At 44.4% G+C, this 127,510-nt stretch overlaps 5 protein-coding genes across 11 annotated transcripts in view; 3 read left to right on the top strand and 2 right to left on the bottom strand.

Moving 5' to 3' along the window:
- Positions 1-38,027: 38,027 nt before the first annotated feature.
- Positions 38,028-93,989, bottom strand: LOC147319839 (collagen alpha-6(VI) chain-like). Of its 2 annotated transcripts, XM_086312625.1 has the most exons (40): positions 93,641-93,989; positions 83,096-83,203; positions 81,994-82,581; positions 80,525-81,082; positions 76,919-77,533; positions 76,036-76,593; positions 75,256-75,801; positions 74,413-74,985; positions 71,557-72,126; positions 70,326-70,684; positions 69,589-69,667; positions 68,727-68,869; positions 68,147-68,239; positions 67,485-67,538; positions 66,871-66,942; positions 65,041-65,067; positions 64,890-64,934; positions 63,968-64,021; positions 63,694-63,756; positions 62,306-62,371; positions 60,855-60,908; positions 60,661-60,696; positions 60,520-60,582; positions 53,260-53,322; positions 52,916-52,978; positions 50,664-50,726; positions 50,531-50,581; positions 49,990-50,025; positions 49,811-49,873; positions 49,668-49,730; positions 49,056-49,091; positions 48,944-48,980; positions 48,777-48,788; positions 48,017-48,510; positions 45,325-45,421; positions 43,767-44,408; positions 43,609-43,693; positions 41,240-41,385; positions 40,273-40,320; positions 38,028-38,831 (listed from the first exon to the last, which is right to left on the bottom strand). In XM_086312625.1, the coding sequence occupies exons 2-40, from the start codon at positions 83,172-83,174 to the stop codon at positions 38,656-38,658; spliced, it is 7,470 nt and encodes a 2,489-aa protein (XP_086168751.1). In that variant the 5' UTR covers positions 83,175-83,203; positions 93,641-93,989; the 3' UTR covers positions 38,028-38,655. The 2 variants fall into 2 exon arrangements, with proteins under 2 accessions (XP_086168751.1, XP_086168752.1); XM_086312626.1 differs by lacking the exon at positions 93,641-93,989 and having other exon boundaries at positions 83,096-83,359.
- rpp25l (ribonuclease P/MRP 25 subunit-like) lies at positions 93,721-95,926 on the top strand. 2 transcript variants are annotated; one of them, XM_086312627.1, is made up of 2 exons: positions 93,721-93,861; positions 94,941-95,926. In XM_086312627.1, the coding sequence occupies exon 2, from the start codon at positions 94,941-94,943 to the stop codon at positions 95,598-95,600; it is 660 nt and encodes a 219-aa protein (XP_086168753.1). In that variant the 5' UTR covers positions 93,721-93,861; the 3' UTR covers positions 95,601-95,926. The 2 variants fall into 2 exon arrangements, with proteins under 2 accessions (XP_086168753.1, XP_086168754.1); XM_086312628.1 differs by lacking the exon at positions 93,721-93,861 and adding an exon at positions 93,868-94,315.
- Positions 95,927-98,179: 2,253 nt separating this feature from the next.
- Positions 98,180-110,535, top strand: LOC147319837 (gamma-aminobutyric acid type B receptor subunit 2-like). Its single transcript, XM_086312624.1, has 19 exons — positions 98,180-98,447; positions 99,533-99,670; positions 99,742-99,912; positions 100,757-100,858; positions 100,963-101,028; positions 101,198-101,386; positions 101,900-102,142; positions 102,274-102,334; positions 102,431-102,511; positions 102,672-102,822; positions 102,892-103,024; positions 103,520-103,618; positions 103,733-103,855; positions 104,147-104,257; positions 105,181-105,408; positions 105,731-105,859; positions 107,086-107,167; positions 107,257-107,359; positions 109,458-110,535. The coding sequence occupies exons 1-19, from the start codon at positions 98,196-98,198 to the stop codon at positions 109,600-109,602; spliced, it is 2,607 nt and encodes an 868-aa protein (XP_086168750.1). The 5' UTR covers positions 98,180-98,195; the 3' UTR covers positions 109,603-110,535.
- A 7,908-nt stretch (positions 110,536-118,443) lies between these two features.
- LOC147319835 (uncharacterized) overlaps positions 118,444-127,510 on the top strand; it is a 17,108-nt gene continuing 8,041 nt past the window's right edge. Inside the window, exons 1-4 of one of the 3 annotated variants that reach the window (XM_086312622.1) lie at positions 118,444-118,595; positions 119,293-119,523; positions 119,633-119,777; positions 120,172-120,593. In XM_086312622.1, coding sequence (XP_086168748.1) covers positions 119,454-119,523; positions 119,633-119,777; positions 120,172-120,364 — 408 coding nt within the window. In that variant the 5' untranslated portion in view covers positions 118,444-118,595; positions 119,293-119,453 and the 3' untranslated portion in view covers positions 120,365-120,593. Of the gene's footprint in view, positions 118,596-118,893; positions 119,091-119,292; positions 119,524-119,632; positions 119,778-120,171; positions 120,594-127,510 lie in introns of those variants that run through there. The other 2 variants (XM_086312621.1, XM_086312623.1) reach the window with 2 other exon arrangements.
- LOC147319836 (C-C chemokine receptor type 6-like) overlaps positions 124,105-127,510 on the bottom strand; it is a 9,234-nt gene continuing 5,828 nt past the window's right edge. For 2 of the 3 annotated variants that reach the window (XM_086312618.1, XM_086312616.1), the window contains exon 2: positions 124,105-127,200. In XM_086312618.1, coding sequence (XP_086168744.1) covers positions 126,047-127,177 — 1,131 coding nt within the window. In that variant the 5' untranslated portion in view covers positions 127,178-127,200 and the 3' untranslated portion in view covers positions 124,105-126,046. The remainder of the gene's footprint in view (positions 127,201-127,510) is intronic. The other variant, XM_086312617.1, reaches the window with a different exon arrangement.

The following is a 127,510-nucleotide window of genomic DNA, read 5'->3' as shown; positions in this document are numbered from 1 at the left end:
AGGGGGTGTGACCAGGATTTTTGGTTGAGGCGCCATATTTCTGGGCCAAACAAAGCGCTAGCGAAAGAGGAGAGAAAGCACACGGTTAACACGTACTTGCTGTGTGGTCGTAACGTCAGACGCACAACCGGCAGGAGAATAAGCTTGAAAATAGTTTATCTTTTCATTGTTTCCCCACCTGGAAGCATCATGAGGGTAGTTTTATTTGCGATGGGATCTGGGGTCATAACAAATTAGAACAAACATCCTAATGAGTGATTTTGCAGAACTATGTTCTATTTATAGAGTTGCTATTTGGCATTATTGCAGAAAAACTTGCCAATGAAATGGATGAAACACATCGTGACTGGTTTCCAGCGCTACACATGGGGCACTCTGAAATCCCTGCTTCAAACGTACCACCATGCCAATCAGATTACTTCTTCCATGTGAGGGTGAAGAGGGGACCCTCCTGGGTAAGATGGTGAAGGTTTGCTGTGTCTGCTGAACAGTCTGGTAGTAAAACCAGGCACAAATGAAACTTGCTCTTGTTAAATACTCTTAAAAGTCTTGTGCTGTAAATACCGGCAATTTTTCAAAAGATACATTAAACCGAGTAGTGTTAGTGGTGGGTGATATTATGTAATTTGAAAAATGTGTTTCTTTATTCAACAAACGTGGATGTGTCCCTCCAGAGGTTTATAATTGTGAAACTGGTTCACCTTGTACGCGCTGACTCCACAGACAAGATAAGAAAATATATCAGGCTGGGTGACTAGCGGTTGGTCTTCAGGGTTTCTACTCCACGGCTGTACTTCATACGGGTCCACATTTCCAGTGCTCGATATTTTTGGCAAATACCGTCTCTTTGCATCTGGACACAATCTGTCCCTGTACCGTCCTTTTTCTTTTGAGCTGCTTTTAAGCATGTTTCTAACAACCTTCCTTCCAGCTCACGCCAGAAATATGGTGCCACGCTCCCACAATACATTGTGCCGATACGTCAGTTCCAAAGCTCTATACTTACTGCTTTGATGTATTGTAACCATATATGTACAATGCACATTACAGGACGTAACAGTAGGTGTAAAAGAAATGGCTTTGGTTTCCATGCCACCCTGAGAAATCTTCTCTAGTTTTCTAATTCTACTGTTATGAACTTTAACCTTTACCATGCTGAGGCCTGTCCACCTGACCTCCTATGTCAGGCGTTACCGAGCACTGGTTAAAGTTTTTTTTGGTGTTTAGGGCAAATAAAAAAGGTTCGCTCGAGTCAGAGAATAATCTGAAATGCAAAGATGAGTTAGTTATAACACAGACAACACAAGAACCAACATTTTTATATTCTGCCAGTTAGAAATATTTCTTTGATTTTTAATCATTCTAAAACACTCAAATCAGAATCGTTAATCAATTCTATGAAATACTGAAGAATTTCAAAAATAAATAATAAATAAAAAGACGAGAAGTCAAACCTCATTCATTCTGCAAATGCAAGCTCGCGCAAACGTACTGTAGCAAAATGTCGAGAAAGAAAAGTAAATATAATATTTTGACTTTATTCTTAAAATTACTATTAACAACAGATTCTGGAGAAAAGGAGTGAGATTAGAGATCTAAAATCCAGTTTCAACCTTTTTCATGAAATATAAACTTTGATTAAATGCTAAAGCAAATAAAAAGCAAAAGTATAAGAAAGTAATAACATTATTTAAACATTTCTCGATGCATGCTTAGTCATCCAGGTAAGTAACTCTCCAAAAGTTGATTCTGTTCATCTGGACGGAGCATTTTCAGTGGAAATTATGCACATTTACATAATCATGATGAAGGAACTGCCTCCCAGCCCATTGTTCCTCAGTGGGCTGTTTCAGTCATTATGCAAATGTATGTTTATAAGATTGAGACCTGCAGTCAGCTGAGACTGAAGACGTCACCTGGATGATGACGAAACGTTTCTCCCACAAAACGCTGCGTCCAGATGAACAGAATCAGCCTTTGGAGATTATTTAAATATTCTTTTTTAAATATGGCCCTGGTACTCCTTCGTAGGCAGAATGAGTTTTTACACATGAGCTGATGAACATAAGAACACACAGGCTGCATCTCTGTAGCTCATCAACAAACACCATCACACGCAGTCACCACAAAAGCCCGCTGAGGTAAAACAGCACGTCTTAATTCTCTACGCCAGGGGTCAAAGTTCAGTCCTCAGGGCCACATGTGCTTGCTGCGACGCACCTGAATAAAATCAGTAGCAAGACTCTGTAGAACCTGACTGCATGCTGACGTTGCAACCCTGCAGGTTAATTTGATTAAATGTTTGGAAAAATGTACTTTTACTGCACTGTGTTCATTCACTCATGAGCTGCTGTAACATGAATCAAATGGCTGAATTGCACCTCAGCATTAGGGCTGGGTTTTGATAATCGATTTATTGATTAAAAATCGATTCTGGCTTGGATAACGTAAAATCGATTCATTAAAATCCTGAATCGATTTTTTTAATATAAATTTATTTTGCCCAAAACGCCAGAATCTCAGGTTGAACCTCACAAAATTTCAAGAACCACCAAACAGCTAAAACAGTAAATGAGAGCAGGAACACAAAGACGTAAACACACAGCGCGACCCGCGGATCAGAATCAGTGAGATGTGACTTTCTCACGGTCGGGGCTGGAAGCCGACAGCTCGCTGATTCTGATCTGTCGGCGCTTTGTGTTCACGTCCTTTATGCGCCGATTCTAAAGCTGTTAGTTTGATGTCTCTCCAAACAATATTGACCTAACCAGCAGCAAAAGAAGATCCAAACTACGCTTCACATAAACATCATCATGATTCACTCTTTTACTGTTTTGCTTCCACCGCGATGCACAGCTCCCTCTCTCTCCCTCCCTCTCTCTCTCCCTCTCTCTCTCTCCCTCTCTCTCTCTCCCTCTCGCTCTCTCCCTCCCTCTCTCTCTGTTTTCTGCATTATTCGCTTGCTTGTTACGCACCAGTCTACCGTTGCTTACAGGCTGTCGGCCGCTGTTTTTTTTTCCTTTTACTTACTTCCAAAAAGAAAACCTAATTTCTGCCGTTAAATACTGAACAAATTTAAACTTTTTAAAATTATGCAAAATGCAAAATGCAAAACGCTCAGCCGTGTCTCTAATAAAACCGCTGTAACGTCAGAGGTGATGTTCATGTGTTGATTAATGGTTTTCTTTCGTTTTTGATCTACTGCAGAATATTTTTATAAAATCCCAGAACAGGAAAATCTCCTTCATGTTTTTCTGTTTTATCTTCAGCTACTTTGACACAAAGGCCTCGCTGTGATGCTCACACCTTTGATAAAGTCTCGAAAGTGTCAGCTTCCTTTTTATAGATACAAAAATATGTAAATGTACCGATCTGAATTATAATATGACAGATATGGGCAGATCTGAAAACATGCTCAATAGTCATCTGAATCTACAAACTATAAATAGCTGCTGCTCCAGTGATCTGAGTCAGCAGTGTCAGTCCATCCAAGCAACATTCATCAGGCAGCACATTCTCAATGAATCCCAATCTGAAGAGGCGGCTGCACAGGCGTGCCAAGGTAAGAACCACGCTCGTCTTTTTGGGCTGAAGCGTTAATGCCCGTCTGCTCTGACACACCGTGAGCTGCTGCAGCTCAGTCTGTAGTTTGAGCTCCACTAAAAGTCTCAGCAGACAAGCAGCTGCTTTCACAACATCACAGCTGGAATCACACAAAACTGACCTGTGATCAGACATCATCAGGTGATATTTCAGGAGGAGACAGACGGTAAACTGCGCATGCAATCATTTCCTCTCTGACACAACAGGAAATTCCAAACTTCCCAAATTGACTCAGAAAAATCTGCATATTTTCTTTGACTGCAAGATTAAAGAGAAAAAGACGTGAACCCACTTACAGCTCTGCTGCAGCAGCATCAGCACCTCTGCAACCAAACACAGCTGATCCAGAGCTGCAGCTCAGGGCTGCTTTTAGAGGAGGAGAGGGGCGATGGCGGGGGGGTGGAGGAGGAAAGGTGGCACCTCCTCCGGCTCCTCCCGTCATCTTCCTCATTAGAGGTGGATTTACATGTTTGACTTGTGAATCAAAAGGATTTTCTGGTCACACTGAAGCATCTGTGCGCTTTTAGCTTAAAACCTTTAGCTTAAAATCTCAGAGTCGTGCCGAAGAGTTTCTAACTGCTGGCTTCTCTGAGCTTCTTACTCTGCCCTATCCAGTCTTTAAGTCTGACATCATTAGCTGTGCCTGGGCCCAAACTCTGCTGCAGGTCTCAAAGTCAAACGAACACTGCAGCATCACTGAGAGTTAAAAACTGTCTAAATTCTTTCATCTTCAATAAAATGATCAGCGTTGCTGCTTTATCAGGTGTAAAGATTAAGTTTAACATCCAGGCATCCATGAAAACAGGATTTATGAAGTTTAACACAGTTAGCAGGAAGTTAGCTCGCTAGCTTCCACCTAAGCATGATATAGCATGCTCTGACTGAGAGATTTATGAAAAATTCAAACGTACAGCTCTGCTATCACTTCAAACATAAATGAAGACAGAAAAATAAACAGCAGTGACGTTTGTAGGGTTACTGAAGTTGGGCTAGCTGCTATATAACGATATGCTACGTGGCCGCTAGCGACACAGCTATGTTAGCATAAACACAGTGAAGCTGGAGGATGAACGCTAACCTTTTTCCACTTGATAAAAGTTAACTTGATGGTTCGGGACAAATGCAATCGCATGGCAGGATGCTGTAAACGGACCAAACTTCAGTCAGGAGAACAACTGAGATAATCCATCCACAATACGAGGTTAGTCATTAATATACTGCTGCTGGGCTGGAGTTACATCGTGAGGTTTCAAATCTGAGCTTTAAAATGAAGAGCGATAATAAAGCGAGAGAGGCCGACAGTGATCACTGTTTTTAGGGGCTTGTTCAGATTAAATACATACAAAACATTCAAACATGTTAAAAACACAACAGCCTTATTAAACGCAGATTCGTTTGGGCGGAAGCAGGACTCATCACGTCATCACTAAAGACCGGATTCTTACAGCATTTGGAGCCCTAATAAATGTTTTAGAAACAAGGCGTCCACATGAAATTCTCAGGGACCAAGAACACTTTGAAGTTCTGTTTTGAACAGAAGACACAGGGAGAGGGCTCAGTACACACAGGGGTGTGTACTGAGCCCTCTCCTGTACTCACTCTACACCTACGACTGCACAGCCACTAACAGCTCCAACATCATTGTGAAGTTTGCGGACGACACTACAGTGGTGGGTCTTATCACCAACGGTGATGAGACGGCTTACAGGGAGGAGGTCAGCGCCCTGACCCACTGGTGTCAAGACAACCATCTCACCCTCAACGTCGCAAAGACAAAGGAGTTGATAGTGGACTTCCGGAGGTGCAGAGAAGTACACACCCCCATCACCATCAACGGCGCTGCTGTGGAGAGAGTGAGCAGCTTCCGGTTCCTTGGAATACATCTGGCTGAGGATCTTACGTGGTCAGTACACACAAACAAAACAGTGAAGAAGGCGCAGCAGCGCCTCTTCTTTCTCAGGAGACTGAAAAGATTCGGCATGAGCCCCCGCATCCTCAGGACCTTCTATCGCTGTGCCATTGAGAGCATCCTCACTGGATGCATCACCACCTGGTACGGCAACAGCACCGCCTACAACTGCAAAGCTCTCCAGCGAGTAGTGCGGTGCTCTGAACGGATAATTGGAGGTGAGCTTCCCTCCCTCCAAGACATCTACAGGAAGCGGTGCCTGAGGAAAGCGGGGAGGATCATCAAGGACTCCAGTCACCCCAGCCATAAACTGTTCAGACTGCTTCCATCAGGAAGGAGGTTCTGCAGCATCCGGTCCCGTACCAGCAGACTGAGAGACAGCTTCTTCCACCAGGCCATCAGACTGCTGAACACGTCATAGACACCTCAGCTTCACTACTGGAACTTCAACATTATGCACTCCATACTGTATATAAATGCCACTTGTTTTGCACATATTCAACTCTGTATATTTTATATATTTTATTATTATTATTATTATTATTATTTATTCATATATACAGCTACGGGACGTGGTGGCTTCGGACTCGCTTTAGCTTCTATTTCTCGTCTAGTTTTCAAGCGACGCAACTGAATCCAGACTCGACCCGCCCACCTGCTCCTCTCTGTGAATGTTAGGTTCTCGTGGTCTGAGTCTGTGCTCGGTCCTTGTGTTCATTATTAAAACGCTATCGTTACATCACCTAGGGCTGTGCGATATGACCAAAATCTCATACCCCGATATAAGACATCTATCGTCTGATAACCATATAAATCACAAAAATGTAACATTTTCTGTAAATTCTGTGAATCTCGGGCAGCTCGACTTGTGTGAAGTGTTTCCAGCTGCGCGTCGTGTAGCTGGAGTCGAGTGTTTTAACCGATGCATGAAACGATACATTTTTGGACATAAGTTGTAACGGCGCCGTTTTCTTTGTGAGTATTTATTGCAAACCGGATTCCAAAAAAGTTGGGACACCAAACAAATCGTGAATAAAAACTGAATGCAATGATGTGGAGATGGCACGTAGATGACAGATCAAAAGTTCAATCCGAGAAACATTTGAAAGGAAAAATATGTTGATTCAAAATTTCACGGTGTCAACAAATCCCAAAAAGTTGGGACAAGTAGCAATAAGAGGCTGGAAAAAATAAATTTGAGCATTACGAAGAGCTGGAAGACCAATTAACACTAATTAGTAGGGATGGGTATTGTTTAGGTTTTATCCGATACCGGTGCCAAACCGGTACTTTTGAAACGGTGCCGGTGCTTAAAGAATGGAGAACACAAACTTTTGTAAAAAGATAACAATGTTAGCCTTTTCTGCAGCTATAGGGCATATATGGCATCACTCTTGGTTGGAAGCAGTGCTTAAACAATGGAAAAAACACAAACTTTGTCCTAAACCTCTCATGTTCAGCTGTTTTCAGCTTTTTCTTTGGTCATTTTAGCCTTTTTGGCCAGGGTGAAGGGAGTATCTGCCATCAAACTGTTAAGTGACGGCTGTGTGCAGACAGGAATAGGACCCAAGGTGCAGACTCCAGAGACAAACTTAAACCGAAACAGCTTTAATGCTGAACTCAAACATAACATAACTGGAAAACATCAAAAATAAACTAACACCGGCAGACTGACAAAACACACAGCAAAATAAACGGTAGATCACGACACAAACACAAAGAAACACAGGGCTTAAATACACAGAGGGAGCAATCAGGGAATGGGTAACGGGAGGGAAACACAGCTGGGGCAAATCAGAACTGACGAGACAAGGAAGCGTCATCTGAACATACTGAGATAAGACAGAGACCTTCAAAGTAAAACAGGAAACACAAAACACAGACTGAACAAAGACACAGACTCACATGCAGGCACTACAGAGGGAACAGAGATGTGGGACCAAGGCAGACACAGACACTGACTGGACACGGGGATATAACAAGAGTAGCTGTAGATAATATTACATCTGTGGGATGATTATTGGTAATTTTTTCTCTAATGATTAAAATTTTATTTGTGAAGAAGTTCATGAAGTCATTACTAGTTAACGTTAAAGGGATGGTTGGCTCAACAGAGCTCTGACTGTTTGTCAGCCTGGCTACAGAGCTGAAGAGAAACCTGGGGTTGTTCTTATTTACTTCAATCAGTGATGAATAGTAAGATGTTCTGGCTTTGTGGAGGGCTTTCTTATAAAGCAGCAAACTATTTCTCCAGGCTAAATGATGATCCTCTAAATTTGTGACACGCCATTTCCTCTCCAGCTTACGAGTCATCTGCTTTAGGCTACGTGTTGGAGAATTATACCACGGAGTCAGGTACTTCTGATTAGAGACCTTAGTTTTCACTGGAGCTACAGTATCCAGAGTCGTACGTAGTGAGGAGGTGAAATTATTAACAAGATGATCGACCTCTGTTGGAGCAGCGTTCAGATAGCTGCTCTGCTCTGTGTTGGTACAGGGCATTGGAGATGATAACAGTGGGTGGATTATATTCTTAAACTACAGCGCTTTCAGAGCAGCACCAACTGCAGGCCAACATGGCGGAGGTGGAAGGAGAAATTACCAGAGGAAATGATGCTGAGGAGCACCAGAACAGCACCAAGGGAGCCAGTGGGGAAACAGGAAGCAGTGACTGAAGTTTCAAAGTAAGAGCCAAGGGATGGACCAGTAGTAAATCAAACAGTGATGTTCTTACAGAAGAATAAAAATGAAAAATGGCTAGAATGAGTCACTAATCCTTGGGTGGTCAATACCTGAGCAGCCCTCCAAAGTAAAAGTGCAACCAAGAAAATTATCAGTGGACTCAATGATGTCAGACACGTGAAGCTGGTGGGAAGAAATCCCTGCAGACGCCGTCAGAGCAGGAGAACAGCTGGAGCATAGACAGGATGTCCACATACTTTTGGCTGTTCAATGATCTGATGTGGTTTTTTTAAGCACATCTCCATCAGGGAACATTTGCACCAACCAGCAGGTGGGTGGGCTGAGAAGAAGACGTGAAAGTTTACGTGAAGAAGACATAAACTTTCAAAAAGAAAAACGCGCACAGTCTGAGTTACTGCAGTTTTAATGTTTAGAGTGAAGAATGCACAGCTTGAAGCTCTGCTGCATGATGTAAAGTCTCTGTCAAACACACAGGACCCCCGGGCGCCCGTGGGGGGATGATGCACTTCACTCCCTGATTGAAGAAGTGTTTGAAAGCCAGATGTTTGTGCTCTGGATAATCTAAACCCAGGAATTTGTTATTCTGATGTATAGAAACCAAAGTTTGGAGCAACTCTGACAGAAAGCAGCCTCAGCTCTGCTTTCAGCAGCTGATGGGAGTTTAAACCTTCAGCACCAGCAGACGAATCTTTATGCGTCTACTCTGTGAGGTTCGAGGAAAAGCACTGATGATGGAAAACTGCACCGGCTCATCTCAGTTTTTAAACCCACTCTTTGAATAGAACAATGAAACACCGAGGCAGCTAAAAGATGGATGTGACGGATTTGTTCAGGACTTTGGAGACCTGTGAAACGATCCAGATGTTTCAGCCACTCAGCAGCTCGTTAACACACTTACAGGCACAATCGAGAAAAATATGGACTTCCAAGAAATCAGTAACTAATTACTGATTACTTCCGCAAAAAGTAATCCCGTTACTTTACTGATTACTTATTTTCAAAAGTAATTAGTTACTTAGTTACTTTTTAAAAACACGATTTACAACCTGAATAGGTGATAAAGTGATAGATCTTTCAGCCCAGTTCTACTTTTTCTGCATAATCCATCATACAAAATGTAATCAAATGGAAAAGTCTCTTTTTAAAACTTGTTTTATTAGTTTTAATCTTTTAACTTCATGCATCAAGCAAACATTTAATTATCTGCAACATTCTCTGACTGGAAGAAATTAGTTTAACATTTAAACCTATTTTCTGCACATTCCAGCTCATAAAATAAAATATTTTTTGTGTTTACACTCAGTCTTTCAAATAGATGCAAGTAAAACACAGTCCACCATCCCTGGACTCGCACCAGTTTGCATACAGGGAGAACCGGTCAACCGAGGATGCGATCGCCACAGTGCTGCACACATTACTGAAGCACTTGGAACACAGGAACACCTATGCACGGCTCCTCTTTGTAGACTACAGCTCGGCTTTTAATACCATCCGGCCATGCAAACTCCGTCCCAAACTCCACCAACTGGGACTTAACTCCTCTCTGTGCAACTGGATTGTGGACTTCCTCACTAACCGTAGACAGAGTGTCAGAGTGGGTAAGAACACCTCTTCCACCCTTGTGGTCAACACCGGTGCCCCTTAGGGGTGTGTTCTGAGCCCTCTGCTATACACTCTCTTCACCCATGACTGTATTTCCTCCTGCGCGTCCAATCTCATTGTTAAGTTTGCAGATGACACTACAGTGCTCGGACTTATATCCAACAATGATGAGACAAACTATAGGACAGAGGTGCAACAACTAGAGTCATGGTGCCACGACAATAACTTGGTCTTAAACACCAAAAAGACCAAGGAGATCATTGTAGATTTCCGGAAGAGGGGTCATAACAACCATCTGCCTCTCTTCATTGGCAGTGAGGCGGTGGAGAGGGTGAGCAGTTTTAAATTCTTGGGGGTAACTGTGACCGAGGACCTGTCCTGGGGCAACCATATCACCTCAGTTGTACGGAAGGCCCAACAGCGCCTCTACTACCTGAGGAGACTGCGGAGCGCACACATTCCCAGATCTCTGATGTTGAACTTCTACAACTGTGCCATCAGCAGCGTTCTGACGTATGGATTTCTAGTGTGGTTCCCCAGCTGCACCAAGGCCGATCAGCAAGCACTCCAGCGGGTGGTGAAAGAAGCTGGCAGAATTATTGGAACAAGTCTGCCAGAGATCAGTAATATCTTCCCCACTCGCTGTCTGAGGAGGGTGCACAGTATCCTGCGGGACCAACATCACCCTGCGCGCCACCTTTTCCATCTGCTGCCCTCAGGGAGAAGGTACAGGTCTATACAGGCCAGAACATCCAGACTGGCCAACAGCCTGTATCCACAGGCTGTGAGGCTCCTGAACTCTCTGCCCCCCTCTCACGGACAATAACCATATCCAACTTCTTAATAGCAATGAACTGGTCTGCATTGGTGCATCATATCTTTATTCTCTTCCCCCTCCTGCCCCCCCCCCCTCTTTCTTAAATAGATAACTATCATATCTGATATCATATCTCACAGTACAATAATATTGAATGGGTTGCATTGTTGTACTTTGTCATGTTTCTCAGGTCTTTGTCTGAATTTCTACGAACATTATTGCTAAGGATTGTCTTATTGCATTGGAGTCACACTGGGTTAAATATGTACACTTGGGTTTTAAGGGGTATTTATTATTTTCTTCTTTTTTTTGGGTTGTATGGAAGCCCCAAACGCAATTTCATTGTTCTTGACAATGACAATAAATAAATACTACTACTAAAATAAATAAAGTCAAAGACTCAGCGTCCTGTTGCTCTATTTTCACCTGTAAAGCAGGAGTGGGGTAGGCGGAGGTTTACCCTGGTGCAGGTGTGCCGCGGTCAGTGGAAGAATCCGCGAGTTTCTCTGTGAGTTTCCCATTACGTCGTAGCTACTCGGTGCTTGTTTGGAAGTTTAGGGGTTTTTTCGCTGTAAAAAGAAGTTTTCTTCCCACGCACAGCGGACACTAATGTTTTTGTCACTTTTTATGGAATCAAACTCAAAGTAAGGTCAGTACTTCCACGCTTTAAACGCTGCACGCTCATACTCTCTCTGCACTCGATATATGATCCATTGTTGATCTGCACACAGCTGTTGTCACCAACGTCGCACTCGCTTACGTCACTGTCATGAGACATTCTCGCAAAAAATCACGGTTTTAGTAACGCAGTAATGCAGCGTTCCTACGGGAAAGTAACGGTAATCTAATTACCGTTTTTGCAATAGTAATCCCTTACTTTACTCGTTAGTCAAAAAAAGTAATCGGATTACAGTAACACGTTACTGCCCATCTCTGCTCACAAATGACCTTTCTCCGGCTCTTCCTGCAGCCTCTCAGTCCTTCGTGTCTGAATCTTGAACTCTGAACTGAAGGAAACCCGACTGTTTCACCTCATCCGAGCCTTTTCTTCTGTTCTGAAAGCTGGCGAGGCCTGGCTATTCCTAGTGGGCTCATCACCTTGCAGGTGGCCCAGAGACTTGACCACCTACTCTACCCTGACCAGCTGACATCTGCGACGAGCTGTGGTCAGATTTAAAACTGAATATTCAGAGCCCAAACGCCTGGGATTCGTTTTATGCATGTTTCTCCTCTTATTTGAGAGTTTGGAGATGTGAAAATAAAAATATGCACAGCTGTAACAGTGATACAAACACAAAGGAAGCATTGTAAGCACACGTTAGCTAACCAGCAGACTGGTGTTACCCACAGAGTTATAATCATAAAAAAAATCCCCCCCTCGTGTCTGGCAGCTCTGACGAGGCGTCTCGCATTAGCTTAATTTACTGAAAGTGCCTCTAAAGCTGAACGAATGTTAATGGAGCCTGAAAAGAGGGCAGTGAGGGTCCAAAGAGGAGAACTCCATAAAACTAAAATCCCTCAGCATGTTTTTGTTCAGAGTTAGGAAACCAACCAAAGCTCTGTTACTTAAAAATATTTGTGGTTTCGCAGAATTCTCACCGGGGCTAAAATCTGATATCGGTAGTCGCCACTGAAAACAAACAACATAAATTACGGAGTATTGTTAATGCACCGAGGACATAAACTGGCTCAAACATCAGGTCGGTGCAGCCAGAGACAGCAGCAGGAGTCTGGGCTGATTCGGTCTCTGTGCTGAAGGTGGTTCAAAACCAGGAAGTGATTATGTTAGTAACAGGAAACTGACATGAACCTAATGACAGGACAGGGGAAGTGAAACTAAATACATTGAACAAAGAACACAAGACTCCTTCAAAATAAAACAGGAAACATGGAGAAAAAATACAATAATCAACAAAATAAAACTAAAATGTCTTGGTACTGGGTCGCACCGTGACATTTTTCTTCCTGTGCAATCGACTGGAAGGCAGACAATGGAGCACTACAGCAATACAGCTTTTGAAGAGCGGAGATGTGGACGTTACTTTTATTTTTATTGCACAACAGGACAAGAGTGTGACAGTAAAATTGGACAGAAGCTGCTAACACAGCTTTGGTCTTTGCAAGTGTCTGCACAGACAGCATGCTAACGCTAAGCTAGCCAAGAACCCAGACTGGTGTTAGAGCTGAGCGCACGCCGACCCGAGCCCGCAGCCTGAGCGACGAGCCCGCAGCCTGAGCGACGAGCACGCAGCCTCCGTTTCTACCTGTTCGTGTTTGTAGAGTCGTCTGCTGGTTTTCAACTTTGCTTTGTGCGTTTTAAGTTCAGACGTAAACACTAAGACAAAGATGTGAATCAGGCGGCTGGTGTGGATATTGATGCAGTGCCATAGCAGCGGATTTCAGGGCGAATGGTTAGTATTTAAAATGCATGTGTTTGTCCCAGGCAGTAAAAACATGAAAGTGCTGAAGTATCATTTGATTTTTGTGTTTTACTCGAACGCAGGCATTTCACCAGAAATTACATTTCTGTTGCAGGGGAGGACTGCAAGACCGTCCACAGAACCACGCGGGCCTGGTTCTAATCTAGGACCACATGAACACTGACATGTGATGAGGAGCTACAGACACAGAGCTCTTCATTGGGAGCCTTCTGTGTTTCAGGTTGCTGGAAACTGACTGAAACTAAATCCTGTATTTGCAGATGCTTTTTATGTTTTCCTTTTGAACACTGGAGCAGCTTTTTCAGCACTTTTTAATGTGAGAAAACCACTTTTGACTTGTTTGTTTGCATTTTCACAGCCAAATAGTCTCAATGAATTCTTTGTAACTGCTGGACCAAATTTAGCAAGAACAATCACTCATCCTGGGAAAGCACAGGAAAAACCCGATACACTGATTGACAGAAATCCATATTCTATGTTTCTCACAGCCGTTGATGAAAATGAAGTTCTTGAAATTGTCAAAAAATGTAAAAATCACAAATCTTTGGATTGTAATGATATTGATATGATAGTGGTTAAAAGAGTCATTGAGGCTATTATAAAACCATTTACATACATCTGTAATTTATCATTTCAAACTGGTCGATTTCCAGACAGAATGAAAATAGCAAAAGTTATACCTCTATACAAATCTGGAAACAAGCACCATTTCACAAACTACAGGCCTGTCTCTTTACTACCTCAATTCTCAAAAGTTCTTGAAAAACTGTTTAAAAACAGACTGGAAAAATTTATAGATAAACATAAACTACTCACTGAGAGTCAGTACGGATTCAGATCAAGCAGATCAACATCATCGGCACTATTAGATTCAATAGAATACATCACAAATTCCATAGACAAAAAGCAATATGTGGCTGGGTTATTCATAGACTTGACAAAGGCATTTGACACCATAGATCAGGATATATTAATAAGAAAACTGGAACGTTATGGTGTCAGAGGGGTAGTTTTAGATTGGGTCCGGAGTTATTTAAGTGACAGAAAGCAGTTTGTGAAAATAAATGGTGGTTGCTCCTTATGTATGGACATTGCTTGTGGTGTACCCCAAGGGTCAGTTTTGGGTCCAAAATTCTTCAACTTGTACATTAACGACATCTGTAAAGTGTCCAAAGTATTAAAAATGGTTCTCTTTGCTGACGATACAAACATTTTTTGCTCTGGTGATGATCTGCAGAATTTATTGGAGGATATGAAATAAGTAAAGTGAAGTTCTGGCTTGATAAAAACAAATTATCATTAAATTTGAATAAATCTAAACTTATGTTATTTGGAAATAGTAGTTTAAATACAAATGCAAAGATTCAAATAAATGGTGTTGATATTGAGAGTCGGTGAAAATAAATTTCTGGGGGTAATAATAGATGAAAAACTTAACTGGAGAGCTCACGTAAGATATATTCATTCCAAAGTATCACGAAGCATTGCAGTACTAAACAAGGCAAAACAGGTATTCGACAGAACATCACTTCATATTCTCTACTGTTCACTGGTTTCACCATACTTAAGCTATTGTGCAGAGGTCTGGGGCAATAACTATAAAACCACATTACATTCACTTTTTACTCTTCAAAAGAAAGCAATTCGAATCATCCACAATGCAGGTTATAGGGAACATACAAACTCACTATTTTTGCAGTCTGAAATATTGAAAATTGACGATATAGTGAAATTCCAAACAGCACAAATTCTATTCAAAGCAAAAAATAAAGAACTGCCAGGTAATATTCAGAGTATGTTTTTTTTGAAAGAAGGAAGTTATAATTTAAGGGGTTTTTGTAACTTCAAAACAATGAAGGTACGTACTACAAGAAAAGGCTTTTGTGTTTCTGTTCAAGGAGTGAAACTATGGAACAAACTGAATATGGAATTAAAGCAATGTCCACACATAAAACTGTTCAAAAAGAGTTATAAAAATATGATCTTCTCGATCTATAAAGAAAAGGAAAATATTTAAATTAAGTGAATGTCTCTATTTAAAAACAAACAAACAAAAAATTCATGATGTGATATTATAGTATATAGTATATCAGAAATCTGTTCACTATTTTTATTACAAATTATATCAGTAAGGAAGCTGACTAAATATTCACTGATAATTTATGGGACAGGGGTGGGATTAAATAAGTGTATACTTCTTCCCACTCCCTTTCAACATGTAAATTAATCAGAATGTTTTTTTGTATGTAATTTGTATAGTATATTTTTTTTTCTCTCATTTCTTTTCTAAATGTACTTGTATATTGTTCACATGTTGAAATAAATTACCAATCAATCAATCAAAAAAGTACAGATTATGGCGCACTGACGAGATTTCCATTCATGTGAGGATGAATCCATCAGACGGGGCACTGCATAACCACTTTTCAGTTTTTGCTTCACCTTCCAAAGCTGCTGCTGATCCATCAGTCTCACATGTGTACACAGAAAATACACAAAACCAAAGGCGCTTCCTGCTGCGAGGCCAGCGTCCTGCCCGAGAGCAGATAAACAGGAAAAAATAAATCAGATGTGAGCGGAGGAGTGGCGTGTCTGCAGGGACGTCTCCGCTTCCCCCAAACACACTCAACATGTACACGAAAGCCTCCATCGCACCTGCTCGGCTCATCTGCTCTCAGGCGACTGCCGGGACGACGAGGTCTTTCCTAATTTGGCATCTCGATGTATGCTCCAGGACAAACTGTCATCGGTGCCTCTCGAACTGTCGCTGAGTTTGTACCTGGAGCTTTTTTTAGATTCTAATTATTTAACACATGTAAGTGGCACAAAAAGGTCCCAAGAAGGCAGGAGGGTTATTAAAGCAGCAGAAAATTAAAGAACACAACATGTCTGTATGTCCGTGCCATCAGCTGATGCTCTGTGAATATAACACAGGCCAGATGCAAAAACTGAGCCAGCGAGAGTCACATCCTCCCATCATAACAGAGCAGAGCCCGATGCACAAGTTTCAGCTCAGAACATCAGCAGATGTTAAAAAGACTCCAAAGGTCCATGTTCTCCAGTAAGAAACTCGCTCACGGTTTCTGTTCACGCGCCAAAACTAAAGCATTATGAGACCCGGGCGGCGGCGGCTGCTGGGTTCATGTTTCCCAGAATAAAACAATGAAAGTTGGACAGATTCAACTATGGTGAAAACTCCCACTTCATAATCCCTCCAAGTGGGATGATTACACGTACAAGTATGATTGTGTTTCTTTAGTGAGACAGTGAATGTGCCTCACACCGTGTCACATGATGCAGTGGGAGGCATTCGTGAATCATGACCAGCTGACAAACTGATTTAGTTTCAAGAACACTCAGGAGCTCAGTTCAGACCCGGGCCCAGCCCGCTCCCCGTACAGGTCTCGTTTTACTATCAAACACATGCATCAATGTAAATATCACCATATCACGTTAAATTTTATAATTATATTAAATTCAAAATAGAGTATTTAAAAGTAGAATGGGAGGCAGAGCCTTCGGTTTTCAGGCCCCTCTTCTGTGGAACCAGCTTCCAGTTTGGATTCAGGTGACAGACACCATCTCCACAGCCTCCACTTTCTACTGCTAGTGACCACACAGGTCGTCACAGAAATTTATGTTGCTCTGTGCTGCTGTTATCATGCTGAACTGTCATGATGGATGCTTTGTGAGAGAGCACTGCTGGCTGCAGTCAGCTCCGTGTCTGCTTCACTAAAAGTATCCAAACATGCCTCAGCACGGCTGCATTAATGACCTCGCTTATAGAAAGACCAGACCCTGAATCACACAGGAGGAACAAGCGGCCCACACATCCCAGCATTCAGACACACCGAGGAGCCAGTAACCACAATACTGATACAGTGTGTGTGTGTGTGTGTGTGTGTGTGTGCGTGCGTGTGTGTGTGTGTGCGTGTGTGCGTGCGTGCGTGTGGGCGTGCGTGCGTGCGTGCGTGCGTGCGTGTGTGTGCGTGCGTGCGTGCGTGCGTGCGTGTGTGTGTGCGTGTGTGTGTGTGTGTGCGTGCGTGCGTTCTACCTGACTGTGACTTGTCTCCTGTCTTCAGTGTTGTTGATGCTCGTCCGTCCCGCCTGCTCCTGACTGAACGCAGAGCAGAAGAGTCATCACAATATTTTTCTGGATGATACATTTTAACAGCCAACATCAGTTTACAGTCAGAGGTGCATCGTCCCATTGAAGCACACAGACTCGATGATTTGAATTATTGTCTGCTAACACTTTAGTGACTGAGAACCATGACAGGCTTTTAAAATGCAGCTCTATGATGTCCCCCCAACAATCCTAGCTCGGCCACGCTTATTGAAGAGAACACAAGTGTGGTTTAGAAGCTGATCAGATTTATCAGACTTGGTTAATAAAAGCTGACTCTGCGGCTACGTCCACACGTACACGGGTATTTTTGAAAACGCAGATTTTCCGTTTTCGTTTTAAAAAATAATCCCGTCCACACATAAAGGCAGAAATGAAGGAAAACGCTGCTATGAACATGCCAAAGCAGCAGGTGGCGCTAGATTCCTATCCGTGTAGAAATGTTGGCCAATCAGAAGTCTAGAAGCCTCGGTGGGAAATAGTAAACAAAGCTGGGGCATAGAAGCAGAACCGAGTCGTCTGTGTGGAGGGACAGTAACTGTGTGTATATGTGAGCATGTAAACACTGCAGAGAGTAGAATTAACAGTATTGTAGAAATTCATTTCACCGAAACAATAACGTGGCGCACAGTGTGACGTCAAAAAAGGCGCACACCTTTGACGCTGCGTTTTTTTCCGTTTTTCTCGTCCACACGTAAACGCAAAAACTGAGTTTTCAAAAATATCCACCCTGGCCGGAGTTTTTAAAAATCTCAGTTTTCAGTGACCGAGAACGCCGTTTACGTGTGGACAGAAGGTGCAAACGCATAGAAAAATCTGCGCTTTCAAGAATACCCGGGTACGTGTGGACGTAGCCTGAGAATCACAACATTTAATTAAATACAGACAATTCTGAACAAAGCACAGTTTGCCTGCTGAAGAAGTGTACGTAGGACTATAACGTAGAATTAAAAGTCAAAATGCCTTAAATAAATTCTGTAGAGTGAAGTTAAATAACTACGGTCACATGAAAGTTTCTCAGGGCTGTGTGTAGTGCTGAGAAACCGTTCTTTAGCCACACAGCGCACCTGACCGACAGCCTGTCAGCGATCAGGTGTCAGTGCAGTCAGACGACACGCAAAATAACACAGATGAGTTTGTCTGATATTCTTGATGCGTCTCAGAAAATATTAAAGATAAATATAAATCAAGTTGGCGCTCAGCCCAGCAGCTAGATTTATATTTAAAAGACACAAATCTAATCTGGACATTTACAAAAAACGAAACAGCCTGCCTAAACCAACAAACGAACACTTCCAGGACGTTCGCTCTTATCTGAAGCAAAGAATTCCAGCAGTATCTTCCCTCTGAAGACAGATTAATGAGAGGATGATGTATCCATACACCAGATATTTGGCTGAAATGCTGCTCAGTAAATCACTGACTCCACGTTGAACTCGGTCATCTACTTTTACAGACCAGTTTCTGATCATCTCGGTCTTTGATGGCAAAGCTGTGTGAGCTTAGCAGCTGCAGGGCACCGACATGTTCATCGGCCTGGATCTCCCTGAGCTGTCCAGCACCATGACCAGCCAGCTTTATTACAAATAAATTACACAACAGTGAAACTAAAGATGTGAAAGTTAGCACCATCCAAACACCATGATGCACAAGCATCGTGGTGTTTACTACTCATGGTATGAGCATCAGTCGTTACCGTAACAGACGGCACAGCTCTTGACCCTCCTCAGGTCAGCAGCCGGCTCCTGTGGCCTCCTCAGCACCGTGAAGATGGAGTTTCCTGTGTGGTCAGCCTGAGAGGAGACAGCAGCTACCGTTACCGACCGCTTCGCTCGTTCATGACAAACAGAATTCCTCTTCGGTCCATCTGTCTTGTATGTGCTTTATAACTGACAGCCATAAGATAAGATAAGATAAGATAACCTTTATTAGTCCCACACGTGGGAAATTTGATGAGAGAAGGCTTCAGGCACCGCAGCTGTTTCTTCCTGTTGTACACTAACTTCTGGCTACACACTGTAAACATAACTGGAGCCGCACAGGGAGACTAAGTGCACAATGAGCTGGAACGACTTTGTGCTTGCAGGCCAAACAGGCTGGGAAAAAGGCCCTCACATCATGTGCTGAGAAGAGTTTAAAAAGGGGATGATGACCTTTAATGAAAGATTGATAGAAAGGGTGTGATTAAGGGCGGGTCTAACTTTTGATTAAGAAGTTCCTAGCCAAGGTGTGTGTACCATCCCTCACTTTCTCACTCAGATCCACTCCACACTGATCATGTCAGAGACACTCCTCACTTTTTATCACTAAAACATGGTTTATGATGCTTCGTCTCTTCAGTGACACTTGTGCTTTCTTTTTCTAAATCTCAGATGAAACATTGGAGTTTATCAGCCGCTGTTAAGCCAAACTCGCCTCCATCGCCTGATTAATCGCAGGAACGTTCTAGTTACAAATGACTTCTGTTACTCAGTAAAATCCTACAAGCAGTTGGAGACATCCGTCCAAAACAACAGTTTCAGATAAAAAGGTGCAAATATGTTACTCTTGTCCCGATGATCTCAGTCAGTCGGCATCTGTGGACAAAGTCTTTGCACTGTGCTCACCATGTTTGTTCTCACTAAGAGGAGACGTACGTACCGTGTGAACAAGCTGTGTGAAGCAGAAACATATTCACTTATCACAGCGCAGTCTAAGGAGCTTGGAAAGAAAAGCGTGTGGACTTCTTTAAGTTGCTTGAAGACGTTTCACCATCCGAGAAAAAATGTGAAACATTGGCATCCTCGAAAGAGTGACCTTTGACCTTAAGATGCAGATGGACTGCTGAGTCTTGTCCTGTGGAGGTGGCTCTTCTGTGTTGTGCCATGCGCTTGTGAAGTGGCTGTTTGGTCTCTCCAATGTAGAGGTCTGAGCATTCCTCGCTGCACTGTACAGCATACACCACATTGTTAAGTTTGTGTTTTGGCGTTTTGTCTTTCGGGTGAACCAGTTTGTGTCTGAGCGTGTTGCTGGGTCTGAAATACACTGGGATGTTGTGCTTGGAGAAAACTCTCCTGAGTTTCTCTGATACACCGGCTACATAGGGGATGACAATGTTGTTGCGTCTGTCCTTCTTATCCTCCCTCGCTGGTGTCTGGTCTTCTTTTCTGTGCCTCTTTGCTGACTTTAAGAACGCCCATTTAGGATAGCCGCACGTTTTGAGTGCTTCCTTTACATGTGTGTGTTCCTTCTTTTTTCCTTCAGGCTTAGAGGGAACATGTTCTGCCCGGTGGTGTAGGGTCCTGATTACTCCAAGTTTGTGTTGCAGAGGGTGATGGGAGTCAAAGAGGAGGTACTGGTCCGTGTGTGTGGGCTTCCGGTAAACTTCGATGTTGAGGTTGCCGTTCTCTTCAATGTGCACAGTGCAGTCCAGGAAAGGCAGACAGTCGTCCTTTGTGTCTTCCCTGGTGAACTTGATGTTTTTATCCACATCGTTAATGTGCGCAGTGAAGGATTCCACTTCTTGTGTCTTGATTTTGACCCAGGTGTCGTCCACATATCTGTACCAGTGGCTGGGTACTCTTCCTTTGAAAGAGCCAAGAGCCTTCCTTTCCACTTCCTCCATGTAAAGGTTGGCTACAATAGGTGACATGGGGGAGCCCATGGCACAGCCATGTTTTTGTCTGTAGAAGCTTTCGTTGTACTTGAAATATGTAGTGGTGAGGCAGAGGTCTAACAGTGTGCAGATCTGATCGGGGTTGAAGTTGGTCCTGTCCTCCAAGGAGCTGTCTTCTTGTAGTCGTTTTCTGACAGTCTCCACGGCCTCCGTGGTGGGTATGCAGGTGAAGAGAGAGACTACATCAAAGGACACCATGGTTTCATCTGGATCCAGGGTAAGTTTCTGGACCTTGTCGATGAAGTCGGTGGAGTTCTTGATGTGGTGTGGGGTGTTCCCCACGAGAGGCGCAAGGATGGTAGCAAGGTGTTTTGCAATGTTATAAGTGGCTGAGTTTATGCTACTGACTATGGGTCTGAGTGGGACAGCTTCCTTGTGGATCTTAGGAAGTCCATAGATGCAGGGTATGGCATCCCCTGGGTAAAGGCGGTGATATGTAAGGCGGTCAATGATTTTGTCCTTTTCAAAGTCTTGAAGGCAAGGTAGCTCCTTTGACTACGATGACCTGGATGACTGAGAACCTTCACAGATATAAACAGTTTGTGTTTTCAGTCTTCTTTTTGTCTGTGTAAACTATATCCATAAAATATTCAATTAAATATTTTGAATAAAAAACTTTGAACTTTGGACGCCCCAGGACAGGAAGCCCCAGAGTCTCCTCTGCTGCTGAGGGTAAACTCATCCGAGCCACCAGCCTCAGATTAGAGCCCAGATAGATGCCACACAGAGCTCCAGTAGCAGACAAATCTCTACAAGTTCAGAGGAGACTGTGTGAATCAGGCCTTTATGGTCAAATAGCTGCTGAGAAACCACGACTAAAGATTTGTTTGGACCAAGAAATACAAAGAATGGACATTAAACCAGTGGACATCTGTGCTTTGGTCTGATGAGTCCAAATCTGATCGCTGAGTGATCGCAAAGGGCCAACAAGAGCTCAGCATCTCTGGGAACTCCTTCAAGACTGTTGGAAACCATTTCAGGAGACGACCTCATGAAGCTCACCGAGAGAATGACAAGAGTGAGCGAAGCAGTAATCACAGCAAAGAGTGGAAATTATGAATAGTCTACATTATCAAACATGTTTTGAGTTATTTCACACTGTTTTGTTTACTAAATAATTCCATATGAGTGTGCACTCGTATTTTTGATGAGAATCTACAATGTAAATAGTTGTGAAAATAAAGAAAAACCATTAAATGAGACGTTAAATTCCCTACCAGCATTGCTCTGGGTCCCTGTGATCCAGAATTACACCTGGATCTCCTGGTTGGCCCTGAAACAACAACAGATTGGTCAAAACATTTACGAACCATCTGCTCTCATATGTTAATATGTGTGAACGGAATAATAAACTGGGAACTTGAGATACAGGGAGCGTTATGTGCTGTTGGCTTTCTCTGTTGTAAAGGAACAGGAAGTAGTTCGACGTCATTTAGATGAAGATACAGAAACCACTTTCTGACTGAAGAGAGTCCGATGCAACAATATTCAATTTGAAAAACCTACAAACACAGTCACTTTTACAGCTGGGTGCCATAGGAAGTGATGTCACGACCTCCAGCTGGCCCTGGTTCCCCAACTGGTCTATGTTTACCCTGCAGGAGGAACAGCTCACACTCTGTTAACATCATGAGCAGTGATACTGTTTAAATCAGTCACTATAGGCTTATCTGCACCGGTGAAGTGACGCACTCACCTGAGATCCTGGAAAACCAGGCATTCCTTTGGGTCCTGGTTCGCCGCCATTCCCCCGGCTCCCTGCAGCAACATTAATGCCTGATTACGAGTGTATATCCTTGTCATCAATATGAATGAATGACAATATTTAAAGTTGCGTACACACACACACACAGCTCCAGTGAATTTCTCTGGAAGTCTCTTTATGAGCTAAGTCCAACAGCTACACCACGCTGGAGTTAAACACATAACTGATGCCAAGGATCATTATTCATGAGAACTCTGTCTACTCGGCCAAAAACGACTGAAGGACTAAGTGTGTGCAGCTGCTCTGAATGAGCCTTTAGTGTTTGCTTCCTGGATGAGAAGTAGAGTAAAAAAGTGGTTAGAGATAGAAGTTTATATATCCCACAGGGACGTGATTAGGAATATGGGACCAAGGTCGTTTACAGCGCTCACTGGCTCAAAATGTGTTTCCGTGCTTGGGATTCGCTGGGTACTACAGGCCAAGCCACTCAACAACCTCACATGTGGATACCCATCCACTCACGAAAGCTCCAGAAATGAGACTTCTAAGAGCTCACAGTTTGATCCCAAGCAATCTTTGGTTCCAGGTGGAGTCCTGAATGCCACTTGGCTTTTGATACTCTCATTGACAAACTTAGCACTGCACCAGTTCTAGGTTTTGCTGATCCGGCATTGCCTTACATCTTTCACACTGACGCCAGTACCTCTGGATTGGGCGCCGCCCTTTACCAAGAGCAAGAGGGGAGACTTAGGGTGATAGCCTATGCCAGTAGGGCATTGTCATCCAGTGAAAGTCGTTACCCAGCTCACAAGCTTGAAGTTTTGGCACTGAAGTGGAGCGTGACAGAAACATTTCATGATTACTTGCATGGAGCAAATTTTACAGTGGTCACGGATAACAACCCTCTTACCTATATCTAGACATCAACAAAGTTGGATGCTACCGGCCATCGTTGGCTGGCTGTATTTCTACATTCTCGTTCAAGATACAGTATCGAGCTGGCAAGCAAAAACCTGAACCTGCTCAGAAAGATGAGGCACTAATAATCAGTTTGCTCAACAACATCTCTCAAGCAACAGTGATGATGAAATATCAGCTGAAGTCGCTGATGCAATTTGCCAAAGCTGTCAGGACCCAAGCTGAGAATAGTTTGGTCGAATCCCTGTCCATCAACACAGTGCTTCCTGAGAATTACTCAGAAGATTCCCATGGACTTCCTGTTATTTCCACCATATCTATTTATCAAAAACAGAGAACCGATCCAACTCTCCGGGAGGTTATTCACCAGTTGGAGTCAGGAGAAAAGGTTCCCCCAACAGCCATGGAAGAGCTTCCTGAAATTCTCCGTAGAGAACTGAATAAATTGGAGCTGATTGATGGTATTCTCTATAGGAAGAGCTCAGTGGCCAGTGGATCTAAGAGCAGACCACAGCAACCTCCAGGTCCAAACTACTTGAAGGACTGTTTTGAGTTGACTGATATTTGTTGGATAACAAATGTTTTGAAGTTGTACAATCTGTATATTGCAGTTGAACTGTTTGTTAACCCAAAATGTGATGTCCACTGTTAAGAAGAGATTACCTGAAGTGCCTCAATGCTGTGCTTTATATTAATAAGTGTTGTGTAAAGTGCTTTGGGTCCTTAGGGACTAAGTAAAGCGCTGTACAAATGCAGGCCATTTACCATTTTACCCAACATGACAACACACCGCCAGCTCTACGTCAGTCATCTGTTTCCACCCCCCTCTCACACTGACCACTAGTAGTCTCCTCATGCCATCAGGGAGCGTTTGATTGGTTGTCGCTTACCAGCCAATTCGGTGCAGTGAAAGAGGTCGTGTTTCGTCACAAGCAGGGATGAACCACCAAGTAGCTGGTGGTGGACTTCAGAAGGGGTCAGCACAGAGACTACAAGCCCATTATCATCAATGGAGCTCCAGTGGAGAGGGTGCAGTCCTTCAAGTATCTTGGTGTCCACATCTCCTCAGACCTGACATGGGCTGCCCACATTCAGGTCCAGACCAAAAAGGCTAGGCAGCGCCTGTATCACCTACGACAACTGAAGAAGTTCAGGGTCTCTCCAAAGATCCTCAGGATTTTCTATACAGGACTCTTCCAGATATTGTCTATCCTGTAAAATAGTCAGATGTCTATTCTTATTAATGTACAGAATTCACCTGCTTGCTGCTACTACTGCACATTCACGCAATGTGTGTATACATATACACACACACACACACACACACACACACACACACACACACACACACACACACACACACACACACACACACACACACACATAATGTTCTTCCTCTACAGCCCCCCCTCCCCCCAAGTTTTTGCACATGTCGAGGAGCGTGTCAGGCTACATTTCACTGTGTGTTATACTTGTATAACTATGCATGTGACAAATAAAGAACCTTGAACATGCTTACACCCTGATACAAGAGCTGTTTTTGTTGCTATAGATCATTTCTGCTTCAACAGCTGGAAGATGTTTTCTCTGAACTGTACTCAGGCTTAAAGTCTTCATTATTATTACAGGTGGACGGAAAACACAGTTAGCTCTGTGTGTGTGTGTGTGTGTGTGTGTGTGTGTGAGTGTGTGTGTGCGTGCGTGCGTTCTACCTGACTGTGACTTGTCTCCTGTCTTCAGTGTTGTTGATGCTCGTCCGTCCCGCCTGCTCCTGACTGAACGCAGAGCAGAAGAGTCATCACAATATTTTTCTGGATGATACATTTTAACAGCCAACATCAGTTTACAGTCAGAGGTGCATCGTCCCATTGAAGCACACAGACTCGATGATTTGAATTATTGTCTGCTAACACTTTAGTGACTGAGAACCATGACAGGCTTTTAAAATGCAGCTCTATGATGTCCCCCCAACAATCCTAGCTCGGCCACGCTTATTGAAGAGAACACAAGTGTGGTTTAGAAGCTGATCAGATTTATCAGACTTGGTTAATAAAAGCTGACTCTGCGGCTACGTCCACACGTACACGGGTATTTTTGAAAACGCAGATTTTCCGTTTTCGTCTTAAAAAATAATCCCGTCCACACATAAAGGCAGAAATGAAGGAAAACGCTGCTATGAACATGCCAAAGCAGCAGGTGGCGCTAGATTCCTAACCGTGCAGAAATGTTGGCCAATCAGAAGTCTAGAAGCCTCGGTGGGAAAAAGTAAACAAAGCTGGGGCATAGAAGCAGAACCGAGTCGTCTGTGTGGAGGGACAGTAACTGTGTGTATATGTGAGCATTTAAACACTGCAGAGAGTAGAATTAACAGTATTGTAGAAATTCATTTCACCGAAACAATAACGTGGCGCACAGTGTGACGTCAAAAAAGGCGCACACCTTTGACGCTGCGTTTTTTTCCGTTTTTCTCGTCCACACGTAAACGCAAAAACTGAGTTTTCAAAAATATCCACCCTGGCCGGAGTTTTTAAAAATCTCCGTTTTCAGTGACCGAGAACGCCGTTTACGTGTGGACAGAAGGTGCAAACGCATAGAAAAATCTGCGTTTTCAAGAATACCCGGGTACGTGTGGACGTAGCCTGAGAATCACAACATTTAATTAAATACAGACAATTCTGAACAAAGCACAGTTTGCCTGCTGAAGAAGTGTACGTAGGACTATAACGTAGAATTAAAAGTCAAAATGCCTTAAATAAATTCTGTAGAGTGAAGTTAAATAACTACGGTCACATGAAAGTTTCTCAGGGCTGTGTGTAGTGCTGAGAAACCGTTCTTTAGCCACACAGCGCACCTGACCGACAGCCTGTCAGCGATCAGGTGTCAGTGCAGTCAGACGACACGCAAAATAACACAGATGAGTTTGTCTGATATTCTTGATGCGTCTCAGAAAATATTAAAGATAAATATAAATCAAGTTGGCGCTCAGCCCAGCAGCTAGATTTATATTTAAAAGACACAAATCTAATCTGGACATTTACAAAAAACGAAACAGCCTGCCTAAACCAACAAACGAACACTTCCAGGACGTTCGCTCTTATCTGAAGCAAAGAATTCCAGCAGTATCTTCCCTCTGAAGACAGATTAATGAGAGGATGATGTATCCATACACCAGATATTTGGCTGAAATGCTGCTCAGTAAATCACTGACTCCACGTTGAACTCGGTCATCTACTTTTACAGACCAGTTTCTGATCATCTCGGTCTTTGATGGCAAAGCTGTGTGAGCTTAGCAGCTGCAGGGCACCGACATGTTCATCGGCCTGGATCTCCCTGAGCTGTCCAGCACCATGACCAGCCAGCTTTATTACAAATAAATTACACAACAGTGAAACTAAAGATGTGAAAGTTAGCACCATCCAAACACCATGATGCACAAGCATCGTGGTGTTTACTACTCATGGTATGAGCATCAGTCGTTACCGTAACAGACGGCACAGCTCTTGACCCTCCTCAGGTCAGCAGCCGGCTCCTGTGGCCTCCTCAGCACCGTGAAGATGGAGTTTCCTGTGTCGTCAGCCTGAGAGGAGACAGCAGCTACCGTTACCGACCGCTTCGCTTGTTCATGACAAACAGAATTCCTCTTCGGTCCATCTGTCTTGTATGTGCTTTATAACTGACAGCCATAAGATAAGATAAGATAAGATAACCTTTATTAGTCCCACACGTGGGAAATTTGATGAGAGAAGGCTTCAGGCACCGCAGCTGTTTCTTCCTGTTGTACACTAACTTCTGGCTACACACTGTAAACATAACTGGAGCCGCACAGGGAGACTAAGTGCACAATGAGCTGGAACGACCTAATTGGTTAAATATGTTGTTTTTTTATTTATAAGTTGTGTACACAGGAACAAGAATAACTTGTATTTAGCTTACCTGGCATTAACATTTTAATATTATTTTTGTGATTTCTTGTTGACCCTGTTTATTTAATACAGGCCAGGTGACCCTTTTGGGTTTAAAAAGGATGGCGAGCCGGACTCGTTTTGATACAGATGTGTGTTATTTATGGGGAACATTTTTTGATTTGAGAACCTATATTGCTTAATATAAGCTACAGGATTATTTAGTTGTGTTTGTGCACCCCAACTGGCTTTTTCTTTGTTTTGTTGAAATACATGATACCTGCAAAAGCTTTTGTGTTGTATTTATTAATTATTGACAATCAACTCCAGTAGCCGTTCTTACATCTTCTGATTAATAATAGCCCGATATTTAGCTTAATACCTGATATGCATTCATTCATTAGCGCTTTGTTAGTGTTACATGAGCATACCGTCACGATAGGACTCACCTGTGGCCCAGCAGCACCTGGGAGGTTCTCGGGTTCCTCTCTCACCAGGTGAGTCAGATATCTGTGCACAGTAACAGACCTTCTCACCACCGGGAGCTCTTCTTCCATTACGACCCTGCACAAGAAAGAAAAACATGAATCAAATGTATTTATTAACAGCGTTGTAAACCAGAGCGACCCTGTGCGTCACAAAAAAGGTCTTATAAAATCTTTAAAGTTGTATCTGTGCGATTAAGGCAACAGATTAAAATGTGACTGAAGACTTTCAGCTTCGGTTTATCAAAGGTTTTATTAACTGTTCAGGGATGTCAGACAGTTTCATGCACAGCCTCCAATTTTCAAAAGCTTTAAAAGCAATTGGAAAAAAAACACAATTCAATATAATTAAATAATATATTTATATTAATATAAATATAAGTTTTTAAACTTGGATGAAAATCCAATGACTGCCTGATGTCTCTACAGTCCTGCAGAGACATCCAGGGACAAAACCCAAAAAACTTTAATTGTTAGTGCTTTTAATTGACAGGATTGTGTGCTGGGATTATGTGATCAATATGTTTTAGTCTGCACTTAAAATGAGCATTTGAATTAAAGTTGACAGCCTGTTCATTATTTACAGTCTTGCTGTTGTTGGGGGTGGGGAGGAGTGAGCAGGGTGAGTAGAGGAGGTGTCAGAGGTGGAGCAGCAGCAGTGGGGGTGGGTGAGGGTTGGAGACCGCCTCATGATGAATCAAACCTGTTGAAGTAATGATTCAGTTCGTTTGCCCACCTCGAGATGGCTCTGAGGCCCCTCCAGACCTCACCAACGTTGTTCTCTCGAAGCTGGTTGTCCATCTTCTGCCTGTAGCTGTCCTTCCCTTTCCTTATCAGTCCCCTCAGCTCTCTCTGCACCCTTTCCAGCTCCTCCTTGTCTCTAGATTTGAAGGCCCTCCTCTTCTGCTTGAGGACGGCTTTAATTTCTGGGGTAATCCAAGGTTTGTGAAATGTATTTATGTATTTATTCAAACTGGTATAATGTATACTGTGGTGGAAGGTTGGGATTTAAGAATTTACCTGAAAGTGGAATAATGGTTTAGTCTGTGACAGCTGAACATATTTAAGGCTGTCATTAGAGGGTTGATGTGCTGTGAAGAAGCTCGACAAGTGAATTGTTTGTAAGGAGCTGTATGGCAAATAAATACTTATTGTTCCACTACACTTGCCTTGGTCCATCTTACTGTGTTTCCAGCCGCTAAGGGCCGCCCTGTTACAATGCTCAAGTGAGAGGAACACCGGCGGCAGACCCAGAACCAATGAGAGAGATTATATAGATCCGCTTGCCCGGGAATGTCTTAAATGTTCACTCCCCCAGTGCACGAGCTGAATGTGGAGTAGCAAAAGGGTCCAGCAATCAGTGATTAATGACACAGGTTTGATGCTACACTGGTACAACGAGCTTTACAAATACTCTGTGAAAGCTGCCAAAAACACTGAGAACAAACAAAAAGGCCCATGAATAAAAACCCTGTCAGACCGCAATACTTCACATACTCAAGACCAGTTATGTAACTAAATGAAAAACATCAGGAAACTCTTAAACAAATCTGTTTATACAAGAGGCCAAGTGCTTTGTAACTGCAAATCAGCCTTCATGTAACAGCATGAACGAGATGTCGTAAGTCTGATGAGCTCACCAGAATCATCTCCAGCATCCATCACTGATCCAGATGGATGTAGAAAAATGAACCTTACAGTTCAGCCCCAACATTTAACACTATAAATAACTGAGACCCCCAAAAGCTGCAGTTCGTCTAATGTCCACCCGATGCTCCTAAAACGAGTCTCCTTACCAGCAGACACCTTCTCGTGCAGTTACCTCTGATCCCCTAAAACTCGACCATAAAGTCGTGGCTTCAAAGGACTACTCCACCAGCCAGTGGGTGATGTCATGGTCACTACTTCCATGTTTTACATGCAGAGTATGGATGTGTCTTACCAGTGTCCCTGGGCTGCCGGGGTCTCCTTTGGGTGCTGGTCTGGTGCCGTCGACACCCGGGGTGCCCCGTCAGACAAACAAATCCAGAGTCGTGTTCGGTTCTTGAGCTTCCAGCTGTTTGTGGAGCTGCTGTCGGCCTTCTGACAGAAGAAAGAGCAGATTTTACATTTTTACTGACATTAAAGACATTTAAGTTTCCTTGTATCTAGTCTGGTCACGTGTATGTTATCTTTCCATTTAGTTATTTTACTTTCTGTGTTTCGTCCTTTTGTCTCCTCGTGAAATCAGTCGTGTTTGTTTAATATCGAATTCCTGCTCATTACTCCTGATTTGTGCCAGCTGTGTGCACAGCTGTCTGCCTGATCACCCTCACTGTCCCCTTCAGCGGTTTCTAGTTTTAGTGTTTATTCCCAATTACATTTAAGTAAGAGTAAAGCTGCCCTTTCAGTTTCTTATTTTGTGATTTTTGTTTACTCTTTTCTTTGTTTGGTACTTTGGACATTAGACTCAAACTGCTCGCCTGCGTCATCTACCAGCAAAGTCCTGCAGTAGTCCAGAGCTCTCCTATACCCCTGGGAGACTCGTAGTGCAGCCTAGATCCCGGCTAAGAGGTGACCGTGCTTTTGTCCTGGCAGCCCCGAGCTTCTGGAACAATCTTCCTGCTGCTATTCGCGCCTCTAATTCCATCTATTCATTTAACACGCTGTTAAAAACTTGGCTGTTTGACCGAGTGTTTTCAGCTAGTTAGTGCACATCCCCTATATTTTATCCTATAGTATTTATCTTCTACTGATGCTCCACTGTATAAATACCCCCACCTTATATTTATACTCAGTAATTCTCTTTTAAATTATATTCTGAAGTTTTATTGCTTATTTTATCTGTACTTTTTAGGGTTTTTTGGACTCCTATATCTTATATTCTAACCTTGTTGTGAAGCACTTTGATGTTTAAATGTGCTATAAATAAAGTTGTATTGCCTGCGATGCTGTGGTAGATATATCAATATCATATCATATCAAACATCCTTGAAAGAGTAGTTGTCAAACAGCTAACAGATCATCTGCAGAGGTTTATTTGAAGAGTTTCAGTCAGGTTTCAGAGCTCAGCACAGCACAGAAACAGCTTTAGTGAAGGTTACAAATGATCTTCTTATGGCCTCTGACAGTGGACTCATCTCTGTGCTTGTCCTGCTAGACCTCAGTGCAGCGTTCGATACTGTCGACCATAATATCCTATTAGAGCGATTAGAACATGCTGTAGGTATTACAGGTACTGTGCTGCAGTGGTTTGTATCATATCTATCTAATAGACTCCAGTTTGTGCATGTAAATGGAGAGTCCTCTTCACACACTGAGGTTAATTATGGAGTTCCACAGGGTTCAGTGCTAGGACCAATTCTGTTTACATTATACATGCTTCCCTTAGGCAGCATCATTAGAAGACATAGCATACATTTACACTGCTATGCAGATGACACCCAGCTCTATCTGTCCATGAAGCCAGATAACACACACCAATGAGTTAAACTGCAGGAATGTCTTAAAGACATAAAGACCTGGATGGCCGCTAACTTTCTGCTTCTTAATTCAGATCAAACTGAGGTTATTGTACTCGGCCCTGAAAAGCTTAGAAATATGGTATCTAACCAGATTCTTACTCTGGATGGCATTACCTTGGCCTCCAGTAACGCGGTGAGGAACCTTGGAGTCATGTTTGACCAGGACATGTCCTTCAACGCACATATTAAACAAATATGTAAGACTGCTTTCTTCCATTTGTGCAACATCTCTAAAGTTAGAAATATCCTGTCTCAGAGTGACGCTGAAAAACTAGTTCATGCATTTATTACTTCCAGGCTGGACGACTGTAATTCATTATTATCAGGAAGTCCTAAAAACTCCCTGAAAAGCCTTCAGTTAATCCAAAATGCTGCAGCAAGAGTCCTGACAGGGACTAGAAAGAGAGAGCATATTTCTCCTGTTTTGGCTTCCCTTCATTGGCTTCCTGTTAAATCCAGAATTGAATTCAAAATCCTGCTCCTCACATACAAGGTCTTAAATAATCAGGCCCCATCTGATCTTAATGACCTTGTAGTACCATATCACCCTATTAGAGCACTTCGCTCTCGCTCTGCAGGCCTACTTGTTGTTCCTAGAGTATTTAAAAGTAGAATGGGAGGCAGAGCCTTCAGTTTTCAGGCCCCTCTTCTGTGGAACCAGCTTCCAGTTTGGATTCAGGAGACAGACACTATCTCTACTTTCAAGATTAGGCTTCAAACTTTCCTTTTTGCTAAAGCATATAGTTAGAGCTGGACCAGGTGACCCTGAATCCTCCCTTAGTGATGCTGCAATAGACGTAGGCTGCCGGGGATTCCCATGATGCACTGGGTGTTTCTTCTTCACTCACTATGTATTAACAGACCTCTCTGCATTGAATCATATCTGTTAATAATCTCTGTCTCTCTTCCACAGCATGTCTTTATCCTGTCTTCCTTCTCTCACCCCAACCAATCACAGCAGATGGCCCCGCCCCTCCCTGAGCCTGGTTCTGCTGGAGGTTTCTTCCTGTTAAAAGGGAGTTTTTCCTTCCCACTGTCGCCAAAGTGCTGCTCATAGGGGGTCATATGATTGCTGGGTTTTTCTCTGTATCTATGAAGCGCCTTGAGGTGACTTTTGTTGTGATTTGGCGCTATATAAATAAAATTGAATTGTTCCAACTTAATACCTCAGGCAGCAGAAACCCAAGAAAGAGGAGGGAGACGAGGAACCATCATGGAAGTACAGGCCCCTCACGGTATGTACCACCGGCAGATAGAGGAGATGGCTAATATCCAGAAATCCTACCAGTGGCTGGACAAAGCTAGACTTAAAGGGAAGCTCTAATAATATCAAGAGCTGGAGAGGATGTGGAGGGTGAAGGTAACAGTGGTCACAGTGGTAATCAAAGCACTTGGTACGGTGACCCCCAAACTAGGCAAGTGGCTCCAGCAGATCCCAGGAACAACATCGGAGATCTCTGTGAAGAAGAGTGCAGTCCTAGGAACAGCTGAGATACTGTACATAGTGATGGGACGTTCTGTATCGAGGCTTCGGAGCGTGTGTCGAGTAATGGAGGGGGCGTTTCCGCGATGCGCGTATCGAGGCTTGCTTCATTTATGGGAGGAGCTGAAAATGATGACGTCCGCAGCCTCGCTGCCCGGCTGTACCACGTGACTGGTTCATGAAGTGGTTCGAACTTTGCCGCGAGCTATGACAGCGATATAAACCCTCAGACTTCATTCAAAATGTGGGTGTTTGATGGAGAGTTGCGGTTAGAGAGAGTTTGGAGACAGTTTGGAGGTTTATGAGAGTGAGGAGAGAAAGTCAGGAGAGAATGGAGCCAGCTAAGAAGAGGAGGATGTCCTCCCCTGTGTGGGAACATTTTGATTCTATTCCTCCCAACAAGGTATGTACATTTCTACAGAAGATGTATTTTCATAATACTGATGGTGCAATAAAACTTATGTTAAGCTGTCGTTACTTTTGTACAAGGTGAAGTGTTTGCTATGTGCCAGGGAGCTGGGATATAACAACAACACCTCATCCATGCTTAGGCACTACAGAGCTTTGCATGAGAATAAGAGGAACACCGATTGTGGAGCAAGACCAGGTGAGCCATCAAATGCAATGATAATATAGCATGCAGTAATGTTACTAAATGATATAACAATATTATACAACTGTAATAAGTTACGTGTGTGATATTTATATTTGTGCTTTGTCTTTATTGTCTTTCCTCAGGAGAACAATCTCAAATAGATGAAGACCTGGTCAGCATGGTGATTGAGGACTCCCAGCCATTTAGCATTGTGGAGGACAAAGGATTCAAAAGATTTGTTAAATCATTAAATCCTAGCTATGTTCTCCCCACTAAAAAGGTCATAAAAGCAGTGAAAATTTAGTTTTTACAGAATAAAATGTGAACAGGCAGGACTGAGGCTCAAAGCCTCAGTGTGTAGCTGTCCATACCTCAGCGTTACAAAAGCACAACTACTGTCCACACCACAACCACACCTCACCTCACAGTAAATGATCATTTCCATTTCAAGCATTTCCAAATAATCATTTCCCATACTGCCACTATAAATATACACAGTATACTGCCATCACTACAATATACATGTTTTACACACTCCTTTTGTTGTTGACATTTACAGGCTGTGTGCAAAACGCCACACTCTTCAAATTCATGCCAGCTATTATTTTTACGTCCAGTAGGTGTCCTGCTAGAGCAAATGAAGCTTCATGAAGCTTCGCGTTGGGGTGAACCAATTGGATGAAAAGCTTCAGTGCTTCATGAGGCTTCATCTGCCCATCACTAACTGTACAGGACTCACACAGACAGGACTGGAACTCAAAACGCTGCCTTAATGCTGAAAAACCCTCATAAAAATAACTCAAAAACAAAACAAAGTAGAAACACTGGAACACGACAAACACACGGCATGGAGAAAGTACGACACAAAAGAGAGCAAAGGCAAACAGAGGGCTTATATACACAGGGAGTAATCAGGGAATGGGAAACAGGAGGGAGACACAGCTGGGAGAGATTAGGACTAACGAGACAGGGGCAGGTAAAACTGAATACACTGACATAGGACTGGGACTATCAAAATAAAACAGGAAATAAGACACAAATCACAAACACTCAAACATGACACTGAAGGATAGACAGAAGGAATATAACCCATGAAACAGAAGACAGTGACTTAAACTAGAGGCCAGAACAACAAATGACACAAAGAGAACAAAACCCTTAGTGCACTGTATTGTTAATTTGAAGAAAGAAAGACAAAATCTGAGATCTCACAGTACTATTTCAGGATTAAAGAGTAAACAGTATTTCAACTTTAACCCTGAAATATTATATAATTTTATAATAATTATTATTATATAATTTATTTCATTACTGAAATATTTTTATTTTCAAAATTAACAAAAATAAAAAAGATCTTTGATTAAAGCACAAAGATCTGAGATAACAGTTGAAACAGCATGAGGGGCATAAGGCAGTGTCAGTCCATGCAACATTCATCAGGCAGCACATTCTCAATGAATCCCAATCTGAAGAGGCGGCTGCACAGGCGTGCCAAGGTAAGAACCACGCTCGTCTTTTTGGGCTGAAGCGTTAATGCCCGTCTGCTCTGACACACCGTGAGCTGCTGCAGCTCAGTCTGTAGTTTGAGCTCCACTAAAAGTCTCAGCAGACAAGCAGCTGCTTTCACAACATCACAGCTGGAATCACACAAAACTGACCTGTGATCAGACATCATCAGGTGATATTTCAGGAGGAGACAGACGGTAAACTGCGCATGCAATCATTTCCTCTCTGACACAACAGGAAATTCCAAACTTCCCAAATTGACTCAGAAAAATCTGCATATTTTCTTTGACCGCAAGATCAAAGAGAAAAAGACGTGAACCCACTTACAGCTCTGCTGCAGCAGCATCAGCACCTCTGCAACCAAACAGCTGATCCAGAGCTGCAGCTCAGGGCTGCTTTTAGAGGAGGAGAGGGGCGATGGCGGGGGGGTGGAGGAGAAAAGGTGGCACCTCCTCCGGCTCCTCCCGTCATCTTCCTCATTAGAGGTGGATTTACATGTTTGACTTGTGAATCAAAAGGATTTTCTGGTCACACTGAAGCATCTGTTGTGAGTTTTGGAGAGAAAGCAACACATCGTCTGCACATAGACTGATTTTATGTTTACATTTTATGCCCTTAATCACTGTATTCTGTCTAATTGCTGCTGCTAGTGTTTCGACAAACACTGCAAACAGTGAAGGGGAGAGTGGGCATCCCTGCCTGGTGCCCCTCAGGAGACAGACGCTGGACGATGTTTGCTCATTTGTTCGGACACAGGCTGTTGAGGAGTTTTGTGTAAAGTTGCAAATAAAAATTTCCAGTTAACTCTTTAAAATGTGTGTAGAGACACGGGAGCAGAGAGCACGAGGCAGTTGGGAAGAAGACGTGGCACGAGAGCCAATGAACTGTTTACATCGCTGTAAATAAACGCACTCGTCATCATTAAGAGTCCTGCATCTGGGTCTTCACTCCCACATCCCCACGGTTGGCCAGCGCTAACCGTGACAAAGAAAGAATATTCCTTACTGTTGGGGTGAAGGGAGCGCCAAAGTCGCAAAGCCAGCATCGCTCATCTACAGTTTGATTATATTTGTGGACTGCGCTGACTTCCTGCTGTGTTGAGCCTTTCTCTCTATTTAGTCCGAAGATGAGGTCGAGTGAGTAATTTAGGTGTTCAGAGAGTGCAGTGGAAGAATGAGGCGTCGTCAACATTTGGGCCATATTCACTTACGATACACAGCTTGTTGTCAAGTATAGATCATTTAATAATTATGAATATAATCTCTTGATCTATGACTGTGAGTACTTTCAAATCAATATTTTTATGTCTATTGCTAACCCCTTTGTAGCTCACTACATACATACAGGCTGAGAACACGTTAGGAAACCTGTGACAGGCCTGTGGGTCATGGTCTCGGTCATATCACCCAGTGTTTGGAGTTCCTTGTGTCCTTTGTCATGTTGTGTTACTATTTGTGTTTTAGGTCCAAGGTTTATTCAGTTTATTAGATTTCCCCTCGTGTCTTTGCCCTCTGTCTCATGTTCCTCTGTTTCCTGTTTTATTGTGAAGGTCTCGTGTTTCCGTGTTTGTTCCTCGTTATCCGTCTCTCATGTCAGCGTCTCCCTCATGGTTGTGTGCGTTTCCCAGTGTTCCCAGTATCGTTTTGTATTCCCTTTTCCATTCTGAGCAGTAAAGCTGTATTTTGAGTTCATGTTTCAGTGCATGAGTCTGCGTTTGGGTCCGCTCTGTGCTGCCTGCACAGTTATGTGTCTGTTGTAAGACAACGTCTGCCTGGAGTTTTTCACGCTGGTTAAATATCTTTCTGTGCATTTTTAATGGGGCAAAACTGGAATTCACAGACTAATGAATAACATCACATTTCATCTTTACAGTCTGTGCAAAGTGAGGGACATGCCTGCTTCCTGATGATGCTCCCTTTGGCTCGTAGCGCTGCTGGTGGACCGTCCTGGAGCGGTGACACCGCCGGCGCTGAAGGTCATGTGACAGCCTTCAAACCCAAAGACGCATGATTTTCTTTTACAAAGGCTGGAATCCAATAAAACAAAAAGACTTAACACAAATGAATAATCACACTAATCTTTCTTTGTATTATAGAAATAAAATAAGGTGGAATAAAATCATTACTTTTGCTCTGTGGGCCCGAGTAGTGTAGTCAGTGTTTCAGGATTGCTGAAGAATCCCACGAGGCAGAGCAGCATCGTCCTGTGTTATGTATCATGGTATTAAACCTGCTTTTTACCAACAGAGGGGGGAAACTCCTTTCAGGTGAGTTACTGTTATTACTTCTGTGCTCACATTTGGAAGTGAAATGTAATGTTTAAAGACAGCAAAGACGATTAAAACCACAACTTGTCTAATAGACACCAGTTTACTGAGCTCCAAGTCTTAAAATGATCAAATAAATAAACCATGAGACTTCAGGCTGATGGGGATGTTTGTGTTTCCATCTTTCTTCACAATAAAAAATGACCTGTGATAAAGTCTTTGAGCGTGTGATCACAAAAACATCAGATACCAGTCTGGAGGATAACTCCAGCCTTCACGATGGTGCATCCCAGTAAACGACTCTATCATCCTGTCACTGTTATGTAACTCGTTGTACAGTAAATTATCCAAAGGAAAACCCGTTAAGTTCAAAAACTGTTGTATGAAAAGACTGTTTTTAACAGGAAGCGATGGAGCTCAGAGCAGCGCAGCTTCCACTGCCGCACGCTGCAACGATCACTCGATGCAGAGACGTGTGGCGTCCCTGTGCTGCAGAGTGGGCAGCGTCGCTGCTGAGCGCTTACCAATAACTCATTTTTACTGAGTGAGGGAGCCTGGGCCTGCTGACTGCTTCTTAGGCATTGCAGCGCCACCTTGAGGCAGGAACACAGCACAGCAGTACCGTCTTTGACCTGAACGCAGAGGTTGAACCTCGCGTGACAGGATCACTGAATATTTCATATGAGCTTTAACATATCAGGTGGATAATGTTTTAAACTTTGTTGTGCTGCGTTTATCTGTTTTAATGTCAGGTTTGGGTTGTTTTCACTGAAATCCTGAAGAGGCACACAGACACGGACACATGTCGGACTTTTATCTAAACACAAACTTTTATTCAGAAACAAACAGTACAAAATACATGCAGCTGTTTCAGAGGAGCTGCTTCAAGGCGCCTGCGAGCTTTGGAAATATTTGGATTTTAAAGGCAGGTTTTAATATTTTCAACAGCAGGGGGCAGCGTTTCTTGAGCTGGCGTTGTTTTAACTTTAGTTTTTGATGTTTCTAAATTTTCTCACAGATTTTGTTTGCCCGGCTGCAGCTGCAAAGGCACTGCACCAACGCCTGGTAGAAATTTGCATCACAGTCCTGCTTCCTTTGGCATCTGTTAAACATAATTCATAAAGGTTTTAGGCATAAAATCATTTTTCAACACATTCTCGTGATGTCTTTTCTTGGAAGCATTTAAAGTATTTAAAAATGAAAATACCTTTAAAAATAGCACCCTGTGACATAAAAAAGATTATTCCATTTCAGTAAAGTAGTTTCAGAGGAGTGAACTAAACTAATCATACATGGGTGGAGGACAAGGCGGCTCCTTGTGTGTGTTTAAGTCTTTACACTTTAACTGCCCAGAACAAAACCCACTGTGGACGAAGCTGCTCTGAGGTCGCTCTGCTGCTGTGTCAGCTCTCAGTGCAGATCGGTGGCCCGGCGCCTCATCTGTGCTTTGACAGACAAACTCTCTCGCATTCTGCCTGCGTCGCAAAGCGGTTTTCGTTGCCTCCGCAGCCGCTGTACCAGAAACGGGAGCAGACGCTGCGTTTGTGGTCGAAGAACCACCTGACCGTGTAATTCACACAGTCGCCAGCATCCTTGCCGAGGAAGCAGATGCCTGCAAGAGGTGACAGGAGCGAGGAGGCAAAATCAGCTCACAGAAAAACAAACTCAATAAAACAGAACAGAAGAATAGAAGAGCCCTTTATTGTCATTGTACATGTGCAAAATTATGGGCGCTCTGCAACGGAGGAAGAAAATATATCAATAGTAAAGGGCTTCAGGAATACATAGCAGACAGATCGGGGTCAGCAACCTTTAACACCCAAAGAGCAGTTTGGACCCAGCTTGTTGTTACCATAGTTCATGGAGGAGCTGCTCACTTACGTTTGTGGATCCAAAGATCCATGCTTGGCCTGCCTGGGGTTGAAAGCCTCGATAAATCCACGGCGCTTCGGCGGGTACGGTTATTTTGAGCGATGAAGAATACTAACATATAATTTTATTTTTGTATTTCAAGATCACGATAATCTTCCAATTGCGAACTACAAGTTAAAAAAGAACCAAGACAATTAAAATACACTTCAGTTACTTGTCATTTTTTTCCAAACCACGTGGAGCCGCAGTATAAGGACTAAAGAGCCGCAGGTTGCGACCCCTGCTCTAGAGGAATGTGAGTGTGTGAGCGTCCTGAGTGATGAGGGTCACTCAGACCATGCCTCAGATTGGTGGGCAGGGGTCGGGGAAGAAGCTGTTAGTGAGTCTGGAGGTGTGGCAGCTGACTGACCTGAGGCGCAGACCAGAGAGCAGTGGGTCAAACAGGTGGGGGGCGGGGTCACCTGTGATGGCCCTGGTTTACTTGAGACAGGAGGATCTGGCGATGGCCTCCAGGTGTGTCAGAGGGCAGCCAGTGATTTTTTGGGGGGTGCTAATGACCCTCAGGCAGCCTTCCTGCTCTCAGTCGTGGCCCCTGAGTACAAACACCTGGCAGGAGGATCACGCTCTCCACTGAGGAGGGTAGAGCAGCAGCTCTGGGCCTTCTTTGCCAGGGTGTTTGATTTGATTTTTGCAGACTATTATTAAATGCATAAACAATGAAGAGTGAACTGAACAGGAAGTCTGAGCTCGGATATCTGCCGTCTGCTCTGAAGGCTGGGAAATATCAGTCGTTGTCCTCACACGGTAGGCTAGCAGGACACTGGGCACAGTTTATGTATCGAGCTGCAAAGTGCAGCTGTGCTTCTTACTAATAACACTGTAACCTCCTGACACCCAGCACACTCGTTTATGTCCTCTGAAGGGGAATTTATTTTAGTCTGTATCTTTTGACCGGTTTGAGCTACCCCACTAAAAGACTTTCCCTCAGTTCTCGGCTGGTTAAACTGAAGTAGGCTGAATGTTTGTGGCTCATGTTTTGGTCAATGTCTCCCTATTTGATGATTGCAGACTGTAGGTGCGATGTCACTGAGATCATCTGCGTTCCTCAAACTCAGCGTTCTTCCCGTCATCGTAGCGAGGAAGAGAAAGGACAGTGTGACTGAGAGCAGGTGGATGCTCACCTGTGGACACAAAGCTGTCCAGCTGCTTCGTCGGCTCCACGTCCACATCTGTCAGAGACCAAACAGTCAGCAGGGAGTGCGAGCTAAAGCTGCAGAGCTTCAGTGAAGCAGGTTTCATTAGAGCACTTTACAACACCACAGGCTGAGTTACACCCACAGGGGAGAAATAAACAGCAACACAGACGGCCATAAACAGGCCAGTGATCCGAGTGTGTGCTTGTTAATGATGTGGACTCACTGACGACTGAATGTGAACCCTTCGTGGTTAAAATCTGTTTGTTTTTAACTAATTAGAAACATGTCTGTAAAGGTTCTCAGTCATCCAGCTCATCGTAGTCTGAGGAGCTTGGAAAGAAAAGCGTCTGGACTTCTTTAAGTTGCTTGAAGACGTTTATGCTTCTTCAGTTCTTACAGCAACTGGTTTAAGCCCCGGCCTAAGAGGGGACGACGGACCCCCTAATGATCCTGTACCTAATCACACGAGCCGAGGTATGAAAACAGGTGCAGGTCACAATCAGCCAAGGGTTTGGGTGAAACCTAACTCCACCCTATCATGTGATTTCATTCCCGACGCCTTAACACCCAATCACATCCTGGGCCTTCTGACCTCAGGGAATCAGCCTCTTTGCTGATTTGATGAAAGCCCAATTAGGATAACCGCATGTTTTAAGAGCTTTCTTTACACGTGTGGGTTCACCCAACATCTTGGTTGATTGTGACCCCCACCCATTTTCACACCCAGGCAGAGGATCAATAGGAGGTCCACGACCCTCGTAGGGACACTCCCACAGGGCTTAAAAATCTGGGACGCTCCACCAGTCGCTCTGAGAACTGAAGAAGCTTCTCGGGTGAAACGTCTTCAAGAAACTGAAAGTGCAGATGCTTTTCTTTCCAAAATGTTTTTGAATGTTACTGAGCACTAATTAGTGAGTGTGTGTGTGTTTATGTGTGTGTGTGAGTGCTCTACCTGTGAGGTCAGCTCCTGAAAACAACCTCTTTCTTTTGCTCAGAGTGTTGATGACGCTCAGGTTTCTTGCCAAGATTCCCGTCTGCTCCTGGAACCAGTTTCTCGGCTGATCGGAAATCTCCAGCTCCCAGTCTGCTGAGCCCTGACTGGACACAGAGCAGCGGCACTCGCTGAGCCATCACAATAGCTTTCTGAATAACACGTTTAATTATTGCTGCTCCGAAACTGCTGTTTACTAACATTTATGTGCTTTATATTTCAAGGCATAGAAATACTACAGAGAAACCCAACAATCAGACGACCTCATATGAACAAGAACTTGGCAACGGTGGGAAGGAAAAACTCCCTTTTAACAGGAAGAAACCTCCAGCAGAACCAGGCTCAGGGAGGGGCGGGGCCATAAAAAACAAACTGGAGTCTATTAGATAGATATGATACAAACCACTGCAGCACAGTACCTGTAATACCTACAGCATGTTCTAATCGCTCTAATAGGATATTATGGTCGACAGTATCGAACGCTGCACTGAGGTCTAGCAGGACAAGCACAGAGATGAGTCCACTGTCAGAGGCCATAAGAAGATCATTTGTAACCTTCACTAAAGCTGTTTCTGTGCTGTGATGAGCTCTGAAACCTGACTGAAACTCTTCAAATAAACCTCTGCAGATGATCTGTTAGCTGTTTGACAACTACTCTTTCAAGGATGTTTGATATAAAGGAAGGTTGGAGATTGGCCTATAATTAGCTAAGACTGCTGGGTCTAGAGATGCTTTTTGAGTAAAGGTTTAACTACAGCCAGCTTGAAGGCCTGTGGTACATAGCCGATCATTAGAGATAGGTTGATCATATTTAAGATCGAAGCATTAATTAATGGCAGGACTTCTTTGAGCAGTTTTGTAGGAATGGGGTCTAAAAGACACGTTGATGGTTTGGAGGAAGTAATTATTGAAGTTAACTCAGAAAGATCAACTGGAGAAAAAGAGTCTAACTTAACATCAATGGTACTAAGAGTAGCTGTAGATAATATTACATCTGTGGGATGATTATTGGTAATTTTTTCTCTAATGATAAAAATGTTATTTGTGAAGAAGTTCATGAAGTCATTACTAGTTAAGGTTAAAGGGATGGTTGGCTCAACAGAGCTCTGACTGTTTGTCAGCCTGGCTACAGAGCTGAAGAGAAACCTGGGGTTGTTCTTATTTTCTTCAATTTATTTGTGAAGAAGTTCATGAAGCAATAAAGAGAAACTTATTCCAGTTAATTAGTGCCAAACAGTAAGAGATGACATTGTCTCCAGCTTATGGGTTATCTGCTTTAAGGTGTGTTTGTGTGAGCTACACAGATGTGTTGTTGATGACAAAGCTGTGTGAGTCTGTGTGAGTCAGTGTGAGTCTGTGTGAGTCTGTGTGAGTCAGTGGAACCTGTGGCTTAGTGTGAGTCTGTGTGAGTCTGTGGAACCTGTGGCTTAGTGTGAGTCTGTGTGAGTCTGTGTGAGTCTGTGGAACCTGTGGCTTAGTGTGAGTCTGTGTGAGTCTGTGGAAGCTGTGGCTCAGTGTGAGTCTGTGTGAGTCTGTGTGAGTCAGTGTGAGTCTGTGGAAGCTGTGGCTCAGTGTGAGTCAGTGTGAGTCTGTGTGAGTCAGTGTGAGTCTGTGTGAGTCTGTGGAAGCTGTGGCTTAGTGTGAGTCTGTGTGAGTCTGTGGAAGCTGTGGCTCAGTGTGAGTCAGTGTGAGTCAGTGTGAGTCAGTGTGAGTCTGTGTGAGTCTGTGGAAGCTGTGGCTTAGTGTGAGTCTGTGTGAGTCTGTGGAAGCTGTGGCTCAGTGTGAGTCAGTGTGAGTCAGTGTGAGTCAGTGTGAGTCAGTGTGAGTCTGTGTGAGTCTGTGGAAGCTGTGGCTCAGTGTGAGTCTGTGTGAGTCTGTGTGAGTCTGTGGAAGCTGTGGCTCAGTGTGAGTCTGTGTGAGTCTGTGTGAGTCTGTGGAAGCTGTGGCTCAGTGTGAGTCTGTGTGAGTCTGTGTGAGTCTGTGGAAGCTGTGGCTCAGTGTGAGTCTGTGTGAGTCTGTGGAAGCTGTGGCTTAGTGTGAGTCTGTGTGAGTCTGTGGAAGCTGTGGCTCAGTGTGAGTCTGTGTGAGTCTGTGGAAGCTGTGGCTCAGTGTGAGTCTGTGTGAGTCTGTGGAAGCTGTGGCTCAGTGTGAGTCTGTGTGAGTCTGTGTGAGTCTGTGTGAGTCTGTGGAACCTGTGGCTTAGTGTGAGTCTGTGTGAGTCTGTGTGAGTCTGTGTGAGTCTGTGGAAGCTGTGGCTTAGTGTGAGTCTGTGTGAGTCTGTGGAAGCTGTGGCTCAGTGTGAGTCTGTGTGAGTCTGTGGAAAGTGTTACCTGTTCGTGTCCAGAGTGTCGCCTGGCTCTGACAGCTGGCTGCAGGTCAGTTTAAATGGGAGTGGAGGATAAGTGTTGAGTCCCTCTGAAATAAACCCGAACAGCCCGTCAGTGTGTGTCTGGTTACAGACGACAGGGAGATCTGAGCGTGCTCTTACTGTTGAGGGCGGAGAGGAAGACCCTGATGAAGCGCTGGGCGTAGCCCTGCTCGTCGGCCTTCAGCCTGTCGAGTCTGATCAGGTGCTGCTGTATCGGCACGCTGGCCAGCTCCTCCACCTCCATCCGGTTGTAACGATCACCCACCGTCACCACAAACAGCGCCACCCCCTCACACTTGGCCTTCTGGGAGATGTAGCGCAGCTTGGCCTGGTCTCTGTAGGCCGTCTTGGTGCCCACCACAGTCAGGACGGCCCTCTTGCTGCGCGGCTGGCCGGCCTTCAGCAGCACCTCCCTCAGGGTGTAGTCCAGCATCTGTCCCAGCGCCAAAGAGCCGCCCTGCTGCTGCATGTTCTGCATCATGTACGTCTTCATGTCTCCAGCGTTCTGGTAGGTCTGCAGGCCGAACTCCACCTTGGTGCTCTGTTGGACCAGAGCTACTCGGGCCTGGCGGCCGGCTCGGCGGGGCTGTGGACTCACGGCCAGCTGCTCCACCACAGAGCTCAGCAGCTGCCGGGCACCGGCGTATTCATCGGCCTGGATCTCCCTGGAGCTGTCCAGCACCATGACCAGGTCCACATCCGCCTGCTGAGGCAGCACTGGTTCCTGGATGAAGGCGCACTCCTCTGCACGCCTGCAGGGGTCTGCAGAGACATCAGCAGCCACTGAAAACACCTTTATTCATCCACATACGCTGCTCGTGTATTTAACGTTAACTTCATTGTAAAAAGTGATTTTTCTCATGTATTACCAAAACTGAAAGAAAAAAGTCTGATATTGTGTAAGTGTTTTTCATCCAGGGAAGGATTAGACACCTAAAGGCATAAAGTTATGTATCAACCAAAGTCTCTGTCAGTGTACAGAAGTTAAATATTTAACTGTTTTTCTACACGATGAACAAAGAAAGAAATGTGTGAAATCACAGAAAAAGTTCTGGAAGTTTTGTTTTTAACTGCAGTCGTATAAAAACCTTTCATTTGTTATTGCTTAATGACTCAGGGAGGTTTTAATCAGCAGGGAAAGTCGTAAAACTGCAGCAGCTTGTTGGCGGTGAGCAGCAGATCCAACAAGTTAGAATCAAAAATGGCTTCAAGTGCACATTCAGGGCTGTGAGACTCGCAGGGGAGAACACGCATCACGTTTAAGGCCTGGACAAGTTGAATCGTTTTGTTCTCCATCGTGGAAAAATGGCTGAAAATAAAACCAGGCCAGCTTTAAAAACTCTGCACTCAGCTCTGCGGTCTCATCCCTGTGTTTCTGTCTGTGCACTCGGCCTGAAGCTACACTTGCTGCCTCGGAGTGTCGGCCCCCTTCCTTCTGTCACATATCGGTATAAATAAAGTCCCACCCCTACCTACTATCACAGTCACCTGCTGCAGAGCCGATAATGGCATCAATAAAAGTAGCCGCACGTCCTGAGAGCAGTGAGATGTGGCGATTTACATTTTTAAGAGGACTGTAAAGTCAAGCTTCCTCATATTCACTTTGATCCCACACAGCTCATCTAACTCGAACTAAAAAAGTGTGCAGTGCAGATGAGGTATGAGCATCAGTCGTTACCGTAACAGACGGCACAGCTCTTGACCCTCCTCAGGTCAGCAGCCAGCTCCTGTGGCCTCCTCAGCACCGTGAAGATGGAGTTTCCTGTGTCGTCAGCCTGAGAGGAGACAGCAGCTACCGTTACCGACCGCTTCGCTCGTTCATGACAAACAGAATTCCTCAACGACTGAAGGAAGACGACAAGCAGCTTAAAGAAAATGATGTTTTATTAAACTTTCCCTCTTCGGTCTTGTATGTGCTTTATAACTGACAGCCATGAGAGAAGGCTTCAGGCACCACAGCTGTTTCTTCCTGTTGTACACTAACTTCTGGCTACACACTGTAAACGTAACTGGAGCCGCACAGGGAGACTAAGTGCACAATGAGCTGGAACGACTTTGTGCTTGCAGGCCAAACAGGCTGGGAAAAAGGCCCTCACATCATGTGCTGAGAAGGTCCCAGATGTATTGGCTCAAGTGAGAGCAAAGAGTTTAAAAGGGAGATGATGAAACCGTGGAACCCTCCAGAAGTCATCACACTGTAAGGTCTAAAAAGGAAACGGGGACACCCTGACTGTAGCATCAAGAGCCAAATGTTTTTTAATCCAAGGCAAACACTCCGATAATCTCAGGGCGCCGTTGCTGTAACAGTGCTTACTGATTTATGAAGTCCCATCTTCATCCAAACCAGATATTACGATATCGACTCCACACTCCTGTATGTTCACACTGAGAGGCATGGTAGGTTTTGTGGACAGATAGGGTGGCACGCTCGCTGCATTATTGCATCACTTCCTGCTCCTGGTGCACCACATCAGTGGTGCTTGTTCAGTTGTCTAAAGAGCAGCAACATCAGCAGTAACTGTCTGAGAAGCTGGCTCTCTTCTGCTCACTTTGTCGGTTGTCCAATTATTCCTTTGCCTCCTTTAGCACCTGGTCGCCTGGTTGTAGCTCTGGAGGCCTGGCTCCCCACAGAGCCAGCCAGGCCCTGTGGTGCTTTGCAAAGGTACTGTTGGCCTGGTTGACTGTGTCCAAAGTGGGAAATCAGGCCAGTTTGGTGACTACGAGGAGGAAGTGTAGCCTCAAACAGAAACCTTCAGTACGTTTCCCTGTGTACAGACTCCCTGGACTGCTTCCTGTGTGGTGAGTGTCGGAGAGAGAGGCTGGTCGCGTGTGTGGATTGCCTGAAGAGGAATGAGCACTTTGCCCCTGGATTTCCCTGGAGCCCTGACCCCTCACCTTTTTGTATATACACCCGGTGTGCATCAGAGTCCTGCGTGTGAGTCCTCCACCTCAATCGTAACAGCAGCTCCCATTTCATTTATTAACCTTTTCATCGACGCTAAAAAAAAGAAAAAAAAAAAGAGGCAGCACGGTGGCACGGTGGTTAGCACTGTTGCCGCACAGCAAGAAGGTCCTGAGTTCAATTCCAACATCAGGCCGGGGTCTTTCTGTGTGGAGTTTGCATGTTCTCCCCGTGTTTGCGTGGGTTCCCTCCGGGTACTCCGGCTTCCTCCCACCGTCCAAAGACATGCAGCTTGTGGGGATAGGCTGATTTGACAATCCAAATTGCCACTAGGTGTGAATGTGAGTGTGAATGGTTGTTTGTCCCTGTGTGTTGGCCCTGCGACAGACTGGCGACCTGTCCAGGGTGTACCCCGCCTCTCGCCCTATGACAGCTGGGATAGGCTCCAGCGCCCCCCGCGACCCTGAAAAGGATAAGCGGAAGCGAATGGATGGATGGATGGATCTACGCTAGTCCATGCTGGTATCAACATACTGAGTTATCCTGACCCACTGAGTCACAGCCAGACTCCTCATCGCACAGGCCGAGGAGGAGGAGTGGCAGCACTTCAGCTTATTAACCAACCAAAGACACAGTTTGAATTCATTTAAAAAACTGTTAATAAGCAGTTCTCCTTTGTTATAACAAACAAGACATAATATTTGGTTACAGATTATTACTTCAGTACTTCAGACTAAAGAAGAAACTGATAGTTGGGGTGACCCTGAATCCTTGTCGGTTGTATAAAATAATGTCCAGCTTATGAGTTTTCTGATCAAAGCTGTGTGTTTGAGCTACCCCAGGGAGTCACGCACTTCACATTCCAGGCTCTATTCTTTCTACAGAATCCAGAGTCAAGATAAAATGATTAGCAAGACACCAGAACACTTTTCTTAAAGGTAACGCAGTTTGCTACTTGATTGTTCCTGGGAAAAAGTAATTTGCTTCACTACCTGTTACATTAAAAAAAGCTGTCTCACAACCACAGTTTAGTAACATGAACCTCAGGCTGCACCAAAGCAAATCCCTAACGAGGACTCACATCTCTGAGATCTTTCTCTTAGCAGAACACGAAGCAAAGACTGATTCTACTTTAGAAACGTGAGCAGGTAGACAGGGAGGCTGCAGCCCGACTGCTGTTTGTTACCTGTGGAAGGTAAAGTCTGTCTGGGCAGCATCAGCAACAGGTTTCCTACAAAAGCTGTTTTTGGTTCCCATCCCCAGATGGTCTCAGTCAGGTTTTAAGTCAGACTAAATGAAAGATGATTTTGTGCATGATGGTGCAGTTTAAAGTGTTCAGGTTAATTCATCAACATCGTTTTTTCCAACAACAGAAAAACTATGAAACATGTTTGAGAATTCATTTGTAATGTATCGTCTAATTTTAGCATGTTCACCATGGACCTGATGGAGGCTAAATCAAACTCACCTCCATCGCCTGATTAATCGCGGGAACGTTCCTCAGGGAGATGATTGCTGGGACGATGTTCAGAGCCCGGTACTCCATAATGGCAGCAAGAATGTCAGTGTTGTCCTGAGACGCTCCATTGGTGAAAAACACGGCCACCTTCCTCACCATGAACCCAGCTCGCACTCGTTTGAAGATGTTCTGACCCACAAAGCGCATGGCGGCGCCCAGCTGGCGTTTGTTGGACGTCTTCTCTAGGGCGATGTTCTTCACAGCTTCTATCAGCGCAGTCTTGCGATGGTAGTCCTGGAAGCGGATCAGGTACTTGGTGTAGGCGCTGTATCCAACCACAGCCACGCGAGCGCCTTGTGGACAGTTGCTCTCAGCGATGCTCAAGTCCTCCAGCAGGTGGAGGAGGGCGGAGCGCTGCCTCTCGAGGGCCGTCGGAGTCACGTCGTCAGACATGTCCAAGCCGAACACCAGCTCGGTGGGGTAGGCCGGACACTGTGACTCACCTGGAGGAGGTAACGTCAGGAAGAGCTGAAGTGAAACGACCGCGGTGTTGGAAACACGCTCAGGCCGATTAACAGATACTCAAAGACGACTAGTTACAAGTTACAAAGGACTTCTGCTACTCAGTAAAATCCACCAAGCAGTTGGAGACAGTTTCAGATAAAAAGGTGCAAATATGTCCCGATGATCTCAGTCAGTCGGCATCTGTGGACAAAGTCTTTGTGCTGTACTCACCATGTTTGTTCTCACTAAGAGGAGACGTACGTACCGTGTGAACAAGCTGTGTGAAGCAGAAACACATTCACTTATCACAGCGCTCGTACTCTGCAGTTTGCTTCCACAAACGTTCGTTTTAGTTTCCATCCTCTACATAAAAACTCATAAACAAACAGCTGATCATTGTTTTGCAAACGTGTTTAAAGCGATGACACTTACCACAGTTGTCCCTGATTTTGTTGATCAGTTCGCATTCCTGAGACGACAGAAAATGTTCTTTGTAACAACATATTTATTTTAAGCAGGTGAAGCGATTTAAAGGTGGACTTACAGACAGGCCTCTGCTCCCAGGAGGACCTTTCGGGCCCTGGATGGAGGAAAAACAGAGATTATTGTAAGTTTATTTGGGAGGATAATCAAATGTGACTTTTATCTGTGGCTTCCACAGGGTGATGACCCGCTTCCTTTACATGGTGCCGGTTTTACGTTGATGTGGTCCCTCCCTGACAACGGAACAGGATGCAGCGTTACTGCTGGAGTCTGCCAGTCATGGATGGATCTTGTGTGATGTCTGTTCCTATGGACAGTGATCCCAGCAATTTGTGATGCTGTGTCATTACCAGCTTTTTGAACTGAAATCGTCCATCAGTAACCAGGACGTGCTCACAGCCATCTGCCTCCAGCTCAGATACCATCCTGCTCTGTCACAGCAACCCTCTGCATGATCTCGCCAAATACATCCATGAAACCTCTATGAGGTCTTTCTCTTTTCATCCTGCCTGGCAGCTCCATCTTTTAATATGTCCTCTGTCTAATTTAATTTAAAAACTAAATGAGATTTTTTTTATTGAAAGATTTGCTTAGAAGATAACATCATTCAAAGAATTATTAGACGTGCTAATGAGAGTGAAGGTAGGCAGGTGAAGATGCAGTTTAAACGTACTTTGTGTCCTGGATATCCGTCACCTCCAGGCTCACCTGGCTTTCCTGGCATGCCTGAGTTCCCCTGTATGGGTCACACATAAATCACAGAAGAAGCAAAAAGCCAACGTCTCAGTGACGCGACATCAAAGAAACCTTTCTTACCCCACGACCCCGGTTCCCCTTGGATCCTGGATGCCCTTTCGGTCCCTTCGCACCGTCGTCGCCCTGAAGACAAAATGCCGTGTCTCAATCACCACAGAGTCCAACATACTTCTAGCTTACTTTGGCTGAACCACATGGTGGCATCAAAGTTTTAGTGTGTGGAAAATGGAAGGACTCACCGGTAAACCAGGGTAACCAGGAAAACCAGCATCTCCCTGTACAGAGAAAGGAAGAAGCAACGATTTCACGATTAAGACTTTCTAAAATGTTCGGCCACATGTGTAAATCTGTTTTACCCACATCATTGTCCAGCTGAACAGCACCAAAGACATCCCCATGCCTATGCAGATGATACTAAGCTGTATTTTTCCACTAAGCCCCCAAATCTCAACAGCCTCCCAGACCTCAATCACTTCACCACTGCCAGTGAAAAATGGACGAACGTTCCTTTTTCTGAATCCTGGTAAAACTGAGGTTCTTCAGGTTCTTATGAAAACTTGGGAGGGAACATTTTGGATTGTGCCAGCACAGAGCTTGGGTGCGGGTCACCAGTGACACAAACCACGGTGTATCCTGAGAGAACCAGAACATCTTCTCCTCCATCAAACGAATAGCTGAAACTAAAACCATGTGGCGTTCTTCTTACTGCTTTTCATTGTTGATGAAAACAGAATTCATTCAGTTTTTGTTGGTTGATGTCAAATTAAGGTTCAGCTCTACCTTTGAACCTTTCGGTCCTTCAGGTCCAAACCCGTCACGACCATCCAGACCCTGAACACAGAGAAAGTCTTGCATGAGATAACTGCATTGAATTACAGATATACACAAGCTCAGCTCATGTTCGGGATCCTACCGGCATTCCTCTGGGTCCTGGTGGTCCCAGAGCACCCTTCACACCTGGTTCTCCTGGTTGGCCCTTAAATAACAACCATGGACATTTCTCCATCAGAATTTACACCCCCATCCAACAAAACCCTGCCAAAATATCTTTCCATTTATAAATAAAGAGTACATTATTTACAGGCTGAATCCAGTTTTATTCACATTTTAAACGTTTAAACTGCTGCTGTGGTTTATGGCCACGATCCTGGGCCATTTGACCCAGCGTTTTGAGTTTTTATACATTTGGATGTTTATGGTTTATGTTTAAGTTCATCAGGTTATCTAAGTTCATTTCTGTTATACTGAGGTTGCTGTTGTTTATTACAGTCCCCTGGTGTCTTCACCCCGTGTGTTTAAGTCTCCCTCAGCCTTCACGTGTTTCATGTCTGCGTGTCATTATGCTTCCTGTTTTATTTTGAAGAGGTCTGGTGTCCCATGTTCATTGTGTTTAGTTTCACTTCCCCTGTGCCGTCATTGTGTTTCCGCTTCATCACCTCCTGTGTGTATTTAGTGTGTGTTTCCACTCATTCCTCGTCCAATCGTCTGCTTTGTTTCCATGCCTCTAGGTTTATGGATTCATGTCAGGTCTTCAGGTTTCTAGGTCCTTGTTCTAGTGTTTTTATATTTAGCTCACCCAGTTTAGGTTATTGTTAGTTTCTCCTTTGCCTTTTGTTTTTGTGCTGTTTACTAGTGATGTGACGTTCTGTATCGAGGCTTCGGAGCGTGTGTCGAGTAATGGAGGGGGCGTTTCCGCGATGCGCGTATCGAGGCTTGCTTCATTTATGGGAGGAGCTGAAAATGATGACGTCCGAAGCCTCGCTGCCCGGCTGTACCACGTGACTGGTTCATGAAGTGGTTCGAACTTTGCCGCGAGCTATGACAGCGATATAAACCCCTCAGACTTCATTCAAAATGTGGGTGTTTGATGGAGAGTTGCGGTTAGTGAGAGTTTGGAGACCGTTTGGAGGTTTATGAGAGTGAGGAGAGAAAGTCAGGAGAGAATGGAGCCAGCTAAGAAGAGGAGGATGTCCTCCCCTGTGTGGGAACATTTTGATCTTATTCCTCCCAACAAGGTATGTAAATTTCTACAGAAGATGTATTTTCATGATACTGATGGTGCAATACAATTTATGTTGAGCTGTCTGTACTTTTGTACAAGGTGAAGTGTTTGCTATGTGCCAGGGAGCTGGGATATAACAACAACACCTCATCCATGCTTAGGCACTACAGAGCTTTGCATGAGAATAAGGGGGACACCGATTGTGGAGCAAGACCAGGTGAGCCATCAAATGCAATGATAATATAGCATGCAGTAATGTTACTAAATGATATAACAATATTATACAACTGTTATAAGTTACGTGTGTGATATTTATATTTGTGCTTTGTCTTTATTGTCTTTCCTCAGGAGAACAATCTCAAATAGATGAAGACCTGGTCAGCATGGTGATTGAGGACTCACAGCCATTTAGCATTGTGGAGGACAAAGGATTCAAAAGACTTGTTAAATCATTAAATCCCAGCTATGTTCTCCCCACTAAAAAGGTCGTAAAAGCAGTGAAAATTTAGTTTTTACAGAATAAAATGTGAACAGGCAGGACTGAGGCTCAAAGCCTCAGTGTGTAGCTGTCCATACCTCAGCGTTACAAAAGCACAACTACTGTCCACACCCCAACCACACCTCACCTCACAGTAAATGATCATTTTCATTTCAAGCATTTCCAAATAATCATTTCCCATACTGCCACTATAAATATACACAGTATACTGCCATCACTACAATATACATGTTTTACACACTCCTTTTGTTGTTGACATTTACAGGCTGTGTGCAAAAGGCCACACTCTTCAAATTCATGCCAACTAATATTTTTACGTCCAGTAGGTGTCCTACTAGAGCAAATGAAGCTTCAAGAAGCTTTGCGCTGGGGTGAACCAATTGGATGAAAAGCTTCAGTGCTTCATGAAGCTTCATCTGCCCATCACTACTGTTTACCAGCCTACAATAAACAGCTCGCTTTCAGCTAATATTAAGTCTGTTTCCACTATTATCTACTCACATTCACACAGTTTGCTTCAACCAGACTGTGACACAAAATCTCATTGGGGCCATTAAAGCTTGTAGTTGGATAGGGGTTGGGTTTTGACTTCTACCCGCTGGCTACATGGGTATTCTGGTTAAAAGCTTTCCTGAATGCAAAGAAAGGAAGCGATGTCACCCACCTTCTGCCCATTAGGGCCAGGACGTCCAGGTAGCCCTGGTTCTCCAGCTGATCCATGTTCACCCTGTGGAGGAGCAGAGCTGCCACTGTTCACTCTATTCACATCATGCAAACACTGAACATTCTTTATGTTGCAGCCACTGGAAATACTTCTAAAGTCTTTAAATGTCTAAATGTTTAAATGACCTTTAAAGCAATAATAATAATAAAAAAAGCAATGTTGGTATTTTTCCTCATGCAAAACTCCCTTTAATCAGACACATGCTTCATTAGAAAAACACAATCAGTACATCATAATTGAACTCGTTGGTCAGTGCATGCATACAGCCTAGTTGATGAACGCACCTGATTTCCTGGAAAACCAGGTGTTCCTTTGGGTCCAGGTTCCCCATTGTCCCCAGCAGGGCCCTGCAGGGTCATCACAGTTTGATAACTGGTGATTATTTACACCTCTGCTCTTCCAATCAATGATGACTGATGGATAGTCTGCATAGCTGTACACTAGTAGTCATCTGTAGTGTACGCTGATAATAATATATATGTCACTACACTTTATTTGTATTGCTTCTAAAACAAAGAAGTGTTGAAAAATAATAATAAAATTAGGAAATTAAAAGAACAAGAAAAAACAAGGGCGCTAGGATGTCAATCCTGGAAAACATTCCATCAAACAATAATTACAGAGCTATGACAAACACAGCAAATCAGTGCAATCTGATCAGACAGCGTGTGGTTGTCTGCATGCGCCTGCCAGAATCCTTTCTACGGCCAAACTTCATGACGTCATGCATGAAGTACATCCTAGTACAGATGCCGGGAGTCTATGTATATATAACAGGATACTGGAGTCAATTCTCTATCATCTCACACGTCGATTTAATCAGTTTCTGTTTGATGGTTATTCAGCTGTGTGACAACCCGAAGGATGCGGCCTCCGAAGGATGCAGCCTCCGAAGGATGCGGCCTCCGAAGGATGCGGCCTAGGTTTTGGGACACAGCTTATGGAAAGACCAGATGTTTTTCAGTCACCAGGGCCTGAGGCTAAGTAATTCACCTGGAATAATTTTGTGTGTCCCTGACCAAATGGCGTGGAACACCTGCCTTAAGAATTTGGTTGGTGTCATTTAAGCACTGTGTGCCAGGAAGAGGGAGGAGCCAACGCAGGACTCAAAACTCAAAAGAATTAACTAAGGCAGGCAAAACACCAAATACAAAAAAACGTAACTCAGACGTGAAACTAGACAACTGAGAAAGTGAGGAACAAGCAACTAAGAGCAAGGAAAAGGGGGGACACTCGCAGCAATATGGGACGATGCAACAATGGGCAAAGGCAAACGGTGGAAACACACGGGGAATGGGGGAGAGATCAAACATAATGAGGTGGGAGGAAGGAAAACAGATGAATGAAACTCAGAGACAGAACTTATACGAGAGACGTGACAGACTAACCAGGGAGGGAACAAACTAAACCAACAGGAAGTACAAATGATTACACTTGGAAGAACGAGGAAACTAAACAATAGCAAAGAGAACATAAGAAACAGAAACACTGTGTTAGCGTGACAGCAGGACGGCGTCATTCACACATCGTCACAGCCGCTCTCGTCTTAAAGAGCGCAGGATTTCATATGTTGCTTTGAGAAAACAGTCATGGTGTGGATCAGTGCAGTCATGTTTTGGGGAAGTACGATCTGACGTTGGCCACATTTCAGATCAACAGTGAGCTTATTTGTGTCTGTGTGATACCTCCTAATGCTTTAGCTCATCACATGAACGTACGGCGGCCTGAATGTGCAGACGGAGAATATCACTTTCTGTCGACGTGAACACTGCCCATGAGACTGTTATACAACATGTGTTCACAAATACACTCCACTAAATGAGAAACAGCTTTTCTTAAGTTGCTAACTAATACCAAGCAGAGCTGCAACTGCATCCTATCTGGCTTTGTGGTTTGACAGAGAAAAAAGAAATTCATGAATAGTTCCACTGAATTTCTCTGGAAGTCTGTCCATGGGCCAAATCCAGCACAAATCTGCCAAATCCAGCTGAGCGAAAGCCAAAGTGTAACCGGAGTGATGCAAAAACACAGACTAAACTGGTACCTCTCGAGTCCTGTGGGGATTTCTGCCTATTCAACTAAAACAAAACTTCTAAGGAATAATGTGTACAGTTACTGTCAATGATCCTTCAGGAATTTAATGCTAAATTCAACCAGATGCAGCCTGCGGGAGAACATTTACAGCTTACTGCCTCAGCTGTAAACTCTGTTAGCCTGGCTCTGAATCACGGCTCTTGAACAGTTGAGACTTCAATATTTGAAACAGCTTATTAGTTCCAACATATCGAGGGGTCTTACAACGCAGTGGAGATCCCTTTACAGGCCCAGCGACTTGAACATGATGCGTAGTGGTTACATACAGTTGTGGTCAGATGTTCATCACGGGCATGAATTTCAGGTCATTTTGGATTTTTAATGATTTCTTTAAACCTTTTCCAGTGTGCAACGATCGTAGAGAGTGTGCATTAGAGCAGGGCGATATGACCAAAAATATTTATCACCATATGCATTTGAAAATTTGCAATAACGATATAACTGACGATATAATTGACAAGAGACAAATTGAGATGAGAGATGAGATGAGATAGCCTTTATGTGTCAGTTGCAGGTCTTTTGCCCACAACCGAGATGACAGACCTTGCCGACCGTACATACAATACACAAACCTCTCCTATCATTTCAATCCCAGCGGGCAGCCTTGTGGGGGTTTGAACAGCCGGTTCCGCTTTCTTTATTCTTTGATAAGTCAGGGCCAAGCCAGCTCCGATCAGCCAGAACCCTGTTATCATGGTTCCGAATAGGTAGATATCTTCAGCACTCAGGCTCACCCAAGCCCAGACTTCTCGTTGAGGAAGGGGTGTCAATTGCATTTAGGGACCAGTTGATCAAATTCATAATTCCTTTTTGTTCCCTCTCTGTTCCAGGGAAAAGGAATACAGAAAAAAAAGAGACTAGACAAGGACACAAGCAGGGAAGATGAGGGAGAGGAGAAAAAGTGCGTCCGCCTCCTCTGAGAGCCAAAGAAGAACTCCTCAACTTTATTAGTGCAAAAAACAAAACAAAAAACCCCCATCAATGTATTTTCACTTAAACAAGCAGCTGTTTTTTATCTGCATTAAAGTTATATAAACATTTAACAGTGCAAACTGACAGTTTAACCAAAAGGCATTTCCAGTGGAAACTGGCCGACATATCCTCAGCATAACCATGTATAATATCCACAACACTTAAAAAGAGGTTATACACACGCAATACGGTAATATTATGTTGAAGCACAGCACGTATCACTCTGCGAGGCTCCGCCTACGACAGCCGTAACGCTCCAACAATCCATCAAGCGGTGCGGCTTTGTAGCTTAGCAAAGTCGTACTGAAACATTTGACAGATTTTCGAGCGCCGTGCACATAAAATCGTTTCGAGGTCAGTGAACACAACCAGAGTTCAGACATAAGGCACACGGGATTATAAGGGGCTCTGTCGACTTTCAGAAAAATCAAAGGATGGATTTTAAGTGCGCCATGTTTCGCCATGTTTCATTTTCTTATCGTTGCCCAACATTACACCGGTGTTACCGTGGATGGTATGATATGGCCCAGCACTAGCGTGCACCAAATGGATTTTCTCTAATCCACACTGTCACGGACCCGGCTCTGGAGGACTCGGGGGTCCGTGACCAGTTTTGACTGTTGTTATTGTTGTTAGTATTATTATTATTTGGTGATGTGTGTTTTCTCCACAATGCTGTGTTAGTCTGTGTCCCACTCGTATGTATAGGCAGGGTGTGGGTGTATACGTGTGTATGTCTGCGGGTGTGGCTGGAGGATGGAGCACAGCCACCTGCAGGTGGGGGCTCGTCCGGGATATGACTGGAAGGAACAGCAATTGAGTTTTAGTGAGTTGTTTGCCGGTGGCTTGTTTAGTTGTATGGTATCTGCTGCGCTCTCTCTCCAGTTAGCAAAGGGGAGTGTCTAGCTGAGCGTAAGCTCCTCCTTCAGGCACTCATTTTTTATTTTTCCTTTATTATTTTCGGAGTAATCCCGGGTGGGGATTAGTTCCCTGTCGGGGGTAGGCTTGTCGGTGCTTTGTGCACTTGACGCTTAGCCTTTAAAGTTGCCTCGAGCCTGGTACACTCCAGAAGCTAACTAGGCTAAGATTTTAGTAGGCAGGTCTGGGGAGAGGGTTGGTGGTATTTTTATTTATTGGTTAACCTGTGGCCACACTTTTCCCGCCTGTTTCTCATTTGTGTATTGGAGGTGGTGCTTCTTTGTTGTTATTGTTAGCCTCAGGTAGTTTTTGTTTTAGAGTCAATGGCTACCTTTGATATTGCAGTGTTTAAGGGTGAGCGTGGTGCAGCGTCTCAGCCCGTTCTGCAGGCGCCAGCTCAAGCTGTAGGTCCATTGGTGTCGACACCTGTTGATCAGGGGCTGCCTGAGAACAAACCCATGACAGTGCCTCGCTTCGAACCCCTCTCCATTGAATCAAGTGAAGGCTCGAAGCTGGATGCTAAGCTCCGTGTCCGTCTGGCTCGTCTCCAGCTGGAGAAGGAGCAGCATGAGAGAGAGTTCCAGCTGAAAAGGGAGCTAGAGCTTAGGCGTTTGGACGCGGAACTGGCTAGGGCTAGGGAGGTCGAATTGAGGAAGGTGGAGGTGGAGGCAGAGACAGCTGTGAGGTTGCGACAGCTGGAACTCCGGCAGGTTTCCCTTCCTCCGACCGCCTCCATTCGTCAGGCGGACACCCCGTTTGACGTAGGGAAAAACAGTCGTCTGGTTCCGATGTTCCGTGACACTGAGGTCGACAGCTACTTCGAGTCGTTTGAACGAATAGCCACGGCCTTGCACTGGCCACGGGATTCATGGGCCATTTTGCTCCAATGTAAGCTGGCGGGTAAGGCTCAAGAAGTTTGTTCCTCGTTGTCAGCTGAGGACAGCTTGGACTATGACAAGCTGAAAAGGGCTATCCTGCTGGCCTATGAGCTGGTCCCAGAAGCCTATAGGCAGCGTTTCCGGGGGTTGAGAAGAGGTCAGGGTCAGTCCTATCTTGATTTCGCCAGGGAAAAAGGTGTTCTTTTCGATCGGTGGTGTGCGGCCTGCAAAGCCACTGACCTGGCTTCGATCCGGGAACTAATGCTCATAGAGGAATTTAAGAACTGCATTGCTGAGCGCATCGCAGTAAATATTAATGAACAGAGGGTTTCCTCGCTACAGCAGGCTGCGACGCTGGCTGATGAGTTCGCGCTCATCCATAAAACCAGTGTCAGTAGGTATGACCGGCGCGATGCCCCAGTGAAGGTTAGTGATGTGCCAGCTACACAGTACCGAAAGGGTGAGGTACTTGTGTCCCATTCCAGTGTGAAACGAAAGTGTTTTTTTTGTTTAAAGTCTGGCCATTTAATAGCAAATTGTGGAGCCTACAAACAGAAACAGTCAGTCTTGAGAGTTAGGAGTGTGCCAGCTAACAAAGCTGATACAGGCGTGGTTTCAAGAGCCAAAACAAAGCTCTGTTTCTTCTGCCACAAACCTGGCCACCTGGTTGCTCACTGTTTGAAAGCAAACTCAAAGCAAAATCGATCTGCTTTCAAAAGAGTGAACTGTGGTTCACAAACCGACAAAGTTGCCAGTCCTAGGCAACAGTTGGAGCATAATTGCTCAGTGGTGTCATTTGGTCACTGTCAGAGATCAACTAATTGTAATCTGCCACCTGATGACGGTCTCTCGGGTCCAGATGACCTACAGTGTGATAGATTGTGTGTGACACAACCATTTCAACCTGCACCTCTGGCTAACCAGCATGCCTTTTGCCATGACCTAGTGAAGAAGCGTCAGAGAAGTGTTGCTGTAAGGCCTTCTAGCTGCCTGATGGGTTCTCCATATGTGATGGCTCAAAAAACATTTGGCTGTCATTTGGGACACTATGTTGAGGGACTTGAGCCAACCCCGTGCAGTGTTTTCAACCCATCAAAAAGGTCTTGGCAGATTCGGCAGGGTATGCCTAACCGTTATTATGGTGGATGGTAGGTGATATGTTTAAAAGCTGGGTAGGACGTTCTATGACAAACCACTGGTTTGTATTTATGGGAGGGGGTGTTACGGCCCTAGCTGGGCCTCCTGATACTGCCCTTGTGTGGGCGTGGTGTTTTTCTCCGCCTCCTCCTCTTTTGCTCCACCCCCCGTCTCTCTCTTGCTCTTCTCTCTCCCCAGGACACAGCTGCTGCTCATTGGACTCATTTACCACCTGGGCCCAGTCAGCAATCACCTCTCGGAGGTCATATAAGCTGGGGATGAGCTGTGAACAGGGTGGGGGGTGTTCTCTGCGTTGTGTGTGGTTAGCCTGCTCAAAGTGTGGAGTTGTGGAAACAGCATAGCTGCTTTGCGTGAGTAGTGTGGGCTTGTGGGCCTTGGCAGCAGTAAAGCCAGCTGCTGTTAGTGACAGGGTGAGCTTGTGGGCCCCTGGAAGTACCTCCTTGTGGTGTGGAGTTTTTGTTTGGTTGTTGTGTTCTTTGTTGTTGCAACCCTTTTTCTCTTTTTCCAAGTGTTATTGGTAAAACGGCGTTGCCGGCTCTTTATGTTAAGATGATCTATAATAAAGACTATTTTATTTACTGAAAACACTGGTCTGTTTTCCTTTCATTCTGTTCTGGACTCATTTGTTACTGGTCCCCTCACTCACATGCCTAGACCCTTTCGGGGGGAACGTAACAAAGATGGAGCACAGCCACCTGCAGGCCTGATAGGTGTGGCCCTGCGAAGGACTGGCCACACCTGAAGTTCCTGCCACACCTGTTGGTGATCAGGGCTCGTCGGGGGAGCTACTTAGGAGAGTGTTGGAGCTCCCACCGGCGCGGGATCATTGAGTTATCGTACCAAGTTAGTGTGTCAGCATATGTCTGTGTTGTTCGTATATGCCCGCCGAGGGTTAGTGTTGACGGCTGCCTCTATGGTTTCCCTGCAGGAGGAAGAGTGGTCCAGAAAGGCAGCACGCACGGGGTGTGCGGAAACACAACAGCGGGGAGCACGAGCACGAGCACAGACGTCGGAGGGAAGCACGCACACGGGGTTCAAGGGAGCAACGGGGAGTTATTGTGTTTACAGTTTTTCACTGTGAATAAAGAGCACTGTTTGCATCGCCGAGTCTGCGTTTTGGGTCCTCCTTTCCCCACATCCCCACGGTCTGCCAGCCAGACCGTGACACACACAGGCTCAAATATAAACAAACATACTAATTTTTGGCTAAATGTCTCAAAGTTCTTCACAGACGCTCTTGGTAGCTGTCGATAAGCTTCTGGCATAATTCTGGCTGCATGTTTGATCACTCTTTTTATCAGAACTGAGGACTTGACCAGAGGGTGTTCCCACTCTGAATGACCGTCAGCGTTCCCACAACATTCATAGTAAGAGCAGCGATGCGAGAGGAAGGCTGAGTGCGGGGAGGAGGGGTTAAACTACAGCAGTCTTTTCTGAGTTAAATATGTTCGGTCTCACAATTAAGGTCAACCTGCCGTGCGTCCAATCACAAAGCAGACCGTCACGACAGAACCGGACTCTCACCTGTGGCCCAGCAGCACCTGGGATACCGGGAGGGCCTCGATTTCCTTTCTCACCAGGTGACCCCTGCAAACAGAGTCAGACGTCTGTGTACAGTCACAGATATACGGTATAATCCTGATGCTGCTTCATATCGTCTTCTACCTTCTCACCACTGGGACCTCTTCTTCCATTACGACCCTGCACAAGAAAAAAATGTCACCATCATCATGCTGAAGTCTTTCTGCAGCACAGAGCAGCACCTTCCTACCCGAGTCTCTGTGTGAGGATCACTGCTCTTCATGAAAACAGCTTCTCTTAGAGAGAAACAGAAGAACGATTTTTCTGAGAAATCTCACCGGGTTTCCATCTAGTCCACTGTCACCCCCGTACCCGTCTGGACCAGGACCACCCTGTGGATTAAAAAACATTCTGATAACTGCATCCAGCCATCTGTCCTTCTGCCCGTCCATCCACAGAATTATATACTTTGGTCAAAATATTATAATTATATATTGTGACCATTTGGCCTGGCTTTCCTCAGACCGTACACCAGAGAAGGTCAGGGCTGCATGGTGTCAGTCACTGGTTGGTAATTTCAACATTTTGGTCATTGTATCCCGAGTGAGCTACTCAGGACCAGCTCATATAGTCTTCACTCATTTGTGATGTACATCAGGTGGGCTTATTGATTTAAAAGTAAAATTAATCACATTTTATTCAGAAACACTTTAAATTAGCAACTGGAACCATAAATCCACCAAAGAGTGTTCAGCGCTCCTTTTGTCATAGACTTCTATCCAATCAGACCAGAGGACTCGCCCCCTGCCGACCAGGTTAGGATGCTTCTGTATTGGCTTCACATTCATGTTCAATCACTGGCCACATATCTGATCAGCCAATCACGTGGCACCAAATGAATGCATATAGGTCTATATGTGGCATGGTTGTTGGTACAGGACGGGTTGGTCTGACTATTCTGCTGATCTGTTGGGACTTTCCACACAATCATTTACAGAGGAAGCTCTGAAAAGACAACATGCAGCGTTAACAGCAGATCTCTGAGAGAAACGACCTCACTGATGTCAGAGGTCAGAGGAAACGTCTCTAAATCCACAACACATTAAACTTGAAGCAGATGTATACTGCAGCAGAAGACCACACCACGCACTCCTGTCAGCTAAGAACAGAACTGACTGTCTGATCCAATGGCATCCTCTCTTCTGAAAAGAAAGTGACAGGGTGTCACACGCTCGCCCCGCGTCCTCCAGCTCACTTCCACAGTCCGAAGGCATGCTCGTTAGGTTAACTTGTGATTCTGAAGGTGTGAGTATGAGTGTGAATGACTGTGTGTCTCTCTGGGACAGACTGGAAACCTATCCTCGGTGAACAACAGGCTCTGCATCCCCTGAAACCCAACAAATACTTTAGTATCAAAAACGCACAGTTCCTCTGATGCCCAGAAGAGGCAGCAGTGAGTCAGTCTCCATAGACACTCGTGTTGGCTGTAGATCAGGAGGTAGATCAGGTCATCTACTAACTGGAGGTTTGGGCAACATACTAACCCGAGCTGCTCCCTGATGCATCGTCAGAGGGTGAATGTTAGAGAGTGAAAAAGTGCTTGTGTGAATGAGGCATGTTGTACGAAGTGCTCTGAGCATTCAAGTGCTATTTTAGAGGCAGTCCATATTAAAAAGTTTACAGCCTGATAAGAAAATCAGCTTTAGTCTCTGTAGATAATTTACGGTAAACTAGTGGCATCATGGCGGCTAACGTTCAGCTTTTACATAAAGATGTGGACGTGTCTTACTGGTCTCCCTGGGCTGCCGGGGTCTCCTTTGGGTCCTGGTCTGTTGTTGTCGACACCCGGGGTGCCCTGTCAGACAAAAACAGTGTTCGGTTCTTGAAGTGGAGCTTCCAGCTGTTTCCCAGCTGCGATCAGCTGTCGGGTTTTCCGACAGAAGAAAGAGCCGATATTACAGTTTTAACTAGGGCTGTGCGATATGACCACAATCTCATATCCCGATATCTGACGTTTATCGTCCGATAACGATATAAATCACAAAAATGTAACATTTTCTGTAAAGTCTGTGAATCTCGGGCAGCTCGACTTGCGTGAAGTGTTTCCAGCTGTGCGTCGAGTGTTTTAACGGATGCATGAAACGACACGTTTTAGACATAAGTTGTAACGGCCGCCGTTTTCTTTGTGAGTATTTATTACACGGCGTGCTGCAGGGAAAAGCCTGTTCTAACGTTGGAGTCTAAGCTTTATTTTTTAGCACCTGGCGGCTCTTTTTTGCTTCTCATCTGTAAATAATCTGCTCTTTCACGCGATTCAGTTTATTTTGAAAGGTCTCAACAGGATCTTGAGCTTTATTGTGAAAGGTTTATGTGGAACATAAACAAGCGGATACGCGATGCTGTTACCGTCGTTGTTGCAAACGACAACGCATAAAAACAGGCGCTTGTGCGTCCGTAGTGTGGTGATATTACATATAAGAGTAAGACAGAACTTTAAGAAATGAATATAACCACTGCAGTGATCAAAACCATGAAAAAATGTTGCCATAAACACTTTATTTTGCGACACCACGAAACAAACGATAGCGTAAAATGAAAGAACGTTTTTATATCGTCATCGATATATATGGTTATATCGAACAGCCCTAGTTTTAACTGACATTAGTGACATTTAAACGTTTAAACACACAAAAACATCCTGAGAAAACATCGACATGCAGAGTTCTGTGATGGGTTTTTATGGCAGCACGACGTTTGTGGATTATTGTTGTAAATAAAGTGTTTTATGAGTGAATGTAGTGTGTGATCACACCAGGCTGGAAAAGCTCTCGATAAATCCCAGCTTATTTGTATTTGTTAGACAGATCAGACGGGCACAGACAAACTACACGATCAAATATCTTCACCATAATCTTTGTATCATAAAAATATGTGCAGAAACTAAAGAGTCATTATTTCAGGACATTGTTCATATTCAGGCTGTTGAAACAGGTTTTCTTTGTAAAAACAAAAAACCTGAAATATGAAAGGTTTATTTTGCTTTAGCAGTCTGATCGACCTGAACTTGACCTGCCTCCTCCTCTTCCTCGTCCCCCTCCTGCTCCCACATATTAAATAATTAGGAAAAAAAGTCCATGTGACTGCCGACCTTTCTGAAATGAAAGCACCGAAACTCACCGGGTCTCCTCTCAGTCCCTTCTGTCCTTTCAGCCCCTCCTCGCCTCCTGTCCCCGGGATGCCCTAAAGATGATATTTCAGCCTGTCAATCAACCTACCCAGAGGTCAGAGGTCAACAGCTCACAGCTTCATTTTTACGAGCTGAAGTCAAAACACATTTAAAAAAACGAAAACAGAAACAATAACAGTAAAATGGATCAATCGTTTCATTAGGTAACAACGATCAGAGCTGATGCAGCACGAAGCAAAGAAACTTTGAGTGGTTTTTGTTTACTGGGTTTCCCGGAGGTCCTCGTTCTGCTTTCAGTCCACCGAGTCCCGTCTCTCCCTGCAAACAAAACCAGAAGAACGCGTCATCTCTTCTTCTTCCACAGTCACGTGACATAAACCATCATACTCTCCTACCATGATTTGTAAATCACTAGGATAATACAGCATGTGTAAATGTTAATATAAAGAATAATTTTCATATGTAATAATTCATTTATCTAATTTAAACTTATATGTATAATTTAATCCACAGTTGCATTCAAATGATTATATTGAACAGCAGGAGCCAGGTGATGATAAATTCACTGCTCATCAGCAGGTGTCAGCATGTCTGTCAAAGCTGTGTTCAGGTGTGTGTTAACACAGCACAAGGAACAAAGGCCTCAGTCAGCAGTGGGACATTGTCCTCAGCCCAGATGTTTGTCAGGCTACATTCTGTTTCACAAAGAGGAGAAAAATCATTACAATATTAGCCTCAGCTAATGTTAGCAGCTAACATTAGCTGATGTTAGACATTAGCTACATTAGCTACATTAGCTAATGTTAGCTGATGTTAGTCATTAGCTACATTAGCTAACATTAGCTGAGGCTAATGTTAGCCACTCCAGGGCCTCCTTGACTCAAACCAGTGTGTCCACTGGCCTGCAGGTGCCCGACACAGAGTAACGGAGTGCGCGCTGTGCCAGGATTTATACATCAGGGAAACCAAACCCCCCTCTGGCTTCAACACAGAAGAGCCACCTCATCAGCCCCCCCCGCAGCTCCCGGGAAGCTGAAGACAGCTTCAACCGTTTGTGTGTTGAAAAATAGTAATTTTCTTGTTTTAACAATAGAAATAATTATTAGTTAGATTACTAGTTAGTGAAAAAGTAACGGTGTTAGCAACGCGTCACTGATCAGAAGGCCTCAGTCACAGATGTTCATACCTGCTCTCCATCGATGCCGTTCAGTCCATCCTCCCCGTCGTCCCCCTGCAGCGTTGGAGCACAATCAGCTGTTACGTCTCACTGCTCAATCTATGATAAACTGTCACTTCTCCAGTAAATGCAGCAGTGTCAGCAGACCTCAGTCACTCACCTTGTTGCCCGAGAGGCCTCGGTAGCCCTGCAAATACAAACAGCAGATTTAATGGTTAAAGCGCTCATGTTTGACTTTTTCAGCCCGGCTTCACAGGAATCTTTCAGTTATTTGGATTCGATTAAACGTCTGATATATTTAATATTTGTGTGATATATTTATAACAAACTATAAACAAACTTGTCAGGCTGAAGGACATCACGTCTGACACTGTGGTCAGCAGCACAGGAGCACCACAGGGAACTGTGCTGTCCCCTCTTCTCTTCACCCTGTACACCTCTGACTTCTGCTACAACTCTGAATTATGCCACATTCAGAAGTTTGCAGACGACACAGCCATCATGGGGTGTATCTGGGATGATCAGGAAGAGGAGTACAGAAGTCTGGTGAGGAACTTTGTCGCATGGAGTCACACAAACCACCTGCAACTCAACACCTCAAAGACTAAGGAACTGGTTGTGGACTTCGGGAGGTCCAGAGAAGGTCCACTGCCGGTTCAGATAGAGGGGGAGGAGGTGGAGGTGGTCAACAAGTACAAGTACCTCGGGCTGTGGGTGGACAACAAACTGGACTGGTCATGCAACACAGAGCACCTGTATAAAAAAGCCCAAAGCCGACTGTACTTCCTCAGGAGGCTGAGGTCTTTTAACATCTGCAGGAAGCTCCTGAGGATGTTTTACCAGTCAGTGGTTGCTGGAGTACTTTTCTATGCTGTGGTGTGCTGGGGGAGCAGCACAGCAAAGAAGGACTCATCCAGGCTGGAGAAACTGATCAGGAGGGCTAGCTCTGTGGTCGGCATGAAGCTGGACACTCTGGTGACAGTGGCAGAGAAAAGGACATTAAAGAAACTGATGGACATTATGAACAATGCTGGGCATCCTCTGCACACGGCCATTAACAACCAGAAGAGTCTGTTCAGTGACAGGTTGCTTCTCCCAAAGACAAGAACTAACAGACTTAAAAGCTCCTTTGTCCCACACGCCATCAGACTGTTTAACTCCTCTCTGGAGGGGAGAGGGAGGGGAAACAGGAGGACAAAGGAGGGGGGAACAACTAAGCTGTAGTGCCTCTGCACCTCACTGTGCAATACCTTTGTTAATAGTCAACGGTGCAATAGACTCCATACTTGAAATGTGCAATTCATATCAGAGGACATAGTGGTGGTAGACAAACAGAAGCAGACGGCCGTAGTGATCGACGTAGCGGTTCCGAATGACAGCAATATCAGGAAGAAGGAACACGAGAAGCTGGAGAAATACCAAGGGCTCAGAGAAGAGCTCGAGAGGATGTGGAGGGTGAAGGTAACGGTGGTCCCCGTGGTAATCGGAGCACTAGGTGCGGTGACTCCCAAGCTAGGCGAGTGGCTCCAGCAGATCCCGGGAACAACATCGGAGATCTCTGTCCAGAAGAGCGTAGTCCTGGGAACAGCTAAGATACTGCGCAGGACCCTCAAGCTCCCAGGCCTCTGGTAGAGGACCGAGCTTGAAGGATAAACCGCCCGCAGGGGCGTGCTGGGTGTTTATATATATATATATATAAATATAATATTCTGTAACTCTGTAACTTCTGTCGGTGCTGTGCTTTTTTGGAAACCGAATTTCCCAGAGGAACCCACCCGAGGGATTAATAAAGTTTTATCTTATCTTATCTTATCTCTTGTTTTTCATGATAAGAACAAAAGTTAATGCTAAAAATCAGTCGTCACACAGTCTGACATGAAAAACATCTCCATGAACTCGTCTGTTCGACTGCAGCGTCATTTTCTCCACGTGATGGAGTAATGATCAGACTTCAGCAGTGCTCCTCTCAGAAGTATGACACATCGCGTACCTTCTGTCCTCTGCTTCCAGGACAGCCCCGGATCCCCTGAAGTCCAGGAAGTCCAGGAGGACCGCGCTCGCCCTGCAACACAAAAGCAAAGTCAGCGCACCTGGTTCGAGCTCTCAGTCTGCTTCGTCCTGTAGGTCCATCTTTCAGTTATCAGGTTATATGAATATTATCTCAATAATACATTTGCATTTAAGTAAAATGTAATTGCCAACTGCTTTTAGGTAGCCCCCATAAACAGGAGCAAGCAGCTGGCAATTGTAGGAAAAAAGAACTTTAACAAGAATTTTAAACTTTAACAAGAAGAACACAAACTACAAACTAGAAAATTCAAAATAAATAATTAAAAGCAAAAATTTTTAATGGAAATGAATTCAGGTTTGAAGTTTTTTAATCAGGTTCAAGATCCTTTATTTGTCACATGCATAGTTACACGCAGTGAAACGTGTGCTGACGCGCTGCTCGACTGTGCAAAAGCAGAGAACATTATGTACAAATAACTGAATAAAATAAAACAATCTGGAAATTTTTACATTGAAAATCTGAAAATGTAGATTGTGCGAGTGTCTCATTTACAGCGGAAAGAGCTCGTGGTGGGATGAAGAAGAAGCACTTACACTGACTCCTTCTTCTCCCGGGAAACCCGGATGACCCCGCTCTCCCTCCTCACCCTGTTTATAAAGCAAACAGAACCATCAGAAAGAAAGCAAAGGGCTGGAAAAGCCTTCAGGACACATTTCACAACTAATTAGATTAAGTGGCAGCTGGTCAGTAACGTGATATATTAAAATGATATTTTAGTTATTAGAGTTTATGATATTTGGACAATCGTGTCATGGACACCAGAGCAGCTCCGGCTGCCGTCCACATGAACAGGTTAAAGCTCCATCGTGCAGAGAGGAGCTCGTTTAAAATGGACTGAGGCACAGGGGAAACTGATCTCAGGTCAGACCCATCCATGTGTGGATGGGTCTGTGGGAGAGGGAGCATCCGCCCTGTGGAGCTGGCAGCTGGCACATCTGGACAGGCTCCGTCAGTGCTGAACGCTATACACAGGTATCAGAGCAGCAGCTGCTCCGTGCAGACGTGTTTTTCATGTTTGAGTGGGATGATGCTAAAGCGCAGAATGCATCTGTTGCATCAGCACGCCTGCAGTCCAGACCTCTGGCCTGCTGCTCAGTTTCATGCAATGATGAATTTTTGCAGTTGAAACGTGAGATATGTTCTCTGTGTTCTATAGTGAAACATTCCTGGTGTAAAGTTGGGGTTTCACACTCACCTTTGCCCCTCGTGGGCCTGGAAGACCACGGGGGCCTTTGTCTCCCCAACATTTGCACATCACTCCGCAGCATTCCCGGGCTGTCACGGTGCTCTGCAGTCAGACGAGGGGGCGAAGGACATACATGAACAATGCACGATCTTTGTGAAGATCTTTAAGAGGCAAACGTCGGTTACTGAACGTTTTGTCTTCAGAGAATCAGGACTCATCAAAATATTACTCGCTATAAACTTTAAGAGGAACGATTATGTCAGCAGGAAAAATGGAAACAGGGAACTGGTCCAATCACAATCCTCCCGTCAGCCGCCTCCTGAATGGCTGATGGGATTATTGTCCCTTTGATTTCTTTGTTGCTTATGTGACTTTTCTTTCAACCTACCCGCATGTTTTGCACTTGGGTCCTCTTATCTCACCTCATGACTCCTTTACTGGTTATTCTGAATAAAATTCACTCACATTTTTTACATTATATGAATAACATGAACGTGGCTCCTTTTTACTCAGACTAAAGATTAAAACTTGCTTTATTTGTCATTTAGAAAAGGTAGAAACGCACTCATGAGCAATGGGACTGACTTACAATCTGTTGGAATATGGTGCTGCCGATGCTCGGCATGCTGATTATGAGCTGATCGGTGTACCCGAATCCGCGGCCAAACTCCACCTTCTGTAGCTGAATGTGGTCAGTGCCCCTGAGAGCCACGGCCAGCAGGGCGCTGACTCCTGCAGACAGGACAACAGACTGGAACGGCGTGGCTTCACAAACACAGTGCACGTACATTTCCACTGGATCTGAATCAAGCAAACTGATTAGGTCTAGAAATATTTAGTAACTTCTCCTCGTAGATTAGATGGATCCAGTCTGATGGTGATCCAAGTGCTTCTTACCCCTCAGCTGTAAAAGGCATTGATGTGAACGCTACAGCTCGAGCTTCAAATTGATATCATAGCTGCTTCTATTAAAATCTTTGCTTAGTTTGAATCTCAGTGACCTCAGAGCCACAGCAAGTCTGATGAAGATCTTGCGGATGTAATAACTTGAGAACAAGACGACGTAGGAAATTGATATCTTAGGTGTGTCTCCTCAGAGGCCGAGGGGTTGCACTAGTATTATATTCAGTTCTTTCAGCTCTCTGTCATTCTACACAAACCACTTTTTCCTGGTTGTTTAGGAAAGTTCTTGTGCTTCCGCTTATTCTGCTCCACGGGACTTCCTCGTAGCCCAGAATTAAAATTAAAGCATGCGTTTTTATGTTTTAGGACACACATGGGACACTAGACACATACATCTAATGTAATAACTGAAGAATTTGTGTGCTAACATCAGATCAAAGTGCATGGGGATGTCAATTAAGATGAGCAATGAAAAGTAAAGATGACACAATGAGAAAACCAGAAGCAAAGTTGGGAATGAAGTGATCTTAGTAAATGCATGTTTTTACCAGACTCTCGCAGCAGCTTTGATTCCCGCTGTAGGCTCATGACGTTTTCATTGAGTCCATCAGAGAAGATCATCAAGACCTAAACGACAGAGTAAACCACGTCCGACAGTTTAATGTGGATGATGCCTCATGAAGTGGTAATGTTCAGGGCTGAACGATGAAGTCATAGCAGAAGCGCTAAACACTGCAGCTCCTCTAATGTCCACTAGAGGCTCCAGCAGTGAGTCAGTCCCCATATACTCCCGTGTTATAAACAAAGCTCTTTACCATTAGCAGTCTTCATGCTGGGTAACAGTAATTAATGTAATTGAATGTAGTGTCCAGTATTTGGCTACCCAACAGCCACGGCTGCAGTTTATGTGCTAAATTTTAACAAGATGAAAAATAGCACCGTTGCATGTTAACAACACAGGATATCAATTCAGTTACTCGGATAATTTCATGGTGAAAATGAGAACTGAAGGATTCTGAAAGGTCTAAACTAGGGCTGCCAGCGTTAATCTCCTTAAAATGACTTTAACGCCATAACCACATTAAAGCGGCAAATCTCTGTTAGCGAGTTAGCGCGGATTGAGTGGGGCTGCACGGCATCAACACGTTAGAGCGGTTAGCTCATTAACGCGTTAGTGAGCTAGCGCCGTGCGTGGGGCTGCACGGCGCTAGCTCACTAACGGTTATGGCGTTAACATCATTTTAACGAGATTAACGCTGACAGCACTCATCTAAACATGTCTCACCTTGACAGTAGCCTTGGATTTGGTTTTGAACTTCTCCTTGTAGAAATTCAGCAGCTCAGAGTTAAAGTAGGTCGGCTGGGACAACTTCCAGCTCAAGACTTTCTTCAACTCGTCTTCACTGAAGTCTGCAAAATTTGTATCATACAAGGCCCTGCCATCACTGTCTACCAAATGGAAGGCGATTTGGGTCTTGACCGGGGACTGGGGGACGCCAGTGCAGCACAAGTTTTCTTCTGTTGAAATATGTGAAATATGATGGACAATCTCTTCCAGGTGTTGGATGTAGTCACTGATCAGCATGTTGTTGGATCCACTCGTGTCAGTAATGTCGAATCCTATTGCAACGTCGATGGTACAATCTGAACATGGGAAGAAAAGCAGGGAAAGGATATTTGTCTTTGACCATCTCCTGGTTTCATCTTCATGTTTCCCTCTCACCACATATCCAAACCCACATCATGACCAGCAGCTTTACAGCTGTGGCTCCAGCAAACATCAGCTGATACTAGAAATTAATATTAAATAAATTCTAACAACAGCTGATCAAGCTTGAACGTGCTGCTGTTGTTTAGCGCGACATCCACTGGTTTCCTGTTTCTGGTGCAAAGTGGGCGATAAACAAAGGAGAGAGCCGATCAGCTGATCATTGATCAGTTTCATGATTGAAGTAGAAACAGGAGAGAGAGGGGAGAGAATGAGAGAAGAAGAGGCAGCTGTGCAGCAAAGACAGAATAACTCCAGCTTTGTGTCTTTTTCATTGTAGCTGAAGTCCGGGACAAATCGCTTCCTTTTCACCTCAGTACCATTTTCTTCTCTTTGTCTACGATAAGATTGCTTTCAGAGTCGTTGCCCAAGCAAGGGGGAGGGTGCATCAACCTTCTTGGCTATAATTGGTCCAGCCCAGAGTCAATCATGACCAATAGGCTACCACCTTTCACTCTATACACCGTTACAAACAAAAATGGCCCATAAAAACGAAAAATCACCATCGGGCAGTTGCCCGGTATGCCCGATGGCCAGTCCAGCTGTGGATACTTGTCCCCTGAACTGTGTGGTGTGAAAGCAGTTGCTGTTATAAATGGTGCCCCACATTACGTCACCATTTAAAATATGGAAATTGGATCTTCTGACTGTCTTGGTTTAGTCTCTCTTTTAAAGGATTCACTCAAAGATTTTCTGTTCGCCTAATTATGAAATTACTAGTCATGTACATCTCTTTTTTCCAACTTACCAATTTTGGGCTCGTCGTCAGGCTCAGTGTCACAGATTTCATCAATGATCTTTGTCTTGATATTTGCCAAGCTGTCGAAGTTCTCGACATCAAAGACCTTCTCTGGTGTGCCAGTGATCTGCAGGAGCTGTAGGTAAAAGACATCTCCAACAGCAATGGCGAATACTGTAACCCCCATTTTCCTGAGCGCTTCTGCGGCATCCTCCACGTCATCATGAGAGTTACCATCTGTGATCAACACCAGGTTCTTGGGAACACCTGTGCGGCCTCCATTTGATTCACGAAAGTAGTCCCTAATGTGATCCAAGGCTTTTCCAAGATTAGTGTTTCCACCGTTATAGTTCATGTTAAGGATATGCTCAATCAGCTTCGTCTTGTCGTTGTACGTGTTAAGGTAAAACTCATGTTTAGGATTATCACTGAACTGTGCAAGTCCGACATGTGCAAACTCTTTTCTGACATTAAAGCTGTCCACCACACTTGCTGTGAAGTCTAACATAATTGTGTGCTGGCTTTCGTTGATGCTGCTCGAGTAATCGAGTAGGAAGACCAAGTCTGTCTGGTTGCAAACTGCCAAAGAAAAAGCAAGAAAGAGACATTTGATGCCATTAATACACAACTGTGCTGTGAATTTAACACTGTGGCATCGTCAGGCTTCCATCAATCAGCCAACCAACAACCTGATGCCATCTTTGGTTAGACTTTTGTATCTATTGTGACACCGGAAGAAGGGTTGACCAAAAAATTAGACATTAATGAAAAACTTGGGAAACATTAAACATACATATATTATATAATTATTATAATATATTAATCAGAATCAGCATACTTTGATTCCTAGGGGAAATTATTTTATATCATATAATATAACAAATGTCCCACGTGTGGGACTAATAAAGGTTATCTTATCTTAATATAATATAATATAATATAATATAATATAATATAATATAATATAATATAATATAATATAATATAATATTATAATTGTCACAGTTTGCCAAGGCAAACTGCGTGGAGTGGATCCAGGTGCAGACATTCTCAAACTCAAACTTAACTGATGATGAACCATTTATTAAAGCAGACAGAACAGTACAAAATAAAAGGGCGAAAACAACACAAACTAAGCAATAACCTAAACTGGGTAAACTCAAAAGGAAACACGAACTATGAAAAACCCTGGCAAATAGAAATACACACAGGAGGCTAAGAAGAAGTGGGAACACACGGGGAACAGCTGACACACATGAACACAACGACATAACGACATGGAAGAGTAAAACTGAACACGATGAACACAGGAACACAAGACCTCTTCAAAATAAAACAGGAAACATAAGACGCAGACATGACAACCTGAACTTGACAAAGTAAGACAGACATGAAACACATGAAGGGCAAGGGAGACTTAGCAGGGGAGTAAGACACAAGGGGAATCTAATAACAAAGAAGTATAACAACCTAGGCATGAAAAAAAATGAACGTAGAAAACCTGAAGGGCTTAAACTAAAACTCAAAACGCTGGGTCAAAAGACCCTGTGGAGGACCACAAGAGCCACGCGCGTCGAAATAAAGATTTCTGTGCTTCAATAATGAATTGTAGAATAAATTCTGCATTTGTAAATTCATTTTGGAATTCCAATTTAATAAACTGCATTTCAAAATCCATTTCCCTTTCCTGTTCGCTCCGGGATTAGCTGCTGGATTAGCTGCTGGATTAACAACTTCATTTTAAAAATCGTGCGGCTATTCAAATTAGCCACACCGTGGGATGTAAGGAGCTCTCTGATTGGTTGGACAGACCTCTCTGTATGCTCTGTGATTATAAAGGCCTTAAATTCTGTGATATATACTGTCAATGATTTTCACAGAGGTCCTAAAGTACTTAAATCTCTGCTGATAGTCTGGTTGTTTATATTTTCACATGTTTTTGTGTCTGTAGTGCTCTCCTCTCCCATGTCTCAGCACCCCTCGTGCTGGCTGCTGTCTGGCGCTCCACACTTCTCCTGGGGACACAATAGACGCAGCTGTCAGGACACATATAACCGCGGGCATACACACTAACTCAGTTCAACTGGATGACTAACATGGAGTCTCATGGAATGATCCCGCGTCGGTGGGAGCTCCAAGACTCTCCTAAGTAGCTCCCCCGACGAGCCCTGATCAGCGGCAGGTGTGTAGCTTCGGGTGTGGCCAGTCCCCTAGCCGGGCAACACCCACCAGGCCTGAAGGCGCCTGTAAACCAGTGTACATACACACCTGCACCCATATACACACACACACTCACATCTACAAGCATGGAGAAGAGCAGCAGCAACACCAAAAATACATGGTGGTGGTCAGAGGGCCCGGTGGCGCCAGTGTCTAGCAGCCTCGCCTCTGTCAGTGCGCCCCAGGGCAGCTGTGGCTACAATGTAGCTGCCATCACCAGTGTGCGAATGTGTGTGTGCATGGGTGAATGACTGAATGTAGTGTAAAGCGCTTTGGGGTCCTATGGACTAGAAAAGCGCTATACAAATGCAGGCCATTTACCATTTACCAAAAATACATATAATATCACCAGTCCATGACTGTCCAGGGATCCTGGGTCGCTCAGACCCAGGGCCCTGACAGTAGGGCTGTTTGATGACGTTTTGGACTCCACAAATGCAAAATTTATTCTACAATTCATTATTTAAGCACAGAAATCTTTATTTCGATGCTCGTGGCTCTTGTGGTCCTCCATAAGACCCAGGATCGTGACAATAATATAATATAATATATAAAGCAGCTTGAGGTAATTGCTATATAAATAAAACTGAACTGACTCAAAGACAACTAAAGGGAGCATAATAATTCCCTTTGGGACACTCTTACCTCGCTTAGTGGAATTGCAGAACACAGAAGAAATGTTCTGGTACAGAGTTTCCAAATCCTTAAAATTATCGACAAAGAAAACTTTGGATGTGTCACCACCAGCCATGGTCTCCAGCTCGTCCCTCTTTGCGTCCTGCACTCCGATACTGATGACTGTGATCCCATTTTGTCGCAGAGCATCAGATTCTGCTTTCAGTCTGTCAGAGTCTTGAGCTTCTCCATCTGTGATCACCATGAGAATCTGAGGCATTTCTTTCCGACCACCATGTTCAGCGTTGAAGTACGGCAGCGAGTATGCCAAAGCAGCACCTGTGTGGGTGCCTCCGCCTGGTTGTACCAGCTGCTGCAGAGCTTCAAGGACTTTTCCTTTGGAGTAAATTTCATTTAGAGTAAAGCTGGATTTGGGTGTGTCAGAGTAGAGAATGACTCCAAAACGAGTCAGATCTTTACCAACTGTGGTCTGGTTCACAACTGAAGCCATAAAGGTGTGCATACTTTTGAACTGTTCCTTCTTTATGCTTTCAGAACCATCAACCAGAAAAATAATATCAGCCTTTACTGTCTTTTTACAATCTGGATGAAGGAAAAAGAGAGGAGGTTAGCAAAAACAGAACTTTTTGTTGTCACAATAAAAACTAAAATAGCAAAACAAACATTTTAAAAGTCATTTTTATTTTACCAAATCAATCATTAACCATTTGTGCTGAGGTATTAATGGGTTTAATATTTTAAAAACTTTTTGAGTTAATTGACTGAATGATTTAGCACCTCCACAGACTCCACCTTTGGTTGTACCTTTTAGACAGTCACACATCACAGATGGTTTTAAACAGCCTCTCTTACCTTCCTCACAGAACTTCAAGGCCAGCTTGGTCTCTAGTTCCTTCAATGCATCAAAGGTATTCTCAATGAAGACCCTCTGCGATGAGCCACTGATCTCCGACAGTTCCTGCTTGTTAGCCTTATCCACTCCAATGGCATAGATCACCACTCCTTTGGCCCTCAGAGCATGAGCTGGTTCTCTGACGCTATCATGGGATTCACCGTCTGTTAGAACGACCAACCACTGCTTCATCCAAGGCCGCCCTCCTCTGGCTGCATCAAAATACTGTGAGACTTCTGTGATGGCCCTGCCAGTGCGAGTGCCTTCTTTCATCTGCTCCATAACATCGATGGCGTTTAGCATTCCTTCCAGGTTGTAGTGTGTGGTGAGGTCGAACTCCAGGCGTCTGTTGCTGCTGTACTGCAATAAACCAACATGCACCTTATCCTGTCCAATGTTGGACTTGCTAATGACAGATTTCGTGAAATTTTTCATCTTTTGGAAGTTTTCCGCAGAGATACTCTCAGAACTGTCAGTTAAGAAAAATATGTCGCTTGGTATACAAGCTGTGGATGAAAAACAAATAGAGGTTAGTGTGGTTTTCTCTTTTTACAGTTATTTCCCTACCTAAATCTAGAATTGGCAATTTTGAACATGTGAAAGTCCCATAAAAGAAAGAGGAAATCATGTATACATCTAATCAAGTTTTTGAAATAGTTTATGGTCCTGTTCTCTATCCTCTCCTCTTATTATCTCAATGATGTGTGCTACAAAGCAAAGCCCAACTTAATTTAACTCACTTTCCGAACAGATCTCTCTGATGATGTCATTTTTGATGGTTTTCAGGGCATCAAAATTACTGACAAAAAACTTTCTCTTTGGATCCCCAGCAATCTCATTCAGCTCATTATCATTTGAGGCATTCACCCCGATGGCGTAGATGATGACCCCCTGCGCCCTCAGTTCTTCTGCAGCATCTTTAACTTTATCTTGGGATTCTCCATCAGTGATGGCGATCAGGTACTCGGAGACTTTGTAGCCACGGCTCGTCTTTGCGTTCTGAAAATGTCCTTTCATGGATGACAGTGCTTTTCCTGTGTTTGTTCCACCTCCTTTGTGAAAGATTTCCTTCACAGCCTTTTCCATTGTCTTAGCATCTGAGTGCTGTGTTAGGTCGAACTGTAGAGAGGGGGAATCTGAATATTTAACAAGACCCATGCGAACATGGTCTGGCCCAATACGGAAGGTATGAAGAAACTCAATGATAAACTTCTGCATGTCTGAGAAATCTGCATTTTCAATGCTCCCTGAGTCATCCATCAGGAAGAAAATGTCAGCCAGGTCCTTTTTATCACATGCTGAAGAGAAGAACAAAGAGTTAGATCTTCTCACACAGTCAAAGAAAGCGAGTTTGAACTGAACATTCAGAGTCTGAAATGTTTGAGAAACCATGTTTACACCCAGCATTTTTACAGGCTGCTTATGAACAACTATAACTTAATAATGGATGAGCGGTTTCTTACTCTTTTTTCTTATCTGGGAAATTTATCAGGTAAGATCCAGTCACCCACCTTGACATACCTCTAACACTAACACAGAGCATTGCATCAATAATGCTACTACAAAAGTTAACATTTCTCAGGGAAAACTAACGGCAACTTATCAGGAAAGCTTAGTTCAAACCTTCTTTAGTCTCTGCATCACTTTCCTTGTCCTGGACCCCGATCTGGAAGATGGTGTTGCACAGGGTTGCCTGCAGAGTTTCTTTCAGGGGTTTCAGCTTGATGAAACTGTCCACAGTAAAAACAAACTTAGACTTGGGGTAAGATGCCATCTCCAGCAGTTCGGCTTTATTGGCGTCTTTGATTCCGACAGCAAAAACTGTGACACCAGCTCGACGGAGAGCGATCGCAGGTTCCTTCACATTATCCTGGGATTTACCGTCTGTGATTACCACCGCTACCTTCGGAAAATCCTCCCTGCTGCCCTTTTTTTCAGTGAAGATGTTTTTCAGGGTGAAGTGTAGGGCAGCTCCAGTGTGTCTATCACCTTGACGGTAAGGCAGGAAGCTGATGAACTGCAGAATGTCTGCCTTGTCTCTGAATGAGTTGAGGGAGATGTGTGCAGTCGACACGTTGTTGTATGTAACAATGCCTACTCGGATTTTAAATGGACCAGTTTCCAGGCTGCTGATGACCGAGCGCAGGAAGTCACGTATCAGCCTGAAGTTTTCCTCTCCAATGCTTCCAGACTCATCAACAATGAACACAATGTCTGCCTGGTTAGCCGTTTTGCAATCTGTGAAAGGAGCAGACTCAGTTTAGTCAACCCAACTGAAACTGTATGTGATGTGAATCTGAAGCCTAGACTGTCACATGTACCCCAATCAGAAAACATGGGTGAATAAGGAAGTGCGGCTTCTACTAAAGGCACGTACCAATACCGTCAGATCAGGGGACGCTCAGACCTACAGTACGTCCAGGAATGACCTGAAGAGGGGCACCAAGAAGGCGAAGCACAGCTACAATCCGAAGAACACTTTGTCAGCTCTGACTCACAACATATGTGGATGGGCATTCAGGCCATGTCTGACTACAAGCCCAGCAATTCCACACAGACAGCCATGGATTTGTCCTTCCTCAATGAGCTAAATGACTTCTATGCTCGTTTTGTTAATGACAACAAAGAAAAAGAAACCCTACCCCCTGATGACAGCATTTCAGGACGTGTGCTTTGAGCATGTGCAGAGCAGCTTGCAGGGCTCTTCACAGACATCTTTAACCTGTCGCTTGCCCAGGCAGACATGCCAGCGTGCTTCAAGACCATCTTCATCGTGTCAGTGCTAAAACACTCATCACCAACTAGCCTGAACCACTATCGCCCTGTTGCTCTCACGCCCATAGTTATGAAGTGCTTTGAGCAACTGGTCCTGGCACACCTCAAGGCATGCTTGCTCCCCACACTGGATCCTCACCAATTTGCCAATCGAAGCAACAGGAGTACAGAGGATGCTGTACCCACAGCGCTGTGTACTCTCACACCTGGACAACAAAAATACTTATCCAAGAATGCTGTTTATTGACTTCAGCTCAGCATTCAGTACAGTTATTCCCTCCAAGCTGATCACCAAACTTGTGGATCTTGGAATCAGCAGCTCCACCTGTACCTGGATCATGGACTTTCTGACCAACAGACCCCAGCATGTTAGGTCAGGGTATAACTGCTCTGCTGTGTGCCGAGCCCGTTCCTCTGACTGCAGACCTAGGTGAGTCTGCTACAGTGAAGAACTAAAGCTGTGTGGTGCTGACAATAACCTGTTCCTGAGTACCAGCAAAACCAAAGAGCTCATTGTGGACTTCAGGAGAGAGGAGACAGACACCCATGTCCCCATCTACATAAATGGCACAGCTGTTGACCGGGTGTCCAGCTTCAAGTTCTTGGGGACCCACATCTCTGAGAATCTGTCCTGTTCAACTACAACCTCCAGCCTGGTCAAGAAGGCCCATCAGTGCCTCTTTTTCTTGAGGACACTGAAGAAAAAACACCTGTCTGCTGTCATACTGAGTAACTTCCACCACTGAGTGATAGAGAGCATCCTGTCCAACTGTGTCACAGTGTGCTGTGGGAATTGCTCTGTTGCTGACAACAAGGCACTGCAGCAGGTGGTGAAAGCTGCGCAATGCATCACAGGCACTCCACTTCCTGCCACTGAGGATGTCCACAAGACGAGGTATCTATGCCGAGCACGCATCATTCTCAGGGACTCCTCTCATCCTGCCAATCAACTCTTCCAGCTCCTGTCCTCCACAAGGCGCTACAGGAGCCTTCAGACTAAAACCAGCAGTCGAAGGCTTGATGCTGGTTTTAGTCTGGAAAGACTAAAAGAATAATTTGTCCTCTCAGCCGCAAAAGAATCCGGGTCACAGGCACCAATTATTAAATTCTGTTCTTTTGAATTCTTTTGGCGACAAAGAAAGACTTACGACTCAGAGTGGTCAAGTTCGAAAAATGATCTCTATTGTATATTTCTGGAAATGGAGACCTGTCACACGAACACACACGCTTAGGTCTGAAAGCATTACAAGCCAGCATGGTTATGTAGTTCTGCTGCACGTCACACACACACTCAGTTTACTTAGTTCCGCTTTTTCTATACTTCCTGTTTTCTGCACAAGACGTGCAGTCTACCCTGTGACTTTTGGCCTACAGTCTAACTCACAGGGGCGTTTTCCTGCACTGGACTCTATAAAACAATATAAACAGAAAATAAGCATTTAGAATATATATTTATATCGTAAAATTAGGAAGAGCTTCTTCCCCACAGCTGTCACCCTACTGAACTCAGTCCGCCGCTGAGCCTTTCCATCCACACTCACTTAAACCTCTACACTCCACCTTCCTCCTATCCTTCCCACTGATAATTTCATTCTCAACATTCACCATATGCTTACATTGGTTACTGCTACAGTTTGGGACACTGACATAGAATAGTCTCTGGTATAGTGAGTACACTGTTCACTATTATAGTCTTCTCCCACTGCTGTAGATATACTCATACCACTCTGTAGATCAGTTTACCTCACATCGACACATCTGTATATACTGTATGTAGCACATCTGTATATCTGCTCGTCTGTAGAGCAATATAAATATCTGTATACTTAACTTATATGTACATAATCTGTCATAACTATTTCCATCTTTTATCCTACACATATCTGTATATAATCTGCTCCTATTGCACTTACTGCTTTTGCATTTCTGATTAGATGCAAACTGTGTTTCGTTTTCCTGTGTAATGATAATAACGTTGAATCCTGATAATGCTGCAGGCAGATTTCAGGCATGATTGAGTTTCACTCACCAAACAAAGCATAAAACCTAAGCAAAATATTAAAATGTTAGCCTCATGAATAAAAGAACAGAAATGGTGGATTTCCTTCCTTCATTGAGTCTTTTTATGGTCTACTGTGACATGCGAGTGAAAAGGCTAGGCTGACATGTTCCAGATCCAGGTTTTTGTACACCTGGATCACAGTTGATAGTAACGGGTCTTAAACTACAGTGAACGGCTATTTAGTTTTAAAAGAGCAAAGGTACGTTGAAAAAAAAACCCCTCAGATGATTTTGTGGAGACTTTCTGCATCGTTAGTTGGGATGATCTGACTGCTTCCTCTGGAAAACTCTGGCTTACTTATAATAAACCATCGTTGCATTTATAGCTGCTTCAGAAACACTGCTGTGTAGTTACTGATGATGATGATGATGAACTGATGGCGGCTTTCTCACCTTCAGTGACAGTCTCCACTCTCCGGGCCGTGAGCAGGTCAATCAGCAGAGTTACTCTTGAAGAATCAAAGATATAGCCAGGGCTGGCAAAGCGGTACAGAGCAGCCTTTGTCGCACCTGCGTCCATCCCCACAATAATTACCCCCTCGTCTTTCAGATTTTCAGCAGACCAAAACACAGGATCATCCGAGTCTTTTCCAGCCACTACAACCAAATACTGTGGGGTTCCCTGTTGTGCGCGGCCTCCTGCCTCAGCAGTGAAGAAGTTCTCTTTAGCGTAGGACAGAGCTTGTCCAAGATTTTGTGGTTGGCCTGTTTGTGAACGCAGTCGGAAACGTCGAGCAGCGGTCACGATCTGCTGCTTGGTTTGATAAGTGTTGAGACGAAAGTCAACTTTGACGTCCTGACCGTACTGGGCCAAGCCGACACGGTAACCAGACGCTCCAACTTCCAGTCGATTCAACAGTCTGGAAAGCTCATTTCTAAACAGGGTAAACTGATTGGAAGCTATTCCACTGTCCACCAGGAAGAAAACATCTGCAAACCTGTCGACCAAAGCTGAGGAAGACAGAAGCAAAAGTGTTTTAGTACAAGTTCATGTTCAGTATACAACAAGCCTAGCGCTCATGTGATCTACTACCTGTCATGAACTGGCTGTGCGCAGGCTGGAGAGGACCCAAATGCGAACTCTCGGAAGAGAGGACGTGAACTCAAAATATAACTTTATTTTCTGAACGGAAAAAGGCAATACAAAACTAAACTGGGAAATTCTACTAATACTAGACCCAGGAAAACAGGGAGAGGCACACAACCATGAGGGAGGATGTGACATGGAACTGAGGGAGACGCTGACATAATTACACAGAAGACAGCGAGGGACGTGGGAGCACACGGGGAACACAGCTGAGACCAATATTCATAACAAGACAGGGGAAGAACGAACAGAGCATGACGTACAGCGACAGGAGACCATCAATGTAAAACGGGAAGCACACAGAGACGCAGACTGGAGGGGCGAGAGAGCACAGAGGAGCACGAGAGAGAGAGGACAAGACGAGCTGGGGAACATAGGAAAACATGACAAAATCAAACAAGGAGAAACACGGCGCAAGCACTCATACAACTAAATGAATATACACAGAAGGAGACACAGGAGTCAAGACACGAGGGGAATCTAAAAGGTTAAACAGAACAACCTAGGTTCTATAGAATAAACACAAGGAACCTAAAACATAAATAATAACACCAAATGACGAAAAACGCAAGTGAACACAAAACACTGGGTCAACAGACCCAGGACCATGACACCACCTCACAGTGCTCAGAGGCACAGCTGAGGATGGACCAAGCAAAATGTGCATTTTCAGCTTTCTGTTGATTCTTGTGTCAAAACTGTATTCAGGTGCTTCTTAGATATAATTAATCGTGCAATAAAGAGATCACTGTATCAACCAATCAGCTTTCTTTACCTAGCGTCTGATCCTCCAGACTGAGACAGACCGTTTTCAGCAGGTTGTTGGTCTGGTCCTGGAGCTTCTGGTAGCTGACAGTGGTGAGGACGAAGCGCTCCGAGGGCCAGTTAGCGATGGTTATAAGCTGTGTCCTGCTGAATTCTCCGACCCCGATGGCGAACACGATGACACCGTGCTGCCTCAGTCTCCTGGCAGGTTCCAATACGTCATCTGTTGATTTGCCATCTGTGATGACCACAGCAATCTGAGGCACGCGGCGCTCGGCTCGGCTGCCGGCCTCTTTGGTGAAGTACTCCGTCCGGAGGAAGTCTATGGCTTTGCCGGTTTTTGTGCCGCCTCCTTGGTGGGCAAGGTTTTGCACTGCAGCCAGCAGGGAATTCTTGTCCCTGTGATCCGTCAGCTGGAACTCTGGATAAGGATCATCGCTGTACTGCACCAAACCGATCTGAACCTTGTCGGGGTCGATTTCAAAGCCCTGGATGGTTTTGCGGAGAAATGTGCGGATCTCCTGAAAGCTTTTATCATTGATGCTGGACGAGCCATCAACTAGGAAGACGATGTCACCGACGGTGACGTTTTCACACTCTGGATAGCAGCAAAAGAAAATCAGTGTTCATACACAAGTATTACAGGGAGATGACACACAGTCCCAGAATAACATTATCAAATAAGCTCCATTAATTGTGATGAACTCATGAAACAAATGTTCTGTCTCCTGTTCTCTACTATTAATCCCACTAACCCTCTACGGCACACGCTATGAGCTCACCGAGGAATCAAATAGTCATGATTTGTTTTTGGTTTTTTGCTGCTTACTATTGGATGCTATACCATTGTGAAAAACGGAAAAATATCACACTTTAATGGAGTAAACAGAAATATATCAGCAGAAAAATGAATTAAATTGGTGTCTCAATTCCTTTAGAAAGGATAAAATAGACTTTTTAGTCTGGAAGCAACACCGTGCCCCTGATAGTTAACAGTTTGTCTTTGAAAGCAATCACATGAAATGTACAAAAGCACATGAGCACCTGGATTATCCTGTATCTAAACTCAGGTTTCAAAGACACAGCCCGGCATGCTGCGTTCAAGTACCGACCTCTGACTGTCTGAGCAGCGACGCCACAGAAGAGTGCCGCCGTGATGAGGCTGAAGAGAAGACCTGCCCTCCCCGTCATGTTGGGACCGCTCACGTAGTTCTCTCCTCCTACACCAGCAACAAGACGGAAAGAGTGCCAACAACATTGTAGACATTATAAATTACGTGAACTTGCTTTCACGCATAATGACGTGACTTTATTTTTTAATCAGTTCATTTCACGAAGTCTAGTCGTTTGTCCAGATGAAGCTTTGCAAACCTAAGCCGTGCTGCCGTGCACGTTTTTGGAGCGAACGTTCTCCTGTGACTCTGCCCACGGGCGGATCTACAGGGCTAGCATGGGCTGGCATGTGCCTCCCTAAAATAATAATAAGCTAGCATTAACACTTTGAGCCTAGCTACAATTAACAGTTAATGTGAACTCTAAAACAGAACATATTACATAGTGAGCCCCTCCCCCCCACCCCTCCACCAATGAAATGGTTCCTCCTGTAGCTCGGGACCAACTTTACATCTTTATGTGAGTAACAGCCGATGCTTGTGGTTGTCCCAGAGCGCATTTGAATCAACACCGTGGGCATTTCCAGATTTCACACACGAGGTTTATTGTTCCAGTCTGGAAATGGAATGAAGGTTATTGCTGTTAATGCCGGCGCCTCCAAATCACATGACCGATGTATAGGCTTTGGAGCGTGATGTCACGGGAGGGGGTGTGACCAGGATTTTTGGTTGAGGCGCCATATTTCTGGGCCAAACAAAGCGCTAGCGAAAGAGGAGAGAAAGCACACGGTTAACACGTACTTGCTGTGTGGTCGTAACGTCAGACGCACAACCGGCAGGAGAATAAGCTTGAAAATAGTTTATCTTTTCATTGTTTCCCCACCTGGAAGCATCATGAGGGTAGTTTTATTTGCGATGGGATCTGGGGTCATAACAAATTAGAACAAACATCCTAATGAGTGATTTTGCAGAACTATGTTCTATTTATAGAGTTGCTATTTGGCATTATTGCAGAAAAACTTGCCAATGAAATGGATGAAACACATCGTGACTGGTTTCCAGCGCTACACATGGGGCACTCTGAAATCCCTGCTTCAAACGTACCACCATGCCAATCAGATTACTTCTTCCATGTGAGGGTGAAGAGGGGACCCTCCTGGGTAAGATGGTGAAGGTTTGCTGTGTCTGCTGAACAGTCTGGTAGTAAAACCAGGCACAAATGAAACTTGCTCTTGTTAAATACTCTTAAAAGTCTTGTGCTGTAAATACCGGCAATTTTTCAAAAGATACATTAAACCGAGTAGTGTTAGTGGTGGGTGATATTATGTAATTTGAAAAATGTGTTTCTTTATTCAACAAACGTGGATGTGTCCCTCCAGAGGTTTATAATTGTGAAACTGGTTCACCTTGTACGCGCTGACTCCACAGACAAGATAAGAAAATATATCAGGCTGGGTGACTAGCGGTTGGTCTTCAGGGTTTCTACTCCACGGCTGTACTTCATACGGGTCCACATTTCCAGTGCTCGATATTTTTGGCAAATACCGTCTCTTTGCATCTGGACACAATCTGTCCCTGTACCGTCCTTTTTCTTTTGAGCTGCTTTTAAGCATGTTTCTAACAACCTTCCTTCCAGCTCACGCCAGAAATATGGTGCCACGCTCCCACAATACATTGTGCCGATACGTCAGTTCCAAAGCTCTATACTTACTGCTTTGATGTATTGTAACCATATATGTACAATGCACATTACAGGACGTAACAGTAGGTGTAAAAGAAATGGCTTTGGTTTCCATGCCACCCTGAGAAATCTTCTCTAGTTTTCTAATTCTACTGTTATGAACTTTAACCTTTACCATGCTGAGGCCTGTCCACCTGACCTCCTATGTCAGGCGTTACCGAGCACTGGTTAAAGTTTTTTTTGGTGTTTAGGGCAAATAAAAAAGGTTCGCTCGAGTCAGAGAATAATCTGAAATGCAAAGATGAGTTAGTTATAACACAGACAACACAAGAACCAACATTTTTATATTCTGCCAGTTAGAAATATTTCTTTGATTTTTAATCATTCTAAAACACTCAAATCAGAATCGTTAATCAATTCTATGAAATACTGAAGAATTTCAAAAATAAATAATAAATAAAAAGACGAGAAGTCAAACCTCATTCATTCTGCAAATGCAAGCTCGCGCAAACGTACTGTAGCAAAATGTCGAGAAAGAAAAGTAAATATAATATTTTGACTTTATTCTTAAAATTACTATTAACAACAGATTCTGGAGAAAAGGAGTGAGATTAGAGATCTAAAATCCAGTTTCAACCTTTTTCATGAAATATAAACTTTGATTAAATGCTAAAGCAAATAAAAAGCAAAAGTATAAGAAAGTAATAACATTATTTAAACATTTCTCGATGCATGCTTAGTCATCCAGGTAAGTAACTCTCCAAAAGTTGATTCTGTTCATCTGGACGGAGCATTTTCAGTGGAAATTATGCACATTTACATAATCATGATGAAGGAACTGCCTCCCAGCCCATTGTTCCTCAGTGGGCTGTTTCAGTCATTATGCAAATGTATGTTTATAAGATTGAGACCTGCAGTCAGCTGAGACTGAAGACGTCACCTGGATGATGACGAAACGTTTCTCCCACAAAACGCTGCGTCCAGATGAACAGAATCAGCCTTTGGAGATTATTTAAATATTCTTTTTTAAATATGGCCCTGGTACTCCTTCGTAGGCAGAATGAGTTTTTACACATGAGCTGATGAACATAAGAACACACAGGCTGCATCTCTGTAGCTCATCAACAAACACCATCACACGCAGTCACCACAAAAGCCCGCTGAGGTAAAACAGCACGTCTTAATTCTCTACGCCAGGGGTCAAAGTTCAGTCCTCAGGGCCACATGTGCTTGCTGCGACGCGCCTGAATAAAATCAGTAGCAAGACTCTGTAGAACCTGACTGCATGCTGACGTTGCAACCCTACTCAGGTTAATTTGATTAAATGTTTGGAAAAATGTACTTTTACTGCACTGTGTTCATTCACTCATGAGCTGCTGTAACATGAATCAAATGGCTGAATTGCACCTCAGCATTAGGGCTGGGTTTTGATAATCGATTTATTGATTAAAAATCGATTCTGGCTTGGATAACGTAAAATCGATTCATTAAAATTCTGAATCGATTTTTTTAATATAAATTTATTTTGCCCAAAACGCCAGAATCTCAGGTTGAACCTCACAAAATTTCAAGAACCACCAAACAGCTAAAACAGTAAATGAGAGCAGGAACACAAAGACGTAAACACACAGCGCGACCCGCCGACGGATCAGGATCAGTGAGATGTCGCCTTTCTCACCTGACGGCACGCACACGCTCGGGGCTGAAAGCCGACAGCTCGCTGATTCCGATCTGTCGGCGGGTCCACGCTTTGTGTTCACGCCCTTTTTGCGCTGATTCCGAAGCTGTTAGTTTATCTCTCTCCAAACAATATTGACCGAATTCACTCTGACTTTTACTGTTTTGCCTCCACCAGGATAAAATCACACTTCATGCACAGCTCTCTCGCTCTCTGTACTTCAACAACAGTTTCCCGTCTAAAAATCTGTTTTCTGCATTATTCGCTTGCTTGTTACGCACCAGTCTACCGTTGCTTACAGGCTGTCGGCCGCTGTTTTTTCCTTTTACTTACTTCCAAAAAGAAAACCTAATTTCTGCGGTTCAGTTCTGAACAAATGTAAACTTTTTTAAATTATGCAAAATGCAAAACGCTGTGTCTCTAATAAAACCGCTGTAACTTCAGAGGTAATGTTCATGTGTTGATTAATGGTTTTCTTTCGTTTTTGATCTACTGCAGAATATTTTTATAAAATCCCAGAACAGGAAAATCTTCATGTTTTTCTGTTTTATCTTCAGCTACTTTGACACAAAGGCCTCGCTGTGATGCTCACACCTTTGATAAAGTCTCGAAAGTGTCAGCTTCCTTTTTATAGATACAAAAATATGTAAATGTACTGATCTGAATTATATGACCTTGTGAATCGGAATCGAATCGATTCTAGAAATCAGTGACGATACCCAGCCCTACTCAGCATGCAGTCACGTTCTAAAGAGTCTTGCTGATGATCTACTGATTGTATTCAGGCGTGTTGCAGCAGCGACACATGGAAAAGTTGCAGGACAGCGGCCCTCGAGGACTGGACTTTGACACCCCTGCTCTACACTGAAGTGGGCAGATCTGAAAACATGCTCAATAGTCATCTGAATCTACAAACTATAAATAGCTGCTGCTCCAGTGATCTGAGTCAGCAGTGTCAGTCCATCCAAGCAACATTCATCAGGCAGCACATTCTCAATGAATCCCGTCTGCTCTGACACACCGTGAGCTGCTGCAGCTCAGTCTGTAGTTTGAGCTCCACTAAAAGTCTCAGCAGACAAGCAGCTGCTTTCACAACATCACAGCTGGAATCACACAAAACTGACCTGTGATCAGACATCATCAGGTGATATTTCAGGAGGAGACAGACGGTAAACTGCGCATGCAATCATTTCCTCTCTGACACAACAGGAAATTCCAAACTTCCCAAATTGACTCAGAAAAATCTGCATATTTTCTTTGACTGCAAGATTAAAGAGAAAAAGACGTGAACCCACTTACAGCTCTGCTGCAGCAGCATCAGCACCTCTGCAACCAAACACAGCTGATCCAGAGCTGCAGCTCAGGGCTGCTTTTAGAGGAGGAGAGGGGCGATGGCGGGGGGGTGGAGGAGGAAAGGTGGCACCTCCTCCGGCTCCTCCCGTCATCTTCCTCATTAGAGGTGGATTTACATGTTTGACTTGTGAATCAAAAGGATTTTCTGGTCACACTGAAGCATCTGTGCGCTTTTAGCTTAAAACCTTTAGCTTAAAATCTCAGAGTCGTGCCGAAGAGTTTCTAACTGCTGGCTTCTCTGAGCTTCTTACTCTGCCCTATCCAGTCTTTAAGTCTGACATCATTAGCTGTGCCTGGGCCCAAACTCTGCTGCAGGTCTCAAAGTCAAACGAACACTGCAGCATCACTGAGAGTTAAAAACTGTCTAAATTCTTTCATCTTCAATAAAATGATCAGCGTTGCTGCTTTATCAGGTGTAACAATTAAGTTTAACATCCAAGCATCCATGAAAACAGGATTTATGAAGTTTAACACAGTTAGCAGGAAGTTAGCTCGCTAGCTTCCACCTAAGCATGATATAGCATGCTCTGACTGAGAGATTTATGAAAAATCAAACGTACAGCTCTGCTATCACTTCAAACATAAATGAAGACAGAAAAATAAACAGCAGTGACGTTTGTAGGGTTACTGAAGTTGGGCTAGCTGCTATATAACGATATGCTACGTGGCCGCTAGCGACACGGTTTGAGCACCGTTTAAGCACCGGCACCGTTTCAAAAGTACTGGTTTGGCACCGGTATCGGATAAAACCTAAACAATACCCATCCCTACTAATTAGTGTTAATTGGTCTTCCAGCTCTTCGTTATGCTCAAATTTATTTTTTCCAGCCTCTTATTGCTACTTGTCCCAACTTTTTTGGGATTTTTTTTTATTTTTTATTTTTTTATTAGTAATATAAACATACAAACAAAATGCACCATATATTACAGATTCAGAGAATAGACCTTTCTTACATATTAGCAACTTTCATACATAGTGAAAATAAAATATAAAGATGGGGTCACATAATTCAACAAATTATTAACTCACTAAATCAAAGTCTTCCATAAAGGAAATAAAAAAAGCAGCCTTTTTCTTTTTAACTAAAGTCAAAGATTTAACCAACAGGTTTAAGTCGTTTAAGCTAGTGTTGGTTTAGTCTTAAAAAAGCGACATTTATGTATAAAATGCTTGCACAAGATTAATAACACATTAACACCATAATTAGCTTTCTTTTCTTTCAAAAACACTCCAAACATTATCATATTTAAGGTAAATGGGGTAATTTGACTCCCACTGGAATAAAGCCAGGTATGAAAATCCAACCAAAATATTTGTATAAAATTGCACAAAAAGAATAGATGGTCCAAATCCTCCTCTTCTGTTTCACAAAATACACAATTACCCGTTTCTAATTTGAATCTATCACCAAGGAGTCTATTTGTCGGGTAAATTTTATTCAAGATTTTAAATTGGACTTCTTTCCTTTAGGAGGGATAGGGAAGGTGTCAGTTCTTATTTTTTCAATTTCTTCCCTTTGGAAATCTTTTAATATGTAATTACGTCTAAGTAAATTTGGAGAATAAAGACTCCTTAATGAAGATCTAAGAAACTTATTGTTGCATTTAACATCACAAAATCGAATACCATCTATATATAATTGCCTTAACTTGGGGGAGATGTCAGAATATATTATATCATTTACAACTATGTTTTTAAGTGACAATGGAATGGATTTTATAACCCGATTAAATTTACTTTTAGAACATTGGATATTAAATTTCTGGCAAAAATCTTGATGTCCTAGAACATGTCCTTCCTCATCTACAAAATGGGCAATTGCCCAAACACCTTTTGATAACCAATCTTGAATAAAAATAGATTTTCTGTTCATCAGTATATATCTATTGTTCCAAATTGGGCTATTATGTGGAGTGAAATTATGTTTAAACAACATTTTCCAATAAAGAAGGACCTGTTTATGGAATTCAGAGAGTTTAGAAGGTAGTTTAGTCATTTCAAAGTCACACTTTAGGAGAAAGTCGATACCCCCCAGTGTGTTAAAGACCTTACTTGGTATAAAAAACCAAATGGAGTGTGGATTATTTAGGAAGGATTTTAACCATTTAAGTTTCAAAACACCATTCATTATGTCAAAATCAATTGCGTTTCCACCGCCTTCAATGTATGGTTTAACCAAATCATCTTTAGATATATAATGGCACTTATTCCTCCAAATAAAATTAAAATTCAAGCTATTAATTGTTTTAATAACTTTATTCGATATTGATAAAGAGTAAGCTGGATATATAAATCTAGATAAACTATCCATTTTGGTTAATAATTAGTGTTAGATTAGAGTTAGTGTTTCTAAAATAAAAGGATGTTCTACTGAATCGAAAGCTTTATAAAAGTCCAAGAAAAGAATAAAACTGTCATCACTAATCAGATCATTGTAGTCCAGTAAGTCTAAAACCAATCTGATATTATTATGAATGTTCCTGTCTTTCAAAAACCCTGATTGTGTCTCACTAATTATACTTGAAACCCCTTGTTTGAGCCTTGTTGCAACTGAGCTAGAGAAAATTTTATAATCTGTATTTAATAAAGTTATGGGCCTTAAGTTATCCAATTGTCATTTATATTTGTTTGGTTTAGGAATTAATGTAATTAATCCTTGTTTCATGCTAGACATCAATTCTCCCTTTTCAATACTGGCCAGTATAGCTTTGAATAAAATTTCCCGTAAGTCTTCCCAAAAAAACTGGAAGAAATTAACTGTAAGCCCATCTGGACCAGGGGATTTATTAAGTGCCATTTTCTTAACAGATGCATCTAACTCTTCAATTCTGAAGTCAGATTCACATAATCCCTTAAACGATTCATCAATTTTAGGGATCAGATTATCTATTTGATCAAAAAAGACATCACAATCTGCTTGGGAGAACTGTGAGGAGTATAAATTGGAATAGAATGTATAAGTTTCATTCTCCAAAATTTTAGGGTCGTCACATTCAATGCCATCAATTAACAGAGAAGATATAAAATTTCTTTTCTGTCTGCTCTTTTCTAAATTAAAAAAATATGAAGAATTTCTTTCCCCCTCCTCAATCCACTTGGCCCGTGAACGCACAAAAGCTCCTTCTGCTTTATTTAGGTAGAGCTGATCTAATTTAGTTTGCAACTCCATAAGTTTACTCCTTTCTTGGGTATTTAGATCATCTTTACTACAGCAATAAGTAATTTCTTGGAATAATTTACATTCATATTCTCTTTGCTTTTGACTTGTGTTTTTACTGAATTGAATACTAAATTCTCTAATTTTGAATTTAATGAATTCCCATTTACTGATATATCCTACAATTAGATGATCAGCCATAATATCTTTTATAATTTTTTTGACTATGTTGCAGTAGTCTTCATTTTGTAAAAGTTTGGCATTGAACTTCCAATAAGTTCTTTTATTTGATTGTCTAATTTCGGATTCTAAGCACAGTTCAATAAAGCAATGATCAGATAGAGGTGCATTTGACATCACAACTTTTACAGTGTGGCTAAGAATGATGTCACTTCCTAGCCAATAGTCTATTCTAGACTTACAAGCTCCATTTGGTTTAAACCAGGAAAAGCTCTTAATTCCTGGATTTCTTACTCTCCAAATATCTGTCAAGTTGTTATTTATCAAAAAATCTATAATGCTTTTTTGGGATTTGTTGACACTGTGAAATTTTGAATCAACATATTTTTCCTTTCAAATGTTTCTCGGATTGAACTTTTGATCTGTCATCTACGTTCTATTCTGAATAAAATATTGACATTTGCCATCTCCACATCATTGCATTCAGTTTTATTCACAATTTGTTTAGTGTCCCAGCTTTTTTGGAATCCGGTTTGTACACGGCGTGCTGCGGGGAAAAGCCTGTTCTAATGTTTGAGTCTAAGGTCTATTTGTTGGCACCTGGCGGCTCTTTTTTGCTTCTCATCCGTCTCTGCTCTTTCACGTGATTCAGTTTATTTTGAAAGGTTTCCACAGGATCTTGAGCTTTATTGTGAAAGGTTTATGTGGAACATAAACAAGCGGACACGCGATGCTGTTACCGTCGTTGTTGCAAACGACAACGCATTAAAACAGGCGCTTGTCCGTCCGTAGTGTGGTTATATTAAATATAAGAGAAAGAGAGAACTTTAAGAAATGAATATAGCCACTGCAGTGACATCAGAACATGAAAAAATGTTGCTGTAAACAGTTTATTTTGCGACACCACAAAACAAACGATAGCGTAAAATGAAACGATGTTTTTATATCGTCATCGATATATATGGTTATATCGAACAGCCCTAACATCACCTGTCTTCACCTGCTGGCCATTAGACAGACTGCAGGTTAAGGCAGTCCTGAAAATCCTGCACCCAAACTTTGCACTCTAACCAGCTATTTGGCTGAATGCTGAAGACTAAAAACACATGTCTGCTCTGATCCTGCTCACACTGGAAAACACTGTGTGTGAGAGAAAGAGGGTTGGATGGCATGTGTTCATGTTGGAAGGAGAATATTTGTTTTCAGAGGAAATTCTGCAGAAATTCTGCCTGAACACAAGCAGAATGAATCCAGATGAATTCCACACTGGGACCATCACAGCGAGGCTGCTGTCCAAAACAAATCTGCTCCAAGGCTTCACAAAGCTTCTGCAGTCCCACTCAGTCATATTTTCCCTCATGGTTCTGATGGAGCTCATGGAGGAAGGGCTGCTAACTGTAATGTTCCCGAACCCTCGTCTATGTTAATGTGTAACACTGCAGAGCAAACAAACAGTCTAGAAACGAATTGTGTAAAAAGCAGTTGAAGCTTAGTTGCTTTGGACGTTAGCTCCGAAGCAACTAACAGAGATTTAATGAGCAAAAGGAAACTATAGATTTAAACATGTGTGTGTGTGTGTGTGTGTGTGTGTGTGTGTGTGTGTGTGTGTGTGTGTGTGTGTGTGTGTGTGTGTGACACAGAGAGAGCTGGAAGAATTCATGTTGGGAGCAGAACATTTGTTTTCTGAGGAAATTCTGCAGAAATTCTGTGTGAACAGGGTGAGAGGCGGCAGCCTGTCCATACGGAAAAGAAATAGTAAAAACTTATATGTGATTACTCATGAAAGTGGCCACTTTCATGAGTAAATCATATAAGGCTTACATGATTTACTCATGAAAGTGGCCACTTTCGCATTACTTTCATACATTGTTTTAGTAAGTATCAGAAACATACAAGTTTCATTATATAATTTTTCAAGGGATCTTATATCTGTTTTCACACTTATATGCTTTTCATACAAGTTTCACACAAGACAGATACAAACTTTATAAGATTTATGTATATCTTTTCCATATGGGTGTCGCAGGGCTCTCGTGTATAGCACATTTATAATTATAGATATAATTACTAGGGCTGCAACGATACACAAAATTCACGGTTCGATATTTTTTCGATACAAAAAATGTTCATGCCTTTTTAATTTGTCATTGATTAAAATTATAAATATATATTTTAACTCAAAAGTACAGTTTTTATATGTAATGTTGCTGAAACAACAAACTAATTTAAAAAATAATAAATCTATCTGATGGAGGAATCCCTCGTCTTTGGAAAAGAGAGTTTATTACAGAGAAATGTCTCTTTCCAAAATAAAAGCTATACTATACGCTTCTTCTGGGCTATATTCTCAGCAGCATATTAAACATATCATATTGTTGCGGTTTTTTAATTTGTTGCGTTTTTTAACAGGATATTTGCTAAATGGTCTTTGATCAGTGGTTGATGATCAATTGTCATAATAATTTGCATATTATTGATCAAGGAACTGAGCTCACAGTCATTATGCAGATGTCCTGTTTATGAGGTTGGAAACCTGCAGTCAGCTGAGACTGAACAAGTCACCTGGTGATGACGAAACGTTTGTCCCAGTGAAAACGTCCAGGTGAACAGTTGAACTACAGGGCGTCACAGCAGTTTACGACAGTTCGTATCGTGTTACGGTAGAGTTAAGCGGTGCAGCTGAAGTAAACATGCGGTAGTGTGAGAGAAGACTACGGTAAGCTATAAGCGTGTAACGTTGACTGTGAATGAAGGCGGTTTGTCTCCGTTAGCTTCCCCGGTTAGCTCGGAGCATTGTAGCTAGCGCCGCAGTGCTAAGCTAGCGGAGCAGCCGCGGTGCGTGTCGGGAAAGTTGAGCGGCCACACCGAGGGAAGTTTAGTGTCCTCGGCTCCAGCCTCAGGGCGCAAAAGCAGCTTGAAGTTATCGCGCCAGTCTCCGTTAAAACCTCTGACAGGTTTGAAGCTTCGCTCTCACAGAAACAAACTGGTTCATGGCTGAACTTCTCCTGTCGTTTGCTCAATAAACTCTCCCTTATCTACACTGGAGCCCTGCTGGTTTTACTGGACCGGGTGAAAATGTGGCTGCACTGAGTCCGCGTCCGTGCTGTCCCCTGACTGAGCTCCGTGCAGACCCCACAGGCGTGTTTCTCACCCCTGCAGCTCTTTCTCAGGTTGTTTCTAATGATGTCACATCGTTGTTATATTTTTCTATTTTGCGCTTTAAAAGTACTAATCTGCCGACTAACCTATCAGTGAAACCATTCGCCAAGTTAATGTTTGCCGCGCGTCCTCACTTAGCACCAGCTCTATGATTCAGTCTGAGCAGCAGTGACCCTGCAGCTGAGGAAGCCTCCACCTCATGATGCAGGAGCAGGACACTTGGGTGGAGCAGCTGCTTGGTGTTGAGTAGGTTCTGAAACACGGACAGGAAGGTAGAAAGTGTCTGCTCGGCTCACAGCAGCAGCAGCTCTGTCAGACCTTTGTCACTGTTCAGAGCTGTCACTTACAGAGGGCAGTTATTTCTTTAATGGTTGCTGTATAAACACAGTTGATTTGAAGCAGGAAGGAGGGTAATGTGACTTCTCTGGGAGGATGTGCTGGACTGCAATCGCTCCTAAAATAAAGGTTTGGATGTGTGACACAAACCATCCTCAGCTAAAGTGCTTTAAGTTTAGGCGGCGAGCACAGAGATCGCTCTGCACTCGGGCCCACGCTTGGCTTCGGGGCCGGCCTCCATCACAGTGACTGCAGCACCGCGGTCGGTGTAACGCCTGTCTGTCGTCTGTGTTTCTGCAGATGGAGAATTACAGCAAAGCTCGCACCGTGGAGCAGCCGTGCGTCTGTCCGTTCCCCGGCCTCGCCGCTGACACGCCGGAGATCCACGTCAAAGATGGCAGCAAGATCCGCAACCTGCTGCGCTACGCTCTGAGCCGCATGGAGGCCAAAACCCGAGCGGCTGACGAGGAAGTACGACCTCAACCCGAGGAAGGCGGCGTAGAAGCACCGCAGGAGGCCCCGGGCCGGCCGCTCTGCAGACAGGTCGTCTTCACCGCGAGCGGGAAGGGCGTCTCCAAAGCCATCACGTGCGCGGAGATCGTGAAGCGGCGTGTGAAAGGGCTGCACCAGCTCACCAAGCTCCTGTACGGCACCGTGGAGGAGGTGTGGGAGCCGCTGGAGCCCGCCGCTGGCCTCGACAGCCTCACGGTCAGCAGGAACCTGCCTGTCATCTGGATCCTCCTCTCCAGAGAGCCGCTGGACTCCAACCAGCCGGGGTACCAGGCGCCGGGCCGCTACGACGCCCTGTGGACGCAGGCGGCCAACAGGGAGGAGGGCGGAGGGTTCAGCGGGCAGAGACCTGGACACAGGAGAAAGCGAGGAGGGGGCGGTGGCGGCAGAGGGAAAGGATCCGTCCGTCAGAGCGGTCGGTCGAGAGAGGCGGCCAAAGGACAGAGTTGATTCAGATTTCTGAAGCAGCTGCTTGGAGCTCGGAAACTTTGTCCTCCTGAAAAGTCGTAGCTGGAGACGCAGCTCTCATCACGGCTGCGACCACGAACGGGGAGTTTGTGTCCGTTTGAATCTAAGAAGAGCCGGAAACTGCACACGTCTGAGAAGATGACCTCACACGGAGGTCCCGCAGAGTTAAATCAGCTTTAAGTTTCAGAGTCCCCGAGTTTAATTTGTGTGTGAGCTGATAAGAAAGCAGGAGGCGAGTGTTTCTCACACTGAACTTTGCTGTTTGTAAAATAAAAACGTCTGTAATAAAACTTGTTTTATTTACAAGAAGAAAAAGTTTGTTTGTGGGTTATTAAAGTGGTAAAACCAGGTTTATTTTCTCCCTTTAATTTCAGTTTCTGGGATCACGGCTGAATTTATTTGTGCTCGATTAGCTTTTAATTAGCAACCAGCCGAATAACGTGATATAAGAGATGGAGAGGAGGCCCTGCTGTGCAGAGCTGGGGCCACATTTCATAATGATGCCGCTTTGCTAAACGTGGGCGATGCAGCTTCTCTGCACGCAGCTCGCCTTGACCTGACGCCTCCTTTGACGGCCACCCTCCCTAACAGTTTTGATCCTTTGCTCGTACCGAGGCTGCTGAGCTCTGGATAGCTTTAGTAAGGTAAGGTAACTTTATTTATACCCAAAGGCAAGGTAAATTTGCTTTACAGAAAAATGACAGCATTTGACATCCCTTTAAAAACACACATACCTAGTAAAGATATAAACCTCACTGTGGCACATATATAGTAATTTTAATATTTCGAATCAAAAACAGTTCTTATTTAATTCAGTGACAGCAACGGGGACAAAGCTATTTTTATAACGCTTTGTCCTGCATCTCGGAAATAGAAACCTCCGTCCTGAGGGAAGAAGCTGAAATTCACCCCTTAGAGGATGGGAACCATTTTTAAGGATTGATAAAGCCATCCTCTGTACCTGCTTAGAGTACAGGGAGGCTAAACAAGACTGTGGCTCAGCTATCAGACGACTGGACCATCTCACTATCTGATTTAGAGAGTTTTTCTCTGTGACAGAGGTCTGACCAAACCATGCCACCAAACAAAAGGATAAAACAGACTCAATAAAAGAACGATAAAACAAAGTTAAAATTTTTTGGTCAATGTGGAAATGAACAAGTTTCCTAAGGCAATAAAGGTGCTGGTGACCCTTTTTACAAACTGATTTGCAATTTTGATCAAAATAGCTACTTAGCCTTTCTTCAAAAATCAAGTGTCTGCTTAGGTTTGTTGTGTTTGAGCTCTCTTTGCTCTCAGCGTGGAGCTTCCACATTAGTGTGTCAGACGAGAGCGTTCAGACACGTGAGGCTGACCAGCTGGAGACGAGCCGCCTGATCGCTGCGTCTTTAACAACAGTTTCCTGCCACCCCTCTCTCTCACACTCACACACACTCACACTCACACACACACACACACACACACACACACGCACACACACACAGTGTGTGTAAGTGCTGAACCCACAAAATGTCAGTGCTCACATCAAACTGGCTCTCACAGGGAGCTGTTTTTATTGGACTTCATTACTTGGATTTCCAGAGAAAACTGAGTTCAGTCAGTGCTTTGGATGTTTGATCCCACAGGCAGCCGAGGTCGCACACACATACTTTGTTCAGTGATCGAAACCTTACAAAACAGGTGATTTTAGGGTTTTCAATAAGTGCTGCATCTACAGGAAGTGACAAAAACACAGCATGGGTTGTGGACTCTGCACTAGACTTACTGATCCGTCCTCCCCCGAGGAGCTGCAGCCCTCTGGTTTCCTTACTTTGTGGGAAACTCGAGGGCCGGCGTCCTGCAGGTTTTAGATGTGTCAGCTGGTTTAAACGGCTAAACGACCTCCTCAGCATGTCTTGAAGTTCTTCAGAGGTCTGGTAATGAACTAATCGTGTCATGCAGGTGTGTTGACCCAGGGTCAGATCTCAAACCTGCAGGACACCGGCCCTGGTAACTGTTGGTGGGATTTGGTGTTTTATAAATAAAGGCACTGGAATTGAATGGAGGACCAAAGCCTAGAGGTCATCTCAGGAGGTTGGCCAGCTGTCGTCTCCTTTACAGATTTACAAAATCTAAATCTTTAATCCAAAGCAGGAGCCGAGCAGGTGGAGGCGGTCGGCATGGTGACGAAACCGGGTCACATGATGGCACATAAGGAGTGCAGCTGCCGGGCAGGTGTGTATGCTGACCAGGTAACTGAACAAAAGTGAAACTAAAGAGGGCGGGGACAGGAAGTGACACTGACCCGGGACCACAGAACCAAACAGGAAGTGGATTCAAAGAGAAACTGAGCTTGTTGAACTCTGCTGTTCTCCATACAAGCCTTTGAATCTGCCTCCCTGAGTTCAGCATGCAGGCTTGAAGCTGTGTGTGTGTGTGTGTGTGTGTGTGTGTGAGCAGTCTGCTGGTGATCCCGGTGGCATCTTGTGTTGCTCTTGATCCTTTTATCTCTTCGGTCGGCCTCCTCAGCCTCTCAGCTGCTCACAGCACAAGAGGATTACTCAGTTTTCCTGCAGCCGTCTGCGGCCGGAGTGGGGAATGGGCCGGTTTGGACGGGTACAGGAGGGGTTGGGGTTGCTCCTGGTCTTCTGGCTGACGATGGGGCTGGAGCCGGCTCAGGGTCGGCACCCTCTGCCCATGCTGTGGCTGATGCCGGGCAACTCCAGGTTGGGCGGAGAGAATCTGACGGCAGACGTGGCTCCGGCTGTAAGACTGGCTCTGCAGGACCTAAAGAAACAACCGCCACCGCTGGGGAACTACGAGATCCAGCTCCAGCGGCTGGACTCACAGGTGGGTCTCAGACCCGGTGATTCGCTGCCTCTATGGGGACACAACTCTGTTCTAAAAACTGCTTTAGCTTCTTGAAACCAGACGAGATGATTGAGCAACAGCACGTGCTCACCAGGCTCCAGCTCCTGCTCTCTGGTCCTTTTTAAACTCTAATGGGACAATAATTTAAAAAAGCGTGTTTTAGACCAGGAAAGTGTTACTGAGCTCAGAGCTCATAAACGTCTATGTAATTAGATGAGTCGCCATCTGCTGGTCATATAAAGAAAGTTAAAGTTAAAAGAAGTTCAGCGTTAGCTTCACTCCGAAGCTGTGCCCGTGTTTATTTATCTGCAAAGGCTATTAAATATGGGCAATTTTCTAACTGATCTTTTTTCCCGTGTTGGAACAAATACGTCTGTTATTATTCTCTTTTTCTTTCACTGCAGAATTTCACACTGCAAAGCAAAACAGAAATCAATAAATAAATACACCAAAAATAGATCCATAGCAGCAGATTTTACTCTCAGCCTCGTATCTCTGAAACTATCAAACATGCACGTTTTTCAGATGTGGACTGTAAAGCGACCACATGCATGTAATGAACAAACAACTAAAAGATCTGAACGGAAAAGGAAAAGTTATCCAAAGAGTTTCTTGATGCGTCATCCAGGTGAGGACGTCCCAAAAGTAATTCTGTTCATCTGGACGTTTTCAGTGATGTTACTGGAGCCGTTCCCCAGCTATCTGCGAGCGCTGCTCGTGACCTTTGACCAGTGGCCATGAAAATGTGCTTATTAATGATAAAGGAAGTGACCTCACAGCCGTCACGCTGACGCGGACACTCAGTAGAACCTGCGGTCAGCTGAGACTGAGGAACTTGGGTGATGATGAAGTGTTTGAAAACGTCCACATGAACAGAATCAACCTTTTTGGACTTCTAAAAATATTTCAGGTCATATCCAGGTCCATTGTTGGAAGCCTACACCTGGCACAGGTGGTGCTGCAAAGCTGAATGATGTTTCCGTTGAACCTCTGCTCCATGTTCTCGCAGCTGAAACATGTATGAACTCGACCCCGTGTCACATCTATTCTCACCTGTCTTCCAGTGCGACCCTGCTAAAGCGCTCAAAGCCCTGTTTGATGCCATGTGGGCGGGGCCGAAGTACCTGCTGCTGTTTGGAGGGGTGTGTCCACCTGTAACGGCGCTCATCGCTCGCGCTCTTCCGGCGCTCGGCCTGGTGCAGGTGCTGACCTCAGCCTCACAGTGGTGACGTAATGCAGCCGTGTATATGACAGGTAACTTCTGCTTTCCCAGGTGTCTTTTGCGGCCTCGGCTCCCGGCCTGTCCAACAGGAAGTTGTACAGAAACCTGTTCAGCACGGTGCCGTCAGACCGAGCGCTGAACCAGGCCGCCGTGAAGCTGCTGCAGCGCTACAAGTGGACCAGAGTCGGCGTGGTCACGCAGGAAGGACCCAGACTCTCCGAGGTGAACGTGGGGCGTAGCTTCAGCCTTAAGCATGCACTCTTTCTAATGCCCAGCAGGGGGCGCGTTTACCGGCCTGTGAGAACATGAAACTACTGTGCACCTGATCTCTGACCTCACTGAACATCTTTCTGATGACCTGCTGGTTCTCCTAAGAGTCAGGAGGGCTGGAATTAATGCGGCGTTGCATTCTGGTTACCAATCCTTTACCGTGAGAGCGCGCGAGGTGGAGGTGAGAGGCCGGAGGACACGGCCTCTCTCCTCCACCTAGAAAATCTAAGATCTCAATGATGAAAACAGCTGAACCTTCAGAGACAGGCTGTTGTAACCAGGGGCCGACGTCACAATAGCCATGTCCATCTTTTATATACAGTCTACAATGGTGACTCTGAAATAATGAAGATTTTCATGAAACTCTGATATCGTGGACTTAACCAACATCATCAGTGCCTCTTATATTTATTTCATTTCTCTGAATCGTAGCTGCACTAAAATCTAAAAGCAGGAGCCAGGAGAGCACGATGAGCTCTGCCACTGCAGCAGAGTAGGAGGGGTGGATAATAAAACAATCTTAGTCGTGTTTTTAAAGAAAGAAATTCTTTGTTTTCAGATTCACGTGTGAGTACTTCGTCTCTTCTGCCTTTTATGTTGTTTCTTATTTTCAATGTGGGTCAAACTAACCGGCCGATTTAAGTTGAAGGAATCTGAACTCTGAGGAAACCTTTAAGGCTTAAAATGAACTTGCAGTTTTTTCACTTATGAAGTACTCACAGTACAATGAATGTTAGGGAATAACAGCCTCATGACGAAGCAGCTGTGAGACGTCCGACTACTTTTATTTGTGCAGATGAAGAAGGATCTGATCAGACAGCTGCTGAGAGCCAGCGTTCACGTCGCCGTCACAGAAAGCCTCTCTGGAGACGTCTGCGGCCGCCTGAAGAAACTGAAGGTACAGGCGTCCCTTTACTTTTGCTCACTTCAGTCTCTTAGTGCCGTCAAAGCAGCTGAGCCTCATCCCAAACTCAAGGATTATTACTCGCTCTTATTTTGAAGGATGAGGACGTTCGCATCATCATCGCACAGCTGGAAGATGAGTCTGTGTCTGAGGTGTTCTGCTGTGTAAGTACTCTACAGAGCCAAAAGTATGTGGACACACTTTAAGGGCCTTTTAATCTTCCAGGGTTTCTGTAATAACATTTCTGGCTTTTCCAGATTTTAGCGTAGAAGCCTGTGATGGACACGGACCTGACCTGGTGGATAATACGAGCCTGTTGTCTTGTTTCCTCAGGCGTACAGACTGAACCTGTTTGGAGCTCGGTACCAGTGGCTCGTAGCTGGCGGAGGAGCAGCTGGGTGGAGGCTGGGGTGGAAGTTTTCTGGCTGTACGGCCAACAACCTCCTGGTGGCGGCAGACGGGTCCATCCGGCTGCAGGTCCGAGAGCTCGGCAACGCCAACACGCCGGGAGTCTCTGGACGGGTCAGAAACAGTTTGAAACAAACATGCAACAGTCAGGCTTGTAGAGCCGCAGGCAGCGGCTTTAGGCCACTGCTCTCCCTCACACTGGGTACAAAAGATGGCCCCACTGATGCTTTTTGGCTGTTGGAGCGAGAAATGATTACACTGGGATACGAGGGAGGAGCTTTTTAGCAAACTGAACCTACAGACTGTGAGGGTTTCATCTACAAATGAAGCCAAAAACATGGGAGTCAAATTTATGGGCACTGACTCACTCAAAGTCGGCCTCAAGTGGTCATTAGTGGAACTGCAGGTTACGGCTTCAGGTTCCTCGCAGCCCCCCGAATCTGTGCAGGACAGATGGAGAGTTAGCCTGAAATACTAGTAATAATAATGCAAATATAATAACTTTTATTTAGATATAGCACTCTTCACAGAGAAGAACCAAACTGAGCTTTAATCAAAGGACAACTTTTGGACTTTTGATCATCCTTAGAATAAAGCAGGTCCTTTAATGGTGGCCTTGTCCTGCAGACTCCTCAGGACTACCAGGACTCCTATCTCAGGCAGCTGATCCAGGAGGGGTCAGAGGTCAGCTCGCTGCACTCCTTCGCCTATGATGCCGTTTGGGTCGTTGCCAAAGCTCTGAGCCAGGCGATGCAGGCGGCGAAACAGAGAGAGAAATACAGCCCTCGGAGGAACGTGACGGTCAGCGAGGAGGAGGTGGCGAGGATGTTGCTGGAGGCCGTGAGGAGCACGCGGTTCGAAGGAGTCACAGTGAGCAGACACACAGTAACGAGCGTCACTGACCACACGTGGTCATCAGGCCTTTCAAAACAGAGCGTAGACGTCCAGCTGAAAGGCTTGAAGACCAACTCGCCTCACCGTGAACATGTTTGTGCTTTCAGGGTCCGGTTTTCTTTCGGAACGGGGAGAGAATGACGTCGATCGAGCTGCTCCAGTTTCAAGGTGCCAAAGATCCTGAAGTTAATTTGATGTAAACAATGATTTCGTGCTATATCACCGTCAGTCAGTGATGAATCCATGATGTGTGTGTGTGCTCAGTCAGCAGTGGTGTCCTGGTGGGGGAGTTCAATACCAGCACCCAACAACTCCGCCTGATGCACCACCTGCTCAGGTTCAAAGGTCAGAAACTAAACTTACATTTTATTTTGAAAGGCATCAAAACTGGAAGAGATGAAGAGTTAAAATGTAAAGCTGCGGTGAATTGCACCGTTAAAGCCGACCTGCTGCTCGGTGACGATGAACCAAAGATAAACACTGATCAGATGTGCTGATGCTGCAGGTCCAGGACCAGCTACAGACCAGCCTGCTGTCCTTCTGCAGCACCGTCACATCAGCCTCCTCCTGTACATCGTCATATCATCGGCTGCCGGTGTGACCGTCATCATCGCTCTGATCGTCCTTTTCTTCGTCATCGTCAACCACAAACGCCGGTACGACGTCTGTAAGTTCACCGACACGTTACAGCAAACAGTGAGAAACTGAGCGCCCTCTGCCCGCAGGCGGCTCGGCTCGGGCGGTGCATCCCAGGACGAGCTGCTCCTGCTGGGCGTCCTGCTCTCCTCCTCCTCGGTGCTGTTCTCCGGCCTGGACGAAGCCTCGCTGTCGGACTGGATGTTTGGGGTTCTTTGTTCTGTGAGTTCCGCCTGACCTGAGTCTTACACGGCGACCGCGAACTGAAAACACACAGCTCTGTCCCAGAAACAGCACGAGGCTGGAAAAATCGAGTATTCGTGGTTTGGAGTTTTTACCAGAGAGTTTAACTCAATCACAAAGACACGCAGAGCAGTTTTTAGCTCAGGGTGATGCAAAAAGGATTAAAGTATGTTGTGATGTGTGAACGGGGCTCCTTGAAATATTTAATAATCATAATCAATTATGAAAATTCCTCCTTAATATCTGTCTATCCATCCATCCCAGCAGGCACACCCTGAACTGGTCGCCAGTCTGTCGCACACAGAGACACACAACCATTCACCTCACATTCACACCTTAAACGGTGGGAGGGTGGGGGCGTACCTGGCCTCACTCCTGCCTCAGCTGGATGTTAGATGAACTGCAGTTTATGATTGCTGGAGGTTTCACTAACTGTGAGAGATGATAAATGATATTCTGGGTCCCGCCCTGCAGGTCCGTCTGTGGACTCTCGCCGTGGGGCACACTGTGGGCTTCGCTGCGCTCTTCACTAAAACGTGGAGGGTCTACTCGGTGTCCAGCATCAATCAGAAGGTAAATCAGCTGCTACAGTCTGCTCGTAGTTTCTGAACTCCTGTGAGCCTCAGACTATAAAACTATGAAATCCCTGAAGGCTTGTTTCTGATTGTTTCTCTGTACGTCCCACAGCAGAGCCGAGCGCCGTCAGCAGGCTGCGTCCTATTCTGGTTATTCCTGGTGGACACGCTTGTTTTAACCTCCTGGCAAATCCTGGACCCCCTCAGATGGGTGGTGCTTCAGCACAACACAGAGGTCTTTAAATGCAAATATTTACTGTAAATCACAGCAAAGGGGCTGATGGGAAATGCATCTGAGCTTTCATCACCACTATTGTTTATCAGTCAGTGATTTAGTGAAAATTAGAAATAAAAATATATTTACTGTTTTACTGCTTTGAGAAATTCATCCATCGTCTGTCCGTCCGTCCATCCATCCATATCCACCCTTACTGCTGCTGAGTGGACCCTGGCCCCTGCTGCAGATGTAAACTGAAGATCATTTGTTTGTGTGGACTGACGCAAACCAACTGTTCTGGTCTTTCAGGGCGACGCTGCTGAGGAGGACGTCATCATCCGGCCGTACTCTGAACGCTGCAGCAGTGTTAACATGGAGCTGTGGCTCACTGTGGTCTATGGATACAAAGCACCTCTGCTGGTCAGACTCAAAGTCCTTATCAAATATCTGATGTTACGCTGCAGTTTAGGCCAAGTTGCAATCTTTAAGAACTACTATTATTATTATTATTAATAATAATAATACAGGCACACCCTGTATGGACCACTCTCCTGCTCTTTTTTACCACCTCTGCTTCTCATGTACAATGAACAGAGCCTTAGCACCAAATATAAATTGTTGCAGATGGAAGAAGTCCTTTTTTGAGCCGTCCTACCTCTATTTATTTTCTTCTTTATCTTTGCAGAGCCTCTTTAGCATCACAATAAATAAGATTTATAATTAAAAAAAACAAATTGTTTTTTTTTTAAATATAAGAACATAAGTTTCCTAACATCAACATTTCTATTCCTGGACGTTAAAACACATGCACAGTTCACTGAAAAATGAGCAAGAAGAAAACAGTTTGTAGCCTCATTAGCACCCCCATGCGGCCATACTGTTCATCACATGCCATAAAAATAGACTTCGTCCTGGGCAAGTAGTATATATTTAAAAAAAGCAAATAAATATTTTTATGCTGATATTTAAAATGTGAATTTTATAAATTAGCATCCATGTAATTGGTTTTGAGACATGTGTGACAAATTAGAGGTTTGATTTATTGATAATCAATTAGAAAACCAATCAGTGATTGTGATCTCACAGATTTCTCAGTTTGAGTTTGTTTTGTGATAAGTTTCAGAACAAAAATAACAAAGATGCTCTAATATCAGTAATGTTGTAACTTTTCCAGTTTTAAAACTGTTAATCATCAGCTGATTGAAACCAGATTTTTATGGCAGTTGTGATCCAAGTTTAACAGAGTCCATCCAAGACAGAGCTGCAGGATCAGAGCATCAGCAGCTCATCATGAGGGTCACTGGATTTCTGCGCTTTGATAAAACCTGATGTTTTGTCTTCAGCTTCTCGGATGTTTCCTGGCCCTGAACATCTGGACCGCAGAGGTCAACGAGCCGGCGGGCAGCGGCAAACACCTGGCGCTGAGCACGTTTGCCCTGACGGCGTTCAGCGTGTCAGGAGTGTCGGGATCGCTGCTGATGTCCCACAATCCTCCAGTTCAGTTCTGTGTGAGCAGCATCCTCATCCTCTGCTGCAACCTCTTCATCCTGAGCGGGTGGTTTGGACCGAAGGTCAGCGTCACGCCTCGTATTTTCATTCTTTCATTTAGACTTTGAGTCAAACGCAAACCCGCTGAGGGTAAAAGACTCACGATCGAGAGATGTCCGCAGTTTAGGTCACACCAACAGATGCTGCACATCTGGCAGGACCGATGCTGCGTGTTGGACTCTTGCTTGTTTTCTATGGCAATGAGCAAATGTTACCCAACAGGAGGCCATGACAGGCTGAAGGGCAGTCAGCTGTTAGGTCGCAGACAGATGCAGACACCGCTGTTTTCGTGGCTCCTCCTTCATCACACATGAACGATGATGACTGACCTTTGTCTACTTGCAGATTGTGTTTGTGTGCTGGAGCGGCGGCGGCGGCCTGCAGCGGGCGTCCGGGCTGCAGGGTGATGCTGCACAGGAAGATGAAGATCAGCTGAGCAGGTTGAATCAGCAGCTCAGGAGTGAAAGTGCACAGGTGAAGCGTTACACCTGCCTTTGTGAACAGTCAGCTGCAGCGAGAGAATAGAAGCACAACACAGAAGGAACAGTTTTATAACCGACGCCTGTTTTTCCTTCCTTCAAATTAAATTTGATGTAGTTTGAAGATTTGGCGAGCTTTTTCTCCACTTCCACTTAGATCCATAATTAGTTGGACAAAGACAGTTTTTGTCGTTTTGCATCTGTACACAATCAAAACTATCAAAAACTTCTACCACACGTGGATTTTAAATCTAATAATGAAGACGTGAGTGAAGTGCAGGCTTCCACTTTGAATTCAAGGGGTTTCAAATATTGCTTAAACTGTTTATACACAGTCACTGATGCTGAGAGTTAAACTTTACTGGACCAATGAGCAGCTTCACTTTGATCCTGTTATGTCAGGGGAAATGAAGCAGATAAAATCACTGATGTTTATTCAAAGTGTTGAAATAGTATTTTATCGCTTTCATACACAAACATCACAAAATGTAACCAAGCCAAGAACACTTTGAAAGAGGTGGCGTGTCATTGTCCGAGTCTACAAGCAGGAAACAGCTTCATGAAGTTCACAGCAAGCTGCAAAAGGCTGGTTACACTCACGATGGCGGAGGCAGCGTGATGATACGGGCATGCATGGCTGCCTGGAGCCAGCTCACTGCTGATTACTGCTGATGTGACCGAAGCAGTGGGCTGAACTCTCTGCTCACATTCACACAGAGCTTCACAGTGCACGTGGATAACGAGCAAATCAAACTGCACAAAGCAACCCAAGAGTTTCTCACGGCATGAAATGGGGTTTTCTTCCATATGCAAGTCATCCAGATGTTCTTAGTGCAGTAGAGTTATTAAATACAAAAATGAAGGCAGAGACACACAAACCAGCTGAAGGTGCTGCAGGAAGAACCTGCACTGCCTCTGAAAACAGAGATCGGTGTAAGAAAATGTCTCTAATTACTAAACAGTTCATGCAAAGTTTTTTTTTTAATTCCTTAAATTAAAGTTGAACATCTGGACTTTGATCTGTTATTTAAAACTCACTGTGGTGGAGTAGAGAGGCGGAGCTATAGCAAATTATAGGCTTAAGCGTGTTTAACTACTTAAATGGAGCTTCACTGAGACAGTCTGTCTCTGTCGCTGTCTGCGCTTCATTAAATATTGGTTGGATTTTAATGTTTTATTCCCAGATGTGCATTTTTACGTGTGTGGTTTGTTTGTTTGCAGCTGGATGTGGAAATAGAAATCATCAGAATGGAGCTTTCTGAGACATCGGGGACGTTTCAGCGTCTGATGAGAGACAAACACGGTAATCATCACTCGCTCTGAGAGTTAAACATATGTACTCTGTCAGTGTGTGATTCCTGATAAGTACATAAAAGCATTTTTCCCGTGAAGCAGCCGAAATCGGATCAGTGACTCATGAAGCTCAGATCTGTGCGAAAAACAGAAACAGCGAGAGCGAAGCTTCGACCCTGAAAGACATCAACTCACCCGAACAGTGAGTCCAACACACAAAACACCTGAGGGAAACATAGCAAACATTTTCTTGCTCATGTGTAATTACATTGACATTATCTGGAAGTCCCACAGGATCTTGGCTCACTGAGCACGCGGTCGGTTGGGGCCATCTTCCTGATTTACTTGTGTATGCTAGTTGTCTCATCCTGTGGTAGTGACGCTTACTGCCTCCATGTCCTTCTTTTCACTTAGCGTACAGCCTCAGGGTGCTGGCTTTAGGGTGAAACCCTCCACGCATGGTGAGGAGCTTCCTTGTTTTGATGTTAGTGGCGTCTATTTCAGGACCTGCCTGACCCTCTGCAGGAACTTGGTAGTTGCAGCTTTCGTAGCGGCCTCTTCATGGTTCCCATCTACCTGTGGGATGCCCAGGTACTTGTAGCTGTCCTCTATGTCTATGGGATTGCACTTCTGGAAGTTTAGAGTATCTTCCCTCTCTTTGTTACCATCCGACTACACTTCTCCAGTCCGAACGACATCCAATGTCATTGCTGTATAGCCTGGTAGTGTGGATCAGTGAATCGATGTCTCGTTCACTCTTGGCATACAGCTTGATGTCATCCATGTACAGGAGGTGGCTGACAACTGCTCCGTTCCGTAGTCGGTATCCGTAGCCAGTCTTGTTAATGATCTCACTGAGGGGGTTCAGGCCTATGCAGAACAGCAGTGGGGACAGAGCATCTCCTTGGTAGATCCCACACTTGATGGTGACTTGTGCTATGGGCTTGGAGATGGCCTCTAGTGTTGTACGCCACATCCCCATTGAGTTCCTGATGAAGGCTCTCAGGGTCCCGTTGATCTTGTACAGGTGTTGGCATTAGGCAGTGAGGGGCATCGAGTCATGGGCCTTCTTGAAGTCAAACCAAGGCAGTGCACAGGTTGGTCAGTCTGGTCTTGCAGTCTTGGGTGACTGCTCGGTCTGCTAGTAGCTGGTGTTTCTCCATCCACGTATTGAGCCATGTGTCTGTTCATCCACTATGATGCCTCGCAGGTTCTTCCACATGGTCCTGAGTCAGGTTATTGGCCGGTAGTTGGATGGGCCAGTTCCTTCTGGGCTCCTTTGGCATCAGGAGTGTCCCGCCTTCAGTTAGCCATTCCAGGCGTCTCTCATTGATTAGCAGGCAGTTCGTTTGTGCTAATTGATGCTAATGGAGTGCAGTCAGCTTCTTTTGCCAGTATAGGTGTCTGTCATGTCCAACTCATCATACTGGAGACCCTTTTTGGTATGTCTGCCACTGTGATGGTTACTGGTCCCTGTTCAGGGAGGTTGCCATGCTCTGCTCTTAGATCCACTAAGGCCTTCTTGTTATGTTCTGCGTCCTTCACCCATATACTCTTCCAGTATTGCTCCTTCTCCAGCCTCGGTGGTGTTGTTCTCATATTGGTCCCCTGCCACTGAGAGTACACCTTGGACGGGTCTGTGGAGAACAGCTGGTTTATTCTCCTGCCTTCCATCTCTCTGGCGCACCGCTTTAGCCAAAGCTGTGAGTCTTTGCTTGGCAGTTTCCAAGGCCTCAGGTATGGACTGCTTGCTGTACTTCTTAGGTGTCCTTTTCTTCATCACACCTTTCTGCAGCTCTGATAGCTGACGAAATTGCTCCGTTCTACCTTGATCGTGGCCTCTAGTTTCCTTCTCGATGCTACTCCTTGTGACTGTTCATCAAGCATCTCTGTGAACACTGGCTCCCCCTTGCTGTAGAATTTGTGTTGTACCTTATCGACCTCTACTTGTGACAGCGTTTACATCTTGCCGATGTCTGTACACCGAGTTACCAGATGTTTCGCCGTCAGTTTGCATGTCGGGTATCAAATATTCCAGAGATCCCCTTCATGTAACCCCTTCTGCTGGGGTTACTTAGTCGCATTCCCACAGCGCCCTGTCCTCATCTGAAGATGAACATATTTCTGTGAATAATGACATTTTCCAAATTTCAGTGCAGTTTTCTTGCATAAATATAAACTTAAGCCAATCAGTGTCCTTAATAAATGTATTTAACAGAAAAATGACACATTAGAGGCGCGTGAATATTTGAAGTGGAAGAAGATTTACTGCTTCTCTTCCTGTCTGTGATTTCTGTCAGCATGCGGCGCCGCCTGTCGGTCCAGCTGCCCATCCTCCATCATTCCTACCTGCCCGCGATCGGTGGCGTCAGCTCCAGCAGCTCCAGCCTGTTCGGCAGCCAGGAAGTCTTTGTCGATCAGCACAATAACTCATTGTACACCTGATGGCAGGAAGCTGCAACTTTGACCTCCTTGGGAAAGAAATATGGGACTTTATGCTGCGCTTACACAAATCAGCCAGAACATTCAAATCACCTGCAAATATTTTAACCTCGGTGTTTGAGGTGTGTTGGGGAGGCTGCTGCCATCTGGGAGTGCCACGACCACCGCACTGTGAACCCAAACGCCCAAAGTACTTAAATAAATTAAGTAATGTAAACTTGATTTTTAAAAAACATTTAGTTCATTTTGCATTTTGTTCAATTTAAGTTTAATTTAACTTATTATTTTTAAACAAGTTCAACTATTTTGCATATTAAGTACCTGCTACTTAAAAAATTAAGTTAATTTACTGATTTATTTAAATGATATGGCAGTCATGTTTGGAAGGTTTCAGGTCAGTTTGACCCCAAACATAAAGACATTAGTCTGACATAACAGCTGGACTGATTCTGAGGAGACAAAGGAATAAAAGTAAAATGGCCTCGACGTTTTTGTTTCATTGCTTTGTTGTTGTTTTTATTTCCTCTTTCAAACATTACATAAACATTTTAAACATTTAAAAAAACAATTTGATTTAAAAATAATGAATTTGTTGGGCATTTAAAAAATGTGAGTGTTTTATTTACATTTAAAATGTTTTCAAATTTTCTTTTCTTCTAATAAAGAAGTGAGGTAATTTCCTGTCAGATATGAAGCTCCGCCCACTCGTCTGCAGTTGATAATTTTGAAATGTGAGTGGGCGGGATTGAAGACTCATCTGGAAACACCGGCACTAGTGATGGGAATTCTGGGGGGTTTAGGGAGCCGGCTCTTTCAGCTCACAACCGGCTCTTCAGGTTGTTTTGTTGCTTTAGTTAATTTATTATCAACAACAATATAAAATTATCCACAAAATGAATATTTTTTCTGAATCCTTTAACATCCGCAACTGAAAATAGTTGGAAATAAAGTGCAGTCATGTTTGCAGGTCTTTATCAGCTGAGTTCTGTCTTGCTGGGTCTCATAGAGCTCTGGGTTGGTTTAGGTGGTTGTGGTGTGTACTGCAAGATGCTCCAGATGCAGCAGCAGCAGTTGACACACTGGCACCTTCATTGATATCACACTCAACTGACTGTGTTTTATCTTCCCCTTGCACTGATGGGTGGACAGCTCTCAGGTGCCTGCGCAGGTTGTTTGTGGCTCTCTATGATATCCTTTTCTTGCAGACTCTACACTCTGCCTGCTGTTAATGAAATTGAAACGGTTCCAGATTTTGCTTCTTTTCTTGATGTCGCTCATTTTCTCTCGTGGCACCGTTAGCTACCAGGTAATAAGCTAATAATGCAGCCACTTCATATGAAACTGGAGTGATGTGATCATGACTTCTAACAGCTGTTAAAAGACAAGCAGCTGCATTTCGGACTAAGTGTTCAACGCTCAAATAAAGAGAGCTGCAGAGGTGATGAAGGCATGAATATGTTTTTCTAAACCTTTAAGAGAAAGATGAGGCTTCGTCTTGGCAATTTCAGGTAGCTGATAAAAACAGATCTTCTCACCTGTGGACACTTTCTTATCTAATTTCTAAGAGCGATTTAAAAACACTCTGAAATTTCTTGCAGTCTGGGAATGATGACAAGCAGGAGGTGGTACACCACACTAGGAGGAGTATTCTCTAATAGCAACAGAAAAAGACCGCTCTGACAGGTATGATTTAAACCATCATAAAACTGTGACTCAAGACCAACAACGTGTTCAAGTCACAATAATCGAATGTTATGATCAACTGTGTCAAAGGCTCAGCCAAACCTGAAAGGACTAAAACAGCAGAACAACCTGAGCCAACAGTAAAAAGAAGGTCAATACAAACTCGTAAAGGTGCCGTCTCAGCACTGTGACGAGATTTAAAACCAGACTGGAACTCTTCAGAAATGTCACAAAGTGCCTGAAAACAACCTCTTCCAAAATTTAGGAGTTTCCAAACTTGGCCTGTAGTTAGAAAGAACATTTGGATCCAGATTTTTGTTTTTTTTTGGTTTGCACAACAGCATGTTTGAAAGCAGCTGGTACACAACCTAATGACAAGGAAGCATTAATTAAAAGTAAAATACTAGCCCCAGTAACATGAAGAGCTTCCTTGAAAAGGTGGGAAGGGAGGACATCGTGAGGGGGATATGAAGGTCTTAATTTATGGGCTCAAATTGTGGTCATAAATATTTTGTACTTGTAAATCAGGACTTGTGTGTGAAACTCTGCACTCAAGTTTCAAGTTACAAGTACGAATTTTGACCCTATTTTTCTTCCTTTCGTCTGATTGGCCAATGTCATGTCAATCATAAATGTAACTATCCAATCAGAGAACAGATGGGTTTGGCTTTTTTGAACTGCAGGTCCTTGAAGGGTGATACAGTTTGAAGCTGGAGGATCTCTATATAAATATCCGATAGCAGCTAGGTCCCCTAACTTTCAGCAGCTGTTGAAAGGATAAAGTTGTGCTATATCAGTGGTTAGAAATACATTATTACTTTAGGATTAGTTTAACACAAAGTCAGGGCTGACCCGGGACCATTGCTGTGAGTCACAGGGCGCAGCATAAAAGTCCTTTCACATCGGACGCAGCATGTGCTGCTAATGCTAACTGCTAACTAAAAGCCAAGGATCCAGGATTTGTTGCTGGCTGCTGGGCTCTGTGTGCAGCAGCTCTACCTGTACTAGATGCACCTGCTCCTTGTCGTTTCTATCTCTGACTTTATGTCCTCTACAAGAGTTTCTGTTTCTTTTTGCTGGTTCTTCAAATGTTCAATAAAAACATGTATGCTAATTCATAATGAAGAAAGCTTTGTAAGTATCCCCACTAGTGAAGACTGTCATTTCCACAACACTGCCCCCCTGAGGTTCGCAGCGCTGTTGAAAAGGCTGTGGAGGTCCCTGTATTAAACACGCAGACCTGTGACACAAAAATCACCAAACTCGGACGACCACAGACTGTTTTCCTTCGTGGTGATGAAAGAAAACGCTGGGCTGGCATGTAAAAGGGCATTTATTCCCTTCAAAGACCTGAAGCTCCATGAAACACCCCTCCAATAGCCAAACCCACCTGTTCTCTGATTGGATAGTTAAATTTGTGATTGACATGACATTGGCCAATGAGATGAAAGGAAAATTCGTACTTGTAACTTGAAACTTGAGTGCAGAGTTTCACACAGATTTTTTTGGCTAAGTCCACACAAATCTTTTTTACACACACAAATCCTGATTTACAAGTACAAAATATTTATGACCACAATTTGAGCCCATATCAATTCACTGATTACTTCCTGTAAGACAATGAAAGTCCCAGACTGCTGACAAACAGTAGAGCACTTAGAAGGTGGATCTAGGTCTAACACTGAAGTATTGCAAAGTTATCACAAAGTGCAGAGGAAGCCTCTGTAGGAACAGTGGCACCAGGGTTAATTACCAATATTAAAGAGAACTCGGGGCTTGTGAGTGTTGGTAGAAAGGACGTTGGACAGAAAAGCAGATTTTGCAGCTTTAAAAGTGACCTGATATTTTGATAAGTAGTCGTGTAGGATGCCCGAAGACACCTGGAGTTTGTCCTTCTTCTACTTTCTCTCTGTGTGACAACTGAGAGTGTAGGTGGGTTATTCCAGCCAAGGTTGATGATTTACTGCGTTTAGTCCTGAGCGGAGCAGCAGAGTCCCTCATCCTAGAGTGCGTTAGGGTTACAGATCAGCTAGCTCTTTAACGGGTAGGCTGGCATCGTAAAGAGCAGAGATAATGAAAGGAAAAGTGAACAGCGGTCAATGCATTTAACTGACTCGCTGTTCAACTCCGGATTACACAACATCATATTAAGCATCACAGGGAAATGATCCCACAGTCTTTGATTTCAAACATTCAGGCCGTTTGACAGCACCAGATCGAGTGTGTGACCTTTTCCATGAGTTGGCTCGCTCACCCACTGAGTGTCGATAAGGGCGAGGAAGGCCTTTTAAATCACCAACAATTAAAACATGGTCATATCCTGGATCATTGTAACTCTTTGTACTACGGTCTTCCCTCTTCTCTTCTTCTTAGACTGCAAACAGTCCAAATGCAGCAGCCCGCCTCTTGACTGGTACCAGGAAACTTTGCCATATTACCCCTGTCCTAGCTAGCCTGCATTGGCTGCCCATAAAGTACCGTATTCAATTCAGAATATTACTCCTTACATTCAAAACTATTAATAAATTAGCACCAAGTTATCTTAGTGAACTTCTTAAGCCACATACTCCTGCTAGAACACTCAGATCTGCCACTCAACTACTTCTGACCCAGCCCAGATCTCGGCTGAAGTCCCGGGGTGACCGTGCGTTTGCTCCGGCTGCCCCGGTACAGTGGAATAACCTCCCTCTCGACCTCCGCGCATCTGATTCCATTGCACTGTTCAAATCACGACTAAAAACCCACTTATTCAATCTTGCCTTTCCCTCTAGTTAATATTTCTTTTATGACTTTATAGCATGCACTTTTATGCTCATTTAAATTCTTGCTTGCTCTGTACCTGTTGCTTTCCTGTGTGTCACTGACAGCTACCTGCTTGCATACTTAGTACTTGCTTTGGTCCTATTTCTATTATCCTCCTCCTATACTCTATCTTACTTGTTAAGCACCTTGGCATACCCTTGGTTTTTAAGTGTGCTTTATAAATAAAGTTTATTATTATTATTATTATTATAAGACTCCCCAGCAAGTCAGCAAAATCAAGATTAATATCCTTAAAGCATTTCAGTGGATGATCCACCACAGTGCAGCTGTGGAGTTCAGTCACAGCTGGGGTAGAAAACAGGTGAAAGTTCCCAACAGTGAAATTCATTTTTAAATATTGAAGCTAGACCTCCACCTTTACCAGAGAGATGAGAAGTGACCAATCGGGAGGAAGGAGTTCTGAGAAACAAGAAGACTCACCAGGTCGAAGCCGAGTTTCTGTCAGGAATATAAAATCGAGTTCTGACAACATGAAAAGCGATCTGGTGTTTAACGGGGACAATCACAGCGTGATCACATCGCTGCTAACAGGAGCAGGCAGATTCACACCACCTCTGTAGGATGCACCCACCGCCATAGAGGTGGAGGCAGGGCAGAGGGAGTGGAACGGGGCGGATCCGTTAATGAACACTGAATCTGTATCTGGACCCTTTCGATGTGGAGCAGCAGCGGCTCTACTCTGAGCCCCTACCGAAAGGCTGAACTCCTCCCCCTATCTCTAAGGAAGAGGCCAGCCAACCTTCGGAGGAAGCTCATTTCCACATCTTGTATCCGTGATCTTGTTCTTTCGGTCACTATCAAGAGCACTCCACCGTTTTTGAGCTGAGGACCATGGCCACAGATTTAGAGGTGCTGATTCTCATTCCCAGCCCTTCACACTTGGCTGTGAACCACTCCAGTGCGAGCCGAAGGTCATCACCTGAACAGAACCACAAACAGAACCACATCATCTCCAAAAAATTCAATTCAATTAAATTTTATTCATATAGCGCCAAATCACAACAAAAGTCTTCTGAAGGCGCTTCATAGATACAGAGAAAAACCCAACAATCATATGACCCCCTGTGAGCAGCACTTTGGCGACAGTGGGAAGGAAAAACTCCCTTTTAACAGGAAGAAACCTCCGGCAGAACCAGGCTCAGAGAGGGGCGGGGCCATCTGCTGTGATTGGTTGGGGTGAGAGAAGGAAGACAGGATAAAGACATGCTGTGGAAGAGAGACAGAGATTAATAACAGATATGATTCGGTGCAGAGAGGTCTGTTAATACATAGTGAGTGAGAAAGGTGACTGGAAAGGAAAAACTCAATGCATCATGGGAATCCCCCGGCAGCCTACGTCTATTGCAGCATAACTAAGGGAGGATTCAGGGTCACCTGGTCCAGCCCTAACTATATGCTTTAGCAAAAAGGAAAGTTTGAAGCCTGATCTTGAAAGTAGAGACAGTGTCTGTCTCCTGAATCCAAACTGAAGCTGGCACCTGAGATCCTGAGACCACCCAAGTGGAAACCTTCCACCACTTGGCTACACCTAGAAATTCTGTCCATAAAAATTATTAACAGAATCTGTGACAAAGGGCAGCCCTGGTGGAGTCCAACACCCACCAGAAATGAGTCTGACACACTGCCAACTATGCAGACCAAGCTCCTGCAACGGCTGCATAAGGATCAAATGTGCCCGAAGCTACAGGCCAGACACCACATACTCCTGAAGCACCTCCCACAGGATACTCCGAGGGACACGGTCGAACGCCTTCTCCAAATGTTCCACGACCGGGACGAAAACCGCAGTGTTCAGTTTTACGTTTTATGTTATGTCAACTTGTTTCAACGGGAGACTTCTTAGCCAACAGGCTACGATACATCTGAGGAATGTTAAAAGATGCCCCCGTAGATGATCCCTGTCTAGACACAGAACAGGCATTTCAGACGTACTACTCATTGAAACATAAAATGACATGTTTGCTTTAAAAGCATCAACATCAGCTCCTCTCTGACAGCATGCTGGGAGTTTGTAAAAATCACTGGGTCTTCATTGATCACATGATCACACAAACATCTGGAACAGTCCTGACACACTAAGGAACAATAATATGAACAACTTCCCTGACTGGAGTTTTAAAGGAATTAAATCCTTGGAACATATATTCAAAGGAACAGACTTTATGCCGTTGCACAGATTAGTTGGACATCATGGGGTTAACAAGAACAGATCTTTGAATATCAACAGATTAAATCTATTATCCATTATAGTAAATGCCATCATGGTCCACTTGGGAAAATGTACGTGTTGAGCATTTTGTTTGGCCTTCAGACAACAATTCTGATTTCCACACTGCCAGACAGGACAGTGGGTTCCCTGCAACAATCGTTCGTAGAAAAACGATTCCTTTCCCTGTGAGCTGGGTTTGCATTGTTTCTGATCTTCGTGCAGCGTGCACATCAGCCCCATACACACTGCTTTACTCTGAAGCTCATAACCCACTGACTCCTGTTTAAACCTGTGAGCAGAAAATTAGGGATAATTGTTTGGGACAGAAGCTTTGTGTACGTTGTTTGTTTGCTTTTTGGCAGCTCAGGAAATTTTGAAGTCACGCCATCCAGCATGAACGTTGAGCTTTGGACGGGGACGGCTGCAGCTAAGCTGGTGAGGAGAGTTTAGCTGCACTGCAGGTGACTGTAGAAGCAGTTTTACCCAAACGAGTGCATCGAAATTCACTTACAAACTCTCGTTCACACCCCAAAAGCTCGCAGCTCATTGATCCAGCCCGAGTCCTTTCAGACTTCAAAGCTGCTCTAACTGTCGGGCTGACATGGACACGGACGGGATGACTCTGTGGGAACAGCCCGAGTTCCTCTGGCAGTGAGGGCCTGGGCTCCTCATGACTGAGGAAGATTCAGGAGCTCCTCACAAAAGGAAAAATGTTCATGGTGTTTATAACCTGCAGCTGAGGTGGACTTCAGACAGTAAATCGATGAATAAAACAGGAACATAAATAAATGATTAGCCCAGTAATCGCTCATGCCCTTTGGATGTCTGAGGCCCATCAAGGAGGAACTGCAGCTCACAGAAAACTGATTCTCTGCAGAGTGCTGCGATGACCTGCTGATGATGAAAACTGCTGTTTGCCATCAGCAGTGTGGAAATCCCAGCTCGTCTGCCAAGAGACAAACACGAGCGCAGGGGGGAGACCGTCACGCTGTCGGGACTATAAAACTTCAGCTGCATGTAGCTGAGATATAATGTACGAATTGTGAACATTCTCAAAACTGTATTGTACATAGGTTATACTTTTTTATTGTGTGAACTTTATTTTTGTGGAACTAAGGTTCCGTGTGTTATTGTTGAAGTGGGACATTAATCAGTGTAACGCCACCTGCGGCCACATTGCGGGTGTGGGGTTTCCTAGCCAGAGCTGTACGGTAGTGATGTGCGATACCACTGATTTCCTTTCCGATCCGATACCAAGTAATATTCAGGGTGGTATCGACGATACTGATCCGATACCGATACTTTGTACAAAACGGATTTTATTTATTGTATCTCAAATTATAGCGTCATACAGGACATCAGAATACCTTCTTCTTATCACTTAATAATGCAGAGTTCATCATATAGAAATAAAAAAACTAAAGTTGTGTGCTATTTGAACACCTTGCCTGCCTGGAGGACTAAAGGACTCCGTGAGAGACTCTCACCCTAGCAGCACCTGTCCCTCTCCTCCTCTTCAGTTCGCCTCAACATACGCTCGTCATATTTTGTGATATGATTTACTCTGAGGTGTTTGACAAGGTTAGTGATGTTGCCACAACCATACATGCCAACCCTCCCGATTTTTCCGGGAGAATCCCACCTTTCTCCAGATTTTCCACCCGGACAACAAAGTTGAAAAACCATATCGCAGAATTCATAGCGCGGCCCAGCCAATTCCAGTTTCCAACAATGACGGCAGCGACTTAGTTTTAATATTACTCTTATTTCTCTTTCTGGGTCGCAAAAAAACTTTTAACATATTTTCAGGTGAGAATGTAGCTGTGTAAACTTCAAATATCTGAGCCGACCGACACATCGTCTTCAAACCCCCGGTCTTTCACCACTCGGGTTAAACATGATGTACAAGTCACTTTGATAACTTAAAAATGTTCTTGTTTGGCTTTTTCAGTGTTTTATTTGTTCGTGAGTAAATCGGTTTGGCTGAGATTAAAGTTATTAGATTAGATTAAATTAAACTTTATTATTCCCTCGGGAGGGTTCCTCCGGGGTTTTCACACAGCTGAATAAACATCAAACAGAAAACTGATTAAACAGAAGAGTTTACGTCAGTGTCCGGTTATATTTTAGACAGCAAGGAGCAGACGGCAGAGTTTCACTCCACCGAGGGAGCTCGTGACGTACTACCCGGCTTTCTTTAGACCGCGAAGGCCGGTCCTCAGGTGGAAGCAGCCTCTGAATTTGGACACCCCCGCTGTTTCCGGGCCGGCCAATAATAACGGTGACATTTAACGTATTTTATCCGATAAATAAACCTTGTAAAATATATTTATCCGCCCAAACAGCCCTTTTGAATGTCTCCCTAATTCTGAGGTCTCAAGGTTGGCAAGTATGGCCACAACACCTCACTTTTTTTGCCACATTTATTGCAAACCACGGCTCAGCTGTTTGTGGAGGTAAAATACATCCGCACAATTACGCTCAGCCATTGTTGTGAGTGTGCACGCCAAGGGGCTGTGAGACATTTATACAGCCGTATTTCACACATGACTATGAAAGGCGGAAGAGGAAGTAGTTCCTTTGAATGTAGGCAATCCGAATGTTATAGTTTCTTTCCACTGTGTTCCTGTTAATGATAAACTACAAATTTACTCTAAATTACTAAAATATCGATATTTTAATGTGAGAATCGATTCTAGAACATAAATGATTGGTATCGGAGGAATCGATATTTCAGGATCGATCCGCACATCACTACTGTACGGACTCCACACTGGTGAGGCACGCTTTCTGTAGCTCTTCTCCCTGTACTAAATTATCCATATAAATTCGGTGTATTTGTCTTTGTTAAGTATTGGCTCCTAGGGTTAAAAGCTCTCAAAGTGTTTTCAATCGCTTTGAGTGAGAAAAATGATATTTGGAACTGCGCTTTATCTGTTGTATCATCCGTTTGTGTGGAACTGACTTGTGTTAAACAGGGTGAGGAGAAGCCTGCTGCCGCTGTGTGACACTGATTTTGCTGCTGCACTCTGTTTTATAGGAATAAACCCTGTTTCCAGCCAGTCCGTGTCTGTTGTCACAACGCAGTCGACCATTTCACATCTGCTACATGCACGTCTGTGACTGAGACAAACCCGCGATGGCTTCCCTCAAAGCGCTGCTCTCTGCGCTGACCCTGCTGGCTCTGACTGTGGACGCCTCGTCCGGCCGTGAGTATTTCATTTGTTTAAGCGCCGTGTGGCTTAAAGCCGCTCGCAGTGGTGCTGCGTGATGTTTGTAGAGCATAGTTTCAATAAACCTCCCGTTTCCTTCTGTCAGCCGGGTACAGCAACTACAACTACGACCTGTCCGGTCAGGACCTGACCCGTCTCTACAACTCGCCGGTGATGACGGCTGAGAGGATGAAGAGGCCGCTGGAGGGGACGCCAGTTATACTGGGACCACTCAGCCACTCCGGGGTTCGGTCGGTCCGCACTGAACACAGAAACATTTCCACAAACAAACAGAAGTTGAAACCAATAATCTCAATGCTTTTGAAGATCTTTAGTTAGTTTGACTTTAATTCTGAAACATAACAAACAAAAATGTTCCCTCTGTGCCGTTTGACACTGTAAGTGTGGGAACTGAGGAGACTGTTACTGTAGAGTCACAGTTTCCTGTGCTTGCTTGTTTGTGTTTGTCGTATTTTTGTATTCAATAAAGCTCCAGATGTTTTCTTTGGATGGCGGCACAAACATCATACTGTTCCATTAAGACAACAGTGGAGCTTTTTTAATGCATATTCCAGTTTGTACAAACAGCTGAAACCCTTAAATGCATCGTTCTGATCACTGTGCTGTTGTGATTTCATTGTGCAGAAAGCAAGCAGATGTGTTAGACCAACTGAGGTCGACACGTCACATGTGCTGGAATAACAAACACCCCACTAACTGTAAGCTTCAGACAAACGTCTGCACACATTCATATACACAAGAATGTCTACGGATCTCCTTTCTTAAAGGCGTCTCTGACACGAGGAAAGATGACAGTCTGCATGTCTGTGGGAACTAAGGTCCCTGCTGTGGAACAGAGACACCACCACTTCCTCTCTTCACATTACACTGACAGCTGTAACCCTGGATGTCTGTGGGCTTATGGGAAATGCTGTTCACACAGTGACTACTGAAAACAAGATGAAATTATATCAGTTCTTACACATGTCTGTGTGTGACTGAGAGCCTGTTCAGAGGATGGAGGTTTCATAAAATCATAAACGAATAAAACCTTTCAGTGTCAAACAGATTGGGGTTGATGATTATTAAATCATTATTTGGGCTCAGGGACCCCCGGCTTCATCAAAGCTATTAGAAAACTCCATCAGTAAGCAATTTAAAGATAAAGATAGCACCCTTAGGTCTGTGTTACATACATCCTGTGTTTTACCACATGTTTACCTGGAACTACAGAGGGGAGGAGCCATTCTGTACAGGTGAGGGAGAAACAGGAAGTATTCAGACTCCGTGATAGAGGAGGAGGAAAACCAGGTGAGTGTTCATCCTCCTTCTATCCTCAGAGTCTCCGAGTCATCTTCCTCTCTGCAGAGGTAAGAGAATCACAGCGATTCTTGTGGACTGAAACTCCTCGAGTTTTAGTTTGGCAGATGTTTCAAGTTATTTTACCCCTTCAGGAAAAAACATCATTAACACCTGCAGGGAGGCTTGTAGTGGACTCCACCCCCTGTTGCTGATAGTAGGGTGCGCCCCTCACCTGGGGACAGGTAACTGAACACAGACATGAAGCAAAGTGGGAGGGACATTCTCACATTAAAACTAATACTTCTTTATTTACAAATGACATTTTAAAGATTTCATTTAATTTCCTGGCAGTTATTTCATGGCTCAGGCTTTGCAGGGCTCGAGCGTTTTGATTGGACGCCCCCTGGTGTCTGTGCTCGGTATCTAAAGTCCAAATGCAGAACTATCGATGAAGACATTTATCAGCTGAGCTCAGTGGACACATCATACGATGAGGGAGTGTTCTGAGGGATCGGGTCAGATCTTAACTTGTTGCCATCAGGTGAGATGATTATCTGTCATCCTGTGAAAGTTTCTATGGGACGAACTATTGATCCAAATGACAGTGTATGGGAAAAATGTTGTTGATGACAGAATGGGCCGCTCGTGTGCAGGTTCCTTCACTTCACTGTGCATCCATGTCCTCCTGCAGCACAAACTCAACGTTGGTCTCACATGAATAACATTGCATGAACAGCACTGTCTGTATTTGATTACAAAGATATGCCCAGACACAAACTTAGGCCCACCTCTCTGAAGTACGTTATCAATGTGCACATCCTGTCATGTGACCACGTGGATTCCTCTGCCAGAGTCACGAAACTGTATTTCCACAGTCGACAGAGCAGGAAGTAGAAACACAGCGTTAGTCCCATTTTCTTTTTCTTCTGTGGTCAAAGTCTCTGAGTCAGCTGTCCCTCTGTGAGCTGGAGGGGAAATATGGAAGGATCAGCTCAATGCTGGACTGTCTCTGGATTCATTATCCTCTGACCGTCACACTTCTTTGTCTCCCAGTCTTGGGCGCGAGTCTTGTACAGACTTGTTTGTCTGACTCTTGTTCTGCACTCACAGTCAGTGTTGTTGGTTTCTCTGTCAGACTGACTGAACATGAGCGGTTTGGAGGAAGACGAGGACACAGCAGAGTCTCCAGGATCCAGCCGTCTGTCTATGAAGAGCGATCGGTCCAAAAATCCTCCTCCAGGCTTCAGTACTGATCCTGGACCCTCAGGCAAAGAGTAAGAGCCTGTTTGTGCTGTAAACTGATGTCTAAGATGATTCTGCTGCTGTGTCTGTGAGAGCAGCTTCGCTGAGCTGCTCTCACAGACACAGCAGAGCTTCAGTGGGGCTGTTCAACATCAGTTTGTTTTCCAGCAGAGAAACTAGTTTGGCCTGAAAACATCAAACTCACTGAGAAACACATGATCGAGTTCTTCTGTCTGTATCTGTATGCAGCTCAACATCTGTGAGGATTTTTTGACTGAACTGATAACGGGGAGATGGGGCGTAGAGCGCTACATCTCTGCATCAGACGGAGCCAGCTGATGTGGCATGTCCCACCGGGAGGGGACCCGGGACACGCTCCAGAGTCTATGTCTCTCGGCTGGCCTGGGAACACCTCAGTGTTCCCCCGGAAAAGCTAGAGGAGGTGGCTAGGAGAGGGAGGTCTCTGCTTAGGTTGTTGCCCCCGCAACCCGGCCCTGGGTAATATGACCCTGGATGGGAAAAGACTGGGAAAGCATAAATCTAGCAAATAGTTCAAATCGCCTCTGAGAAACAGCAGCACCTGTCGCAATAAGGACCGCAGTTTGATAGAGAAGGTCTCAAGGGACTCAAGCATTCTTTATGGCCTGGTTTGGTTTGTATGTGTCCATGTACACACGGTTTGAATCAGTCTGAGGGAGAAGGAGCTCTGCTGCCTCGGTACTGTGGAGTGGAGTGAGTAAGATGGGCGGTCCATGATGGGATCAGTGACTCTAATGTCCCTCATCACTCAAATACCTCCAGATTCTGGCCAGTGATGGTTCCAGTCTCATGAACCAGTTTGCTGATCCTGTTACATGCTGACATCTTTGGCACTGATGCTGCCAACCCCCCCTCTGCACCACAGACTGGTAGACATGTATGTATATGTGTGTATATACAGGGAGTGCAGAATTATTAGGCAAATGAGTATTTTGTCCACATCATCCTCTTCATGCATGTTGTCTTACTCCAAGCTGTATAGGCTCGAAAGCCTACTACCAATTAAGCATATTAGGTGATGTGCATCTCTGTAATGAGAAGGGGTGTGGTCTAATGACATCAACACCCTATATCAGGTGTGCATAATTATTAGGCAACGTCCTTTCCTTTGGCAAAATGGGTCAAAAGAAGGACTTGACAGGCTCAGAAAAGTCAAAAATAGTGAGATATCTTGCAGAGGGATGCAGCAGTCTCAAAATTGCAAAGCTTCTGAAGCGTGATCATCGAACAATCAAGCGTTTCATTCAAAATAGTCAACAGGGTCGCAAGAAGCGTGTGGAAAAACCAAGGCGCAAAATAACTGCCCATGAACTGTGAAAAGTCAAGCGTGCAGCTGCCAAGATGCCACTTGCCACCAGTTTGGCCATATTTCAGAGCTGCAACATCACTGGAGTGCCCAAAAGCACAAGGTGTGCAATACTCAGAGACATGGCCAAGGTAAGAAAGGCTGAAAGACGACCACCACTGAACAAGACACACAAGCTGAAACGTCAAGACTGGGCCAAGAAATATCTCAAGACTGGTTTTTCTAAGGTTTTATGGACTGATGAAATGAGAGTGAGTCTTGATGGGCCAGATGGATGGGCCCGTGGCTGGATTGGTAAAGGGCAGAGAGCTCCAGTCCCACTCAGACGCCAGCAAGGTGGAGGTGGAGTACTGGTTTGGGCTGGTATCATCAAAGATGAGCTTGTGGGGCCTTTTCGGGTTGAGGATGGAGTCAAGCTCAACTCCCAGTCCTACTGCCAGTTTCTGGAAGACACCTTCTTCAAGCAGTGGTACAGGAAGAAGTCTGCATCCTTCAAGAAAAACATGATTTTCATGCAGGACAATGCTCCATCACACGCGTCCAAGTACTCCACAGCGTGGCTGCAAGAAAGGGTATAAAAGAAGAAAAACTAATGACATGGCCTCCTTGTTCACCTGATCTGAACCCCATTGAGAACCTGTGGTCCATCATCAAATGTGAGATTTACAAGGAGGGAAAACAGTACACCTCTCTGAACAGTGTCTGGGAGGCTGTGGTTGCTGCTGCACGCAATGTTGATGGTGAACAGATCAAAACACTGACAGAATCCATGGATGGCAGGCTTTTGAGTGTCCTTGCAAAGAAAGGTGGCTATATTGGTCGCTGATTTGTTTTTGTTTTGTTTTTGAATGTCAGAAATGTATATTTGTGAATGTGGAGATGTTATATTGGTGTCACTGGTGAAAATAAATCATTGAAATGGGTATATATTTGTTTTTTGTTAAGTTGCCTAATAATTATGCACAGTAATAGTCACCTGCACACACAGATATCCCCCTAAAATAGCTAAAACTAAAAACAAACTAAAAACTACTTCCAGAAACATTCAGCTTTGATATTAATGAGTTTTTTGGGTTCATTGAGAACATGGTTGTTGTTCAATAATAACATTATTCCTCAAAAATACAACTTGCCTAATAATTCTGCACTCCCTGTATATACATATATGTAAGCTTACATGAGGCTGTACGCTAAGCGGAAGGAAGGGGGCTGGGGACTGGTGAGTGTCAGCACCACAGTCCAGGATGAGACAACAAACATCCACGAATACATCACAAAGATGGCCCCAACCGACCGAGTGCTCAGTGAATACCTCAGGCAGCAGAAACCCAAGAAAGAGGAGGGAGACGAGGAACCATCATGGAAGGACAGGCCCCTGCACGGTATGTACCACCGGCAGATAGAGGAGGCTGATATCCAGAAATCCTACCAGTGGCTGGACAAAGCTGGACTGAAAGGAAAGCTCGAGAAATACCAAGAGCTGGAGAAGACGTGGAGGGTGAAGGTAACGGTGGTCTCCGTGGTGATCGGAGCACTAGGTGCGGTGACTCCCAGGCTTGGCGAGTGGCTCCAGCAGATCCCCGGAACAACATCGGAGATCTCTGTCCAGAAGAGCGCAGTCCTGGGAACAGCTAAGATACTGCAGGACCCTCAAGCTCCCAGGCCTCTGGTAGAGGACCCGAGCTTGAAGGATAAACCGCCCGCAGGGGCGTGCTGGGAATTTATTTATTTGTTTAATACACACACACACACACACACACACGCACACACACACACACTGCTCGTGCCTATGGTACGACAACTTTTCTCCGTGCCCCTGGTACACTGCGCAGAAACACCTTGCCCCACACACACACACACACACACACACACACACACACACACACACGCACACACACACACACACACACACACACACACACACACACACACACACACACACACACAGAGGCAACAATACCAAAGTATTTCGAGTGCGTTACTGTCACACACATGTGAGACTCTTTTCTGCATATATTTTTGCACAGACTTCTGCTGGGCTGTGCAAAAACAAAACGACTGCTTGAATCAGTTAAGAGCAGCAAAAACTGTCCTTGGAAAAATAAACTGGGTAATTGAGTATTGAATATTTTTCTTGTTTGACCAACATTTTAGTGCATTTTTATTATAAGAATGTGAACATTGGTGAAGAGACGCACTCTGACCTCCAGGTCAGCTAAAACATGCATGAAACACAGTGATTCACCGCCCAGAGTCACACCGTCAGCAGAGCTGCGCACGGCGCCAGGGCGTCCCTTAAAACAGCAGCAGTGCTGAAAAAGGTCGAAGGTGCACGAGGAGGCCTCCATGAAGGAGAGATCAGACGAGTTCAAATCAGACGTGTTTTCGCGGTTCTGCACGTTCAGCCGCCGTTTCAGGTGACAAAACACTGACAGTCATCACTCACAAAATAATGACAAAAGAAAGAAAATGCAGGAGTTTGGATATTTCACGATCAAAATAATGAATCAGAATAAGAGGTGCAGCTCGGCGTTAGATCTCTTTATCTTGAGGAATCTCGTCGGTGCGACAGACGTGAATCGCGTTCGGTGTTAGAGACCTGGATCTTCAGAGATCAACCCACGGATGTCTTCACATAGTGAAAGAAGCGCCACTGTTGCTGGACCCGTCCATCGAGCGCAGAGTGGAGGACATGTAGAAGTCGGAGGTGACTCTGGAGAAGCGGCGTGGGGCCTTTCCGAGACACCAAAGGTCCCTGAAGATCCTCCTGAACTGGTTCCTGAAGTTCAGCCCCACCAAGGCGTACAGCATCGGGTTCAGGCAGCAGTGCAAGTAAGCAATGGTCTGCGACGCTGTCAGGGCCATCTCCAGCATGTCCGCCTCATCCCACGAGTACTCCTGAAACATGGTGACCGTGTTGTACAGCAGCACTATGTTGTAGGGCAGGTGGCAGATGATGAACACGGCCACAACCACCAGCATCTCCCACACCTCTCTGTGGTGCTGGAGATTCTTGGTCTTAAGCAGGGTGATGATGATGCCACTGAAGCAGAAGATCGTGATGAAGAGTGGCAGGAAGAAACCCACGCTGATCTGAGTGATGGGGACGTCCACCCTCACCGCCATGGCTGGGCCTTCAAACTTGAGCTCACAGACGTACGCAGGAGTCCTCTGGATATCAGTTTGGTTATCATCGTCGAATACGATGTGATTCATGTGTGACGGCTCGTACCACTGATAGAAGTAGAAGGTGGGGATGGACACGAGTATAGTGAAGATCCAGATGATGGCGCAGATGATGGACCTGTATGACAGCCAGCGCCTGCGCCGAGCCTGGGCGATGGCGATGTAGCGGTCAGTGCTGATGCAGGCGAACAGCAGCATGCCACTGTACAGGTTCACGCTGTAGGAGCCGCGCAGCAGCTTGCAGGCCACCTGCCCCATCGGCCACGACCACAGCTCGTTGTAGACAATGAATGGTAGCGCCAGCACAAACAGCAGGTCGGCGATGGCCACGTTGATCAGGTAGATGTCAGTCATGCACTTGATCCTCTTGTAGAAGGCGTAGGTGACAATGACCATGCTGTTCCCCACGAGGCCCAGGATGCAGAAGATGGAGTGGATGTACGCGCCGATCACCTTCACCACATTCGGGTTGTTGTGAAAAACACAAAATCCATCATAATCATAATCTAGGTAGTCACTGACATTATATTCATATTCATAGTAGGACATCTCCGTGGTGTATGGTTGGTTGGACATCAAATCCTCTGCAGAGTAGATCACTATAAAGGAAGCAGAGAGTAAACATCAAACTACAGCAAAGGTGTCTGATGGACTCAGTGAAATGATCTCTTGCCACCCTAGTTTAGCATATGACAGTGATGTATATGTATATAAGACAGCATTAAATGGTAAATGGCCTGTATTTATATAGCGCTTTACTCGTCCCTAAGGACCCCAAAGCGCTTTACATATCCAGTCATCCACACATTCACACACACATTCACACACTGGTGATGGCAGCTACATTGTAGCCACAGCCACCCTGGGGCGCACTGACAGAGGCGAGGCTGCCAGACACTGGCGCCACCG

The sequence above is a fragment of the Aulonocara sp. 'chitande type north' Nkhata Bay genome, linkage group LG11, assembly GCF_057382095.1.
Source record: "Aulonocara sp. 'chitande type north' Nkhata Bay isolate Kocher_YH1m ecotype deep benthic linkage group LG11, A_spYH_male_GT1.1, whole genome shotgun sequence".
In the NCBI taxonomy this organism is placed as follows: Eukaryota; Metazoa; Chordata; class Actinopteri; order Cichliformes; family Cichlidae; genus Aulonocara; species Aulonocara sp. 'chitande type north' Nkhata Bay.
This window is presented reverse-complemented; position numbering and strand designations above follow the sequence as displayed.

Excerpts from the sequence above, each read along its gene's own strand:
- LOC147319839 (XM_086312625.1), bottom strand. The coding sequence starts at position 83,174 with ATGACGGGGAGGGCAGGTCTTCTCTTCAGCCTCATCACGGCGGCACTC. Across the intron at positions 50,582-50,663 it reads CAGGACCCAGAGGAATGCCG|GGTCTGGATGGTCGTGACGG; the intron begins GTAGGATCCCGA and ends CTCTGTGTTCAG. Across the intron at positions 40,321-41,239 it reads TTCAGGAGCTGACCTCACAG|ATGTGGACGTGGAGCCGACG; the intron begins GTAGAGCACTCA and ends GGTCTCTGACAG.
- rpp25l (XM_086312627.1), top strand. The coding sequence starts at position 94,941 with ATGGAGAATTACAGCAAAGCTCGCACCGTGGAGCAGCCGTGCGTCTGT.
- LOC147319837 (XM_086312624.1), top strand. The coding sequence starts at position 98,196 with ATGGGCCGGTTTGGACGGGTACAGGAGGGGTTGGGGTTGCTCCTGGTC. Across the intron at positions 105,860-107,085 it reads TCAGGAGTGAAAGTGCACAG|CTGGATGTGGAAATAGAAAT; the intron begins GTGAAGCGTTAC and ends GTTTGTTTGCAG. Across the intron at positions 107,360-109,457 it reads GACATCAACTCACCCGAACA|CATGCGGCGCCGCCTGTCGG; the intron begins GTGAGTCCAACA and ends GATTTCTGTCAG.